Source organism: Tachyglossus aculeatus, chromosome 5, assembly GCF_015852505.1.
Source record: "Tachyglossus aculeatus isolate mTacAcu1 chromosome 5, mTacAcu1.pri, whole genome shotgun sequence".
Taxonomy (NCBI): Eukaryota; Metazoa; Chordata; class Mammalia; order Monotremata; family Tachyglossidae; genus Tachyglossus; species Tachyglossus aculeatus.
The window spans coordinates 9231127-9375305 of record NC_052070.1 but is presented as its reverse complement, the minus strand read 5'-3'; the positions used below and the strand labels follow the sequence as shown (position 1 = coordinate 9375305).

Sequence of the window (144179 nt, the reverse complement as noted above, 5' to 3'; positions counted from 1 at the left end):
TCCCCACTCGGCCACATGTCTCCTCAACAACAACTCTCTCCTCGACCCCCTCCAGTCTGGCTTCCGTCCCCTACATTCCACGGAAACTGCCCTCTCAAAGGTCACCAATGACCTCCTGCTTGCCAAATCCAACGGCTCCTACTCTGTCCTAATCCTCCTCAACCTCTCAGCTGCCTTTGACACTGTGGCCCACCCCCTTCTCCTCAACACGCTATCTGACCTTGGCTTCACAGACTCCGTCCTCTCCTGGTTCTCCTCTTACCTCTCCGGTCGTTCTTTCTCAGACTCTTTTGCGGGCTCCTCCTCCCCCTCCCATCCCCTTACTGTGGGGGTTCCCCAAGGTTCAGTGCTTGGTCCCCTTCTGTTCTCAATCTACACGCACTCCCTTGGTGACCTCATTCACTTCCACGGCTTCAACTATCATCTCTACGCTGATGACACCCAGATCTACATCTCTGCCCCTGCTGTCTCCCCGTCTCTCCAGGCTCACATCTCCTCCTGCCTTCAGGACATCTCCATCTGGATGTCCGCCCGCCACCTAAAGCTCAACGTGTCGAAGACTGAACTCCTTGTCTTCCCTCCCAAACCTTGTCCTCTCCCTGACTTTCCCATCTCTGTTGACGGCACGACCATCCTTCCCGTCTCACAGGCCCGCAACCTTGGTGTCATCCTCGACTCCGCTCTCTCGCTCACCCCTCACATCCAAGCCGTCACCAAAACCTGCCTGTCTCACCTCCGCGACATCGCCGAGATCCGCCCTTTCCTCTCCATCCAAACCACTACCTTGCTCGTTCAGTCGCTCATCCTATCCCGATTGGATTACTGCATCGGCCTCCTCTCCGATCTCCCATCCTTCTGTCTCTCCCACTTCAATCTATACTTCACGCTGCTGCCTGGATTATCTCTGTGCAGAATTGCTCTGGGCATATTACTCCCCTCCTCAAAAATCTCCAGTGGCTACCAATCAATCTGCGCATCAGGCAGAAACTCCTCACCCTGGGCTTCAAGGCTGTCCATCACCTTGCCCCCTCCTACCTCACCTCCCTTCTCTCCTTCTCCAGCCCAGCCCGCACCCTCTGCTCCTCTGCCACTAATCTCCTCACCGTACCTCGTTCTCGCATGTCCCACCATCGACCCCCGGCCCATGTCCTCCCCCGGGCCTGGAATGCCCCCAATCCCTCTGCCCATCCGCCAAGCTCGCTCTCTTCTTCCCTTCAAGGCCCTGCTGAGAGCTCACCTCCTCCAGGAGGCCTTCCCAGACTGAGCCCCTTCCTTCCTCTCCCCCTCGTCTCCCTCTCCATCCCCCCATCTTACCTCTTTCCCTTCCCCACAGCACCTGTATATATGGATATATGTTTGTACATATTTATTACTCTATTTATTTATTTTACTTGTACATAGCTATTCTATTTATTTTATTTTGTTAGTATGTTTGGTTTTGTTCTCTGTCTCCCCCTTTTAGACTGAGAGCCCACTGTTGGGTAGGGACTGTCTCTATATGTTGCCAATTTGTACTTCCCAAGCGCTTAGTACAGTGCTGTGCACATAGTAAGAGCTCAATAAATACGATTGATGATGAGTACTTTGATCCCCATGTGGGACAACCTGATTACCTTGTAATAATAATAATGATGATGATGATGGCATTTATTGGCTCAGTGGAAAGAGCCCAGGCTTTGGAGTCAGAGGTCATGTGTTCAAAACCCAGCTCTGCCAACTGTCAGCTGTGTGACTTTGGGCAAGTCACTTCACTTCTCTGGGCCTCAGTTCCTTCATCTGTAAAATAGGGATTAAAACTGTGAGCCCGCCGTGGAATCATCTTGTAACCTCCCCAGCGCTTAGAACAGTGCTCTCCACATAGTAAGCGTTTAACAAATACCGTTATTATTATTATTATTATTATTATTATTATTATTATTTAAGCACTTACTGTGTGCAAAGCACTGTTCTAAGCACTGGGGAGCCCCCCGGGTATCAGGTGATCTTGTATCACCCCCCAGCGTTTAGAACAGTGCTGGGCACATACTAAGTGCTTAACAAATGCCATCATTACAATTATTCCCTGCCCACCAGGAGCTGACAATCTGGAGTTATTACTCTATTTATTTATTACTCTATTTACTTATTTATTTATTTTACTTGTACATATCTATTCTATTTATTTTACTTAGTTAGTATGCTTGGTTTTGTTCTCTGTCTCCCCCTTTTAGACTGTGAGCCCACTGTTGGGTAGGGACTGTCTCTATATATTGATTGATTGATTGGAGGGGGAGGCCGACATGAATAGAAATCAATAAATAACAGAGATGGATCATCAATCATCAATCGTATTTATTGAGCGCTTACTGTGTGCAGAGCACTGTATTAAGCACTTGGGAAGTACAAGTTGGCAACATATAGAGACAGTCCCTACCCAACAGTGGGCTCACAGTCTAAAAGGGGGAGACAGACAACAAAACCAAACATACTAACAAAATAAAATAAATAGAACAGATATGTACAAGTAAAATAAATAAAAAAATAAAGAGTAGTAAATATGTACAAACATATATACATATATACAGGTGCTGTGGGGAAGGGAAGGAGGTAAGATGGTGGGGATGGAGAGGGGGAAGAGGGGGAGAGGAAGGAAGGGGCTCAGTCTGGGAAGGCCTCCTGGAGGAGGTGAGCCCTCAGTAGGGCCTTGAAGGGAGAAAGAGAGCTAGCTTGGCGGATGGGCAAAGGGAGGGCAAAACCAAACATACTAACAAAATAAAATAAATAGAATAGATATGTACAAGTAAAATAAATAAATAAATAGAGTAATAAATATGTACAACCATATATACATATATACAGGTGCTGTGGGGAAGGGAAGGAGGTAAGACGGGGGGGATGTCAGCGATGTAGCTCTGGGAGCGGGGGTGAATAAAGGAACCAGTCACACGTGCCCTGCCGGTTGTCTTCCACACTTTCCAAACCAACGCAAAAGTGCGTGAGAGTTTGTGGGGTGTAAACAACCTGAGAAACAGGTATAGTTTTCCTCTCGGGCCCCCATCGTTTCACACGATGCCGTTCCCTCTGAAGCCTTGATAACTTCCCCCCGAACAAGATGTACAGAGAGACCTAATTTGATCTCCCCGCTCCGAGGCGATAATATCTAGTTCATCTCCCACCACCACTCCTGTATGTATTTACCATTCCTGGCAAAGCTACTGTGCCGCTTCCCGAGATGAAGCTATGTAATTAAAAATATGCCCTCACACCCCGTTCCTTGGGAGAAATTGAATCTGTTGGCTTTCCCCTCCGAGCCTCATAAATCACCCCAGGAAAATCCAACGGTAAGGAGCTCGGGTGGCTCATAAAATCTCCCCGGTGCATTAAAAAGCAGGGACGGACGGCGTGTGCTTTTTATTCTTGTGTTATCTGGGATGCTACACACTGGGCTACAGGCTCGGGTGGGATTCCTGTCTGAGAAAGTCAAGGGTCTGACCCGCTTGGTCCCCAGAAGGCCGGGCCGTGTGAGCATGTGCCGAGAAAACCGTCATCTTCCCCGCAGGGTCCCTTGGGGACCGGCGGCTAAGACACTGTCATTGATAATAATAATAATGATGATGATGGTATTTGTTAAGCGCTTACTCTGTGCAAAGCGCTGTTCTACGCGCTGGGGGGGGATACAAGGTGATCAAGGTGTCCCACGTGGGGCTCACAGTCTTCATCCCCGTTTTACAGATAGGGGAACTGAGGCTCTAAGAATTTAAGTGACTTGCCCAAGGTCGCACAGCAGACATGTGGCGGAGCGGGATTCAAACCCATGGCCTCTGACTCCGAAGCCCGTGCTCTTGCCGCTGAGCCACGCTGCTTCTCAATGGCGTTTATTAAGCGCTTACTATCTGCCAAGCACTGTTCTAAGCGCTGGGGAAGTTACAAGGGTGATCAGCCTGTCCCCCGGGGGGCTCACAGTCTTCATCCCCATTTTGCAGATGAGGGAACTGAGGCCCAGAGAAGTGGAGTGGCTTGCCCAAGGTCACACAGCTGACGAGTGGCGGAGCTGGGATATGAACCCGTGACCATGAACGCATGTCATTCCCCTCTGACGGTTGTTAACCGAAGAGCAGTGTTGCCAAGTGATAGTGCTTTGCACATAGTGAGCGCTTAATAAATGGCCTGGGAATCAAAAGGTTGTGGGTTCTAAAGCCGGCTCTGCCACTTGTCTGCCGCGTGACCTTGGACAAGTCACTGCACTACACTGGGCCTCAGTAACCTCATCTATAAAATGGGGATTGAGACTGTGAGCCCCGTATGGGATCGGGACTGTATCCAACTCGATCAGCTCGTTTGTACCCAGCTCTTAGATCAGCGCCCGGCACACGGTAAGCGCTTAACAAATAGCACCATTGTTATTATTTGAAGGACCGGGGTTCTAATCCCGGCTCTGCCACTTAATAATAATAATAATAATAATAATAATAATCATAATGGTATTTTTAAGTGCTTACTATGTGCCAAACACTGTTCTAAGCGCTGGGGGGTTACAAGGTAATCAGGTTGTCCCACGTGAGGCTCACAGTCTTAATCCCCATTTTACAGATGAGGGAACTGAGGCACAGAGAAGTGAAGTGACTTGCCCAAGGTCACACAGCAGAAAAGTGGAAGGGGTGGGATTTGAACCCATGGCCTGTGACTCCCAAGCCCGGGCTTATTCCATTGAGCCACACTGTCTGCTGCTTGACTGTGTGGATCCGTCCCCATCCATCTGTTACCTCATCTGTAAAATGGGGATGAAAACTGTGATCCCCATGTGGGGCAGGGATTGTGTCTGACCTGATTATCTTATTATCTTATTATTATTATTATCATCATCATCATCATCAATTGTATTTATTGAGCACTTACTATGTGCAGAGCACTGTACTAAGGGCTTGGGAAGTACAAATTGGCAACATATAGAGACAGTCCCTACCCAACATTGGGCTCACAGTCTAAAAGGGGGAGACAAAGAACAAAACCAAACATACTAACAAAATAAAATAAATAGAATAGATATGTACAAGTAAAATAAATAAATAAATAGGGTAATAAATATGTACAAACATATATACATATATACAGGTGTTGTGGGGAAGGGAAGGAGGTAAGATGGGGGGATGGAGAGGGGGACGAGGGGGAAGGAGCTCAGTCTATTATTATCTTATTATTATCTATTATTATCTTATTATCTTACTGTTGGGTAGGGGCCGTCTCTGTGTGTTGCAAACTTGTACTTCCCAAGCGCTTAGTACAGGCTCTGAACACAGTAAGCGCTCAATAAATACGATTGAATGAATGAGTGAAAGAATGATCTCGTACCTACCCCCAGCATTTAGTACTGTGCCTGCCATTCATTCATTCATTCAATCGTATTTATTGAGCGTTTACTGTGTGCAGAGCCCTGTACTGAGCGTTGGGAAGTACAAGTTGGCAACACATAAGAGACGGCCCCTACCCGACAACGGGCTCACAGTCTAGAAGGGGGAGACGGACAACAAAACAAAACATGTGGACAGGTGTCAAGTTGTCAGAGAGAATAGAATTAAAGCTAAATGCACATCATCAGCAAAATCAATAGAATAGTAAATATGTACAAGTAAAAAAATAGAGTAATAAATCTGTACAAACATCTATACAGGTGAAGCAGCGTGGCTATAGAGAAGCAGCGTGGCTCAGTGGAAAGAGCCCGGGCTTTGGAGTCAGAGGTCATGGGTTCAAATCCCGGCTCCACGACATATTTATCTTATTTTGTTAGTATGTTTGGTTTTGTTCTCTGTCTCCCCCTTTTAGACTGTGAGCCCACTGCTGGGTAGGGACTGTCTCTATATGTTGCCAACTTGGACTTCCCAAGCGCTTACTACAGTGCTCTGCACACAGTAAGCACTCAATAAATACGATTGATGATAATGATGATGATGTCTGTTGTGTGACCTTGGGCAAGTCACTTAACTTCTCTGAGCCTCAGTTCCCTCCTCTGTAAAATGGGGATGAAGACTGTGAGCCCCATGTGGGACAACTTAATCACCTTGTATCCCCCCCAGCGCTTAGAACAGTGCTTTGGACATAGTAAGCGCTTAACAAATGCCATTATTATTATTATTATTATTATTACAGATGTTGTGGGGAGGGGAAGGAGGTAGGGCCGGGGGGATGGGGAGGAGGAGAAGAAAAAGGGGGCTCAGTCTGGGAAGGCCTCTTGGAGGACGTTATGTTGCCAACTTGTACTTCCCAGGCGCTTAGTACAGTGCCCTGCACACAGTAAGCGCTCAATAAATACGATTGAATGAATGAATGACGTGAGCTCCCAGTAGGGCTTTGAAGGGAGGAAGAGAGCTAGCTTGGCGGATGTGTGGAGGGAGGGCATTCATCATCATCAATTGTATTTATTGAGCGCTTACTGTGTGCAGAGCACTGTACTAAGCGCTTGGGAAGTACAAGTTGGCAACACATAGAGACGGACCCTACCCAACAGTGGGCTCACAGTCCAGGCCAGGACAGCCACTGGAGATTTTTGAGGAGGGGAGTGACATGCCCAGAGCGTTTCTGCACAATGATGATGCTACACAATAAGTGCTTAACAAATATAAAAAGAAATACAGCAGAGCAGAAATAAGAGAGCAACCAACCAGGGTACTGTCTAGAGGGGGAGGCATGGTCTGAACGTTTTTGAAGAAAAATGATCCGGGCCGGCAGAGTGAAGAATGGACTGGAGTGGGGAGAGACAGGAGGCAGGGAGGTCAGCGAGGAGGCTGATCAATTAATCAATCAATCAATCAATCATATTTATTGAGCGCTTACTGTGTGCAGAGCATTGGACTAAGCACTTGGGAAGTCCAAGTTGGCAACATATAGAGACGGTCCCTACCCAACAGTGGGCTCACAGGCTAGAAGGGGGAGATGCAGTAATCATCATCATCATCAATCGTATTTATTGAGCTCTTACTGTGTGCAGAGCACTGTACTAAGCGCTTGGGAAGTCCAAGTTGGCAACATCTAGAGACAGTCCCTACCCAACAGTGGGCTCACAGTCTAAAAGGGGGAGACAGAGAACAAAACCAAACATACTAACAAAATAAAATAAATAGAATAGCTATGTACAAGTAAAATAAACAAATAAATAAATAAATAAATAGAGTAATAAATATGTATAAGCATATATACATATATACAGGTGCTGTGGGGAAGGGAAGGAGGTAAGATGGGGGGATGGAGAGGGGGACGAGGGCGAGAGGAAGGAAGGGGCTCAGTCTGGGAAGGTAATGCTTTGCACGTAGTAAGCGCTTAACAAATGCCATCATTATTATTATTATTAATCCAGGTGGGATCGGATGAGTAGAGAAGAGCAGCGTAGAGAAGCAGCGTAGCTCAGTGGAAAGAGCCCGGGCTTTGGAGTCAGAGGTCATGGGTTTGAATCCCGGCTCTGCCACTTGTCAGCTGTGTGACTTTGGGCAAGTCACTTCATTTCTCTGGGCCTCAGTTCCCTCATCTGTAAAATGGGGATCAAGACTGTGAGCCCCCTGTGAGACAACCTGATTGTCTTGTAATCTCCCCAGCGCTTAGAACAGTGCTTTGCACGTAGTAAGCGCTTAATAAATGCTATCATTATTATTATGAGTAATTGTATTAACGTGGTGGCAGTTTGGATGGAGAGGAAGGGGTGGATTTTGGCCATGCTGTGAAGGTAGAATTGACGGGATTTAGATCCGGGACCAGGAGCAGCATGGCGTAGTGGACGGAACCCGGGCCTGGGAATCCCCAGGTCATGGGTTCTAATCCTGACTCTGACCCTTGTCTCCTGTGGGACCTTGGGCAAATGACTTCGCTTCTCCGAGCCTCGGTTAGCTCATTCATTCATTCATTCATTCATTCATTCAATCGTATTTATTGAGCGCTTACTGTGTGCAGAGCACTGGACTAAGCGCTTGGGAAGTCCAAGTCGGCAACATACAGAGACAGTCCCTACCCAACAGCGGGCTCACAGTGTAGACGGGGGAGACAGACAACAAAACAAAATATATTAACAGAAGAAAATAAATAAAAGAGTAAATATGTATAAGTAAAATAAATAGAGTAGTAAATCTGTACAAACAGAGTTCCGCTCATCTGTAAAGTGGGGATGAAGGCCGTGAGCTGGATGTGGGACGGGAACTGCAGCCAACCCGATTTATTTGCGTCCACCCTGGAAACTCCAGTGGTTGCCCATCCACCTCCACATCAATCAATCAATCAATCAATCAATCGTATTTATTGAGCGTTTACTGTGTGCAGAGCACTGTACTAAGTGCTTGGGAAGTACAAGTTGGCAACATATAGAGACAGTCCCTACCCAACAGTGGGCTCACAGTCTAAAAGGGGGTGAGGGAAGTCCAAGTTGGCAACATCTAGAGACAGTCCCTACCCAACAGTGGGCTCACAGTCTAAAAGGGGGAGACAGAGAACAAAACCAAACATACTAACAAAATAAAATAAATAGAATAGATATGTACAAGTAAAATAAATAAATAAATAGAGTAATAAATATGTACAAACATATATACATATATACAGGTGCAGTGGGGAAGGGAAGGAGGTAAGATGGGGAGATGGAGAGGGGGACGAGGGGGAGAGGAAGGAAGGGGCTGAGTGTGGGAAGGCCTCCTGGAGGAGGTGAGCTCTCAGTAGGGCCTTGAAGGGAGGAAGAGAGCTAGCTTGGTGGATGGGCAGAGGGATTGGGGGCATTCCAGGCCCGGGGGATGACGTGGGCCGGGGGTCGATGGCAGGCGAGAACGAGGCCTAATGGTGAGGAGATTAGCGGCAGAGGAGCGGAGGGTGCGGGCTGGGCTGGAGAAGGACAGAAGGGAGGTGAGAGAGGAGGGGGCCAGGGGATGGATGGATGGACAGCCTGGAAGCCCAGGGTGAGGAGTTTCTGCCTAATGCGCAGATTGATTGGTAGCCATTGGAGATATTTGAGGAGGGGAGTAACACGCCCAGAGCGTTTCTGGACAAAGACAATCTGGGCAGTGGCGTGAAGTATGGATTGAAGTGGGGAGAGACACGAGGATGGGAGATCAGAGAGAAGGCGGATGCATCAAACAAAAACTCCTCACAGTCAGCTTTAATCCCCTCGCCCCCTCCAACTTCACCTCACCAGTCTCCAATTCCAACCTAGTCCACCCAATTCCCTCTGATGCCAACCTTCTCACTGTCCCTCCATCTTGTCCGTCTCGCTGCCAACCTCTCGCCCACACCTTACCTCTGGCCTGGAATGCCCTCCCTCCTCATAGCGTATTATAAGTATGTACACGTAAAAATAAATAAATAAATACAGTAATAAATGTAGACAAACGTACATATGTTGCCATCTTGTACTTCCCAAGCGCTTAGTACAATGCTCTGCTCACACTGTAAGCGCTCGATAAATATGATTGAATGAGTGGATTAAGCGTAAACAAAAAAATACAGTAATGTGTACAAACATAATAATAATAATAATAATAATAGTGATAGCATTTATTAAGCACTTACTATGTGCAAAGCTCTGTTCTAAGCATTGGGGGGTTACAAGGTGATGAGGTTGTCCCACGGGGGGCTCACAGTCTTCATCCCCATTTTCCAGATGAGGGAACTGAGGCCCAGAGAAGTTAAGTGACTTGCCCAAAGTCACACAGCTGACAGTTGGCGGAGATGGAATTCGAACCCATGACTTCTGACTCCAAAGCCCGGGCTCTTTCCACTGAGCCACGCTGCTTCTCTAACATATATACATATGTTGCCAACTTGTACTTCCCAAGCGCTTAGTACAGTGCTCTGCACACACAGTAAGCGCTCAATAAATACGATTGAATGAATGAATTAAGCGTAAACAAAAAAATACAGTAATGTGTACAAACATATATACATATGTTGCCAACTTATACTTTCCAAGCGCTTAGTACAATGCTCTGCCCACACAGTACGCGCTCAATAAATACGATTGAATGAATGAATGAAGTGTAAACAAAAAATACAGTAATAAGTGTGCACAAACATATATACATATGTTGCCAAGTACTTTCCAAGCGCTTAGTTCAGTGCTCTGCCCACAGTAAGCGCTCAATAAAAACGATTGAATGAATGAATGAAGCGTAAACAAAAAAATACAGTAATGTGTACAAACATATATACATATGTTGCCAACTTGTACTTTCCAAGCGCTTAGTACAGTACTCTGCACACACAGTAAGCGCTCAATAAATACGATTGAATGAATGAAGCGTAAGCAAAAAAATACAGTAATAAATGTGTACAAACATATATACATATGTTGCCAACTTGTACTTTCCAAGCGCTTAGTACAGTGCTCTGCACACAGTAAGCACTCAATAAATACAATTGAATGAATGAATCAAGCGTAAACAAAAAATACAGTAATAAATGTGTACAAACATATATCATGTGTTGCCGACTTGTACTTCCCAAGCACTTAGTACAGTGCTCTGCACACAGTGAGCGCTCATAGGTACCAACTCGTACTTCCCAAGTGCTCAGTACAGTGCTCTGCACACAGTGAGCGCTCATCTCCTTCCCTTCCCCACAGCACCTGTATATATGCATATACGTTTGTACATGTTTATTACTCTATTTATTTATTTATTTATCTTGTACATATCTATTCTATTTATTTTATTTTGTTAGTATGTTTGGTTTTGTTCTCTGTCTCCCCCTTTTAGACTGTGAGCCCACTGTTGGGTAGGGACCGTCTCTATATGTTGCCAACTTGGACTTCCCAAGCGCTTAGTCCAGTGCTCTGCACACAGTAAGCGCTCAATAAATACGATTGATTGATTGATTCTAGACTGTGAGCCCGTTGTTGGGTGGGGACCATCTCTATATGCTGCCGATTTGTACTTCCCAAGCGCTTAGTACAGTGCTCTGCACGCAGTAAGCGCTCAATGAATTCGATTGAATGAATGAAGAAAGGAATAAAGACGACTGAATTGAATTGAATGAGTGAATGAGGCAGACGTTGGTAGACATAAAACGAGAGACGTGGACATAAGTGCTGTGGGGCTGAGGGAGGGCGGAATAAAAGGAGCAAATCTGAGGACACATTTCTGGAAACCTCAGAATGAATCAATCAATCAATCATATTTATTGAGCGCTTACTGTGTGCAGAGCACTGTACTAAGCACTTGGAAAGTCCAAGTTGGCAACATATAGAGACGGTCCCTACCCAACAGTGGGCTCACAGTCTAGAAATAAATATTATTATTATTATTATTATGACTCGACGGCATAAGACAAGACGAGATGGCAGGGATTGTGTCTACTGATCCGACTGTGCACTCCCAAGTGTTTAGCGCAGTATTCTGCACACAGCAGGAACTCAATCGATGCTACCCAATGATTGATTAATTGGTTGATCGGTTGAGAAATGCAGCAGATCCCAGTGCCCAATCCACCTGCCCCAGGATCTATCCCCTTCCCCACCCCAGCCCCTCAGTACTTACGTCCATATCCATAATTTACTTCTTTTCATTAATATCTGACTCCCCTTCTAGACTGTCAGCTCACTGTGGGCAGGGAATGTGTCTGTTATCAATCAATCAATCGATCAATCGTATTTATTGAGCGCTTACTGTGTGCAGAGCACTGTACTAAGCGCTTGGGAAATACAAGTCGGCAACATATAGAGACGGTCCCTACCCAACAGTGGGCTCACAGTCTAGAAGGGGGAGACAGAGAACAAAACCAAACATATTAACAAAATAAAATCAATAGAATAGATATGTACAAGTAAAATAAATAAATAGTGTAATAAATATGTGCAAACATATATACATATATACATGTTATATCGTTCTATTGTCCTCTCCCAAGCACTTAGTACAGTAAGAGCTCAATAAATACTATTGATTGAAGGATTGATGGTAAAACTCGAACTCCAACCAACGCTGCTATATTGTACTCTCCCAAATGCTTACAGTGTTCAGTATTGTAATAATAATAATAATAATAATAATGGCATTTATTAGGCGCTTACTATGTTCAAAGCACTGTTCTAAGCGCTGAGGAGGTTACAAGGTGATTAGGTTGTCCCACGGGGGGCTCACAGTCTTAATCCCCATTTTACAGATGAGGGAACTGAGGCACAGAGAAGTTAAGTGACTTGCCCAAAATCACCCAGCTGACAATTGGCAGAGCCGGGATTTGAACCCATGACCTCTGACTCCAAAGCCCGGGCTCTTTTCACTGAGCCACATTGTTTCTCTATTGTACTTTGTATGCAATAGATTTTAAGCTACCTGAGGGCCAGTGGAAAGGCTTAGTGGAAAGAACATGACCTTGGGAGTCAGAGGATGTGGGTTCTAATCCCGCCTCCGCCCTTTGTCTACTGTGTGACCTTGGGCAAGTCACTTCAATCAATCAATCAATCAGTCAATCGTATTTATTGAGCGCTTACTGTGTGCAGAGCACTGTACTAAGCGCTTGGGAAGTACAAGTTGGCAACATATAAAGACAGTCCCTACCCAACAGTGGGCTCACAGTCTAAAAGGGGGAGACAGAGAACAAAACCAAACATACTAACAAAATAAAATAAATAGAATAGATATGTACAGGTAAAATAAATAAATAAATAAATAGAGCAATAAATATGTATTTATATGAAATGAAATTTATATGAAATGAATATGTATATATGAAGTGAAGAGGAACCACACGAAAATGGATAAATGTACAGGAAGAAAATGAAAAATTAGAAGAGCAGAAAGAACAGGCCATAACATATGTACTCACCCCCATTCCTCTGGGTCTCAGTTACCTCATCTGGAAAATGGGGATTAAGACTGTGAGCCCCATGTGGGACAACCTGGTTACCTAGTGTCTACCCCAGCGCTTAGAACAGTAGTTGGCACATAGTAAGTGCTTAATACCATCATCATCATCACATGGCAATCAATCAATCAATCACATTTATTGAGCATTCAGCATGTTCTGCTTGACTCAATGAACAGAGCACGGGCCTGAGAGTCAGAATGGACCTGGGCTCAAATCCCATCTCCACGACATCCGCTGTGTGATCTTGGGCAAGTCGCTTCACTTCTCTGTGCCTCAGTTACCTCTTCTGCAAAATGGGGATGAAGACTGTAATCCCCAAGTGGGAGAGGGACTGTAACCAACCTGATTACCTTGCATCTACCCCAGCACATAGAATAGCACAATGCATGTGATAAGCGCTTAACAAATACCATAATCATCGTTATTATTATTACAGTTACTAAGGTCTTGGGAGAGTCCAATCCCACAGAATCAGCAGACACACTCCCTGCCCATAGTGAGCTTACAGTCTAGAGGACTTCTGGACTGTGAGCCCGTTGTTGGGTAAGGACCGTCTCTATATGTTGCCGACTTGTACTTCCCAAGCGCTTAGTGCTCTGCACACAGTAAGTGCTCAATAAATCCTATTGAATAATAATAATAATGATGGCATTTATTAAGCACTTACTATGTGCAAAGCACTGTTCTAAGCGCTGGGGAGGTGACAAGGTGAGCAGGTTGTCCCTGAGGGGGCTCACAGTTTTAATCCCCATTTTACAGGTGAGGGAACTGAGGCACAGAGAAGTGAAGTGACTAGTCACACCACTGACAGTTGGCGGAGCCGGGATTTGAACCCATAACCTCCAACTCCAAAGCTCGGGCTCTTTCCACTGAGCCGCACTGCTTCTTTAAAAATGATGGATCGATAGATCAAACACAGATCAAAGCAAAGCTTCTCCCCTTCTCCCTTGAATCCCTGCCCTGAGCTCTGTGGGAAGCAATCGGGCTTTCTGAGCCAGTGACAGCCCCGTCTCGTGCCTCAGTTTCCCCTACAATGAAACAGACACAACTTCCTCCTCTTTTCTGTGACAGTAGGGTCGGGGGCGGAGGGACCCCAGTGAATGCAGTAAGGTGGTATAAGCAATCCAGCGCCTTGGAAAGAAGAGATGGGGAAGAAATGTCAGGTTTAGAGGCGCTCATTTGCGGCTTTTGATATCGCCTGCAGCTGGTTGAGATTCCGCATTGATTTCCTGCCTCTCCAGGTTGACTCCTGATTCCTTTGAAGTGAGGAGCATCTGCATTCAGACTCGGGGGACTTCGGAGAGACACATTGACAGGATCCCCCCGCCCCTATCTCCACCGGCTCCCGCTCCCGGCCTTCCTGTCTTCCTTCCTCCCGAGGCCTGAGCCCGCTTTCTTGCGGGGCCTTTGAGGTGGAGAGCGGGCTACGAGAGGCATCTATCAGCTGCTCTTCAGGAGCTCAAAGGGCCCTGATTGCGGGCTGAGGGAAATGCCACCCTCCCCGTGTGCCCGATGCCAGCCTGGGAAACGGGCATCAGCATGACATCAGTGGATATCACTGGCAGGGCTCTTAGGGCCCAGGTGCCTTTCTAATAGCAGCCAGGCTAGAGCCTGGGCTTGGGAATCAGAAGGTCAGAAGGTCATGGGTTCTAATCCCGGCTCCGCCACTTGTCTGTTGGGTGACCTTGGGCCAGTCACTTCACTTCTCTGGGCCTCAGTGACTTCATCTGTAAAGTGGGCCCGTTGTTGGGTAGGGACTGTATCTTGTTCAGAAACCATCTGGGCATGTCACTCCCCTCCTCAAAAATCTCCAGTGGTGAGCCCACTGTTGGGTAGGGACTGCGTCTATATGTTGCCAACTTGTACTTCCCAAGTGCTTAGTACAGTGCTTTGCACACAGTAAGCGCTCAATAAATATGATTGATTGATTGCCTATCAACCTTCAAATCAAGCAAAAACCTCTCACTCTGGTCTTCAAGGCTGTCCATCCATCCCCTCGCCCGCTCCTATCTCACTTCCCTTCTGTCCTTCTCCAGCCCAGCCCGCACCCTCTGCTCCTCTACCACCACTAACCTTCTCACTGGGCCTCGTTCTCGCCCATCCCACCAATGACCCCCGGCCCACGTCCTTCCCCTGGCCTGGAATGCCCTCCCTCCCCACATTCATTCATTCAATCGTATTTATTGAGCGTTTACTGTGTGCAGAGCACTGTACTAAGCGTTTGGGAAGTACAAGCTGGCAACATATAGAGACGATCCCTACCCAACAGTGGGCTCACAGTCTAGAAGGGGGAGACAGAGAACAAAACAAAACATATTAACAGAATAAAATAAATAGAATAAATATGTACAAGTAAAATAAATAAATGGAGTAATAAATATGTGCACACTTTTATACATATATACAGGTGCTGTGGGGAAGGGAAGGAGGTAAGGCGGGGGGATGGAGAGGGGGAGGAGGGGGAGGTGGGCCCATTACCTGGGTAGAGTCTGTATTTCGTACAGAAACGCTCTGGGCATGTCACTTCCCTCCTCAAAAATCTCCAGTGGTTGCCTATCAACCTTCAAATCAAGCAAAAACTCCTCACTCTGGGCTTCCAGGCTGTCCATCCATCCCCTCGCCCCCTCCTATCTCACCTCCCTTCTGTTCTTCTCCAGCCCAGCCCGCACCCTCCGCTCCTCTGCCACCGCTAACCTTCTCACTGGGCCTCGTTCTCGCCCATCCCACCGTCGACCCCCGGCCCACGTCCTTCCCCTGGCCTAGAATGCCCTCCCTCCTCACATTCATTCATTCAATCGTATTTATTGAGCGCTTACTGTGTACAGAGCACTGGACTAAGCGCTTGGGAAGTCCAAGTTGGCAACATATAGAGACAGTCCCTACCCAACAGTGGGCTCACAGTCGAGGAGGGGGAGACAGAGAACAAAGCAAAACATATTAACAGAATAAAATAAATAGAATAAATATGTACAAGTAAAATAAATAAATAAACTAGCTCTCTTCCTCCCTTCAAAGCCCTACTGAGAGCCCACCTCCTCCAGGAGGCCTTCCCAGACTGAGCCCCCCTTTTCCTCTGCTCCTCCTCCCCTTCCCATTGCCCCGACTCCCTCCTTCCATCCTACACCCCTCCCCTCCCCACAGTACTTGCATATATTTGTACGTATTTATTACTCTATTTTATTTGTACATATGTATTACTCTATTTTATTAATGATGCGTATATAGCTACAATTCTATTGATTCTGATGGTACTGACACCTGTCTACTTGTTTCATTTTGTTGTCTGTGTCCCCCTTCTAGACTGTGAGCCTGTTGTTGGGTAGGGACTGTCTCTGTAGGTTGCCAATTTGTACTTCCCAAGCGCTCAGTACAGTGCTCTGCACACAGTAAGTGCTCAATAAATACAATTGAATGAATGGGGATTGAAACTGTGAGCCCCACGTGGGACAGGGAATGTGTCCAACCCGATTTGCTTTTATTCTCCCCAGAGCATAGTACATGCTTGGCACGTAGTTCCCTCATCTGTAAAATGGGTATTAAGACTGTGAGCCATGTGTGGGACAACCTGATTACCTTGTATCTAACCCAGTGCTTAGAACAGTGCTTGGTACATAGTAAGAGCTTAACAAATACCAACATCATTATCATCTTGTATCTACCCCAGCACTTAGGACAGTGTCTGGCACAAGGGGAGAGCTTAACAAATACCATCATTATTATTATTAAGCACTCAACAAATAGAAATATAATGGATTGATTAATTAGGGGCAGTTTTGGCCACCCGTCTTGGGGGATTGGCCGGCCTCAGTTTCTTCCTCTGTAAAATACTGCTCACCTCCTGGGGATGTTATGAAGGTAAAAGGGGATGAGTCATGGGAAAACACTTGGGAAAGATTAATGCACCTGCACAAATGTAATGTGTTAATGCCTCTCCACTTTGTCTTCTCCCTCTGCCTGTGTCTGGCTTTCTCTGTTTGTCTCCCGCTCTGCCGCTTCTGTCTCTGTCTCACTTTCTGCCCCCCCGTCTCTGTGTCTTTCTGTTTCTTTCGGTGTCTCTACCTTTCTCTGGCTCTCTCTTGTCGCTGTTTCTGTCTCTTTCTGCCTCTCTGTCTCTCTGCCTCTTTCTCTTTTTGCCTAATTCTCTCTGCCTCTCTCTGTCTCTGTCTCCCTACCTGTCTCTGTCTCTGTCTAGTCTAGTCTAACAGATCTGCTTCTCCCAAGAATACTAAGAGCCTGGTTGACTCATCCCCCTCCTCCCCCTCTTCCCCATCCCCTCTCCTCATCTCCCTCTCCTCCTCCCCATTTTTCCCCTGTTCCCTTCCTCCCCTCTCTTCCTTCTCTTCCTCCCCTTTTCTCCACCCTCAGCCCTCTCCTCCCCTTCTTCCTCTTTTCTTTTCCCTCTCCTCCCCTCTTTTCTCCCCATCATATTCCTTCTCACCCTCCTCCTCCATCTCCTCTTCCTCTCTCCTCCTCCCCCTCTTCCTCCTCTTCCTCCTTCTCCTCTTTCTCCTCCTTCCCCTCCTCCTCCTCCTCATCCTCCTCCCCCAGCAGCTTGGCTCAGTGGAGAGAGCCCGGGCTTTGGAGTCAGAGGTCGTGGGTTCAAATAACAATAATAATGGCATTTATTAAGCGCTTACTATGTGCAAAGCACTGTTCTAAGCGCTGAGTCCCAGCTCTGCCACTTGTCAGCTGTGTGACTTTGGGCAAGTCACTTAACTTCTCGGTGCCTCAGTTCCCTCATCTGTAAAATGGGGATGAAGACTGTGAGACCCCCGTGGGACAACCTGATCACCTTGTAACATCCCCAGTGCTTAGAACAGTGCTTTGCACATAGTAAGTGCTTAAATAAATGCCATTGCTGTTATTATTATTATTATTACTCTTCCCAGTACTCCTTTTCCCCATCTTCCTCCCCTCCCCACCTCCTCCTCTTCTTCCCCCTCCTCTCCCCACTCTTCTTTCCTCTTTCCCCTCTTCCTTCCCCTCATCCTCCTCCTCCCCCCCCAACTCACCTCCTCCTCCTCCTTCTCTTCCCTTCCCAGCTCAGGCCCAAGCATAGCGATGGAATTATAAAGAAAAAAAAGTATTTAAAAATTCCAAACGAGGCCATCTGCCTCAAGGAGATAAATAGGGGTGAAGAGTGAGTTAATCGATCATTGGTCATTTATTTATTTATTTATTTATTTATTTATTTATTTATTTTACTCGTACATATCTATTCTATTTATTTTATTTTGTTAATATGTTTGGTTTTGTTCTCTGTCTCCCACTTCTAGACTGTGAGCCCACTGTTGGGTAGGGACTGTCTCTATATGTTGCCAACTTGGACTTCCCAAGTGCTTAGTACAGTGCTCTGCACACAGTAAGTGCTCAATAAATACGATTGATTGATTGATTGGTATTTACCGAGCACCTACTCTGGGCAGAGCACCAAACTAGATGCTCTGGGTAGACTAGAGTAGCGCTAATCCAACAATCAATGGTATTTACTGAGCATCTACTCTGGACAGAGCACTGAGCTAGGCACTTGGGAGAGAATAAATTAGAGCTAGTCGTCACCCTCAATCAATCAATGGTATTGATTGACTGTGACATTCATTCATTCATTCATTCATTCAGCCGTATTTATTGAGCGCTTACTGTGTGCAGAGCACTGGACTAAGCGCTTGGGAAGTCCAAGTCTGCAACATATAGAGACGGTCCCTACCCAACGACGGGCTCACAGTCTAGAAGGGGGAGACGGACAACAAAACAAAACATGTGGACAGGTGTCAAGTCGTCAGAACAAATAGATTTAAAGCTATGTATATATGTTTGTACATATTTATTACTCTATTTATTTTACTTGTACATATTTATTCTATTTATTTTATTTTGTTAATATGTACCTCCGTTCTTTTATCTGTAAAATGGGGTTGAAGACTGTGAGCCCCACGTGGGACAAAGACTGTGTCCAGTGTGATTAACTTGTATCTACCCCAGGGCTTAGAACAGTGCTTGACACTTACTAAGTGCTTCCCCCTCTAGACTGTAAGCTTGTTTTGGTCAGGGAATTTGTCTATTTATTGTTCTTTTGTACTCTCCCAAGCACTTAGTACAGTGCTTTGTACACAGTAAGCACTGAATAAATGTTTGAATGAATGAAGATACCATAAAAAAAAACCCAAACCAAAAAACCAAACAGATGAAGCCACCCCCATTGCAGCTGCAGGATTTGGAACCCAGAGCTCGGCTAGTAATACTAATAATATTAATAATTGGAATAATGAAATAATGATTAATTAATAAGATTAATTATCATTAATATTAATATTTGTTATGTGCTTACTATCATGGCTTTAATTCTATTTGTTCTGACGATTTTGACACGTGTCTACATGTTTAGTTTTGTTGTCCGTCTCCCCCTTCTAGACTGTGAGCCCGTTGTTAGGTAGGGACCGTCTCTAGATGTTGCCGACTTGTACTTCCCAAGCGCTTAGTACGGTGCTCTGCACACAGTAAGTGCTCAATAAATACGATTGAATGAATGAATGAATGCCAGGCGCTGTATTAATAATAATGATGGGATTTATTAAGTGCTTACTATGTGCAAAGCACTGTTCTAAGCACTGGGGAGTTTACAAGGTGATCAGGTTGTCCCAAGGGGGGCTCACAGTCTTACTTCCCATTTTACAGATGAGGTAACTGAGGCCCAGAGAAGTTAAGTGACTTGCCCAAAGTCACACAGCTGACAAGTGGCAGAGCCGGGATTTGAATCGATGACCTCTTGCTCCAAAGCCCGGGCTCTTTCCACTGAGCCGCGCAGCCTATCAGGTTGGATACCATCCCTGTTCCACGTGGAGTTCCCAGTCTCGATCTCCATCTTACAGCTGAGGGAACTGAGGCCCAGAGATGTGAAGTGACTTCCCCAAGGTCACACAGCAGACAAGTGGCAGAGTCAGGATTATAACCCATGACCTTCTGGCTCCGTCTGACAGGAGAGCTGCCCAACATAGACTTTCCCTTTCCTCTTTATTTCTGCTGGAAAGCTTCAAACAGACATGATACATCCCATCTCCCTTTAATTGCAGTCCCTGAGAAGGAATATGCTGAGTGCCTTGACCTGGGCGCTTAGTACAGCACAAGGCAAAGAACTGATACATTCTCCACCCACAAGGAACTCACACTCTAAGGGCTGGGGAGACATTAAAAAAAAATCTGAAACTGGGGTAATCGTAATTAATGATAATAGTAATAATTATTATGCTATTTAAGTGTTTACTATGTGCCAGGCACCATTCTAAGCGCTGGGGTAGATACAAGGTAATCATGTTGCCCCACGTGGGGCTCACAGTCTTCATCCCCATTTTTACAGAGGAGGTAACTGAGGCACAGAGAAGTTAGGCAGCTTGCCCAAGGTCACACAGCAGACAAGTGGCAGAGCGGTTGTGTTTGCAGCCTTTATTCTCCCCGCCCTCAGCCCCACAGCACTTTTGTACCTATCCAGTGTTTACTTACATCAACATCTGTCTCCCCCTTTAGATTGTCAGCTCATTATGGCCAGGGAACGTATGTAGGTACGTTCAATTCTGTATATTCTGTACACAATATTACCTAATATGTAATATTGTCATCTCCCAAGCGCTTAGTACAGTGCTCTGTACACACTAAGCAGACTGAGCCACCTTTTTCCTCTCCCCCTCCCCATCCCTTCCGTCCAAACTCCTTCCCTTCCCCACGGCACTTGTATATATATTTGTACAGATTTATTACTCTATTTATTTTACTAGTGCATATTTACTATTCTGTTCATTTTGTTAATGACGTGCGTCTAGCTTTAATTCTATTTGTTCTGATGATTTTGACACCTGTCCACATGTTTGGTTTTGTTGTCTTGTCTCCCCCTTCTAGACTGTGAGCCCGTTGTTGGGTAGGGACCGTCTCTATTTGTTGCCGACTTGTACTTCCCAAGCGCTTAGTACAGTTCTCTGCACACAGTAAGCGCTCAATAAATACGATTAATGAATGAATGAATGAATTAGAACTCACGTCTTCTGATTCCCAAGTCCGGGCTCTTGCCACTAAGCCAGGCTACTTCTCTGTGAACGCTTTCTCGTCTTCACTGCGGGCAGGGAACGTGTCCGCCAACTCTGTTTATTGTAGTCTCCCAAGTGCTTAGTTCAGTGCTCTTGACATAGTAAGCCCGTGCTCTTGGCTTTATATGTTGCCAGCTTGTACTCCCCAAGCGCTTAGTACAGTGCTCTGCACACAGTAAGCGCTCAATAAGTATGATTGAATGAATGAAGGAAGGAAGGAAGGAAGGAAAGAAGAAAGGAAGGAAGGAAGGAAGGAAGGAAGGAAGGAAGGAAGGAAGGAAGGAAGGAAGGAAGGAAGGAAGGAAGGAAGAAACTTACATTCAATGGAAAGAGCATAGGCCTGTATAATAATAATGATAATAATGGTATTTGTTAAACGCTTACTATGTGCCAAGACTGTTCTAAGCACTGGGAGAGATACAAGGTAATCAGGTTGTCCCACGTGGGGCTCACAGTCTTAATCCCCATTTTACAGATGAGGTAACTGAGGCACAGAGAAGTTAAGTGACTGGCCCAAAGTCACACAGCTGATAAGTGGCGGAGCCAGGATTAGAACCCACGACCACTGACTCCCAAGCCCGGGCTCTCCTAGTCCCAGGTCCGCCTCTAGTCAGACAGTCAGTCGATAGTATTTACTGAGCCTTCACTGTTTGCAGAGCACTGTAGTGAGCGCTTGGGAGAGCACGAAAAAACAATAAACGCATTCCCTGCCCACAACGAGCTCACAGTCTAGCCGGCTGTGCGATCTTGGGCAAGTCCATTTACCTCTCTGATCCTCAATTTCCTCATCTGCACAATGGGGTATGAGAGAGACTGTGGAAGGGGGGCGATGCCCAATCGCAAAAATCTTGTTTCTACCCAAGTGCTTGGCTCCGAGTCAATGCTTCACAAAGGACGTGATTATTGTTATTATTATTATTATTATTATTATTATTATTATTATTATTATTAGAGCAAGTGGGGTTTTCAACATCTCTCCAAATATGGAGAATGGAAAGACAGGGAGCTTGTGTTTTCAAGCAAGAGAAGAGCGAGAGGTCAGTTTAAACTAAATGTTGGGTAGGGACTGTCTCTATATGTTGCCAATTTGTACTTCCCAAGAGCTTAGTACAGTGCTTTGCACATAGTAAGCGCTCAGTAAATATGATTGATGATAAATCCAAATGACCTCATATTCCAACCGGCTTTGCATGAACATGCCAACAATTCTTTAGCTTTACAAGGTCGGTTCTTTGATACAGAGAAGCAGTGTGGCCTAATGGAAAGAGCCCAGGCCTGGGGATCAGGGGACTTGGGTTCTAATCCCGGCTCTGCTGGGCAAATCAATCAATCAATTGTATTTATTGAGCACTTACTGTGTGCAGAGCACTGGACTAAGTGCTTGGGAAGTACAAGTTGGCAACACATAGAGACGGTCATCATCAATCGTATTTATTGAGCACTTACTGTGTGCAGAGCACTGTACTAAGCGCTTTGGAAGTACAAGTCAGCAACACATAGAGACGGTCCCTACCCAACAGTGGGCTCACAGTCTAGAAGGGGGAGACAGAGAACAAAACCAAACATACTAACAAAATAAAATAAATAGAATAGATATGTACATGTAAGATAAATAAATAAAAAGAGTAATAAATATGTACAAACATATATACATATATACAGGTAATAATAATAACATTTATTAAGTGCTTACTATGTGCAAAGCACTGTTCTAAGCGCTGGGGAGGTTACAACGTGATCAGGTTGGCCCACAGGGGGCTCACAATCTTAATCCCCATTTTCCAGATGAGGTAACTGAGGCCCAGAGAAGTGAAGTGACTTGCCCAAAGTCACACAGCTAACAAGTGGCAGAGCTGGGATTTGAACCCACGGCCTCTGACTCCAAAGCCCGGGCTCTTTCCACTGAGCCACGCTGCTTCCTTATGACTTTGTTTCTTTGGACCTCAGCTACAGAAGCAGTGTGGCTCAGTGGAAAGAGCCGGGGCTTGGGAGGCAGAGGTCCTGGGTTCTAATCCCGCTCTGTCCATTCATTCATTCAATAGTATTTATTGGGCATTTACTGTGTGCAGAGCACTGTACTAAGAGCTTGGGAAGTACCAGTTGGCAACAGATAGAGACGGTCCCTACCCAACAGTGGGTTCACAGTCTAGAAGGGGGAGGCAGAGAACAAAACAAAATATATTAACAGAATAAAATAAATAGAATAAATACGTGCAAGTAAAATAAATAAATGGAGTAATAAATACGTGCAAACATCTATCCATATATACAGGTGCTGTGGGGAAGGGAAGGAGGTAAGGCGGGGGAGATGGAGAGGGAGAGGAGTGCGAGAGGAAGGAGGAGGCTCAGTCTGGGAAGGCCTCCTGGGCCTCTTGTCTGCTGGGTGGCCTTGGGCAAGTCACTTCACAGCGTGGTTCAGTGGAAAGAGCCCGGGCTTTGGAGTCAGAGGTCATGGGTTCGAATCCCGGCTCTGCCACATGTCTGCTGTGTGACCTTGGGCAAGTCACTTAACTTCTCTGAGCCTCAGTTACCTCATCTGTAAAATGGGGACCAAGATGTGAGCCCCACGTGGGACAACCTGATTACCTTGTATCTACCCCAGCACTTAGAACAGTGTTTTGAACATAGTAAGCGCTTAACAAACGCCATCATTATTATTATTATTATAGTTACCTCATCTGTAAAATGGGGACTAACACTGTGAGCCCCAAGTGGGACAACCTGATTACCTTGTATCTACCCCAGCGCTTAGAACAGTGTTTTGCACATAGTAAGCGCTTAACAAACACCATTATTATTATTATTATTATAGTTACCTCATCTGTAGAATGGGAACTAAGACTGTGGGCCCCACGTGGGACAACCTGATTACCTTGTATCTACCCCAGCGCTTAGAACAGTGTTTTGCACATAGTAAGCGCTTAACAAACACCATTATTATTATTATTATTATTATTATAGTTACCTCATCTGTAAAATGGGGACTAAGATGTGAGCCCCACGTGGGACAACCTGATTGCCTTGTGTCTACTCCAGCGCTTAGAACAGTGTTTTGCACATAGTAAGCGCTTAACAAATGCCATCATTATTATTATTATAGTTCCCTCATCTGTAAAATAGGGACTAACACTGTGAGCCCCACGTGGGACAACCTGATTACCTTGTATCTACCCCAGCACTTAGAACAGTGTTTTGCACATAGTAAGTGCTTAACAAGTGCCATCATCATTATTATTATAGTTACCTCATCTGTAAAATGGGGACTAAGACTGTGAGCCCCACGTGGGAAAACCTGATTACCTTGTATCTACCCCAGCGCTTAGAACAGTGTTTTGCACATAGTAAGCGCTTAACAAACACCATTATTATTATTATTATTATTATAGTTACCTCATCTGTAAAATGGGAACTAAGACTGTGGGCCCCACGTGGGACAACCTGATTACCTTGTATCTACCCCAGCGCTTAGAACAGTGTTTTGCACATAGTAAGCGCTTAACAAACACCATTATTATTATTATTATTATAGTTACCTCATCTGTAAAATGGGGACTAAGATGTGAGCCCCACGTGGGACAACCTGATTACCTTGTGTCTACCCCAGCGCTTAGAACAGTGTTTTGCACATAGTAAGCGCTTAACAAACGCCATCATTATAATTATTATTATAGTTACCTCATCTGTAAAATGGGGACTAAGATGTGAGCCCCACGTAGGACAACCTGATTACCTTGTGTCTACCCCAGCACTTAGAACAGTGTTTTGCACATAGTAAGCGCTTAACAAATGTCATCGTTATTATTATTATTATAGTTACCTCATCCATAAAATGGGGATTAAGACTGTGAGTCCCATGTGGCAGAGATGGGGTCCAATCTGATGATTTCGTATGGACCCCAGCATTTAGTACAGTGCCTGGCACACAGAAAGCGCTTGCAGGGTGCAATTTGCACCTCGTGTAAGCATTGTGTTAAACTTCCTTCCTTCCTTCCTTCAATCGCATTTATTGAGCGCTTAAACTTAATGCCTCGGCATGGCATAATGGCTAGAGCCCGGGCCTGGGAGACAGAAGGTCATGGGTTCTAATCCTGGTTCCTCCACTTGTCTGCTGTGTGACCTTGGGTGAGCCACTTCACTTCTCTGGGCCTCAGTTACCACATCCGTAAAATGGGGATTGAAATCGTGAGCCCTCTGGGGGTCATAGACTGTGTCCAACACGATTAGCTTGTATCCAACCCCAGCGCTTAGTACAATGCCTGGCATATAATAATAATAATAGTAATCATAATGGCATTTGTTAAGCGCTTACTATGTTCAAGGCACTGTTCTAAGCGCCGGGGAGGATACAAGGTGATCAGGTTGTCCCACGCGGGGCTCACAGTCTTAAACTTGAGACTAAGAAGCCTTCTTGAGAAGCAGCGTGGCTCAGTGGAAAGAGCACGGGCTTAGGAGTCAGAGGTCATGGGTTCAAATCCAGACTCTGCCAATTGTCAGCTGTGTGACTTTGGGTAAGTCACTTCACTTCTCTGTGCCCCAGTTAACTCATCTGTAAAATGGGGATTAAGACTGTGAGCCCCATGTGGGACAACCTGATCACCTTGTAACCTCCCCGGCACTTAGAACAGGGCTTTGCACATAGTAAGCGCTTAATAAAAGTCATTATTATTATTATTATTATTATTATTATTATTATTAAACCCCATTTTACAGATGCAGGAACTGAGGCCCAGGATAGTGAAGTGACTTGCCCAAAGTCACACAGCTGACAGGCTGTGGAGCCGGGATTCAAACCCATGACCTCCGACTCCCAAGCCCGGGCTCTGTCCACTGAGCCCTGTTATTTTTATTATTTGGCATAACACTTATTGTGATTGCAGATCAGCCAGTTGGGCGGGCTCAAATAATAATAATAATAATAATGATAGCATGTATTAAGCGCTTACTATGTGCAAAGCACTGTCCTAAGTGCTGGGGGGATTACAAGGTGATCAGGTTGTCCCGCGGGGGGCTCACAGTCTTCATCCCCATTTTACAGATGAGGGAACTGAGGCCCAGAGAAGTTAAGTGACTTGCCCAAAGTCACACAGCTGACAGGTGGTGGAGCCGGGATTTGAACCCACGACCTCTGACTCCAAAGACCTAAACGTTGACACATCCACAGGAGTCCGGGTGAGATGTCTCTTCAGAGCAGAAGACAGTGGAACTGTAATTCAGTCAATCAATCAATCAATTACATTTATTGAGCGCTTACTGTGCGCAGAGCACTGTACGAAGTCCTTGGGAAGTACAAGTTGGCAAAATATAGAGACGGTCCCTACCCAACAATCAATCAATCAATCAATCGTATTTATTGAGCACTTACTGTGTGCAGAGCACTGTACTAAGCGCTTGGGAAGTACAAGTTGGCAACATATAGAGATGGACCCTACCCAACAATCAATCAATCAATCAATCATATTTATTGAGCGCTTACTGTGTGCAGAGCACTGTACTAAGCGCTTGGGAAGTACAAGTTGGCAACATATAGAGACAGTCCCTACCCAACAGTGAGCTCACAGTCAATCAATCAATCAATCAATCGTATTTATTGAGCACTTACTGTGTGCAGAGCACTGTACTAAGCGCTTGGGAAGTCCAAGTTGGCAACATATAGAGATGGTCCCTACCCAACAGTGGGCTAATAATACTAATAATAATAATGGCATTTATTAAGTGCTTACTATGTGCAAAGCACTGTTAATAATAATAATAATAATCAATCATCAATCATATTTATTGAGCACTTACTGTGTGTAGAACACTGTACTAAGCGCTTGGGAAGTCCAAGTTGGCAACATATAGAGATGGTCCCTACCCAACAGCGGTCTAATAATACTAATAATAATAATGGCATTTATTAAGTGCTTACTATATGCAAAGCACTGTTAATAATAATAATCAATCATCAATCGTATTTATTGAGCGCTTACTGTGCGCAGAGTGCTGTACTAAGCGCTTGGAAAGTCCAAGTTGGCAACATAAAGAGACGGTCCCTACCCAACAGTGGGCTCACAGTCTAGAAGTAATTGGTAGATTAGGAGCTTTATATGGCAGAAAATTTATGTAGTGGTCAACAAGGGTACTATAAAGGCCGGGGAAGAAGGAGAAACGCTTTTCACTGCTGCTTGCTGTTATCCTAAAGGATGACAGAGACATTCCGGTGTGGAGGAGGCCTTCCTGTCGGGAATGTCCGCGCTGGTCTCGGCCCGTACTGAAACTATCCTCCAACGGACGACACTGAACCCATACGCCCCAGACTGAGCCCCCCTTTTTGCCCCTTTTTCCTCTCCTCCTCCCCATCGCCCCCGCCCTACCTCCTTCCCCTCCCCACAGCACCTGTCTATATATAATGGTATTGATTAAGCGCTTACTATGTACAAAGCACTGTTCTAAGCGCCAGGGAGGATACAAGGTGATCAGGTTGTCCCAAGCGGGGCTCACAGTCTTAAACCCCATTTTACAGATGTGGGAACTGAGGCCCAGAGAAGTGAAGTGACTTGCCCAAAGTCATACAGCTGACAGGTGGTGGAGCTGGGATTCGAACCCATGACTTCCGACTCCCAAGCCCGGGCTCTATCCACTGAGCCACGTTATTATTATTATTTGGCATATCACTCACTGTGTATATAATGTGCTATATGCGCAAAGCACTGTTCTAAGCGCTGGGGAGGTTACAAGGTGATCAGGTTGTCGCACGGAGGGCTCACAGTCTTAATCCCCAGATGAGGGAACTGAGGCACAGAGAATTCATTCATTCATTCATTCAATCATATTTATTGAGCACTTACTGTGTGCAGAGCACTGGACTAAGCGCTTGGGAAGTCCAAGTTGGCAACATATAGAGACAGTCCCGACGCAACAGCGGGCTCACAGTCTAGACGGGGGAGACAGACAACAAAACAAAACATATTAACAGAATAAAATAAATACAATAAATATGTACAAGTAAAATAAATAGAGTAATGAATATGTACAATCAATCAATCAATCAATCAATCGTATTTATTGAGCACCTACTGTGTGCAGATCACTTACTGTGTGCAGAGCACTGTACTAAGCACTTGGGAAGTACAAGTTGGCAACATGTTTTGTTTTGTTGTCTGTCTCCTTCTTCTAGACTGTGAGCCCGTTGTTGGGTAGGGACCGTCTCTAGATGCTGCACACAGTAAGTGCTCAATAAATACAATTGAATGAATGAATGAACCCAATTTGCTTGTTTCCACCCCAGCACTTAGTACGTTGCCTGGCACTTAGTAAGCGCCTCACAAATACCACACATTATTATTGTTATTATTATTATGATCTCTAGACTGTGAGCCTACTGTTGGGTAGGGACCACCTCTATATGTTGCCAACTTGTACTTCCCAAGCACTTAGTCCAGTGCTCTGCACACAGTAAGCGCTCAATAAATACAATTGAATGAATGAATGAACCCAATTTGCTTATTTCCACCCCAGCGCTTAGTACATTGCCTGGCACTTAGTAAGCGCCTAACAAATACCACACATTATTATGATGATGATGATTTCTAGACTGTGAGCCCACTGTTGGGTAGGGACCGTCTCTATATGTTGCCAACTTGTATTTCCCAAGTGCTTAGTACGGTGCTCTGCACACAGTAAGCGCTCAGTAAATACAATTGAATGAATGAATGAACCCAATTTGCTTATTTCCACCCCAGCGCTTAGTACATTGCCTGGCACTTAGTAAGCGCCTAACAAATACCACACATTATTATTATGATGATGATTTCTAGACTGTGAGCCCACTGTTGGGTAGGGACCGGCTCTGTATGTTGCCAACTTGTACTTCCCAAGCGCTTACTACAGTGCTCTGCACACAGTAAGTGCTTCCCAGACAGAGCCCCCTCCTTCCTCTCCCCTCCTCCCCCTCCCCCCCGCCTTACCTCCTTCCCTTCCCCACAGCACCTGTATATATGTAGATATGTTTGTACAGATTTATTACTCTATTTGTTGATTTATTTTACTTGTACATATCTATTCTATTTATCTTTTAGACTGTGAGCCCACTGTTGGGTAGGGACTGTCTCTATATGTTGCCAATTTGTACTTCCCAAGCGCTTAGTACAGTGCTCTGCACATAGTAAGCACTCAATAAATAAATACGATTGATGATGATCTTATTTTGTTAATATGTTTTGTTTTGGTCTCTGTTTCCCGCTTCTAGACTGTGAGACCACTGTTGGGTAGGGACCGTCTCTAAATGTTGCCAACTTGGACTTCCCAAGCGCTTAGTACAGTGCTCTGCACGCAGTAAGCGCTTAATAAATACGATTGATTGATTGATTGAATAAACACGATTGAATGAATGACGCTTAATAAATACAATTGATTGATTGATTGATTGAATAAACACGATTGAATGAATGACACAGGCAGCCCGGGCTGGAGACTTTTTAACCGAGGATGCTCGTGTATGTCTTAAGCCCATTCATTCATTCAATCGTATTCATTGAGCGCTTACTGTGTGCAGAGCACTGGACTGAGCGCTTGGGAAATACAAGTTGACAACATATAGTGACGGTCCCGACCCAACAGCAGGCTCACAGTCTGTAAGGCGGAGACAGACAACAAAACAAAACGTATAAACCAAATGAAATAAATAGAATAAATACGTACAAGTAAAATAAATAGAGTAATTAATATGTACAAACATAAATACATTTATACAGGTGGTGTGGGGAGGGGAAGGAGGTAAAGTGGGGGGGATTCATTCATTCATTCAAGCCCATGTTCAGACTTTATACCCACTCACGCTGATCATCCCGCAGCAGGAAATTCTCCACATCCCTGGGTTGAGGGCTTAAATAATGTCAGAGATCTCATCGCCTCTGGGTTGATGGATTCACAGAAGCCGTATTAGTTGCGCTCTGATGTTTTTCAGTGGGTTATTAAATGTTTTCTTACTGTGATACTCAATCTCGCGGTTCATTCCATCAGTTAGGCCGTCACGAACCCTGCCGTCCCTAATTGACTCAATTGGGGTGCAACAGCGCTTAACAAATACCATAAGAAGAAAAGGGACAGCATTATAGACGGGGGATTAAGACTGTGAGCCCCATGTGGGACAGGGACTGTGTCCAAACTGATTAGCTTGTATCCACCCCAGCGCTTAGTACAGTGCCTGACACATAGTAAGCGCTTGACAAATAGCAGAAGTAAAAAAAGGGACCGCATCTGTAAAATGGGGATTAAGACTGTGAGTCCCATTTGGGACAGGGACTGTATCTAACCTGATTAGCTTGTATCCTTTATATATTATATATTATATTATATATTATATTATATTATATTATATTATATTATATTATATTATATTAATTGTATTATATTATTATATCATATCATATATTGTATTGTATTATATATTATATTATATCATATCATATTATATTATATTATATTATATTATATTATATTATGCATTATATTGTATCAAATTATTATATTTGTTATATTATATTATGTTATATTATTTTATGTTATATTATATTTATTATATTATGTTTTATGTTATGTTATGTTATATTATATTATTACATTACATTACATTACATTATATTATATTATATTGTATTATTACGTTATGTTATGTTATGCTTTATGTTATGTTTTATGTTATGTTATGTTATGTTATGTTATGTTTTATGTTATGTTATGTCCTGTTCTATTCTAACAGAACAGTAGAATACTGTTGTGCGGAGCACTGTACTAAGCGCTTGGGAGAATCCAGTAGAGTAAGTAGACATGATCCCTGCCTTAGAGGAGCTGGCAAAATAGAGTCACAAGGTCCAGAGCTTCAGAATCCCAGAAAGCTCCGGACAATTCCAGGAATCAATCAATCAATCAATCAATCAATCAATCAATCGCATTTATTGAGCACTTACTGTGTGCAGGGCACTGTACTAAGCGCTTGGGAAGTCCAAGTTGGCAACATATAGAGACGGTCCCTACCCAACAGTGGGCTCACAGTCTAAAAGGGGGAGACAGAGAACAAAACCAAACATACTAACAAAATAAAATAAACAGAATAGACATGTACAAGTAAAATAAATAAATAAATAGAAAGAGTAATAAATATGTACACACATATATACATATATACAGAACAGTGCTTCGCACATAGTAAGTGCTTAACAAATGCCATTATTATTATTATTATTATTATTATTATATACAGGGGCTGTGGGGAAGCTCTTAGAGTGAGTTCCAGAGAATTCCAGAATGTCCAAGTTCCTTCAGCAGAGAGCTCCCAAGTTCCGGGGAGTCTCAGAAAGTTCATTCATTCTATCGTATTTATTGAGCGCTTACTGCGTGCAGAGCACTATACCAAGCGCTTGGAAAGTACATTTCAGGCAACAGATAGAGACAATCCCTATCCAACAACGGGCTCGCAGTCTAGAAGCCGGGAGCCAGACAACTAAACAAAACAAGTCGACAGGCATCAGTAGCATCAACATAAATAAATAGAGTGATAGCTATATGCGCATCATTAATAAAATAAATAGAATAATAAATATGTACGTCTATCCACAATCGCTGCGGGGCAGGGAAGGGGGTAGAGCAGAGGGAGGGAGTGGGAGGGAGGAGGAGCAGAGAGGAAAAGTGGGGCTTAGTCTGGGAAGGCCTCCTGGAGGAGGTTATCTTTCAGTAGAAAGTTCCAAAAGCTTCTAAGCTTTCCAGGGTTCATTCATTCAATCAATCAATCGTATTTATTGAGCGCTTACTGTGTGCAGAGCACTGGACTAAGCGCTTGGGAAGTCCAAGTTGGCAACATATAGAGACAGTCCCTACCCAACAGTGGGCTCACAGTCTAAAAGATCGTATTTATTGAACGCTTACTGAGGGTTCCAGAGAACCTATTGAGGGTTCCACTCAATCAATCGATCGTTGATATTTATAGAGCGCTTACTACGTGCGGAGCCCATGGAGTCCAAGACACTCCGCCCCTCGTGCTCTCCCGCCAAACGTCACACGTCCCGTCAAAGGTCCGCATCACCACAAATCTCTCCCGGAGAGCTCCAAACGGCATATGCAATGCGGCAGAAACCTGTGTTCTCATCAGGAGGAACCCGAGTGAATAAAACCCTGGGAAAAGAGCCAGGCTAGGATGTCCATCTTATTTGTTTATTACTGTACCCATTTCGATGGCAAATAATAAAGCGGTGATTGATTATATAGCCTTTAAAAAAACTTAAGAAATCTCTCCAGGCTGCCGCTTCTTATTCCTTTCTCTCCCCGTTTTATAGCTCCTGAACTCCTGAGAGTGATTTTAGAGAAGCAGCGTGGCTCAGTGGAAAGAGCCCGGGCTTTGGAGTCAGAGGTCACGGGTTCGAATCCCAGCTCCACCAATTGTCGGCTGTGTGACTTTGGACAAGTCACTTCACTTCTCTGGGCCTCAGTGACCTCATCTGGAAAATGGGGATGAAGGCTGTGAGCCCCCCCTCCGTGGGACAATCTGATCACCTGGTAACCTCCCTAGCGCTTAGAACAGTGCTTTGCACATAGTAAGCGCTTAACAAATGCCACCATTATTATTATAATGAGAATGGGGTTGATGATGGGGTGGAAGCATAATAATCTATGCCTTGCATTAGTCCCTTTTCATTCAACCTTTCGTTCTGACCTGTTTTACCTCTAGGCCTGCTTGATTTTCTCCTTTGTTTAAATGAACAAGAGTAGAGAAAAATAGAAAAGCAGCAAGGCTCAGTGGAAAGAGCCCGGGCTTGGGAGTCAGAGGTCATCAATCAATCAATCAATCAATCAATCGTATTTATTGAGCACTTACTGTGTGCAGAGAACTGTACTAAGCGCTTGGGAAGTACAAGTTGGCAACGTACAGAGACGGTCCCTACCCAACAGCGGGCTCACAGTCTAGAAGGGGAAGGCAGACAACAAAACATGTAAACAGGTGTCAAAATTGTCAGAAGAAATAAATAGAATTAAAGTCGTGGGTTCTAATTCCAGCTCCACCACTTGTCTGCTGTGTGACTTTGGACAAGTCACTTAACTCCTCTGGCTCTCAGTTATCTCATCTGCAAAATGGGGACTAAGACCGTGTGCCCCACGTGGGACAACCTGCCTACCCATGGATTCAAATCCCAGCTCCGACCCTTGTCAGCTGTGTGACTTTGGGCAAGTCACTTCATTTCTCTGGGCCTCAGTTACCTCATCTGGAAAGTGGGGATGAAAACTGTGAGCCCCACCATGGGACAACCTGATCACCTTGTATCTTCCCCAGCGCTTAGAACAGTGCTTTGCATATAATAATAATAATAATAATAATAATAATAATAATATTAATGGCATTTATTAAGTGCTTACTATGTAAGCGCTTAACAAATACCATCATTATTATTATTATCTGTAAAATGCGGATTGAGACTATGAGCCCACTGTGGGACAACCTGATCACCTTGTAACCTCCCTAGCGCTTAGAACAGCGCTTTGCACATAGTAAGCGCTAATCAATGCCGTCATCATCATTATCATAAATCCTCAGGTCATTCATTCATTGGCTCTTATTTAGTGAGCGCTTACTGTGTGCACAGCACTGTACTAAGCGCTTGGGAGAGGACAATACAACAATAAACAGACACATTCCCTGCCTACAACGAGCTTAGGGTCTAGAAGCGGGGGAGACAGAGATCAATAAAAATAAGTGATTAATATGTACAGAAGTGCTGTGGGGCTGGGGTGGGGAAGGGGGAGAGCAAAGGGAGCAAGTCACAGTGACGCAGAAGAGAGTGGGAGATCATCATCAATCGTATTTATTGAGTGCTTACTGTGTGCAGAGCACTGTACTAAGCACTTAAGGGAGATGAGGAAAAGGGGGGCTTAGTCTGGGAAGGCCTCTTGGAGGAGTTGGGCCTTCAGTGAGGCTTTGAAGATCAATCAATCAATCAATCGTATTTATTGAGCGCTTACTGTGTGCAGAGCACTGTACTAAGCGCTTGGGAAGTACAAGTTGGCAACATATAGAGACAGTCCCTACCCAACAGTGGGCTCACAGTCTAAAAGGTGGAGACAGAGAACAAAACCAAAGATACTAACAAAATAAAATAAATAGAATAGATATGTACAAGTAAAATAAATAAATAAATAAATAGAGTAACAAATATGTACAAACATATATACATATATACAGGTGCTGTGGGGAAGGGAAGGAGCAGAGGCTTTAAAGCTCTCAATCTCCTTGCTCCCTCCTACCTAGAGAAGCAGTGTGGCTCAGTGGAAAGAGCCCGGGCTTCAGAGTCAGAGGTGGTGGGTTCAAATCCCGGCTCCACCAATTGTCAGCTGTGTGACTTTGGGCAAGTCACTTAATGTCTCTGGGCCTCAGTTACCTCGTCTGTAAAATGGGGATTAAGACTGTGAGCCCCACCGTGGGACAACCTGAACACCGTGTAACATCCCAAGTGCTTAGAACCGTGCTTTGCACATAGTAAACGCTTAATAAATGCCATCATTATTATTCTAACCCCTACTCCGCCACCTGCCTGCTGTGTGACTTTGAGAAGTCTTTCAATTCCTCAGTTTTCTCATCTGTAAATGGAAGTTCGATACTCTGTTCGTCCTCCTACTTAAACTGGGAGCTTTACTGTATCCAACCTGATTAAGTTGTATTTGCTTCAGTGCTCAATACAGTGCTTGGCACATAGTAAGCACTTAACACATCCTCCTATTTAAACTGGGAGCTTGACTGTATCCAACCTGATTAAGTTGTATCTGCCTCAGTGCTCAATCCAGTGCTTGGCACGTAGTAAGCACTTAACACATACCATTATTATTATTAAGTCCTGCATAGTACCTGTTCCACAGGGGGTTCCCTCTAAGAGGGAGAGAGAACAGGTAGCTTATCTCTATTTTACAGATAAAGAAACTGAGGCGGAGAGAAGTAGAATGACTCATCCAAGGTCACACAGCAGACAAGTGGCACAGTTGGTATTAGAATCCAGGTTGGTCATTCATTCATTCATTCATTCAATCGTATTTATTGAGCGCTGACTGTGTGCAGAGCACTTGGGAAGTACAAGTTGGCAACATATAGAGACAGTCCCTACCCAACAGCGGGCTCACAGTCTAGAAGGGGGAGACAGACAACAAAACAAAACAAAACATATTAACAAAATAAAATAAATAGAATAAATATGTACAAGTAAAATAAATAGAGTAATAAATCCGTACAAACATATATACGTATATACAGGTGCTGTGGAGAGGGGAAGGAGGTAAGGTGGGGGGATGGGGATGGGGAGGAGGGGGAGAAGAAGGAGGGGGCTCAGTCTGGGAAGGCCTCCTGGAGGAGGTGAGCTCTCAGTAGGGCTTTGAAGGGAGGAAGAGAGCGAGCTCGGTGGATGTGCGGAGGAAGGGCATTCCGGGCCAGGGGGAGGACGTGGGCCGGGGATCGATGGCGGGATGATTGACAGGCGAGAACAAGGCACAGTGAGGAGATTAGCGGCAGAGGAGTGGAGGGTGCAGTCTGGGCTGGAGAAGGAGAGAAGGGAGGTGAGGTAGGAGGGGGCCAGGTGATGGAGAGCCTTGAACCCCAGGGTGAGGAGTTTTTGCCTGATGTGTAGGTTGAATGGTAGCCACTAGAGATTTTTGAGGAGGGGAGTAATATGCCCAGAGCATTTCTGCACAAAGGCGATCCAGGCAGCGGCGTGAAGTATGGATTGAAGTGGGGAGAGACTGGAGGATGGGAGATCAGAGAGGAGGCCGATGCAGTAATCCAGTCGGGATAGGATAAGAGATTGAACGAGTAGGGTAGCGGTTTGGATGGAGAGGAAAGGGCGGATCTCAGCGATGTTGCGGAGATGAGAGCGGCAGGTTTTGGTGACAGATTGGATGTGAGGGTGACCGAGAGAGCCGAGTTGAGGATGACACCAAGGTTGCAGGCTTGTGAGATGGGAAGGATGGTAGTGCCATCAACAGTGATGGGAAAGTCAGGGAGAGGGCAGGGTTTTGGAGGGAAGACAAGGAGTTCAGTCTTGGACATGTTGAGTTTTAGATGGTGGGCAGACATCCAGATGGAGATGTCCTGAAGGCAGGAAGAGATACGAGCCTCTTCTGACTCAGTCCCATGCTCTTTCCACTAAGCTTTTCTGCTAGCCTAATATAAAGATTATCTATTACTGCATTTTCCTGTTATTCTAATAAGAATAAGAATAAAAATAGTGATTGTCATTAAGCACGTACTGGTCTTACAACCCTGCAAAAGCTACAAGAAGCTGCGTGGCTCAGTGGAAAGAGCACGGGCTTGGGAGTCAGAGGTCATGAGTTCTAATCCCGGCTCCACCACTGGTTAGATGTGTGACTTTGGGGAAGTCACTTAACTTCTCTGAGCTTCAGTTCCCTCATCCGTAAAATGGGGATGAAGACTGCGAGCCCCATGTGGGACAACCTTGATTACCTTGTATCCCCCCAGTGCTTGTGCTTGACACATAGTAGGTGCTTAACAAATACCAACATTATTATTATTATTATTACAATAAAAATCAGATTGGACACATTTTCCGTCCCACACGGAGCATCCAGTATAAGGGGAGAAAAGGTATGGAATCCCCATTTTACAGATGAAGAATGAAAGTCGCGTGAAGTGACTTGACCAAGGTCACACAGCGGGAGCCAACATAAGAACCCAGGTCTCTTGACTCCCAGCTAGGGAAGTGTCCTGTGACACGGGGAAATTAATTTTGCCTCCTGAAGACGCGTAATAAGCTTCTAACCCACCACTTCTCTTTCTCCCCGCCCTCCCCCTCTCCCTTCCCACACACTGAGCGTTAAGCCAGAGCAGATCTATTAGGGCAGGATTGGCCTTTCCTTCGCCAGCTTAGACAGAGACCTAAAGCAAACTCAGAGTGATTAGCCAATAAATCAAACAAAGGAAGCTCGCAGTCACCAGGTGAAAACTGTCAAGTGCCTCCCCTGCTAATAGAAGAGATACATTTCACAGCCTGTGGCTTTATCATTTATTCAGGATACACAGCGCACTATTTAGCTCTGATCACACTCAGTCTGATCTATTAAATATTAATTTCTGGGTTTCTGAACACACAGCCCTGCGAGGCTGAACACCAGGAGGATCGGGGAATACGCCGTGCTGTTGGAGGAATCTCAGGGGGTAGAGACGTGTTGGAAAGAAAAGCAGGAAATCCAGCTTGTGTGTCTTTTCCAAGCGGAAAACCTACCTCCCTTCTTCATTCCCTATTATTATACTACCTTTGACACGGTGGGCCACACCCTTCTCCTGGAAAAATGATCCAACCTTGGCTTCATGGACAATGTTCTCTCTTGTAAATATGTCAATATGCTTGTACATATTTATTACTGTATTTATTTATTTATTTATTTTACTTGTACGTTATTTTATTTTGTTAGTATGTTTGGTTTTGTTCTCTGTCTCCCCCTTTTAGACTGTGAGCCCACTGTTGGGTAGGGATGGTCTCTATATGTTGCCAACTTGTACTTCCCAAGCGCTTAGTACAGTGCTCTTCACACAGTAAGCGCTCATTAAATACGATTAGATGATGATGATGATGATGACGGCCTCTCCTGACTCTCATCCTCTGTCTCTGGCCACTCGTTCTCAGTCTCTTTCGCGGGTTCCTCCTACCCTTCCCACCCCTTAAATGTGGGAGTCCCCCAAGTCTCAGTTCTGGGTCCCCTTCTCTTTTCCATCCCCACGCACTCCCTTGGAGGACTCATTCTCTCTCATGGCTTCAACTCTCTTCTCCATGGGGATGATTCCCAAATCTCCATCATCTCCAGCCCGTCCTCTCTCTCCGTCTCCGCAGTCTCGCATATCCTCCTGCCTTTGGGTCTAACTGGTTGTCCTGCTGACGCCTCAAATTTAACGTGTCCCATACAGGACCCCTTTCCATCCAAATCCTGTGCCGTCCTGTCACTGTAGACAGCACCACCATCCTGGGAAGCAGCGTGGCTCAGTGGAAAGAGCCCGAGGTCATCATCATCATCATCAACAATCGTATTTATTGAGCGCTTACTATGTGCAGAGCACTGTACTAAGCACTTGGGAAGTACAAATTGGCAACACATAGAAACAGTCCCTACCCAACAGTGGGCTCACAGTCTAAAAGGGGGAGACAGAGAACAAAACCAAACATATCAACAAAACAAAATAAATAGGATGGATATGTACAAGGTCGTGGGTTCTAATCCTGGCTCTACCACATGTCTGCTGTGTGACCTTGGGCAAGTCATTTAACTTCTCTGAGCCGCACTTACCTCATCTGTAAAATGGGGATGAAGACTGTGAGCCCCACGTGGGACAACCTGATCACCTTGTATCCCCCCCAGTGCTTAGAATAGTGCTCTGCACATAGTAAGTGCTTAACAAATGCCATCATCATTATTATTAGTAGTATTATTATTAATATCTGCCCTGGCTCCCAAGCCTGTAACCTTGATGTTATTCTCTACTCATCTCTCTCATTCAACCCACACACTCAATCTATCTCCAAATCCTTATGGTTCAACCTTACGACTTTGTGACAATCCACCTTTTCCTCTCCATCTTAGTATGTTTGGTTTTGTTCTCTGTCTCCCCCCTTTTAGACTGTGAGCCCACTGTTGGGTAGGGACCGTCTCTATATGTTGCCAACTTGTACTTCCCAAGCGCTTAGTACAGTGCTCTGCACAGAGTAAGCGCTCAATAAATACGATTGATTGATTGATTCTCCTATCCCGCCTTGATAACTGCATCAGAGAAGCAGCGTGGCTCAGTGGAAAGAGCCCGGGCTTTGGAGTCAGAGATCATAGATTCGAATCCCGGCTCCGCCACATGTCTGCTGTGTGACCTTGGGTAAGTCACTTAACTTCTCTGAGCCTCAGTTACCTCATCTGTCAAATGGGGATTAAGACTGTGAGCCCCACACAGGACAACCTCGTTACCTTGTTTCCCCTCCCCAGTGCTTAGAACAGTGCTTTGCACATAGTAAGCGCTTAACAAATGCCATTATTATTATTATTATTATTATTATTATTATCATTATCAGCCTCTTTGCCAACCTCCTTACCTCCTGCCTCTCCCCACTCCATTCCACACTTCACTCTGCTGCCCAGATGGCTTTTCTACAAAAACGTTCAGTCCATGTTTCCTCACTCCTCAAGAACGCCCAGTCATCGCCCAACCACCTCTAATAATAATAATGATGGCGTTTATTAAATGCTTACTATGTGCAAAGCACTGTTCTAAGCGCTGGGGAGGTTACAAGGTGATCAGGTTGTCCCACGGGGGGCTCACAGTCTTCATCCCCATTTTACCGATGAGGGAACTGAGGCACAGAGAAGCAAAGTGACTTGCCCAAAGTCACACAGCTAAGTGGCAGAGCGGGGATTTGAACCCATGACTCTGACTCCAAATCAATCAATCGTATTTATTGAGCGCTTACTGTGTGCGGAGCACTGTACTAAGCGCTTAAGCCCATGTTCTTTCCATTGAGCCATGCTGCTTCTCGTGGCTCGTTACCTGTGCATTTATTCATTCATTCAATCGTATTTATTGAGTGCTTACTGTGTGCAGAGCACTGTACTGAGTGCTTGCACTGTATTAAGCACTTATTTTACCACTACATTAAACAAACTCCTCACCCTTATCTATATTCATTCAATAGTATTTATTGAGCGCGTACTGTGTGCAGAGCACTGTACTAAGCGCTTGGGAAGTACAAGTTGGCAGCATATAGAGACGGCCCCTACCCATCAATGGGCTCACAGTCTAGAAGGGGGAGACAGACAACAAAACAAAACATGTAGACAGGTGACAGAATCGTCAGAACAAATAGAATTATAGCTATATGCACATCATTAACAAAATAAATAGAAGAGTAAATAAGTACAAGTAAAATAAATAGAGTAATAAATCTGTACAAATATATACAAGTGTTGTGGGGAGAGGAAGGAGGTAGGGCGGGGGGATGGGAAAGGAATAATTATGGTTTTTGATAAGAGCTTACTATGTGCCAGGCACTGTACTAAGCGCTGAGGTAGATATAAGCAAATCAAGTTGGACACAGTCCATATTCCACGTGGGGCTCACAGTCTCAATCCCCATTTTACAGGTGAGGCAACTGAGGCACAGAGAAGTGAAGTGTCTTGCCCAAGGTCGACTCCAAATCACCTCATCCCCTCCTATCTCACCTCCCTGATTTCTTAACTCAGCCCAGCCTAATCGCTTCCCTCCTTTAAGGCCCACTTAATAATAATGATGGCATTTATTAAGCGCTTACTATGTGCAATGCGCTGTTCCAAACCCACTTGATCTCATTTACCTCATCGCCAACTCCTCACCCACATCCTGCATTTGGCCTGGAATGGACGAACACTCTCCGAACACCCTCCCCATCTTCAAAGCCTTCTTTGAAGAAGAAGAGAAGCAGCGTGGCTCAGTGGAAAAAGCACGGGCTTTGAAGTCAGAGGTCATGGGTTCAAATCCCGGCTCCACCACTTGTCAACTGTGTGACTTTGGGCAAGTCACTTAACTTCTCTGGGCCTCAGTTCCCTCATCTGTAAAATGGGGGTGAAGACTGTGAGCCCCACGTGGGACTAAGTGATCATGTTGTAAATTCCCCAGCGCCTAGAACAGTGCTCTGCACATAGTAAGCGCTTAATAAATGCCATTATTATTATTATTATTCTTAAAATCCCATCTCCTCCAAGAGGTCTTCCCGGACTATTCCCGCATTTCCCTCCTCCCTCTCCCTTCTGCGTCACCCTTGCATTTGGATCTGTGCCCCTCTGCACATAGTAAGCGCTCAATAAATATGATTGATAGATTGATTAAGCACTTGATATTCACCCCACAACCAGCCCCCAGAACTTCGGCCAATATCTTTATACTCTGCCAGTTCTCCAGTTTGTAATTCATGGAGAAGTAGCGTGGCTCAATGGAAAGAGCCCGGGCTTTGGAGTCAGAGGTCATGGGTTCAAATCCCAGCTCCACCAACTGTCATCTCTGTGACTTTGGGCAAATCACTTAACTTCTCTGGGCCTCAATTCCCTGTCAAATGGGGATGAAGACTGTGAGCCCCCCGTGGGACAACCTGATCATCATCATCATCAATCGTATTTATTGAGCGCTTACTGTGTGCAGAGCACTGTACTAAGCGCTTGGGAAGTACAAATTGGCAACATATAGAGACAGTTCCTACCCAACAGTGGGCTCATAGTCTAAAAACCTGATCACCTTGTAACCTCCCCAGAGCTTAGACCAGTGCTTTGCACATAGTAAGCGCTTAATAAATGCCATTATTATTATTATTATTTTAATATCCATCTTTCTCTCTAGACTCTAAGCTCCTTATGGGAAGGGAATATGTCTGCCAACTCTATTATACCTACCAACTCCGCTTATTGTACTCTTCCAAGTGCTTAGTACATTACTCTGCACAAAGTAAGTGCTCAATAAATACCACCGATTAATTGATTGAATATAATTGAATTTAGTCAGTCAATCAATCGTGTCTGCCAATTCTATTATATCTACTAACTCTGTTTATTGTACTCTCCCAAGTGCTTAGTACAGTACTCTGCACATAGTAAGTGCTCAATAAATACCACCGATTAATTCATTGAACATAACAGAATTTAGTCAGTCAGTCAATCGATAAATACCACCGATTAATTGATTGAATATAACAGAATTTAGTCAGTCAATCAATCATGTCGACCAATTCTATTATAACTTCCAACTCTGTTTATTGTACTCTCCCTAGTGCTTAGTACAGTACTCTGCACATAGTAAGTGCTCAATAAATACCACCAATTAATTGATTGAATATAACAGAATTTAGTCATCAATCGTGTCTATTAGATCTACCAACTCTGTTTATTGTACTCTCTCAAGTGCATAGTGCCGTACTCTGCACATAGTAAGTGCTCAATAAATACCACCGATTAATTGATTGAATATAACAGTATTTAGTCAGTCAATCAATCGTGTCTGCCAATTCTATCTACCAACTCTGTTTATTGTACTCTTCCAAGTGCTTAGTACAGTACTCTGCACATAGTAAGTGCTCGATAAATACCACTGATTAATTGATTGAATATAACAGAATTTAGTCAATCAATCATGTCTGCCAATTCTATTATATCTACCAACTCTGTTTATTGTACTCTCCCAAGTGCTTAGTACATTACTCTGCACATAGTAAGTGCTCAATAAATACCACCGATTAATTGATTGAATATAACTGAATTTAGTCAGTCAATCAATCATGTCTGCCAATTCTATTATATCTGCTAACTCTGTTTATTGTACTCTCCCAAGTGCTTAGTACAGTACTCTGCACATAGTAAGTGCTCAATAAATACCACCGATTAATTGATTGCATATAACAGAATTTAGTCAGTCAATCAATCGATAAAATACCACCGATTAATTGATTGAATATAACAGAATTTAGTCAGTCAATCAATCATGTCGACCAATTCTATTTATATCTACCAACTCTGTTTATTGTACTCTCCCAAGTGCTTAGTACAGTACTCTGCACATAGTAAGTGCTCCATAAATACCACGGATTAATTGATTGAATATAACAGAATTTAGTCAGTTAATCAATCGTGTCTACCAATTTTATTATATCTACCAACTCTGTTTATTGTACTCTCCCAAGTGCTCAGTACATTACTCTGCACATAGTAAGTGCTCAATAAATGCCACTGATTAATTGATTGAATATAACAGAATTTAGTCAGTCAATCAATCATGTCTACCAATTCTATTATATCTACCAACTCTGTTTATTGTACTCTCCCAAGTGCTTAGTACATTACTCTTCACATAGTGAGTGCTCAATAGATGCGACCAATTAATTGATCGAATATAACAGAATTTAGTCAGTCAATCAATCGTGTCTGCCAATTCTATTATATCTACCAACTCTGTTTATTGTACTCTCCCAAGTGCTTAGTACAGTACTCTGTACATAGTAAGTGCTCAATAAATACCACCGATTAATTGATTGAATATAACAGAATTTAGTCAGTCAATCAATCATGTCGACCAATTCTATCATATCTACCAACTCTGTTTATTGTACTCTCCCAAGTGCTTAGTACAGTACTCTGCACATAGTAAGTGCTCAATAAATACCACCAATTAATTGATTGAATATAACAGAATTTAGTCAATCAATTGTGTCTATTAGATCTACCAACTCTGTTTATTGTACTCTCTCAAGTGCTTAGTACAGTACTCTGCACATGGTAAGTGCTCGAAAAATACCACCGATTAATTGATTGAATATAACAGAATTTAGTCAATCAATCATGTCTGCCAATTCTATCTACCAACTCTGTTGATTGTACTCTCCCAAGTGCTTAGTACAGTACTCGGCACGTAGTAAGTGCTCGATAAATACCACCAATTAATTGATTGAATATAACAGAATTTAGCCAGTCAATCAGTCGTATTGATTGAGCACTTACTGTATGCAGAGCACCATACTAAGCGCTTGGTAGAGTACTACACAACATTAAACAGATACATTCCTTGCCCACAGCGAGCTGACAGTTTAGAGGGGGAGACAGATATGAATAGAAATAAAGAAATGAGAGATAAGGACACAATTGGTGTGGGGCTGGGAGAGGGGATGAAGAGAGGGAGCAAGTCGGGGGATGCAGAAGGGAGTGGGAGAAGAGGAAAGGAGGGCTCAGTCAGGGATGGACCTTCATTAAAGCTTTGAAGGAGGAGAGAGTCATTGTCCGTCAGATAGGAGGAGGGAAAGCGTTCCAGGCCAGAAGGAGGATGTGATCGAGAGGTCGGTGGCTAGATAGGTGAGATGGAGGGACAATGAGAAGTTTGTCATTAGAGGAGTGAAATGTGTAAACTGGGTTGGAGTAGGAGAGGAGTGAGGTGAATTAGAAGGGAGCAAGGGGATGGAGGGCTTTGAAGCCGACGGAGAGGAGTTCCTGTTGGATGCGGAGGTGGATGGGCGACCACTGGATTATTGAGGAGTGGGAGAAACATGGCCTGAACGTTTCTGTAGAAAAATGATCTGGACCGCAGAGTGAAGTATGGACCGGAATGGGGAGAGACAGAAGACAGTGAGGTCCGCAAGGAGGCTGATGCAGTAATCCAGGTGGGAGAGGAGCAGGACAGGGGGAGCAGATGAAATGTTTCGGTCCCGGATTCATTGATCATCATCAACATCATCATCATCAATCGTATTTATTGAGCGCTTACTATGTGCAGAGCACTGTACTAAGCGCTTGGGAAGTACAAATTGGCAACAGATAGAGACAGTCCCTACCCAACAGTGGGCTCACAGTCTGAAAGGGGAGTCTAAAAGGGGAGTTCATTCAGTACGACTTCATTCATACGACTGATTCATTCAGTCGTATTTATTGAGCACTTACTGTGTGCAAAGCATGTGTGACTTGCGAGAAATCCGAGGCCCCGAGGGCCCTAGACCTCCGTCTGAACACTCTCCAGTACAGCGAGCAGGAAGCGTTCATTCTCTGAGGCCTTTAAGACTTTTTAATCAGCTCCCACTACCAGCCACGTCTCCCTCTGTGTGGCAAATTGAACACTTGGAAACACTTGGCAAGTCCTCAGGGGTTCTTCTTTATTGAGGTTTCCTGAGGTCAGCTGACCGACCGACACAGGGGAAGGAAAGAGCCGGCGGTCAAGGAGGAGGGGGGGACGCCTCGCTGAGCTTCATTTCTTTATTCACCAAAACGCCCCCACTTTCCCGGTGCCAGCTCGCCGAAGTGGGGATTTGCTAATTCATTCAATCGTATTTCTGGAGCGCTTACTATGTGCAAAGCACTGTTCTAAGCGCTGGGGGGGGATACAAGGTGATCAGGTTGTCCCACGTGGGGCTCACAGTCCTAATCCCCATTTTACATATGAGGTCACTGAGGCGCTTGCCAAGGTCACACAGCAGACATGTGGCAGAGCCAGGATTCAAACCCATGACCTCTGACTCCAAAGCCCGGGCTCTTCCCACTGAGCCACGCTGCTTCAATAATAATGGCATTTATTAAGCGCTTACTATGTGCAAAGCACTGTTCTAAGTGCTGGGGAGATTACAAGGCAATCAGGTTGTCCCACAGGGGGCTCACAGTCTTAATCCCCATTTTACAGATGAGGTCACTGAGGCATAGAGAAGTTAAGTGATTTGTCCAAAGTCACCCAGCTGACAATTGGCAGAGCCGTGATTCGAACCCATGACCTCTGACTCCAAAGCACGGGCTCTTTCCACTGAGCTACGCTGCTTCTCAAGTAGCTAATCATTCAATAGTATTGATTGAGCAGTGTAGCTCAGTGGAAAGAGTCCGGGCTTGGAGTTATTGCCAACTTGTACTTCCCAAGCGCTTAGTCCAGTGCTCTGCACACAGTAAGTGCTCAATAAATATGATTGAATGAATGAATGAATGGAGTCAGAGGTCATGGGTTCAAATCCCGGCTCCGCCAATTGCCAGCTGTGTGACTTTGGGCAAGTCACTTCACTTCTCTGTGCCGCAGTTACCTCATTGTAAAATGGGCATTAAGACTGTGAGCCCCCTGTGGGACAACCTCATCACCTTGTAACTTCCCCAGCGCTTAGAACAGTGCTTTGCACATAGTATGTGCTTAATAAATGGTATTATTATTATTATTATTACTGTGTGCAGAGTGCTGTATTAAGCACTTGGGGGAGGACAATAGAACAATAAATGGACTCATTCCCTGCCCACAACGAGTTTATGGTCTAGAGGACGAACTTCTGTCACTTGCCTGGGCGAGTCACTTCACTTCTCTGGGCCTCAGTTACCTCATCTGTAAAATGGGGAATTGAGATTGTGAGCCCCACATGGGACAGGGACTGTGTCTAACCCGATTTGCTTGTATCTACCCTAATGCTTAGAATAATAATAATAATAATAATAAAACACTTATTAAGCACTTAGTTACCAAGAGAAGCAGCGTGGCTCTTGGGAGTTAGAGGTCATGGGTTCTAATCCCCTCTGTGCCATATGTCTGCTGTGTGACCTTGGGTAAGTCACTTAACTTCTCTGAGCCTCAGTTCCCTCATCTGTAAAATGGGGATTAAGACTGTGAGCCCCACGTGGGACAACCTGATCACCTTGTATCCCCCCAGCGCTTAGAACAGTGCTTCACACGTAATAAGAGCTGAACAAACGGCATCATGATCATTTATTATTTCACTTCCCTTGGCCTCGGTTCCCTCATCTGTAAAACGGGGATTAACAGTGTGAGCCCCACTTGGGACAGGGACTCCAACCTGAATGGTTGTATCTATCCCAATGGTTAGAATAGTGCTTGACATATAGTAAGGGCTTAACAAGTACCGTAATTATTATTATTATCGTCCGTTTGGCTCAGTGCAGAGCTCTCTCCTCAGCAAGCACTTAGCACAGTGCTCCGAGTGGAATGATTCATTCCACTGTATTTATTGTGTGCAGAACACTGTACTAAGCGTTTGGGAAAGTACAACACAACAATGAACCGCGACATTTCCTGCCCATAACCAGCTCACCGTCTGGAATGCGGTGCTCAATTAGTTCTGTCCGCCAACGGTAAGTCCTCAATAAATCCCGACGAATGAATGAATAGCCAGTAGACTGTCCTCATGCCGATTAATTGCAAATCGGCCTCATTTAGATGATATTTGCATCCCACATTAGAGCGGGGCCGTAGTCCAAGCGGTGAATAAATGACGGCTGACTCATTTTCATTACTGAGGGATTTTCTGAGGAGCCGTTGCCCTTTTCTTCGCCTTCCCGATACGCTCGCAGACGTCTCAGTGGCTAGTGGGAGGGAGATGGGTCTGGGGAAGGGGGTGGGGGGCTCTAAAGATGATTCCTGCCCCCCAGGGCCCGCGCCTACCGAGCCCCCCAAAGATTAGGCCCTTCCCTTGGTTTTCTCACCTTCCCAGCGAGGGCATGGCGGCCTCAAGTTACATGGATGGTCAGTTGGTTGGTTGGTTTGTTGGTTCCACTGAGTCACGCTGCTTCTCCACGTTGACCATCCCCATGGGCATGTGCACAACCATTTCTCACAACACGCTGATTGCATCGGACTCTATCCAGATAGTCGGAGTCCGGGAGCCGAGGGCGAGCACCAGCCTTTAGGACTAATAGACTGGGGCTGCTTGTATTGTTGTACTCTCCCAGATGCTTAGCACAGTGCACCGCACACAGTTAGTGCTCGTGACAGCTCATGATCTTTTAGACTGTGAGCCCACTGTTGGGTAGGGACTGTCTCTATATGTTGCCAATTTGTACTTCCCAAGCGCTTAGTACGGTGCTCTGCACATAGTAAGCGCTCAATAAATACGATTGATGATGATGATGATGATGATGGAACCACGCTCTCATTGTGTGAAATGTGTTGTCTGTAATGTATTTCCCTTTTATGTTTCTGTTCTCCCCTTCCTAGATTGTCGTCTCTTTACGGGACAGGGATCATGCCAGAAACCTCTTATTTTGTTTTCATCATCATCATCAATCATATTTATTGAGCGCTTACTGTGTGCAGAGCACTGTACTAAGCGCTTGGGAAGTACAAGTTTGTAACATATAGAGACAGTCCCTACCCAACAGTGGGCTCACAGTCTGCCCAGCACATAGTAAGCACCTAATCAATACCATTACCAACTGAGATAGGAGCAAGAGAGGTATACAGCCCGGCCTTGGGAGTCAGAGGTCATGGGTTCTAATCCCGGCTCCGCCACATAGTAATAATAATGGCATTTATTAAGCGCTTCCTATGTGCAAAGTACTGTTCTAAGCACTGACGTATTTATTTTACTTGCACATATTTATTCTATTTATTTTATTCTGTTAATGTGTTTTGTTTTGTTCTCTGTCTCCCCCTTCTAGGCTGTGAGCCCGCTGTTGGGTAGGGACCGTCTCTATATGTTGCCAACTTGTACTTCCCAAGCGCTTAGTACAGTGCTCTGCACACAGTAAGCGCTCAATAAATACGATTGATTGATTGATTGATTGATTGATTGGTTGGTCCGTGGGTGGACTGGCTAATCGGTAGGGTAGCTGTCGGACAGTTAGTTGGCTGGTTAGTTAGTGGGTTGAGTACTTAGTTTGGTGGTTGGGGAATACGGTGGTTGGTTGACTAGCTAGTGGGTTGAGTAGTTGGTGGGTTGGTTTATTAATTGATTCATTTAATCGTATTTATTGAGCACCTACTGTGTGCCGAGCCCTGTACTAAGCACTTGGAAAATACAGTTCAGCAATAAAGAGAGACTACACCTGCCCACTACCGGCTTAAAGTCTAGAAACGGGGAGGCAGGCATCAAAATAAGTAAACAGGCATCAATAGCATCAATATAAATAAATAGAATTATAAATATATCCACATCATTAATAAAATTAATAGAATAATAAATATGTACTTATATACACAAGTGCTGTGGGGCAGGGACCGGAGTAGAGCAGAGAGAGGAGTCGGGGAGATGGGGAGGGGAGGAGGAGCAGAGGAAGGCCAAGTTAAGGGGTTGGGTATCTGGTTTGTTGGTTGGTAAATTGGTTGGCTTGGTAGTGGGTTGGGTACCTAGTTTGTTGGTTGGGAAATGTGGCGGTTAGTTGGTTGACTAGCTAGTGGGATGGGTAGTTCATGAGTTGGTGAATTGGTTTGTTTGCTAATGGGAGGGGTAGCTAGTTGGTTGGTAAATTGGATGGCTAGATAGTGGGTTGGAGAGTTGGTGGGTGAGTGACTTGGTCCGTTAATTGAAGGGTTGGGGAGCTGGTGTGTTGGTTGGTTAGTTGGTTGGCTAGATAGTGAGTCAGGTAGTTGGTAGTTGGGTTGGTTAGTTAATGGGTTGGGCAGCCAGTTTGTTGGTTGGCTAGTTGGTTGGATAGTTAGTGGGTTTGTTTGCTGGTAAATAGTTGGTTGGTTACTTGGTTGGCTAGTTAGTAGTTTGGGTAGCCGATTGTTTGATAAATAAGTCGGTCAGTCGGTTGGCTAGTTAGTGGGAAGTTGGGAAACTTAGTCACTGGCCGTGTGAATTTTAATTGTGGGTTTTACTCAACGACCGTGATGAGAGGGAATTACAAGTAACAATTACAAACTCAATGGTCCAAATTAATGAGGGAAAATCAATAGGTGGTGGGGCCATGTCTGAGCCTCAGGACCCAATGGAGAAGCCAATGTCCGTGACGGTGGGCGGAGCAGCGGGTCTTCGGGGGGCACGCTCACGGCGGTGGGAGCCGGGTCTGAGGCCCGGGTTCGAGAACCTGGCAGAGGCGTCGATGCTGGTGACAGCGGTCGGGCAGCGTGGCTGATGGGGGGCACCACTCACGGGCGACCTGACCCCCAAAGTCAGGCTCTTCTCCCCGGATCTGAAGCAGATTGAGTCAAGATTAGAACCCAGGCATCCTTACCCCCAGAGATGAGCTCTTTTCTCCTGATCCACAGCGGGCAGAGCCCAGACTCAGGCAGTCTGATTCCCAATTTCCGCTCTTTTGAGGTTTCGAGGTCATCATCATCATCATCATCAATCGTATTTATTGAGCGCTTACTGTGTGCAGAGCACTGTACTAAGCGCTTGGGAAGTCCAAGTTCGCAACATATAGAGACAGTCCCTACCCAACAGTGGGCTCACAGTCTAAAAGGGGGAGACAGAGAACAAAACCAAACATACTAAAAAAATAAAATAAATAGAATAGATATGTACAAGTAAAATAAATAAATAAATAGAGTAATAAATATGTACAAACATATATACATATATACAGGTGTGACCTGAGGCCTAGTGGTTTAATCCCGGGCCTGGGAAACACAGGAGTCACTGCTCCACCACTTGTCTGCTGTGTGACCTTGGGCAAGTTGCAACTTCTCTAGGCCTCAGTTTCCTCATCTGCAAAATGGGGATTCAATCCCTGTTCTACCTAGACTGTGAACCCCTCGTGGGATCTGATAATAATAATAATAATAATAATGATGGCATTTGTTAGGCACTTACTACGTGCAAAGCACTGTTCTAAGCATGGGGGAGGATACAAGGTGATCAGGTTGTCAATCAATCAATCAATTGTATTTATTGAGTGCTTACTGTGTGCAGAGCACTCATCATCATCATCAACCATCATCATCAATCGTATTTATTGAGAGCTTACTGTGTGCAGAGCACTGTACTAAGCGCTTGGGAAGTACAAGTTGGCAACATATAGAGACAGTCCCTACTCAACAGTGGGCTCACAGTCTAAAAGGGGGAGACAGAGAACAAAACCAAACATACTAACAAAATAAAATAAATAGAATAGATATGTACAAGTAAAATAAATAAATAAATAAATACAGTAACAAATATGTACAAACATATATACATATATGCAGGTACTGTACTAAGCGCTTGGGAAGTACAAGTTGGCAACATATGGAGACAGCCCCTACCCAACAGTGGGCTCACAGTCTTCATCCCCATTTTACAGATGAGGGAACTGAGGCCCAGAGAAGTCAAGTGACTTGCCCAAAGTCACACAGCTGACAAGTGGCGGAGCCGGGATTTGAACCCATGACCTCTGACTCCCAAGCCCGTGCTCTTTCCACTGAGCCATGCTGCATCATCATCATCAATCGTATTTATTGAGCGCTTAGTATGTGCAGAGCACTGTACTAAGCGCTTGGGAAGTACAAATTGGCAACATATAGAGACAGTCCCTATCCAACAGTGGGCTCACAGTCTGATCAGCTTGTATCTACCCTAGCGCTTAGTACAGTGTTTGGCACCTAGGAAGCGCTTAACAAATAGGGAAGCAGCATGGTCTGGTGGGAAGAGCAGGGGATTGGAAGACTGAGGACCTGGGTTCTAATCCCAGCTCTGTCACTTATCTGCTGTGGGACCTTGGACAAGTCACTTCTCTTCTCTGTGCCTCGGTTCCCTCATCTGTAAAATGGGGATTGAGATTGTGAGCCCCACGTTGGATGGGGACTGTGTCCAACTCGATTTGCTTGTTTCCACGCCAGTGCTTAGTACAGTGCCTGGCACATTGTAAGCGCTTAACAAATAGCATCATCATTATTATTATAATTATTATTGTTAATAAAATGGGGACAGGGACTCTGTCCAAAATGATCACCTTGTAACTACCCCAGCGCTTAGAACAGAGCTTGGCACATAGTAACACTTAACAAATACTACAATTATGAAATACTGCAATTATTATTACACTTGCAACCAAGGGGCAGCAGTTGGGAATCATAAATAAGTTATAAAATAGAATATTGCCCTCAGGTTTTTGGTATTTAACCATGCCAAGAGAGGGGAGCTCTTACAAGGGAGGATTAATTAGAGAATCAACAGAGTGTGGGCGAGCTGTGATAACTATGTTTTTTTTAAATAGGCGCCGTAAATACTTGTCAGAGGGAAATAAACTCTTCTTTTTATGGCCGGCTTTAAAACGTTTATGCATGCCGGACAGTCGAGAAAAAACAAATGAGTATCGGAGCAGTAAAAAGTCCCAAATTAAGCAGGCCCGGGATGGTTCTAATCCTGGCTCCGCCACTTGTCCGCTGTGGGACCTTGGGCAAGTGATTTAACTTCTCTGAGCCTCAGTTACCTCATCTGGAAAATGGGGATTAAGACTGTGAGCCCCATGTGGGACAACCTGATTACCTTGTATCTACCCCAGCGCTTAGAACAGTACTTGGCACATAGTAAGAGCTTAACAAACACCATTATTATTATTATCATTATTATTCTCTGGGCCTCAGTTCCCTCATCTGAAAAATGGGGATTGAGACAGTGAGCCCCATATGGGAAAGGGACTGTGTCCAACCTGATTAACTTGTATGTACCCCAGTGTAAGCACAGAGTAAGCAGAGAGGAAGCGCTTAACAAATACCCTTATCATAATACTATTATACTAATATTTCTATAGTATAATGATATGATAATAAGTCTTAAGCATGTACAATATGCCAAACATGCTTTGGCGTGCTTTTCTTTCTTTCTTTCTTTCTTTCTTTCTTTCTTTCTTTCTTTCTTTCTTTCTTTCTTTCTTTCTTTCTTTCTTTCTTTTCTTTCTTTCTCTCTCTCTCTCTCCTCTCTCTCTCCTTCCTTCCTTCCTTCCTTCCTTTTTCTTTCTTTCTTTCTTTCTTGTTCTTTCTTCCTTTCTTTCTTTCTTTCTTTCTTTCTTCCTTTCTTTCTTTCTTTCTTTCTTTCTTTCTTTCTTTCTTTCTTTCTTTCTTTCTTTTTTCTTCCTTCCTTTCTCTCTCTCTTTCTTTCCTTCTTTCTTTCTTTCCTTCTTTCCTTCTTTCTGTCTTTCTTTCTCTCTCTCTTTCTCTCTTTCTTTCTTTCTCTCTGTCTCTTTCCTTCTTTCTTTCTTTCTTTCTTTCTATCTTTCTTTCTCTCTCTGTCTCTCTCCCCCCCTTTCTTTCTTCCTTCCGTTCTCTCTTTCTTTTTTCTTCCTTCCTTTCTCTCTCTCTCTCTCTTTCTTTCCTTCTTTCTTTCTTCCTTCCTTCTTTCTTTCCTTTCTTTCTTTCTTTCTTTCTTTCTTTCTTTCTTTCTTTCTTTCTTTCTTTCCTCCTTTCTTTCTTTCTTTCTTTCTTTCTTTCTTTCTTTCTTTCTTTCTTTCTTTCTTTCTTTCTTTCTTACTTTCTTTCTTTCTTTCCCTCTCTGTCTCTTTCCTTCCTTCCTTCCTTCCTTCCTTCCTTCCTTCCTTCCTTCCTTCCTTCCTTCCTTCCTTCCTTCCTTCCTTCCTTCCTTCTTTCCTTCCTTCCTTCCTTCCTCCCTCCCTCTCCTCTCCCTCCCTCCTTCCCTCCTTCTCTTTCTCTCTCTCGCTCTCTCTCATCTCTCTCTCTATCTCTCCTGGGCCCATCTCAAGCAGGGTGGTGAAGGAGTCCTATCAGACTTGAGGTGCTGGGAGATATGGTCCATCTCAGTCCTGAGAGGAGGAGCCCGCTGTTGGGTAGGGACTGTCTCTATATGTTGCCAACTTGTACTTCCCAAGCGCTTAGTACAGTGCTCTGCACACAGTAAGTGCTCAATAAATACGATTGAATGAATGAGGAGGTCAGTGCCTCAGTTCCCTCACCTGTAAAATGGAGATTAAGGTTGTGAACCCCATGTGGGACAGGGACTCGATTCCTTTGTATCTCCTCCAGTGCTTAGTACAGTGCCTGACACACAATAAGTGCTTAACAAATAGCATAAAAAAATGGAGGCCAGCTCTGAGCCAGGGCTGGGGGCTGGTGTATTAGGGGAGACCATCTTCTGTTGGGATGTGGGTTCGGATTATCCCCAAAGCACAGAAATCCTGCCCGGACCTCAGCTGCTTTTCTTTATGGCTTTTATTACACTTACTGAACACTGGGTAAATACAAGGAACACAGTCCCTGTCTCCCAGGGGACTCACAATTAACTCATCCCCGTTGCACAGATAATAATAATACTTCCCAAGTGCTTAGTACAGCGCTCTGCAATCAATCAATCAATCAATCGTATTTATTGAGCGCTTACTATGTGCAGAGCACTGTACTAAGCGCTTGGGAAGTACAAATTGGCATCACATAGAGACAGTCCCTACCCAACAGTGGGCTCACAGTCTAAAAGGGGGAGACAGAGAACAGAACCAAACATACCAACAAAATAAAATAAGTAGGATAGAAATGTACAAGTAAAATAAATAAATAAATAGAGTAATAAATATGTACAACCATATATACATATATACAGGTGCTGTGGGGAAGGGAAGGAGGTAAGACGGGGGGATGGAGAGGGGGACGAGGGGGAGAGGAAAGAGCACAGTAAGTGCTCAATAAATACGATTGAATGAATGAATGAATGAATGAATAATAATAATAATAATTGTGGCATTGGTTAAGTGCTTACCATGTCCAAAGCACTGTACTAAACACTGGGGTAGATATGGAATATTGAGGTCAGACACAGCCCTGGCTCCAACCAGAGTTCACCGTCAAAGTAGGGAGGGGAACAGGCATTGAGCCCCCATTATACCTCTGAGGAAACTGAGGCATAAAACAGAGGAGTGACTTTCCCAAGGTCACTCAACCAGCAAGTCCATTGCCCTGACTTGCTTCCTTTATTTAACCCCCTCCCAGCCCCCAGCACTTAGGTCTATATCCATCATTTATTTATTTCTATTAATGTCTGTCTCCCCCTCTAGACTGTCAGCTCGTTGGAGGCAGAGAATGTCTGCTTATTATTTTCATTCGATCGTATTTATTGAGTGCTTACTGTGTGCAGAGTGCCGTACTAAGCGCTTGGAAAGTACAATTCGGCAACGGGTAGAGACAATCCATACCCACTAATGGGCTCACAGTCTAGAAGATTATTATTAGTTTATCATTAGTTCATTATTGCATTGTACTCTCCCAAGGGCTTGGTATAGTGCTCTGCACACAGTAAGTGCTCAATAAGTATGATTGAATGAATGAATGAATGAAAGCAGTGGAGCTGGGAATTGAACTTCAATCAATCAATCAATCGTATTTATTGAGCACTTACTGTGTGCAGAGCACTGTACTAAGCGCTTGGGAAGTACAAGTTGGCAACATATAGAGACAGTCCCTACCCAACAGTGGGCTCACAGTCTAAAAGGGGGAGACAGAGAACAAAACCAAACATACTAACAAAATAAAATAAATAGAATAGGTATGTACAAGTAAAATAAATAAATAAATAAATAGAGTAATAAATATGTACAAATATATATACATATATACAGGTGCTGTGGGGAAGGGAAGGAGGTAAGATGGGGGAATGGAGAGGGGGACGAGGGGGAGAGGAAGGAAGGGGCTCAGTCTGGGAAGGCCTCCTGGAGGAGGTGAGCTCTCAGTAGGGCCTTGAAGGGAGGAAGAGAGCGAGCTTGGCGGATGAGCAGAAGGAGGCCATTCCAGGCCAGGGGGATGACGTGGGCCGGGGGTTGATGACGGGACAGGCGAGAGCGAGGTATGGTGAGGAGATTAGCGGCAGAGGAGCGGAGGGTGCGGGCTGGGCTGGAGAAGGAGAGAAGGGAGGTGAGGGAGGAGGGGGCCAGGGGATGGACAGCCTGGAAGCCCAGGGTGAGGAGTTTCTGCCTGATGCGCAGATTGATTGGTAGCCACTGGAGATTTTTGAGGAGGGGAGAAACGCCCACAGCGTTTCTGCACAAAGATGATCCGGGCAGTGGCGTGAAGTACGGATTGAAGTGGGGAGAAACACGAGGATGGGAGATCAGAGAGAAGGCTGATGCAGTAGTCCAGACGGGATAGGATGAGAGCTTGAACGAGCAGGGGAGCGGTTTGAATGGAGAGGAAAGGGCGGATCTTGGCAATGTTGTGGAGCTGAGACCAGCAGGTTTTGGTGACGGCTTGGATGTGAGGGGTGAATGAGAGAGCGGAGTCGAGGATGACACCAAGGTTGCGGGCTTGTGAGACGGGAAGGATGGTAGTGCCGTCAACAGAGATGGGAAAGTCCGGGAGAGGGCAAGGTTTGGGAGGGAAGACAAGGAGTTCAGTCTTGGACATGTTGAGCTTTAGGTGGAGGGCAGACATCCAGGTGGAGATGTCCTGAAGGCAGGAGGAGATGCAAGCCTGGAGAGAGGGGGAGAGAGCAGGGGCAGAGATGGAGATCTGGGTGTCATCAGCGGACAGATGATAGTTGAAGCTGTGGGAGCGAATGAGGGCACCAAGGGAGTGAGTGTAGATCAAGAACAGAAGGGGGACCAAGGGAACCGAACTTCCCTCCCTTCTCCCTTTTCCTCTTCTCTCGCTCCCTTCTGCATCGCCCTGACTTGTACCCTTCATTCACTGCCCCCTTCCAGACCTACACCACTTATATCCACCTCCATCATTTATTTATTTCTATTACTGTCATTCATTCATTCATTCAATCGCATTTATTGAGCGCTTGTGTGCAGAGCACTGTACTGAGCGCTTGGGAAGTACAAGTTGGCAACATATAGAGACGGTCCCTACTCAACAGCGGGCTCACAGTCTAGAAGGGGGAGACAGAGAACGAAACAAAACATATTAATAAAATAAAGCCCTCGGAGGCAAAGGGGCCGGGGGGCTAAGATGGGGACGGCTGTGGAGGTGGCTGGCCTCCTTCTGGAACTGGTTGTGTGGTTGTGTGTTGCCGACTTGGACTTCCCAAGCGTTCAGTCCAGTGCTCTGCACCCAGTGAGCGCTCAATAAATACAACTGAATATCGGTCTCCCCCTCTAGACTGCCAGCCCATTGTGGGCAGGGAATGTGTCTGTTTATTTCTGTATTATCAATCAATCAACCAATCAATCATATTTATTGAGCGCTTACTGGGTGCAGAGCACTGTACTAAGCGCTTGGGAAGTACAAGTTGGCAGCATATAGAGACAGTCCCTACCCAGCAGTGGGCTCAAAGTCTAAAAGAACAGTTTGTATTATCCTCTCCCAAGTGCTTAGTCCAGTGCTCTGCACCCAGGAAGCACTCAATAAATACGATTCACTGCATAACTGACTAACTACCAAGCCTGAGCTCGAGGAAACTGAGCCCAGGAGCATTGAAGTGACTTGCCCAAGGTCACACAGCAGGCCAGGGGTGAATCCGTATTTTTTGAGCAGGGAAGGGAGTGGGAAGAGAGGGAAGGAGGGCTTAGTCAGGGAAGGCCTCTTGGAGGAGATGGGCCTTCATTAAGGCTTTGAAGGAGGGGAGAGTCATCGTCTGTGGGGTTTGAGGAGGGAGAGAGTTCCGGGCCAGAGGCAGGACGTGGGCGAGAGACAGCTGAGATCAATCAATCAATCAATTGTATTTATTGAGCGCTTACTGTGTGCAGAGCACTGTACTAAGCACTTGAAAGTACAAGTTGGCAACATATAGAGACGGTGCCTACCCAACAGTGGGCTCACAGTCTAAAAGGGGGAGACAGAGAACAAAACCAAACATCCTAACAAAATAAAATAAATAGAATAGATATGTACAAGTAAAATACATAAATAAATAGAGTAATAAATATGTACACACATATATACATATATACAGGTGCTGTGGGGAAGGGAAGGAGGTAAGATGGGGGGATGGAGAGGGGGATGAGGGGGAGAGGAAGGAAGGGGCTGAGTGTGGGAAGGCCTCCTGGAGGAGGTGAGCTCTCATCATCATCATCAATCGTATTTATTGAGAGCTTACTGTGTGCAGAGCACTGTACTAAGCGCTCGGGAAGTACAAGTTGGCAACATATAGAGACAGTCCCTACCCAACAGTGGGAGGAAGAGAGCCAGCTTGGCGGATGGGCAGTGGGAGGGCATTCCAGGCCCGGGGGAGGACGTGCGCCGAGATGGAGGTACAGCGAATAGAAAGACGAAAGAAAAATGGAAATAAACCGAACTTCCCCCAGCTGAAAAGGGGAACGGCTTCCGATTTCACCTCTTGTCGACGAAAGGGAAGGTTTTCCAGATTTAGGGCTATTAGGGACATCAAAGCTCTGCGCTATCATCTCCTCCCAGAAAGGACAGTTCTCAATACTAATGAGTTATAACCCACAGGCCCTCGCCGTAGGTATCTCCATAAATCCCTTCCCACCCTGAGCAGATTTCGCCTGATAGCTCCCAGAATACCTCCCCGCACCATGGTGTCGATTCTACAGATGGGCTGATGAATCCTCAGCCGCTACGACGCAGCTCTGAACACTTCATAAATATTTATTCCTGGCTTTTAATTGATTTGACAATTCAGGTCTCAATGGCGATAATGTAATGGCTTCGACTGAGGCGGCTACTTGTTCCAGATTAGAGAGGAGAGTCATTCATTCATTCATTCAGTCGGATTTATTGAGCGCTTACTGTGTGCAGAGCACTGTACTAAGCGCTTGGGAAGTACAGGTTGGCAACATATAAAGACGGTCCCTACCCAACAGCGGGCTTACAGTCTAGGAGGGGGAGACGGACAGCAAAACAAAGCATGTGGACAGGTGTCCTCAGAATAAATAGAAATGAAGCTAGATGATGATGATGATGATGGCATTCATTCATTCATTCATTCAGTAGTATTTATTGAGCGCTTACTGTGTGCAGAGCACTGTACTGAGCGCTTGGGAAGTACAAGTTGGCAACATATAAAGACGGTCCCTACCCAGCAGTGGGCTCACAGTCTAGGAGGGGGAGACGGAGAACAAAACCAAACATACCAACAAAATAAAATAAATAGAATAGATATGTACAAGTAAAATAAATAAATAAATAAAAAGAGTAACAAATATGTTCAAACATACATACATATATACAGTTTTCCCACTTGGGGCTCACAGTCTTAATCCCCATTTTCCAGATGAGGGAACTGAGGCCCAGAGAAGTGAAGTGACTTGCCCAAAGTCACACAGCCGACAGTTGGCGGGGCTGGGATTTGAACCCATGACCCCTGACTCCAAAGCCGAGGCACTTTCCACTGAGCCACACTGCTTCTGTTGAATGAATGAATGTTTGTACATATTTATTATTCTATTTATTTATTTATTTTACTTGTACATATCTATTCTATTTATTTTATTTTGTTGGTATCTTTGGTTTTGTTCTCCGTCTCCCCCTTTCAGACTGTGAGCCCACTGTTGGGTAGGGACTGTCTCTAGATGTTGCCGACTTGTACTTCCCAAGCGCTTAGTACAGTGCTTTGCACACAGTCAGCGCTCAATAAATACGATTGATTGATTGATTGATTGAAGTGACTTACCCAAAGTCACCCAGCTGACAACTGGTGGAGCCGGGATTTGACCCCATGATCTCTGACTCCAAACCCCGGGCATTTTCCACTGAGCCACGCTGCTTCTCTTGAATGAATGAATGGCAGGACCTTCTGCTAGCCGAGGCCGCTCTGAGACGGAGTCTGAATAATAATAATAATGATAGCATTTATTAAGCGCTTACTATGTTCAAAGCACTGTTTTACTTGTACACTTGTACACATCTATTCTATTTATTTTATTTTGTTAGTATGTTTGGTTTTGTCTCCCCCTTTTAGACTGTGAGCCCACTGTTGGGTAGGGACTGTCTCTATATGTTGTCAATTTGTACTTCCCAAGCGCTTAGTACAGTGCTCTGCACACAGTAAGCACTCAATAAATACGATTGATTGATTGATTGATTGATTGTTCTAAGCACTGAGCACTGTTCTAAGCGCTGAAGCGGGAAGGGGATTAAGAAACGGGCCGGAGAAGTGTTAAAAATGTCCTTTCCTGCTGGGGGAAGCCGAAATGGCTTTCTCTTCATGAATAATTGAAGAAAGGGAGTCCGGGCGTCTTTGATGGATGGACACCCTCTCTGAGGTGGGGATGGGGGTGGGGAAAATCTGGAGAGAATCCCGGCTGGAGGAAGGGAAGGGAAGCCTGGGGAAAGGCTGGAATTCCAGGAACCCATCAAAGTCAAACTGCTCCCCTTACCCAAAGGACACAGCACCTGTATATATGTATATATATTTGTACATATTTATTACTCTATTTATTTATTTATTTTACTTGTACATATCTATTCTATTTATTTTATTTTGTTAGTATGTTAGGTTTTGCCCTCCCTCTGCCCATCCGCCAAACTAGCTCTCTTCCTCCCTTCAAGGTCCTACTGAGAGCTCACCTCCTCCAGGAGGCCTTCCCACACTCGGCCCCTTCCTTCCTCTCCCCCTCGTCCCCCTCTCCATCCCCCTCATCTTACCTCCTTCCCTTCCCCACAGCACCTGTATATATGTATATATGGTTGTACATACTTATTACTCTATTTATTTATGTATTTTACTTGTACATATCTATTCTATTTATTTCATTTTGTTAGTATGGTTTTGTTCTCTGTCTCCCCCTTTTAGACGGTGAGCCCACTGTTGGGTAGGGACTGTCTCTATATGTTGCCAACTTGTACTTCCCAAGTGCTTAGTACCGTGCTCTGCGCACAGTAAGCGCTCAATAAATACGATTGATTGATTGATTGATTCTAGATTGTGAGCCCACTGTCGGGTAGGGACCGTCTCTATATGTTGCCAACTTGGACTTCCCAAGCGCTTAGTACAGTGCCCTGCACACAGTAAGCGCTCAATAAATACGATTGATTGATTGATTGATTCTAGACTGTGAGCCCACTGTTGGGTAGGGACCGTCTCTATATGTTGCCAACTTGTACTCCCCAAGTGCTTAGTACAGTGCTCTGCACACATTAAGCGCTCAATAATTACGATTGATTGATTGACCTCTTTCCTTTATATACATGCTGAGAAGCAGCATGACCTAGAGGGGAGAGCCCAAGCCTGGGAATCAGAAGGACCTGGGTTCTAGTTCCGACTCCGCCACTCATCTGCTGGGAGACCTTGGGCAAGTCACTTCACTTGTCTATGCCTCGGTTGCCTCACACTTAAATTAAGGATTAAGACCGTGAGCCCCAGGTGGGACAGGGACTGTGTCCAATCTGATTAGTTTTTCGTCCACCCCGGCGCTTAGAACTGTGCCTGGCACCTAGTGAGAAGCAGTGTGGCCTAGTGGATAGAACCTGGGTCCTAGTGCCGGCTCCGTCACTTGTCCTCTGGGTGACCTTGGGCAAGTCACTTCACTTCTCTGGGCCTCGGTTGCCTCGGACATAAGATGGGGATGAAGACTGGGAGCCCCGTGTGGGACATTCGTTCATTCGTTCATTCAGTCGTATTTATTGAGCGCTTACTGTGTGCAGAGCACTGTACTAAGTGCTTGGGGAGTACAAGGTGGCAACATATAGAGACGGTCCCTACCCAACAGCGGGCTCACAGTCTAGAAGGGGGAGACAGAGAACAAAACCAAATGTAGTAACAAAGTAAAATAAATAGAATAAATATGTACAAGTAAAATGAACAGAGTAAGTACAAACATATATATGTATATCAATCAATCAATCAATCGTATTTATTGAGCGCTTACTGTGTGCAGAGCACTGTACTAAGCGCTTGGGAAGTACAAGTTGGCAGCATCTAGAGACAGTCCCAACAGCGGGCTCACAGTCTAAAAGGGGGAGACAGAGAACAAAACCGAACGTACTAACAAAATAAAATAAATAGAATAGATATGTACAAGTAAAATAGAGTAAATAAATAAATAGAGTAATTAATAGATAATAATTACTAATAGAGTAATAAATAGAGTAAGTACAAACATATATACATCCATATACACATATATACATATATACATAAATATGTACAAGTAAAATAAATAAATAGAGTAATAAATATGTACAAACAGTAATAAATATGTACAAACATATTATATATACATACATATATATGGGTGCTGTGGGGAGGAGAAGGAGGTAAGGCGGGGGAGAGGAAGGAGGAGGCTCAGACGATGGAGGAGTGGAGGGACAGAGGAAAGGATGGAAGAAAGGACAGAGAAATGGAGGGACAGAGGAACAGACGGAGAAATGGAGGGACAGAGGAATGGAGGAACAGAGGGGAGGACAGATCAATCAATCAATCAATCAATCGTATTTATTGAGCGCTTACTGTGTGCGGAGCACTGGACTAAGCGCTTGGGAAGTCCAAGTTGGCAACACATAGAGACAGTCCCTACCCAACAGTGGGCTCACAGTCTAGAATCAATTGTATTTATTGAGCACTTGCTGTGTGCAGAGCACTGTACTAAGCGCTTGGGAAGTCCAAGTTGGCAACATAGAGAGACGGTCCCTACCCAACAGTGGGCTCACAGTCTAGAAGAAGACAGATGGACAGACGGAGAAATGGAGGGCCAGAGGGAAAGACTGTGAGAGACTGTGTCCAACCTGATTAGAGAAGCAGCGTGGCTCAGTGGCAAGAGCCCGGGCTTTGGAGTCAGAGGTCGTGGGTTCAAATCCCAGCTCCGCCCATTGTCAGCTGTGCGACTTTGGGCAAGTCACTTCACTTCTCTGGGCCTCAGTTACCTTATCTGTAAAATGGGGATGAAGACTGTGAGCCCCCCGTGGGACAACCTGATCACTTTGTAACCTCCCCAGCGCTTAGAACAGTGCTTGGCACATAGTAAGTGCTTAATAAATGCCATCATTATTATTATTATTAGCTTAGATCTACCCCAGTGCTTAGAACAAAGCCCATAGTAAGCGCTTAACGTATACCATTATAAAAACTAAATGAAACCCAAAGAGATGAACAAATACCATTAAAAGAAAAAAAATCCAACTGGACCCTGGGCAGAGGGGCAGGGAGAGTGCAGGAGAAGGCAAAGAGAGAGGGCGAGAACAAGAGGGAACAAAGGGAAGATTAGAGAAGCAGCGTGGCTCAGTGGAAAGAGCCCGGGCTTTGGAGTCAGAGGTCATGGGTTCAAATCCTGGCTCGGCCACTTGTCAGCTGCGTGACTTTGGGCAAGTCACTTCACTTCTCTCATCCTCAGTTCCCTCATCTGTAAAATGGGGATGAAGACTGTGAGCCTTTTAGACTGTGAGCCCACTGTTGGGTAGGGACTGTCTCTATATGTTGCCAACTTGTACTTCCCAAGCGCTTAGTATAGTGCTCTGCACACAGTAAGTGCTCAATAAATACGATTGATTGATTAATTGATTGATTGAGCCCCACGTGGGAAAACCTGATCAGCTTGTAGCCTCCCCAGCACTTAGAACAGTGCTTTAAGCGCTTAATAAATGCCATAAAAATGAACAGGGGGGGAGAGAGGCCCATTTCCTCCAGGATGGCTTCCCAAATTCTTTCATTCAGTCAGTCAATCAGTCAATCGTGTTTATTGAGCGCTTACTGTGTGCAGAGCACTGGACTGAGCACTTGGAAAGTACAATTTGGCAACAAATAGATAGTCCCTACCCAACAACGAGCTCACAGTCTAGAAAAGGGGAGACAGACATCAAAACAAGGAAACAGGCATCAATAGCATCAGTGAGCCCACTGTTGAGTAGGGACCGTCTCTATACGTTGCCAACTTGTACTTCCCATGCGCTTAGTACAGTGCTCTGCACACAGTAAGCGCTCAATAAAGATGATTGAACGAATGAATGAATGAATATAGGTAGAATTATCAATATATCCACATCATTAATAAGAATAAATAGAATTATAACTATGTATATATATACGCAAGTGCAGTGGGGCGGAGAGGGGGTAGAGCAGAGGGAGGGAGTCGAGGAAAAGGGGGGCTCAGGCTGGGAAGGCCACGAGTTCCAGCCCTCCCTGCTACTGATCATCTTGTAACCTCCCCAGCGCTTAGAACAGTGCTTTGCACATAGTAAGCGCTTAACAAATACCATCATTATTATTATTATTATCGCAGCACTTTAAGAGCATGACTTCTCACTGCACTTTCATACAAATGTCTCATCACCTGCACTTTGAGCACCTATCAATCCTTTCGTGCGAAGCAGCATCTGTAGTGGCTACAGCCTGGAGCTGGGAGTCCAAAGGTCATGGGTTCTAATCCCGGCTCTGCCACTTGTCTGCTGTGTGACCTGGGGCAAGTCCGTTCACTTCTCTGTGCCTCAGTTCTCTCATAATAATAATAATGATGATGGTATTTGTTAAGCGCTTACTATGTGCAAAGCACTGGTCTAAGCACTGGGGAGGTTACAAGGTGATCAGGTTGTCCCACGGGGGGCTCACAGTTTTCATCCCCATTTTCCAGATGAGGTCACTGAGGCCTGGAGAAGTGAAGTGACTTGCCCAAAGTCACACAGCTGACAGTTGGCTGAGCCAGGATTTGAACCCATGACCTCTAACTCCAGAGCCCGGGCTCTTTCCACTGAGCCACGCTGCTTCTCCGTAGAGGAGCGAGAAGTGATGGGATAAATTATAGGAAAAAAGTAAAAGGGACAGAGTGGAGAAAGAAAGAAAATATTGCATGTTCAACCCAGACATGGGGTAGAATTTCTATTGTGCGATAAAACCCTCATCTGTGAAATGGGGATGAAGACAGGGACCCCCATATGGGGCAGGGACTGTGCCCAACCTGATTACCTTGTATCTACCTCAGCGCTTAGTACAGTGCCTGGCGCAGAGTAACCACTCAACAAATACCATAAAAACAAACACACACACATACTCACCCTCAAACATACAGTAAACTCACTGTGGGAAGGGAATGTTTCTGTTTATTGTTATATCAGGATAATAATAATAAAAATAATGGCATTTATTAAGCGCTTACTATGTGCAAAGCATGTTCTAAGCGCTGGGGAGGTTACAAGGTGATCAAGTATATATGTATGTATGTTTGTACATATTTATTACTCTATTTATTTATTTATTTTACTTGTACATATCTATTCTATTTATTTTATTTTGTTAGTATGTTTGGTTTTGTTCTCTGTCTCCCCCTTTTAGACTGTGAGCCCACTGTTGTGTAGGGACTGTCTCTAGATGTTGCCAACTTGCACTTCCCAAGCTCTTAGTACAGTGCTCTGCACACAGTAAGCGCTCAGTAAATATGATTGATTGATCAGGTTGTCCCACGGGGGGCTCACAGTCACAATCCCCATTTTACAGATGAGGTAACTGAGGCCCAGAGAAGTGAAGTGACTTGCCCAAAGTCTCCCAGCTGACAATGGGCAGAGCCGGGATTTGAACCCATGACTCTGACTCCAAAGCCCCTGCTCTTTTCCACTGAGCCACGCTGCTCAGGAAAAGGATGCAGTGAATAAAACATGCCCGGGAGTCAGAAGGTCATGGGTTCTAATCCTGACTCCGCCACCTGTCTGCTGTGCGACCCTGGGCAACTCACTTCACTTCTCTGGGCCTCAGTTCCCTCGTCTGTAAAATGGGGATTGGGACTGTGAGCCCCACATGAGACCAGGGACTGTGTCCAACTCGATTTGCTCGTATCCACCCCAGTGTCTACTACAGTGCCTGGCACATAGTGAGTGCTTTACAAAACCATAATCAATCCATCAAGCGCTTAGTACAGTGCTCCGCGCACAGTAAGCGCTCAATAAATACGATTGATTGGTTGATTGATTGATTTTCCCCCCACAACACAGACACCCCAGGCCTCTCTCTCTGCTTCTTCGCCCCCATCCAATTAACAGATCCATCAAGTGCTTAGTACAGTGCTCCGCACACAGTGAGCGCTCAATAAATACGATTGATTGGTTGATTGATTGATTTCCCCCCATAACACAGGCACCCCAACCCTCTCTCTCTGCTTCTTTGCCCCATCCAATTAACAGATCCATCAAGCGCTTAGTACAATGCTCTGCACACAGTAAGTGCTCAATAAATATGATTGATTGATTGATTGATTTTCCCCCCACAACACAGACACCCCAACCCTCTCTCTCTGCTTCTTCGCCCCCATCCAATTAACAGATCCATCAAGCGCTTAGTACAGTGCTCCGCACACAGTAAGCGCTCAATAAATACGATTGATTTATTGAAGCAGCATGGCTCAGTGGAAAGAGCCTGGGCTTTGGAGTCAGAGGTCATGGGTTCAAATCCCAGCTCTGCCAACTCTCAGCTGGGTGACTTTGGGCAAGTCGCTTCACTTCTCTGGGCCTCAGTTCCCTCATCTGGAAAATGGGGATGAAGACTGTGAGCCCCCCGTGGGCCAACCTGATCACCTTGTATCCTCCCCAGTGCTTAGAACAGTGCTTTGCACATAGTAAGTGCTTAATAAATGCTATTATTATTGGTTGATTGATTGATTTTCCCCCCACAACACAGACACCCCAACCCTCTCTCTCTGCTTCTTTGCCCCCATCCAATTAACAGATCCATCAAGCGCTTAGTACAGTGCTTTGCACACAGTAAGCGCTAAATAAATACGATTGATTGATTGATTGATTGATTTTTCCCCCCACAACACAGACACTCCAACCCTCTCTCTCTGCTTCTTCACCCCCATCCAATTAACAGATCCATCAAGCGCTTAGTACAGTGCTCCGCACACAGTAAGCACTCAATAAATACGATTGATCGGTTAATTGATTGATTTTCCCCCCACAACACAGACACCCCAACCCTCTCTCTCTGCTTCTTCGCCCCCATCCAATTAACAGATCCATCAAGCGCTTAGTACAGTGCTCTGCACACAGTAAGCACTCAATAAATATGATTGATCGATTGACTGATTGATTGATTTTCCCTCCACAACACAGGCACCCCAACCCTCTCTCTCTGCTTCTTCGCCCCCATCCAATTAACAGATCCATCAAGCGCTTAGTCCAGTGCTCTGTACACAGTAAGTGCTCAATAAATACAATTGATTGATTGATTTTCCCCCCACAACACAGACACCCCAACCCTCTCTCTCTGCTTCTTCGCCCCCATCCAATTAACAGATCCATCAAGCGCTTAGTACAGTGCTCCGTGCACAGTAAGCGCTCAATGAATACGATTGAATGAATGAATCCATCCTGGAGACAAAATGTATTTTTAATAACTCAGAAGCTCCCTCCTTTTCTTTGGCCTGGGGTGTAATGGGCCTTTAATTAGGCATCTCTTAAATATCCCAGTTGAAGCTTTTAATAACGGAATGAATTACGGGGAGGAGATGTCCAGCAGCGTCGATGGAGATAAATAGCTCCTTGCCACTTCAACGGCCTGATTAGTCGCCGCCTCTTGAACTTGAAGGATCTTCGGCCCCAGGTGATATCAAGGGGGAGGTGTCCACCCCATTCCAATATAGGAAGCGCTTAACAAATACCATCATCATCATCATCATCATCAACGGCACCAATGATGCTGCCGGAGGGATGGACCTCCATCGACCCGGCTCCGGCGCAGTAAAGGACAACTGGCAGAGCGGGGATTTGAACCCATGACTCCAAAGCCCGTACTCTTTCCACTGAGCCGCGCTGCTTCACAGAATTCATTCATTCATTCATTCAATCGTATTTATTGAGCGCTTACTGTGTGCAGAGCACTGTACTAAGCGCTTAGGGAGTACAAGTTGGCAGTGAGAATGGGAGTTCACAGAATGGGATCACAGAATGAGAGTTGAGAATGGGAGCCCAGGACCTCTGAATCCCAAACAATCAATCAATCAATCGCATTTATTGAGCGCTTACTGTGTGCAGAGCACTGTACTAAGCGCTTGGGAAGTACAAGTTGGCAACATATAGAGACAGTCCCTACCCAACAGTGGGCTCACAGTCTAGAAGGGGGAGACAGAGAACAAAACCAAACATACTAACAAAGTAAAATAAAATAAAATAAAATAAAATAAAATAAAATAAAATAATGGATGGATCACAGCGCTGGGAGTCAGAAGGAGCTGGGTTCAAAACCCGGCTTTACCAAGTGTCTGCTGGGTGACCTTGGGCATAGTCACTTTGCTTCTCTGTGCCTCAGTTTCCTCCTCTGTAAGATGGGAGTGAAGACTGTGAGCCCCAAGGGGGACCGGGACTGTGTCCAACCTAATTAGTTGACATCTACCCAGCGCTTAGAATAGTGCGTGATACATAGTAAACGCTTAACAAATACCATTGTGATGATGATCGTTAAGGGCAATATAAAGAAGGCATCAGCAGAAGCAGCATGGCTCAGTGGAAAGAGCCCGGGCTTTAGAGTCAGAGGTCACGAGTTCAAATCCCGGCTCTGACAATTGTCAGCTGTGTGACCTTGGCAAGTCATTTAACTTCTCTGTGCCTCGGTGACCTCATCTGTAAAATGGGGGTTAAGAATGTGAGCCCCCCGTGGGACCACCTTATCACCTTAGAGTTACAATGATTTGCACATAGTAAGGACTTAATAAATGCCATTAAAAAAAAGCTCTCAGTAGGGCCTTCTCATTCATTCATTCAATTGTGTTTATTGAGCGCTTACTGTCTGCTGGACTTATTGTGTGCTTCATTAATTCATTCATTCAATCGTATTTATTGAGCACTTACTGTGTGCAGAGCACTGTACTAAGCACTTGGGAAGTACAAGCTGGCAACATATAGAGATGACCCCTACCCAACAGTGGGCTCACAGTCTAGCTTACTGGACTAAGCTCTTGGGACAATAAGACAATAAACAGACCCATTCCCTGCCCACAATAAGCTCACCGTCTAGAGGTGAGGAGACAGACATCAATACAAATAAATAAAATGACAGATCTGTAACATAGATGCTGTGGGTCTGGAAGCAAGGAAGAGCAAAGGGAACAAATCAGGGCAACACAGGAGGGACTGGGAGATGAGGAAAGGTAGGGCTTAGTCCGGGAAGGCTTCTTGGAGGAAATGGGCCTTCGATAAGGCTTTGAAGGAGGGGAGAGTCATTGTCCATCGGATTTGAGGAGGGAGGGCGTCACCGGCAAGGCAGATGAGATGGAAGCACAGTGAGAAGGTTAGCAGCACCAAAGGAGTGAAGCCCAAGAAGCAGGGTGGTTCAGTGGAAAAGAGCCCGGGCTTTGGAGTCAGAGGTCATGGGTTCAAATCCAGGCTCTGCCACTTGTCAGCTGTGTGACTTTGGGCAAGTCACTTAACTTCTCTGTGCCTCAGTTATCTCATCTGTAAAATGGGGGTGAAGACTGTGAGCCATCTGTGGGACCGCCTTGTAACCTCCCCAGTGTTTAGAACAGTGCTTTGCACATAGTAAGCACTTAAAAATGCTATTATTATTATTATTAGTCAGTTGTAGGAGAGAAGGAAGGTGAGTTGGGGAGGCCGAGGGGGTGGGGTGGAGATGATGGACGGCTTTAAAACCAATGGAGATGAGTTTTTGCTTGATACGAAGGTGGATGGGCAACCACTGGAGTTTTTTGAGGAGAGGGGTGAAATGTCCTAAATGATCCGGGCAGCAGGATGAAGTATAGAATGGAGTGGGGAGAGACAGGAGGCTGGGAGGTCAGCGAGGAGGCTGATGCAGTAATCCAGGTGGGATCAGATGAGTGATTGTATTAATGTGGTAGTGGTTTGGATGGAGAGGAAAGGGTGGACTTTAGCGATGTTGTGAAGGTGGGACCATCAGGATGGACTGAATATGTGGGTTGAATGATAGAGAGGAGATAACCCCAAGGTTACGGGCTTGTGAGATAGGAAGGATGGTGGGGTGGTCTACAGTGATGGGAAAGTCAGGGGGAGGACGGGGATTGGGTGGGAAGATAAGGTGGACATGTTAAGCTTGGGTGATGGGAGGATATCCAAGCAGAGATGTCTTGAAGGAAGGAGGCGATGCGAGACTGGAGAGAAGGAGAGAGATCAGGGCTGGAGGTGGAGATTTAGGGATCATCCCCATAGAGGAGGGAGTGGAAGCCAAGCGAGCCAATGAGTTCTTCCAGGGAGTGGGTGGAGATGAAGAATGGAAGCGGGCCCAGAACTGAGCCTTGAGGGACTCCCACAGTTAGGGGATGGGAGGCAGAGAAGTACTCCGCAGAGACTGAGACTGAATGGCCAGAGACCATAGGAGGAGAACCAGGAGAGGACAGAGTCGGTGAAGCCAAGCTGGGATAACGTTTCCAGGAGAAGGGGGCGGGCCACAGTGTCGAAGGCAGCCGAGAGGTGGAGGAGGATTAGGATGGAGTAGAGGCCAGCAGATTTGGCAAGAAATATTGTACCTTGATCTCATCTATCTTGCCTCTGATTCCTTGGCCCTGTCCTGCCTCTCTCCTGGAACGCCCTCCCTCTTCATATTTTACAGACAGTGACTCTCCCCACCTTCAAAGCCTTATTGAAGGCCCATCTCCTCCAAGAGGCCTTCCCTGACTGAGCCCCTTTTCCTTTTCTTCAACTCCCTGCTGGGTCGTCCAGACTTGCTCCCTTTCTTCATCCCCCTCCCAGCTCCACACCACTTCTGTCCACATCTGTCATTTATTTATTTATATTAAAGTCTATCTCCCCCTTTATTCATCCCCCTCCCAGCTCCACACCACTTCTGTCCACATCTATTTATTTATTTATATTAAAGTCTATCTCCCCCTTTATTCATGCCCCTCCCAACTCCACACCACTTCTGTCCACGTCTGTCATTTATGTATTTATATTAAAGTCTGTCTCCCCCTTTATTCATCCACCTCCCAACTCCACACCACTTCTGTCCACGTCCGTCATTTATTTATTTATATTAAAGTCTGTCTCCCCTTCTAGACTGTAAGCTCATTGTGGGTAGAGAGTGTGTCTGCTATATTGTTATATTGTACTCTCCCAAGCACTTAGTAAAACTCCTTCATTCATTCATTCGATCGCATTTATTGAGCGCTTACTGTGTGCAGAGCACTGGACTAAGTGCTTCGGAAGTCCAAGTTGGCAACATCTATCCAACAACGGGCTCACAGTCTAGAAGACTGTGGGCAGGGAATATGTTGCCAACTTATACTTCCCAAGTGCTTAGTCCAGTGCTCTGCACACAGTAAGCGCTCAATAAATATGATTGATTGATTGATTGATTGAATGTGTCTGTTTATAGTTCATTCATTCAGTCAGTCAGTCAGTCAGTCAGTCAGTCAGTCAGTCATATTTATTGAGTGCTTACTGTGTGAGGAGCACTGTACTAAGTGCCTGGGGGAGTATAATACAACAATAAACAGACACATTCTCTGCCCACAACGAGCTTACAGTCTAGAGGGGAGTGGTTCATTCAATTGTATTTATTGAGCACTTACTGTGTGCAGAGCACTGTACGAAGCGCTTGGAAAGCACAAGTTGGGTGGTTGACAGACATTAACAGAAGTAAATAAATGATAGAAATGGACATAAGTGCTGGGGGGGTTGGGAAGGGGGGATGAATGAGGCCTTCCCAGAGTAAGCAGCATGGCTCAGTGGAAAGAGCCCGGGCTTTGGAGTCAGAGGTCATGGGTTCGAATCCCGGCTCCACCACAAGTCTGCTGTGTGACCTTGGGCAAGTCCCTTAACTTCTCTGAGCCTCAGTGACCTCATCTGTAAAAATGGGGATTAAGACTGTGAGCCCCACGTGGGACAACTTGATCACATTGTATCCCACCCAGTGCTTAGAACAGTGCTTTGCACATAGTAAGCGCTTAACAAATGCCATCATTATTATTATTATTACTATTAAGCCCCCCTTTTCCTCTGCTCCCCCTCCCTCCCCATCACCCCGACTCCCTTCCTTTGCTCTAACCCGCGTCCCAACCCACAGCCCTTGTGTATATATGTCCATATCTATAATTCTATTTATTTATAATGATGCTACTGATGCCTGTTGACTTGGTTTGATGTCTGTCTCCTCCTCTCCTAGACTGGAAGCCCTTTGTGGGCAGGGATTGTCTCTGTTGCTGAATTGTACTACTCCAGCGCTTAGTACAGTGCTCTACGTACAGTAAGCGCTCAGTAAATTCTAGACTGTGAGCCACCTTCTAGACTGTGAGGAGGTGGGCTCTCAGTAGGGCTTTGAAGGGAGGAAGAGAGCTAGCTTATTTATTTATTTATTTTACTTGTACATATTTAGTCTATTTTTTTTATTCTGTTAATATGTTTGGTTTTGTTCTCTGTCTCCCCCTTCTAGACTGTGAGCCCACGGTTGGGTAGGGACCATCTCTAGATGTTGCCAACTTGTACTTCCCAAGTGCTTAGTACAGTGCTCTGCACACAGGAAGCACTCAATAAATACTATTGAATGAATGAATGCTGTGTGACCTTGGGAAAGTCACTCGACTTCTCTGTGCCTCAGTTCCCCCTCTGGAAAATGGGGATTGAGACTGTGAGCCCCTTGTGGGGGTTGTCTCTCTTTATTGCTGGATTATACTTTCTGAGGGCTTAGTACAGTGCTTTGCACACAGTAAGTGCTCAATAAATACAATTGGATGAATGAATAATAATAATAATGGCATTTATTAAGCGCTTACTATGTGCAAAGCACTGTTCTAAGTGCTGAATGAATGAATGTAGGACAGGGACCGTATCCAACCCGATTTGCTTGCCCCTGCCCCAGCACTTAGTACAGTGGCTGGCACGTAGTAAACACCTATTATTAATATTATTATTATTTTGTGCTGTCGAGTTGTTTCCGATTCATAGTGACTCCATAAATGTATTTGCTCCAGACCTTTCGCGTGGCTCAGTGGAAAGAGCCCGGGCTTGGGAGCCAGAGGTCGTGGGTTCCAATCCTGGCTCTGCCACTTCTCAGCTGTGTGACTTTGGGCAAGTCACTTCACTTCTCTGGGCCTCAATACCCTCATCTGTAAAATGGGGATTAAGATTGTGAGCCCCACGTGGGACAACCTGGATTACCTTGCATCCCCCCAGTGCTTAGAACAGTGCTTGGCATATAGTAAGCGCTTAACAAATACCAACATTATTATTATTATTATTATTATTATTATTATTATTATTATTACTATTATTCTGACATTATCCATGACCTTTTTAGTGGTTCTTTCATTATCGTTGTTATGGTCTCTATCCATCTAGCTGCTGATCTACCTTTTCTGCGATTTCCCTGGATTATTTTTAGCATGAGTGTCTTCTCCAGAGAATCCATCCTCCTGAGTCCCCTTTTCCCTCTCCTCCTCCTCATCCCCCTGTCCTACCTCCTTCCCCTCCCCACAGCAATCAATCAATCAATCGTATTTATTGAGCGCTTACTGTGTGCAGAGCACTGTACTAAGCGTTTGCACTGTACTAAAGCACCTGTATATATGTTTGTATGGAATTATTACTCTATTTATTTTACTTGTACATATTTACTATTGTATTTATTTTGTTAATGATGTGCATTTAGCGTTAATTCTATTTATTCTGACGATTTGACACCCGTCACATATTTTGTTTTGTTGTCTGTCTCCCCCTTGGGTAGCGACCGTCTCTACATCAATCAATCGTATTTATTGAGCGCTTACCGTGTGCAGAGCACTGTACTAAGCGCTTGAGCTCGATGTACTAAGCGCTTGATGTCGCCAACTTGTACTTCCAGTGCTCTGCACACAGTAAGCGCTCAATAAATACGATTGAATGAATGAATGAGTCGCTCTGGTATATGTATCCGCAGAGTTTTCTTGGTAAAAATACGGAAGTGGTTTACCCTTCTCATAAGAAAACGCTTAACAACATAATTATTATTATCCTTATTAGGGACAAATGGGAAGGACAAGAGGAAGGCAGGGGTGATGGTGATGATTGGGGGTAGGGGATGAGGGGTAGGGACTGGAAGGGAAGGGAAGGTCGGGGGGTAATAACAACAGTAATAATAATAATTATTATTGTTATTATATTGTATAATATATAATACACTATTATATTATATTATGCTAGAATATATTATATAATATATAATATTATATAATATGTAATATGTAATATATAATATTACATAATATACAATATATAGTATTATATGATATATAATAATATATAATATTATATAATATATAATATTATAGTTATTATTATTATTATGGTATTTGTTAAGGACCTACTATGTGCAAGACACTGTACTAAGTTCTGGGATGAATACAAGCAAATAGTATCAGACACAGTCCCTGTCCCACGTGGGGCTCACAGAAATGCCATTATTATTATTACAGAGTAATTAAGAGAGACAATCCCTTGAGAAGCGCCCTTGCCTAATGGTTAGAGCTCGGGCCTGGGAGTTGGAAAGTCATGGGTTCTAATCCGGCCTCCACCCCTTTTCTGTTGGGGACCTTGGACATATTTCTTCTATTTATTTTATTTTGTTAATATGTTTGGTTTTGTCGTCTGTCTCCCCCTTCTAGACTGTGAGCCCGCTGTTGGGTAGGGACCGTCTCTAGATGTTGCCGACTTGTACTTCCCAAGCGCTTAGTACAGTGCTCTGCACGCAGTAAGCGCTCAATAAATACTATTGAATGAATGAATGAATCTGTCAAACGGGGATTGAGCCTGGGAGCCCCACGGGAGGCAGGGACTGTGTCCAACCTGATTTGATTTTTCTCCACCCCAGTGCTTAGTCCAGTGCCTGGCAAATAGTAAGCGCTTAACAAACACCATCATCATTATGATGATGATGATGATGATGATGATGATGAGCACAGTAAGCGCTCAATAAATACGATTGAATGAATGAATTAATTAATTATGATGATGATGATGATGATGGTATTTCTTAGAAGCAGCATGGCTCAGTGGAAAGAGCATGGGCTTTGGAGTCAGAGGCCATGGGTTCAAATCCCAGCTCCGCTACTTGTTAGCTGTGTGACTTTGGGCCAGTCACTTAACTTCTCTGGGCCTCAGTGACCTCATCTGAAAAATGGGGATTAAGACTGTGAGCCCCCATGGGACAACCTGATCACCTTGTAACCTCCCCAATGCATAGAATAGTGCTTTGCACATAGTAAGTACTTAATAAATGCCATCATTATTATTATTAAGCACTTACTGTGTGCCAAGCACTGTTTTACCCCAAGCACTGGGGTAGATGCAAGGTAATCGGGTTGTCCCATGTGGGGCTCACAGTCTTAATCCCCATTTCACAGATGAGGGAACTGAGGCCCAGAGAAGTGAAGCAACTTGCCCCAGGTCAAACAGCAGACAAGTGGCGGTGCCGGGATTCGAACCCATGTGCTCTGACTCCCGAGCCCGGGCTCTTTCCACTAAGCCATGCTGCTCTTGTATTATACAGATGTATGTATGTATGCTGAGAAGCAGCGTGGCTCAGTGGAAAGAGCCCGGGCTTTGGAGTCAGAGGTCATGGGTTCAAATCCCGGCTCCGCCGATTGTCAGCTGTGTGACTTTGGGCAAGTCACTTCGCTCCTCTGTGCCTCAGTTCCCCCATCTGTAAAATGGGGATGAAGACTGTGAGCCCCCCGTGGGACAACCTGATCACTTTGTAACCTCCCCAGCGCTTAGAACAGTGCTTTGCACATAGTAAGCGCTTAATAAATGCCATTAAAAAAATACATATATATTCATTCATTCGTATTTATTGAGTGCTTACTGTGTGCAGAGCGCTCAGACAGACAGCATCTGTCTATAATGTTCATTCATTCTTGCAATCGTATTTACTGAGCGCTTACAGTGTGCAGAGCACAGGACTAAGTGCTTGGGAAGTACAAATCGATGTATGTATATATATATTATTATGTATATATTATTCTATTTATTTTGGTGCTATTGACGCCTGTCTACTTGTTTTGTTTTGTTGTCTGTCTCCCCCTTCTAGACTGTGAGCCTGTTATTGGGTAGGCACTGTCTCTATATGTTGCCGATCTGTCCTCTCCCAAGCGCTTAGTCCAGTGCTCTGCACACAGTAAGTGCTCAATAAATACGATTGGTGATAAATAAATAAATATTTATTTATTTATTTTACTTGTACCTATCTATTCTATTTATTTTATTTTGTTAGTACGTTTGGTTTCGTTCTCTGTCTCCCCCTTTTAGACTGTGAGCCCACTGTTGGGTAGGGACTGCCTCTAGACGTTGCCAATTTGTACTTCCCAAGCGCTTAGTCCAGTGCTCTGCACATAGTAAGCGCTCAATAAATACGATTGATGATGATGATGATGATGATGATGATGATGATGACAGACACACGCTTTCTGTCTCTGGTTCTGCGTCTCTCCATCTCTCGTTTTCTCTGTCTCTTTCTCTCCTCCACTGGCGATGTGGGGTGGGGGGCCTTGGGTCTCTTTGGGGGGCTGCCGCCCCCTCCCCTCCCCGCCCCCCACCGACCACCCTTCTTCTCTGCCTGTCCGCCTGCTGGACAGGACCTAGAGGACGCCCCCTCCCCTGGCTGGGCCTGGGGATGGCGGGATTAGAACCCACGACCCGTGACTCCCAAGCCCGGGCTCTTTGCACTAGGCCACGCTGCTTCCCCTAGCTGTCCCCCCCAAACCCCGCTCCCAGAGCTGACCCACCACACCAAACCAGTCACCCCCGAACCAGTCCTGTCCCCCAAAATCCCGCCCCCAGCCCTGTCCCCCCAATTCCTGCCCCCAGGGCTGACCCCCCGAACCAAGTCAGTCACCCCAAAACCAGTCCTGTCCCCCCGCACCATATAGTCACCCCAAAACTAGTCCTGTCCCCCAAACCCTGCCCCCAGAGCTGACCCCCCACACCAAATCAATCACCCCAAAACCAGTCCTGTCCCCCCGCACCATATAGTCCCCCCAAAACTAGCCCTGTCCCCCCAAACCCCGCTCCCAGCGCTGACTCCCCGCACCAAATAGTCACCCCAAAGTTAGTCCTGTCCCCCCAAACCCCGCCTCCAGCGCTGACCCTCCCCACCAAACCAGGCTCCCCAAAACTATCTGACCTCGCCGCACCAAACCAGTCCCCCCAAAACCAGTCCTGTCCCCCCGCACCAAAACAGTCCCCCCAAATCCCTCCCCCAGCGCTGAACCCCCGGAACAAATAATCCCCCCCAAACCAGTCCTGTCTCCCCAAACCCCGCTCCCAGTGCTGATCTCCCGCACCAAACGAGTCCCCCCAAAACCAGTCCCGTCCCTCCTCGCCACAACAGTCCCCTCCAAACCAACCCTGTCCCCCCAAACCCCGCCCCCAACGCTGACCTCCCGCACCAAACCAGTCCCCCCCAAAACCAGTCCTGTCCCCCCGTACCAAACCAGTCCCCCCAAAACCAGTCCTGCCCCCCCGCACCAAAATCTTCCCCCCAAAACCAGCCCTGTCCTCCCAAAGCCCGCCCCCACCGCTGACCTCCCGCACTAAACGAGTCCCCCCAAAACCAGTCCTGTCCCCCCTGCATCAAACCAGTCCTGTCCCCCGCCCCCCCGCCCCCCGGGGGTCGGGGGCGGGTTTTGGGGGGGGAGGGAAGGAGGGAGGGGTCCGGGGGTCCCCGCCCCCACGTGTGGGCTCGGCCCTCCGCTGTCGGGGCGCCGCCCTGGAGCCGGTCCTGGGGGGGGGGGGCGCTGGGGCCGCACCCCCGATCCCCGGACCCCCGGACCCCCGGACCCCGGGACACTAGACCCCCCGGTCCCCCGGACACCAAGCCCCCCGGACTCCCGGACAGCAGCCCTCCGGATCCCCCCGGATCCCCCCGGACCCCCTAGAGCCCCCGGCCCCCCCGGACAGCGGACCCCAGGACCCCCAGGACCCCCGGCCCCCCGGACACCGGACTCTCGGACCCCCAGACCCGCGGACCCCCCGGACCCCGGGACAGCAGACCCCCGGCCCCCCGGGGAGAGAAGAAGCCTCGGACCGGAGCGGAGCGGAGCGGAGCGGACAAGGGGCAGCCGCAGAGGGGTCGGAGGGGTCGGAGGGGCCGGGGGGCCGCCCGCCCGCCCGCCCGCCTGCCTGTCTGTCTGTCTGTCTGTCTGTCTGTCCGGCCGCCCCTCCTTCCCTCCCTCCTTCCCTCCCTCCTTCCCTCCCTCCTTCCCTCCAGCTCTCCGGGCCCCGGAGGTGGACACCAACTTTTGGAGTTGGGCCGGACAGGCCCCACCCCTGGGACCCCGTACCACCCACCCTCCTCCTCCTCCTCCTCCCTCCTCCTTTCTCCTTTTCCTGCTCCTCCTCCTGCTCCTCCTTTTTCTTTTTCCTCCTCCTCCTCCTCCTGCCCCTCATTCTTCCACCTGCACCTTCCTCTTCTTCCTTCTCCTCCTTTCCCCTTTTCCTCCTCCTCCTTTCTCTTCTTCTTCCTCCTCCTCCTCTTGCTCCTCTTCCTCGTTTCTCCACCTCTTCCTTCCTCTACTTCCTCTCCTCCTTTTTCCTCTTCCTTCTCTTCCCCCTGCTCCTCTTCCTCCTCCTCCTTTTCCCTCTTCCTCCTCCTCCTCCTGCGCTTCTATCCCCCTGCTCCTCAACTCTCTACCTCCTCCTCCCTCCTTTCTCCTCTTCCTCCTCCTTCCCTCCACCTGCTCCTCTTCCTCCATCCTCCTCCTTTTTCCTCTTCCTCTTTTTTCCTCTTCCTCCTCCTCCTGCCCTTCTATCTCCCTGCTCCTCAATCCTCCACCTCCTCCTCCCTCCTCTTTTCTCCTCTTCCTCCTCCTTCCCCTCCACCTGCTCCTCTTCCTCCATCCTCCTCCTTTTTCCTCTTCCTCCTCCTCCTGCACTTCTATCCCCCTGCCCCTCAATCCTCCACCTCCTCCTCCCTCCTCCTTTCTCCTCTTCCACCTCCTTCCCCTGCACCTGCTCCTCTTCCCCCATCCTCCTCCTTTTTCCCCTTCCTCCTTTTTCCTCTTCCTTCTCCTCCTTCTTCCTCTTCCTCCTCTCTATCCTCCTCCTCCTGCCCCTCCAGGTCTCCTCTCCCTTCCTCCTTTTTCCCTGGATCCAGACACTGGACGCCTCCTCAGACTGAGCCTCCCCCCTCCCCAAACCGGGGTCTCCAATTATCTCTGTCCCCGCCGGCCCGGATTGGACAGACAAGCCCCCAGGACACCAGGGTCCCTTCCCGGAGCAGCCCCTCTCTCTCCTCTCCCCGGCCCTCTCCCCGTCACACCCTAGCCAGGTTCCTCTTCCTCCTCCTCCTCCGCTGCTGTAGCCCCCCAATCATCCAGGGAGACCCCCTCACCCACCAATACCACCATCCAGGGGCAGGATGGAGCCCCCCACCCCCTTGCCCACCAACGCCTCCTCCACCAACGGCGCCGACAACGGCACAGAGGGCAACCAGTTCCTGCAGCCGCCCTGGCAGATCGCCCTGTGGGCCGCAGCCTACTCCGTGGTGGTGGTCACCTCCGTGGTGGGCAACGTGGTGGTCATTTGGATCATCCTGGCCCACAAGCGCATGAGGACGGTCACCAACTTCTTCCTGGTCAACCTGGCCTTCGCCGAGGCGTCCATGGCCGCCTTCAACACGGTGGTCAACTTCACCTACGCCGTCCACAACGAGTGGTACTACGGCCTCCTCTACTGCAAGTTCCACAACTTCTTCCCCATCGCCGCCGTCTTCGCCAGCGTCTACTCCATGACGGCCGTGGCCTTCGACAGGTGAGGTCTCCCCGGACTTGGGGTGAAGCCCCCCACCAATTTCTCCTCATCTCCCACGCCCTGACCTGCGACCCCTTGATCATCCCCTCCCCGCTTCCGCTACTTACCTGCTATAGACGTCACTTCACTTCTCTGGGCCTCCGTTCCCTCATCTAATAGTCATAATATGTTGACAACTTGTACTTCCCAAGCGCTTAGTACGGTGCTCTGCACACAGTAAGCGCTCAATAAATACGATTGATTGATTGATAATAATAATAATGGCATTTATTAAGCGCTGCTTCTCGTCTGTGAGCCCACTGTTGGGTAGGGACTGTCTCTATATGTTGCCAATTTGTACTTCCCAAGCGCTTAGTACAGTGCTCTGCACATAGTAAGCGCTCAATAAATACGATTGATGATGATGATGATCTGTAAAATGGGGATTAATAATAATAATGATAGCATTTATTAAGCGCTTACTATGTGCCAAACACTGTTCTAAGCGCTGGGAGGTTACAAGGTGATCAAGTTGTCCCACGAGGGGCTCAAATTCCAGCTCCACCACGTCTGTTGTGTGACCTTGGGCAAGTCATTTAACTTCTCTGAGCCTCGGTTACCTCATCTGTAAAATGGGGATTAAGACTGTGAGCCTCACGTGGGGCAGCTTAATCACCTTGTAGCCCCCCCAGTGCTTAGAACAGTGCTTTGCACATAGTAAGCGCTTAAGTGCCATCATTATTATTATTATTATCTGTAAAATGGGAATTAATAATAATAATAATGATGGCATTTGTTAAGTGCTTACTATGTTCCAAGCACTGTTCTAAGCACTGGGGAGGTTAAAGAAGCAGCGTGCCTCAGTGGAAAGAGCACGGCCTTCAGAGTCAGAGGTCATGGGTTCAAATCCCGGCTCCACCAACTGTCAGCTGTGTGACTTTGGAGTCAGAGGTCATAGGTTCATATCCCAGCTCTGCCAGTTGTCAGCTGTGAGACTTTGGGCAAGTCACTTCACTTCTCTGGGCCTCAGTTACCTCATCTGGAAAATGGGGATTAAGGCTGTGAGCCCCCCGTGGGACAACCTGATCACTTTGTAACCACCCCAGTGCTTAGAACAGTGCTTTGCATATAGTAAGTGCTTAATAAATGCTATTATTATTATTACAAGGTGATCAAGCTGTCCCATGGGGAGCTCACAGTTTTAATCAGTTCCCTCATCTAGTAATAATAATAATCATAATAATGGCATTTATTAAGCACTGCTTCTCAACTGTGAGCCCACTATTGGGTAGGGACTGTCTCTATATGTTGCCAACTTGTACTTCCCAGGCGCTTAGTACAGTGCTTTGCACACAGTAAGCGCTCAATAAATATGATTGATTGATTGATTGATCTGTAAAATGGGGATTAATAATAATAATAACATTTATTAGGCACTTACTATTTGCCAAGCACTGTTCTAAGCACTGGGGAGGTTACAAGGCGATCAAGTTGTCCCACAGGGGGCTCACAGCTTTAATCCCCATTTTACAGATGAGGTAACTGAGGCACAGAGAAGTGAAGTGACTTGCCCAGAATCACACAGCTGACGGTGGAGCCGGGATTTGAACCCATGACCTCTGACTCCAAAGCCCGGGTTCTTTCCACTGAGCCACGCTGCTTCTCTTGAGACTGTGGAGCCCCACAGGGGGACAACCTGCTTACCTTGAATCTACCCCAGTGCTTAGAACAGTGGCTGGCACATAGTAAGCACTTAACAAATGCCATCATTATCATTATTATCATTATCCCAGGCCCGCAGCACTTATTTATTTCTATTCGTGTCTGTTTCCCCCACTCTAAACTGTCAGCTCATTGTGGGCAGGGAAAGTGCCTGTTTATTGTTAATAATCATAATAATTCATGCCTTCATTCAATCTTATTTATCGAACGCTTATGGTGTACGGAGTGAGAAGCAGCACGGCTCAGTGGAAAGAGCACAGGCTTGGGAGTCAGAGGTCATGGGTTCGAATCCCGGCTCAGCCACTTGTCAGCTGGGTGACCTTGGGAAAGGCACTTAACTTCTCTGTGCCTTGGTTGCCTCATCTGTAAAATGGGGATTAAGACTGTGAGCCCCCCATGGGACAACCTGACCACCTTGTATCCACCCCCAGCGCTTAGAACAGTACTTCGCACATAGTAAGTGCTTAACAAATGCCATTATTATTATTATTATTATTATTATTATTATTATTGCAAAGCACTGTATTAAGCCCTGGGAACATACAATTCAATAATTATGGTATTTGCTAAGCGCTTACTATGTGCCAGGCACTGTATTAAGCACTGGAAACAGCATGGCGTAATGTTCTAAGCGCTGATAATTAAAAATCCGCACGCACCTAACATGTACTTTAGTTTACTCTGGGGAGATTGAGTCCCAAAAGAGGGGAAGTCAGGTTTCACGTCTTTGTAAGCAGACATCCTGCCGGGCAACATTTCCATGGAATAATAATAATAATAATAATAATAATAATAATAATAATAATAATAATAATAATAATAATTCATTCATTCAATCGTATTTATTGAGCGCTTACTGTGTGCAGAGCACTGTACTAAGCGCTTGGGAAGAACAAGTTGGCAACATATGGAGACGGTCCCGACCCAACAGTGGGCTCACAGTCTTGAAGGAATAATAATAATATGATGGTATTTGTTAAGCACTTATTATGTGCCAAGCATTCTTCTAAGCAACGGAGTAGATAATAATAATAATAATGATGATGATGATGGCATTTATTAAGTGCTTACTATGTACAAAGCACTGTTCTAAGCGCTAGGGAGGTTATAAGGTGATCAGGTTGTCCCACGTTGGGCTCACAATCTCAATCCCCATTTTACAGATCAGGTATATGTTGCCAATTTGTACTTCCCAAGCGCTTAGTATAGTGCTCTGCCCACAGTAAGTGCTAAATAAATACGACTGAATGAATGAATGAAAAGGTAACTGAGGCCCAGAGAAGTGAAGTGACTTGCCCAAAGTCACCCAGCTGACAGTTGGCAGAGCCAGGATTTGAACCCATGCCCTCTGACTCCAAAGCCCGGGCTCGTTCCACTGAGCCACGCTGTACAAACTTAATCATCTGGGACATCGTCCCTGTCCCACATGGGGATCACAGTCTTAATCCCCATTTTCCAGGTGAGGGAACCGAGGCCCAGAGAAGTGAAGTGGCTTGTCCAAGGTCACACAGCAGTCACGTGGCAGGGAAGGGATTAGAACCCAGGTCCTTCTTACTCCCAGGCTCAGACGCTTTCCACTAAGCCACGTTGCTTCCCATGGATATTGTGACGAGTCGGAATTTGGCCACCGATCAATTGATCTTTAGTACTGATAACTCAGTTATCTGTTATCTGATACTCTCGTGGTTTAGTTAATAGACCCCATTCATTCATTCATTCAATCGTATTTATTGAGCGCTTACTGTGTGCAAAGCACTGGATACATTGAGCGCTGACTGTGTGCAAAGCACTGGATTTATTGAGCGCTTACTGTGTGCAAAGCACTGGATTTATTGAGCGCTTACTGTGTGCAAAGCACTGGACTAAGCGCTTGGGAAGTCCATGTCGGCAACATCTAGAGACGGTCCCTACCCAACAGTGGGCTCACAGTCTAGAAGGGGGAAGGAGTCATGGGTTCTAATTCTTGTGGGACCTTGGACAAGTCACTTCACTTCTCTGGGCCTCAGTGACCTCATCTGTAAAATGGGAATGGAGACTGTGAACCCCATGTGGGGCAGGGACTGTGTCCAACCTGATTATCTTGTATCTATCACAGCGGTTAGTACAGTGCCTGGCACATAAACGGCACTTAATAAATGCCACTTAAACAAACTGGGCAAGAGAGAAGAGTCTCAGGAGTCACTGAAGCAGCATGGCTTAGTGGATAGAGCCTGGGCCCGAGAATTAGAAGGTCATGGGTTCTAATTCCTGCTCTGCTATTTGTTTGCTGGGTGACATTGGGCAAGTCACTTCACTTCTCTGGTCCTCAGTTCCCTCATCTGTAACATGGGGATAATAATAATAATAATAATGGCATTTATTAAGCGCTTACTACGTGCAAAGCACTGTTCTAAGCGCTGGGGTAGATACAAGGTAATCAGGTTGTCCCACATGGGGCTCACAGACTTAATCCCCATTTTCCAGATGAGGAAACTGAGGCCCAGAGAAGTGAAGTGACTTGCCCAAAGTCACACAGCTGACAAGTGGCAGAGCCGGGATTAGAACCCATGACCTCTGTCTCCAAAGCCTGGGCTCTTTCCACTGAGCCACGCTGCTTCTCTAAAGTGTGAGCCCCATGTGGGATAATAATAATAATCTTGGTATTTTTTAACCACTTACTAAGTGCAAAGCGCTGTTCTAAGCGCTGGGGAGGATAAGAGGTGATCAGGTTGTCCCATGTGGGGCTCACAGTCTTAATCCCCATTTTACAGATGAGGTAACTGAGGCACAGAGAAGAGAAGTGACTTGCCCAAAGTCACACAGCTGACAAGCGGCAGAGCCGGGATTTGAATCCGGAGTCCGACTCCATTTGCTTGTATACACCCCAGCGCTTAATATAGTTCTCTGTCTCCCCCTTCTAGACTGTGAGCCCACTGTTGGGTAGAGACTGTCTCTAGATGTTGCCAACTTGGACTTCCCAAGCCCTTAGTACAGTGCTCTGCACACAGTAAGCGCTCAATAAATGCGATTAAATGAATGAATGAATGAATAGCTGGCACATAGTAAGCGCTGAACAAATCCATAATCCAGTGCTTAGTACAGTGCCTGGCACATAGTAGACTGAGCCCCTTCCCTCCTCTCCCCCTCGTCCCCCTCTCCATCCCCCCATCTTACCTCCTTCCCTTCCCCACAGCACCTGTATATATGTATATATGTTTGTACGTATTTATTACTCTATTTATTTTACTTGTACATATCTATTCTATTTATTTTATTTTGTTAGTATGTTTGGTTTTGTTCTCCGTCTCCCCCTTCTAGACCGTGAGCCCACTGTTGGGTAGGGACTGTCTCTAGATGTTGCCAACTTGGACTTCCCAAGCGCTTAGTACAGTCCTTTGCACACAGTAAGCGCTCAATGAATACGATTGATTGATTGATTGATTGATTAAACACTTAACAAATACCATAGGCCAGAGTTCAGTAGAGTACCTGGCACATAGTAAGCGCTTAACAAATCCACAATCCAGCTCTTAGTACAGGGTCTGGCATGTAGTAAGCACTTAACAAATACCATCACTATTAGTAGCAGTAGGTAGTAGCGGTAGCGCTTAGTACAGTGCTCTGCACACAGTATTATTATTATTATCAACTGCCGCCGAGTCATTTCCGACTCATAGCGACGCTATGGATGGATTTTCTCCGGAAAATTCTGTCTTCTGCCCTAGAGGCCTTCCCAAACTGATCCCTTCTTCCTCTCCTCCTCCCCATCCTCCTCGCCCTACCTCCTTCCCCTCCCCACAGCACCTATTCATTCATTCATCATCATCAATCGTATTTATTGAGCGCTTACTATGTGCAGAGCACTGTACTAAGCGCTTGGGAAGTACAAATTGGCAACATATAGAGACAGTCCCTACCCAACAGTGGGCTCACAATCTAGAAGATGCTTGTACAGATTTATTACTCTATTTATTTGACTTGTACATATTTACTATTCTATTTATTTTGTTAATGATGTGCATTTAGCTTTAATTCTATTTATTCTGACGACTTGACGCCTGTCCACAAGTTTTGTTTTGTTGTCTGTCTCCCTCTTCTAGACTATGAGCCCGTCGTGGGGTAGGGACCGTCCCTAGATGTTGCCAACTTGTAAAATAAAAATAAATAAATGATGGCATTTGGTAAGTGCTTACTATGTGCAAAGCACTGTTCTAAGCGCTGGGGAGGTTACAAGGTGATCAGGTTGTCCCATGGGGCGGGGGGCGCTTACAGTCTTAATCCCCATTTTACAGATGAGGGAACTGACTCCAAAAGCCCGTGCTCTTTCCACTGAGCCATGCTGCTTCTCTTGTACATCCCAAGTGCTTAGAGAAGCAGCGTGGCTCAGTGGAAAGAGCCCGGGCTTTGGAGTCCGAGGTCATGGGTTCAAATCCCGGCTCCGCCAACTGTCAGCTGTGTGATTTTGGGCAAGCCACTTCACTTCCCTGTGCCTCCGTTCCCTCATCTGTAAAATGGGGATTAAAACTGTGAGCCCCTCGTGGGACAACCTGATCACCTTGTTACCTCCCCAGCGCTTAGAACCGTGCTTTGCACATAGTAAGTGCTTAATAAATGCCATTATTATTAGTAGTAGTAGTAGTACAGTGCTCTGCACACAGTAAGCGCTCAATAAATATGATTGAATAAATGAATGAATGAATGAAATCCATAACCCTGCTAACGGTTCTTCCGTTATCCTTGGTACAATGGCACCCAGTGAGCGCTCAATAAGTAGGATTGAATTGAATGAATGACTGGGGTCATATGGCCAAAATATTTTTCCTCTCCCCGGCCTCCGTCACGATTGCCACGACCAGGAGGGTGGCAGGGGCTTGCCCAGTGTTTAGAACAGTGCCCGGCACATCGTAAGCACTTAACAAATCCCATCATCATTACCCCTCTCTTCCGATGAAGGCGAGATGCGGTCGGAGACTTGACTTCCTCCCGGCTCGTCCGGAGGAAGAGGAAGAAACCGACAGCTCGGATCCAACCGACCATAACAATAATAATACTTGGACTTCCCAAGCACTTAGTACAGTGCTCTGCACACAGTAAGCGCTCAATAAATATGATTGAATGAATGAATGTCCGCATGTTTTGTTCTGTTGTCTGTCTCTCCCTTCTAGACTGGGAGCCCGTTGTTGGGTAGGGACCGTCTCTATATGTTGCCAACTTGGACTTCCCAAGCGCTTAGTCCAGTGCTCTGCACACAGCAAGCGCTCAATAAATACGATTGAATGAATGAATGAATAAGAAGAAGAAGAATAATTGTGATATCCATTAAGCGCTTACTAGGTGCCGGGAACCGGACTAAGACCGGGGTGGATACACGCAAATCGTGTCTCATGTGGGGCTCACACTCTCGCTCCCCAACAAGCGCTTAGTACAGTGCTCCGCACACAGTAAGCGCTCAATAAATACGACTGAGTGAATGAATGAATTCTCCAGATGAGGTCACCGAGGCCCAGAGAAGCGAGGCGACTTGCCCAAGGTCAGGCAGCAGACGAGTGGCGGAGCCGGGATTAGAACCCGGGACCTTCTGAGTCCCAGGCCCGAGTTCTTTCTCCAGATGAGGTCCAGATGAGGTCCCTACTCAATAAATACGACTGAGTGAATGAATGAATTCTCCAGATGAGGTCACCGAGGCCCAGAGAAGCGAGGCGACTTGCCCAAGGTCAGGCAGCAGACGAGTGGCGGAGCCGGGATTAGAACCCGGGACCTTCTGAGTCCCAGGCCCAGGTTCTTTCTAGTCCACATGAGCTGGAATTCCTCAGCCCGGAGTTTGATGGGTTTCTCACACGCTCGACATCTTCCCGCCGCAATCTCCCCGAGCGTATCTCAGAGCGAGGACGGGTCATGGCCGGTGTGAATTATTTCTTAATAACCGGCGGACACTCTCTCCAGCCTTTCTCCTCTGCCCACCCGTCCCATCGGGCATCGCCATGGTAACACGGGGCAGGAGGAGGGGACCCATGGAGAAAATAGTCAAGCCGCTCTTCTTCCCATCCCCTCTCGCCCCCCGAAAAACGGCTGTTCTGGCTGAAGGTGTTTGGTTGTTGCTGTTTTTTTCCATCGGTGGAGAATTAGAATCGGGGTCTGAAAGAAGAGGGTCTTTGCGTCCGGCTTCAGGGATTGACCCCCTTCAGACCTCCCAAGCTATGCGGTCATTTAGACCGGGAGCCCACTGTCGGGTAGGGACCGTCTCTATATGTTGCCAACTTAGACTTCCCAAGCGCTTAGTACAGTGCTCTGCACACAGTAAGCTCTCAATAAATACAATTGATCGATTGATCAGCACATAGAGAAGCAGCCTGACTCGGTGGAAAGAGCCCGGGCTTTGGAATCAGAGTTCACGGGTTCAAATCCCGGCTCCGTCGCTTGCCAGCTGTGTGACTTTGGGCAAGTCACGTCACTTCTCTGTGCTTCATATCTATTCTTGTACATATCTATTCTATCTTGTACATATCTATCCTTCCTCTCCCCCTCGTCCCCCTCTCCGTCCCTCCCATCTTACCTCCTTCCCTTCCCCACAGCACCTGTATATATGTATATATGTTTGTACATATTTATTACTCTATTTATTTATTTACTTTACTTGTACATATCGATTCTATTTATTTTATTTTGTTAGTATGTTTGGTTTTGTTCTCTGTCTCCCCCTTTTAGACTGTGAGCCCACTGCTGGGTAGGGACTGTCTCTGTATGTTGCCAACTTGTACTTCCCAAGCGCTTAGTACAGTGCTCTGCACACAGTAAGCGCTCAATAAATACGATTGATGATGATCTATTCTATTTATTTTATTTTGTTAATATGTTTTGTTTTGTTCTCTGTCTCCCCCTTCTAGACTGTGAGCCCACTGTTGGGTAGGGGCCGTCTCTATATGTTGCCAACTTGTACTTCCCAAGTGCTTAGTACAGTGCTCTGCACACAGTAAGAGCTCAATAAATACGATTGATTGATTCAGTTCCCTCATCTGTAAAATGAGGATTAAGACTGTGAGCCCCCCATGGAACCACCTTATCACCTTGTAACCTCCCTAGCGCTTAGAACAGTGCTTTAAGTGCTTAATAAATGCCATCATTATTATTATTACTATTATCTATTATTATTATTACTATTATTACTATTATCAGCCACCAGCTTTGGCCATGCTGTTCCATAGCAGAGACGAAGGTCCTCTCCCTCCTGCTGTTAAAATCAATCAATCAATGCAATTCATTCATTTATCCGATCATATTTGTTGAGCGCTTACTGCGTGTGGAGCGCTGTACTAAGCGCTTGGGAGAGTACAATATAACAATAAGCAGTTCCCTCATCTGTAAAATGGGGATTAAGACTGTGAGCCCCCCGTGGGACCACCTTATCACCTTGTAACCTCCCCAGCGCTTAGAACAGTGCTTTAAGCACTTAATAAATGCCATCATTATTATTATTACTATTATCAGCCCCCAGCTTGGGCCATGCTGTTCCATAGCAGAGACGAAGGTCCTCTCCCTCCTGCTGTTAAAATCAGTCAATCAATGCAATTCATTCATTTATCCGATCATATTTGTTGAGCGCTTACTGCGTGTGGAGCGCTGTACTAAGCACTTGGGAGAGTACAATATAACAATAAGCAGTTCCCTCATCTGTAAAATGGGGATTAAGACTGTGAGCCCCCCGGGGGACAACCTGATCACCTTGTAACCTCCCCAGCGCTTAGAACAGTGCTTTGCACATAGTAAGCGCTTAATAAATGGCATCATTAAATGCCATAATTAAGCAGAAACATTCCCTTCCCACAAGATGGAAAACCTACAGTGCTCTATCTGCAGAGCACTATTTACCGCTTGGGAGAGTACAATAGGATGAATAGACACATCCGTGCTCTCAAGGAGCTGACAGTCTGCTGTGTGCAGAGCACTGTACTGAGCGCTTGGGAGGGTGCAATAGAGTTAGAAGGCACGAATCCTGCCCTCAAGGAGATTACAGTCTTATGTCAGTAGAGCACTTTACTAAAGACTAAGCACAATATAGTACACTTAGCCCTCCCCTCCAGGAGTTTATAATCTATTGGGTGCAGAGCACAGTGAGGATCAGTGGAAAGAGTGTGGGCTTTCAATCATTCATTCATTCATTCAATCGTATTTATTGAGCGCTTACTGTGTGCAGAGCACTGTACTAAGCGCTTGGGAAGTACAAGTTGGCAACATATGGAGACGGTCCCTACCCACCAACGGGCTCACAGTCTAGAAGGGGGAGACAGACAACAAAACCAAACATGTAGACAGGTGTCAGAATCACCAGAACAAATAGAATTAAAGCTTGGCTTGGGAGTCAGTGGTCATGGGTTCTAATTCCGACTCCGCCACTTATCAGCTGTGTGACTTGGGGCATGTCACTTCACTTCTGTGTGCCCCAGTTCCCTCGTCTGGAAAATGGGGATTAAGACTGCGAGCCCCACGTGGGACAACCTGATGACCTTGTATCTCCCCCAGGGCTTAGAACCGTGCTTGACACATAGTAAGCGCTCAACAGATACCAAAATTATTATTATTATTATTATTACTAAGAACTCGTCTTATGCCGTCGAGTCGTTTCCGACCCATGGCGGCATCACGGATGCACCTCTCCCAGAATGCCCCGTCTCCATCTACCATTGTTTTGGTGGTGGATCCACAGAATTTTCTGGGTAAAAATCCGAAATTGCCGCCTTCCACGTGGTAAACTCGAGTCTCCACCCTCGATTCTCTCCCGGGCCGCTGCTGCCGAGCACGGGGGAGTTTTGACTTGTAGCCATTGGCCTGCCGCTCGCTAGCCACTGGCCAAGCTAGGGACGGAATAGATAGGCCTCTGCTCGACTCTCCCTCCTGTAGCCGAGACCGGTGGAGAAGCAGCGTGGCTCAGCGGAAAGAGCACGGACTTTGGAGTCAGAAGTCATGGGTTCAAATCCCGGCTCCACCACTTGTCAGCTGTGTCGCTTCACTTCTCTGGGCCTCGGTTACCTCCTCTGTAAATAATAATAATGATGGCATTTGTTAAGCGCTTACTATGTGCAAAGCGCTGTTCTAAGCGCTGGGGGGATACAAGGTGATCAGGTTGTCCCACGTGGGGCTCACAATCTTAATCCCCATTTTCCAGATGAGGTCACTGAGGCTCAGAGAAGTGAGTTGCCCGAGGTCACACAGCAGACAGGTGGCAGAGGTGGGATTCGAACCCATGACCTCTGACTCCCAAGCCCAGGCTCTCGCCACTGAGCCATGCTGCTTCTCTGTAAAGTGGGGGTGAAGACTGTGAGCCCCATGTGGGACAACCTGATCACCTTGTAACCTCCCCAGCGCTTAGAACAGTGCTTTGCACGTAGTAAATGCTTAATAAATGCCATCATTAGAGGACTGGAAACTTTCCAGGTGACACCCTGAGAGGGGGTACCAAGAACTAGGGAGAATTCATTCATTCAATCGTATTTATTGAACGCTTACTGCATGCAGAGCACTGTACTAAGCGCTTGGGAAGTACAAGTTGGCAACATATAGAGACGGTCCCTACCCAAGAGTGGGCTCACAGTCTAGAAGGGGGATAAATGTGGGCTGGATGAGATGTGTGCTCTGCACACAGTCAGCGCTCAATAGATAAGATTGAATGACTGGATAAATTCATTCATTCATTCAATCGTATTTATTGAGCGCTTACTGTGTGCCGAGCACTGTACTAGTCGCTTGGGAAGTACAAGTTGGCAACATCTAGAGACGGTCCCTACCCAACAGTGGGCTCACAGTCTAGAAGGGGGATAAATGTGGGCTGGATGAGATGTGTGCTCTGCACACAGTCAGCGCTCAATAGATAAGATTGAATGACTGGATAAATTCATTCATTCATTCAATCACATTTATTGAGCACTGATTGTGTGCCGAGCACTGTACTAGTCTCTTGGGAAGTACAAGTTGGCAACATGTTGGCAACAAGACACGATTGTTATCCATGCAAGAGCACTGTACTGAGCATTTGGGAGATTACGATAGAGTTGGTAGACAGAATCCCTGCTCTCAGGGAACTGACAGTCTACATCAGAGAGCTGCTGAGAGCTCACCTCCTCCAGGAGGCCTTCCCAGACTGAGCCCCTTCCTTCCTCTCCCCCTCGTCCCCCTCTCCGTCCCCCCATCTTACCTGCTTCCCTTCCCCACAACACATACATATATATATATATATATATATATATATGTTTGTACATATTTATTATTCTATTTATTTATTTATTTATTTATTTATTTTGCTTGTACATATCTATCCTATTTATTTTATTTTGTTAGTATGTTTGGTTTTGTTCTCTGTCTCCCCCTTTTAGACTGTGAGCCCGCTGTTGGGTAGGGACTGTCTTTGTATGTTGCCAATTTGTACTTCCCAAGAGCTTAGTACAGTGCTCTGCACATAGTAAGCGCTCAATAAATACGATTGGTGATGATGATCAGAAGCAGCGTGGCTTAGTGAAAAGAGCCCAGGATTGGGAGTCAGAGGACATAGGTTCTAAGCCCGGCTCCGCCACTTGTCTGCTGTGTGACCTGGGGCAAGCCACTTAACTTCTCTGTGCCTCAGTTCCCTCGTCTGTAAAATGGGGATGAAGACTGTGAGCCCCATGTGGGACAGCCTGATTACCTTGTATCTCCCCCAGCGCTTAGAACACTGCTTGGCACATAGTAAGCACTTAAGAAATATCATCAGCATCATCATCTTTACTGTTGTATTGTACTTTCCAAGCGCTTAGTCCAGTGCTCTGCACACAGTAAGCACTCAATAAATACAATTGAATGAATGAATGATTACCGTGAGCACTTGGGAGAGTGAAATAGAGTTGGTAGTCAAAATCCCTGCCCTCAATGAGTTTACAATTGATTATACAACAGAGTTGGTAGGCATGTTCCCTGCCCACATCAAACTTACAGTCTAGAGGGGGAGATGGAGATCAATAAATCAATGAATCGTATTTCTTGAGCACTTACCATGGGCAGCGCTTGGGAGAGGACAATACAACAGAGTTGGTCGACTCGTTCCCTGCCCACAAGGAGTTTACAATTGATTATACAACAGAGTTGGTAGGCATGTTCGCTGCCCGCAACAAACTTACAGTCTGGAGGGAGAGACGGAGATCAGTCAATTGATGAATCGTATTTCTTGAGCACTTACCTTGTGCAGCGCTTGGGAGAGGACAATACAACAGAGTTGGTCGACTCGTTCCCTGCCCACAAGCAGCCGACAGTCTAGAGGAGCAGTCTTGTCATCTTGAAGAGGCAGGAGTTCTCTCCAGCTTGTTTTTTTTTTATTTTTCTAGCTCTTTTTTCGTAAATGAGAGATATTAGGATCACAGCTGCTGCCTGGCAAACTGAAGTTCCATTCAGGTTTTTATTCCTTGCCGCTGGGGCAGCACAAATCTCTTATCTTCCTCTCAGCAGGGGCTGGACTTAGTTTCCTCCAAGGAGCTTGGGGCCTGGTGACGGTTTATTTAGAAAAAGAAAAAAAAATAACCCTTGAATTTTTTATTTTATTTTAGTTAAGGCTGCGTCTCTCTCTCCTCCGCAGTGAGAAAGCAGGTTGTTTTTTATTTGTGGGAGGCGGGGTTCACGATTGGAGAAGGAAAGCTTGTCATGGGCAGGTGGCTCAGAGAAGCAGCGTGGCTCAGTGGAAAGAGCCCGGGCTTTGGAGTCAGAGGTCACGGGTTCAAATCCCGGCTCTGCCAACTGTCAGCTGGGTGACTTTGGGCAAGTCACTTCACTTCTCTGGGCCTCAGTTCCCTCATCTGGAAAAGGGGGATTAAGACTGTGAGCCCCACGTGGGACAACCTGATCACCTTGTATCCCCCCAGTGCTTAGAACAGTGCTTTGCACATAGCAAACACTTAACAAATACCATCATCATCATCAGGGGAGTCTTTTTATTGTCATATTGTACTCTCCCAAGTGCTTAGCACACTGCTTTGCATTCATTCATCCATTCATTCATTTAACCAATTGTATTTATTGAGTGTGCGAAACACTGTACTTAGCACTTGGGAGAGTACAATACAACAATGAGCAGACACATTCCTTGCCCACAACGAGCTCACACTGTTGTCTGTCAATCAATCCTATTTACTGAGAGCTTACTGGGTGCCAAGCACTGTAATAATAATGATGGCATTTGTTAATAATAATAATAATAATAATTGGCATTTGTTAAGCGCTTACTATGTGCAAAGCACTGTTCTAAGCGCTGGGGAGGATACAGGGTGATCAGGTTGTCCCACGTGGGGCTCACAGCCTTAATCCCCATTTTACAGATGAGGGAACTGAGGCCCAGAGAAGTGGAGTGACTTGTCCAAAGTCACACAGCTGATAAGTGGCGGAGCCGGGATTGGAACCTACGACCTCTGACACCCAAGCCCGGGTTCTTGCCACTCGGCCACACTGCTTCTCTACTGCTTCACTGTACTAAGCATTTGGGAGAGTGCATTATAAGCGCTTAGTACAGTGCTCCGCACACAGTAAGCGCTCAATAAATATGATTGAATGAGTGAATAATAATAAACAGTCCGCCCACAACGAGCTCACAGTCTAGTCCAGTGCCTGGCAGAGTAAGCACCTAACATGGATCGAAAATGGAAACTGGAGAAGCCATGCAACCTAGAGCCCGGGCCTGGGATTCAGAAGGACTTGGGTTCTAATCCCGGCTCCCCCACTCCGCGTGACCGTGGACATGTCGCCTCACTTCTCCGTGCCTCCGTTCCACATTTGTAAAACGGGGATTCAACCCCTGTCCTCCCTCCCCGCTAAACTGTGAGCCCCGAGTGGGACGGGGACCACGTCTGCTCTGATTATCCTGCGTCTGATCCAGAGCCTTCTGCAGTGCTAGGCGGAGAGAGCACGTAACACATACCGTAAATGAAAAACAAAAGAAAAAAGAGAGTTCGACAAATCCCGCCAGCATCATTATTCATCATTATGGTTCTCTAAACCTGCTCTCACAATGTTGCGAGTTGAACCAACGTCGTGAAAGGGCCGAGGAGACCAAAATACCCTCTCCAGGCTCGAGGTCCGAGGCCGCGGACTCGCAGAGAGCTTAATGGCGTGTTTTCCCTCACTTATCCGGGATGAAGCCACTCACGGCTCCATAGCACAGAGCAACAACTACAGAAACCATTAGCGATTTTGCATTTCCAGCCCAGGCGGGGAGGCCGGTTCTCCTTGCTGCCGGGAGTTGGGGGGAATGGAGTTCATTAAGGTCAAGGCCTACAAGCTGGAGATGAGGGGAAGTGAGAAATTCAGATCATTGACATGTTTAGTGCGAAATGGAAAAGCGGCGGTGTTTGGCAGAGGACACTAAATCAGACGGGGTTGGGAGGGAAGAGACGACAATTCTCCGTGAACCCGCTGAGCTCTCAGCGTTGTTTTGTTATTAGCTTGGACGTGGTAATACATGGCTTTTCCTGTCAGGGAGAGAAGACTGAATTAGCCTCAGAAACAGACGCTGACTGGAGGAGGCTCTGCCAATGATAATCATAATAATAATAATGGTATTTCTTAAGCCCTTACTACGGATCAGGCGCTGCACGAAAAGCTGGGGTGGCTACGAACAAATCGGGTTGGACCTGGTTCCTGTCCCATGTGGGACTCCCTCCATTTTACAGATGAGGGAACTGAGGCACAGAGAAGGAAAGTGACTTGCCCAGGGCCACACAGCGGACAAATAGCGGAGCCGGGATTAGAACCCATGAGAAGCAGCGTGGCTCAGTGGAAAGAGCACGGGCTTGGGAGTCAGAGGTCATGGGTTCTAATCCTGGCTCCGCCATACGTCTGATGTGTGACCTTGGGCAAGTCGCTTCACTTCTCTGTGCCTCAGTTACCTCATCTGTAAAATGGGGACTGTGATCCCCCCGGGGGACAACCTGATCACCTTGTAACCTTCCCAGCGCTTAGAACAGTGCTTTGCACATAGTAAGCGCTTAATAAATGCCATTATTATTATTATTATCTTCGTGGCTCAGTGGAAAGAGCACGGGCTTTGGAGTCAGAGGTAATGGGTTCAAATCCCGGCTCCGCCACTTGTCAGCTGTGTGACTTTGGGCAAGTCACTTAACTTCTCTGGGCCTCAGTTACCTCATCTATGAAATGGGGATTAAGACTGTGAGCCCCCCGTGGGGCAACCTGATCACCTTGTAACCTCCCCAGCGCTTAGAACAGTGCTTTGCACATAGTAAGCGCTTAATAAATGCCATCATCATCATCATCATCATCATCATCATCATCTTCTGACTCCCAGTCTCGGGCTCTAGATACTACATCACGTCAGCGGAGAGCGCCGGGGCTTGGGGGTCAGAGGATTATTATAATGGCATTTATTAAGCGCTTACTATGTGCAAAGCACTGTTCTAAGCACTGGGGAGGTTACAAGGTGATCAGGTTGTCCCACGGGGGGCTCACAGTCTTAATCCCCATTTGACAGATGAGGGAACTGAGGCCCAGAGAAGTGAAGTGACTTGCCCAAAGTCACACAGCTGACAGTTGGCGGAGCCGGGATTTGAACCCATGACCTCTGGCTCCAAAGCCCGTTACCCTTTCCACTGAGCCACGCTGCTTCTCAGGATAGAAGGGGCCCAGGACTGAATTGAACCTCGAGGGGTGGGAGGCAATCAATCAATCAATCGTTTTTATTGAGCGCTTACTGTGTGCAGAGCACTGTAGAGGAGGAACCCGCGAAGGAGGCCAGAGAGAGAGGAGGAGAACCCGGATAGGACAACGTTCCTGAAGCCAAGTTTGGAAAGTGTTTCCAGGAGAAAGGGATGGTCCACAGTGATGAAAATGGGTGAGAGGTGGAGGAGGAAGAGGATGGAGTAGAGGCCCTTGGATTTGGCGAGAAGGAGCTGATCGGTGACCTCCGAGAGGGTGGTTTCTGTGGAATGAAGGGGACGGAAACCAGACTGGAGGGGATCCAGGACAGAATTACATATTTATTACTCTATTTATTTTACTTGTACATATTTATTCTATCTATTTGATTTTGTTAATATGGAGAAGCAGCGCGGCTCGGTGGAAAGAGCCCGGGCTTTGGAGTCAGAGGTCATTGGTTCAAACCCCGGCTCTGCCAATTGCCAGCTGGGTGACTTTGGGCAAGTCACTTCACTTCTCTGGCCCTCGGTTCTCCCATCTATAAAATGGGGATGAAGACTGTGAGCCCCATGTGGGACAACCTGATCACCTTGTAACCTCCCCAGCGCTTAGAACAGTGCTTTGCACATAGTAAGCGCTTAATAAACGCCATCATTATTATTATTATGTTTTGTTTTGTGGTCGGTCTCCCCCTTCTAGACTGTGAGCCCGCTGTTGGGTAGGGACCGTCTCTATATGTTGCCAATTTGTACTTCCCAAGCGCTTAGTACAGTGCTCTGCACACAGTAAGTGCTCAATAAATACGACTGAATGAACGAAAACTTGAGGCAGCTGGTGTAGACAGCTTGCTCAAGGGATTTGGAGAAGAAACATAGAACAGAGATGGAACGATAACTGGAAGGAGTCTTTTAGCCTGTGAGCCCACTGTTGGGTAGGGACTGTCTCTATATGTTGCCAACTTGTACTTCCCAAGCGCTTAGTACAGTGCTCTGCACACAGTAAGCGCTCAATAAATATGATTGATTGAAGGAGCCAGGGGGGTCAAGGGAGGGATTTTTTAGGATAGGAGAGACATGACTAGGATAGGAGAAGCAGCGTGGCTTAGTGGATTGAGCCCGGGCCTGGATTCTAATCTCCACCACTTGTCTGCTGGGTAACCTTGGGCAAGTCATTTTACTTTCGTGTGCCTCAGTTCCCTCATCTGTAAAAAGAGGATTGGGACTGTGAGCCCCACGTCGGGCAGGGACTGTGTCCAACACAATATGCTTGTACCGGCCCCTGCGCTTAGTATAGTGCCTGTAACTGTACATATTTACTACTGTACATATTAGTACATACTGTAATATGTACACTGTACATATTTTGTACATATTTATTACTCTATTTATTTATTTATTTATTTTACTTGTACATAATAATAATAATAATAATAATGGCATTTATTAAGTGCTTACTATGTGCAAAGCACTGTTCTAAGCGCTGGGGAAGTTACAAGGTGATCAGGTTGTCCCACAGGGGGCTCACAGTCTTCATCCCCATTTTACAGATGAGGGAACTGAGGCCCAGAGAAATGAAGTGACTTGCCCAAAGTCACACAGCTGACAATTGGCAGAGCCGGGATACATATCTATTCTATTTATTTTATTTTGTTAGTATGTTTGGTTTTGTTCTCTGTCTCCCCCTTTTAGACTGTGAGCCCACTGTTGGGTAGGGACCATCTCTATACGTTGCCAACTTGGACTTCCCAAGCGCTTAGTCCAGTGCTCTGCACACAGTAAGCGCTCAATAAATACTATTGATTGATTGATTGATTGATTGTCACATAGTAAGTGCTTAACAAATACCTTTAAAAAATGGGCATGTTTGAAAGCAGAAGGGAAGGCGCTGTTGGAAGCAAGCGTGGCTCAGTGGAAAGAGCCCGGGCTTGGGAGTAAGAGTTCATGGGTTCAAATCCCGGCTCTGCCAATTGTCAGCTGTGTGACTTTGGGCAGGTCACTTAACTTCTCTGTGCCTCAGTTCCCTCATCTGTAAAATGGGGATTAAGACTGTGAGCCCCATGTGGGACAACCTGATTACCTTGTAACCTCCCCAGCACTTAGAACAGTGCTTTGCACATAGTTAGCACTAAATAAATGCCATCAGCATCATTATTGTTATTATTACCCCCTTCCTTGTCCTCCTCATTCATTCATTCATTCAATCATATTTATTGAGCGCTTACTGTGTGCACAGCACTGTACTAAGCACTTGGGAAGTACAAGTTGGCAACATATAGAGACTGTCCGTACCCAACAGTGGGCTCCCAGTCTAGAAGGGGGAAACAGAGAACAAAACAAAACATATTAACAAAATAAAATAAATAGAATCTGTACAAGTAAGATAAATAAATGAACAGAGTAATAAATACGTACAAGCATATATACATCTATACAGGTGCTGTGGGGAAGGGAAGGAGGTAAGGTGGGAGGGATGGAGAGAGGGAAGGAGGGGGCTGAGTATGGGAAGGCCTCCTGGAGGAGGTGAGCTCTCAGTAGGGCCTTGAAGGGAGGAAGAGAGCGAGCTTGGCGGATGGGCAGAGGGATTGGGGTCATTCCAGGCCCGGGGGAGGACGTGGGCAGGGGGTCGATGGCGGGAAAGGCGAGAATGAGGCCTAACGGTGAGGAGATTAGCGGCAGAGGAGCAGAGGGTGCGGGCTGGGCTGGAGAAGGACAGAAGGGAGGAGAGGTAGGAGGGGGCCAGGGGATGGATGGACAGCCTGGAAGCCCAGGGTGAGGAGGTTTTGCCTTGCCTGTCCTGTGCCCGGAGTTGTGGGAGTGACATACATTCATTCATTCAATCGTATTTACTGAGCGCTTCCTGTGTGCAGAGCACTGTACCAAGCACTTGGGAAGTCCAAGTTGGCAACATATAGAGACGGTCCCTACCCAACAGCGGGCTCACAGTCTAGAACAGTGCTTGGTACATAGAAAGTGCTTAACAAAGCACTTAGCTTAAGCGCCTAGTACAGTGCTCTGCACACAGTAAGCACTTAATAAATACGATTGATTGATTGATTGAATGAATGAATGAATGAACAAATACTGCAATCATTATTATTATTACCTGGCCACTTTCCTCCACAGCAGGGAGCGAAATCTAAGGAGTTCTCAGCGCTTGCTCTTCGGAGCAGTGGCAGAGATGGCTGAATTGGACTTTGCAGGTGCTTAGTACAGTGCTCTGCACACAGTAAGCACTTAATAAATATGATTGAATGAATGAACAAATACTGCAATCATTATTATTATTACCTGGCCACTTTCCACCACAGCAGGGAGGGAAATCTAAGGAGTTCTCAACGCTTGCTCATAGGAGCAGTGGCAGAGTTGGCTGAATTGGACTTTGCAGGTGCTTAGTACAGTGCTCTGCACACAGTAAGCACTTAATAAATGCGATTGAATGAATGAATGAATGAACAAGTACTGCAATTATTATTATTACTATTATTATTATTATTACCTGGGTACATTCCTCCACAGCAGGGAGGGAAATCTAAGGAGTTCTCAGCATTTGCTCATCGGAGCAGTGGCAGAGATGGCTGAATTGTACTTTCCAGGCGCTTAGTCCAGTGCTCTGCACACAGTAAGCGCTCAATAAATACGATTGAATGAATGAATGGCAAAGACGACTCTTTCCCAGTAAACTGGAACCTCCTTGATGGCAGGGATGGTGTCTACTAACTCTATCATCCTGATCACCTTGTAACCTCCCCAGCACTTAGTACAGTGCTTTGCACATAGTAAGCACTTAATAAATGCCTTCATATTATTATTATCATCCTCTCCCAAGCACTCAATACGGGACTCTGCACACAGTAGACTTCCCAGCTCCTTGAGGGCAGGGATCCTGTCTACTAATTCTACTGGATTCTCCAATTGCTCAGTACAGTGCTCTGTAACCTGGTAGACCATAAGCAACTTGAAGATTGGGATCAAGACTACTAATTCTATTGTACTCCCCCAAATCCTGAGTACCTGATCATAAAAAATAAGTAATAAATTCATAAACATGACTGATAGGATACTTTCCAAATTTGGGCCATCTGGAAAGAGCCCGGGCCTCACACTCAGAGGTGTGAACAGACTGTGAACATGAACAGACTGTTCATGCTTACTTAGCGCTTACTGTGTGCCGAGCACTGTACTAAGCGCTTGGAAAAGCATAATGCAACAATAAAGACTGACAATCCTTGCCCACAACAAGCACACACACACACTCCTTCCCCAAGCAACTCCCACCACAGACCTTTATTCTCGATTGCTCTCCCAAGAATAATAATAATAATGGCATTTATTAAGCACTTACTACGTGCCAAGCACTGTTCTAAGCACTGGGGTGGTTACAAGGTGATCAGGTTGTCCCATGGGGGGGCTCACAGTCTTCATCCCCATTTTACAGATGAGGGAACTGAGGCACAGAGAAGTGAAGTGACTTGCCCAGAGTCACCAAGCTGACAAGTGGCGGAGCTGGGATTTAAACCCATGACCTCTGACTCCAAAGCCCGGGCTCTTTCCACTGAGGTTTGCTGCTTCTCTAATAATAATAATAATAATAATAATGATGTCATTTATTAAGCACTTACTATGTGCAAAGCACTGTTCTAAGTGCTGGGGAGGTTACAAGGTGATCAGGTTGTCCTACGTGGGGCTCACAGTCTTCATCTCCATTTTACAGATGAGAGAACTGAGGCCCAGAGAAGTGAAGTGACTTGCCCAAAGTCACCCAGCTGACAGGTGGTGGAGCCAGGATCTGAACCCATGACCTCCGACTCCAAAGCCCGGGCTCTTTCCACTGAGTCACGCTGCTTCTCTAATAATAATGATGATGATGGTGGCATTTATTGAGCGCTTACTACGTGCCAAGCACTGTTCTGAGCATTGGGGTGGTTACAAGGTGATCAGGTTGTTCCACATGGGGCTCACAGTCCTAATCCCCATTTTACAGATGAGGTAACTGAGGCACAGGGAAGTGAAGTGACTTGCCCAGAGCCACCCAGCTGACAAGTGGCGGAGCTGGGATTTAAACCCATGACCTCTGACTCCAAAGCCCCAGCTCTTTCCACTGAGGCATGCTGCTTCTCTAATAATAATAAAAATAAGGGCATTTATTAAGCACTTACTCCATGCAAAGCACTGTTCTAAGCGCTGGGGGGATACAAGGTGATCAGGTTGTCCCACGGGGGGCTCACAGTCTTCATCCCCATTTTACAGATGAGGGAACTGCGGCCCAGAGAAGTGAAGTGACTTGCCCCAAGTCACCACGCTGACAAGTGGCGGAGCCGGGATTTGAACCCACGACCTCTGACTCCAAAGCCTGGGCTCTTTCCACTGAGGCACGTTGCTTCTCTAGTGTCTGACCTACCGAAGTGCCTGTCTCCCCACCTAGACTGTCAGCGCCTTAAGGGCAGGGATCGTGTCTCCTAGCTCTACTGGGCTCTCCCAAGCGCTCAGTACAGTGCTCTGCACACAGGGATGCTCCTTGAGGGCAGGGATCATATCCTGCAGTCTCCCAAGTGCTTCCAGGAAGCGCTCAATACAGCATCTTGTACATGCCAACTTGTACTTCCCAAGCGCTTAGTACAGTGCTCTGCACACAGTAAGCACTCAATAAATACGATTGATGATGATGAAGCAGCATGGCTCAATGGAAAGAGCCTGAGCTTTGGAGTCAGGGGTCATGGGTTCAAATCCCCGGCTCCCGCCACTTGTCAGCTGTGTGACTTTGGCCAAGTCACTTAACTTCTCTGGGCCTCAGTTCCCTCATCTGTAAAATGGGGATTGAGACTGTGAGCCCCCCGTGGGACAACCTGATCACCTTGCAACCTCCCCAGCGCTTAGAACAGTGCTTTGCACATAGTAAGCGCTTAATAAATGCCATCATTATTATTATGATGATGATGATCATCCTGATTGATTGATCGGTTCTGGCCTGGACATGGAGATAGGGCCGGCGATGGACTCTTTTAGACGGACACCGATTGTCCAGCGCCCAGAACCGTTCTGCAGAAACAGGCCACGGATAGCTGGACGGCACCGGCTAATTCATTTTAATCCCATTTAATCCATTTTTCAGTGTAAATCGTTTCGGCCCTTACACCTGACCGTTTCTCCTCACTTACCCGACATCCCGTCCAGAAAACCGGCTCAGAACAAACCGTACCAACAAATCACGTTCACCTGTGAGCTCCCTTCATTTATTCATTTATTCATTCAATCGTATTTATTTGTATATATGTTTGTACAGATTTATTACTCTGTTTTACTTGTACATATTTACTATTCTATTTCTTTTGCTAATCAATCAATCAATCGTATTTATTGAGCGCTTACTGTGTGCAGAGCACTGTACTAAGCACTTGGGAAGTACAAGTCGGCAACACATAGAAACAGTCCCTACCCAAAAGTGGGCTCACAGTCTAGAAGGGGGAGACAGAGAACAAAACCAAACATACTAACAAAACAAAATAAATAAAATAGATATGTACAAGTAAGGTAAATAAATAAATAGAGTAATAAATATGTACAAACATATATACATATGTTAATGAGGTTCATCTAGCAGCATGGCTCAGTGGAAAGAGCCTGGACTTTGGAGTCAGAGGTCATGGCTTCAAATCCCATCTCCGGCAATTAATAATAATAATAATAATGATGATGGCATTTATTAAGCGCTTACTATGTGCAAAGCACTGTTCTAAGCGCTGGGAAGGTTACAAGGTGATCAGGTTGTCCCACAGGGGGCTCACAGTCTTAATCCCCATTTTATAGATGGGGTAACTGAGGCTCAGAGAAGTGACTTGCCCAAAGTCACACAGCTGACAATTAGTGGAGCCGGGATTTGAACCCACGACCTCTGACTCCAAAGCCCAGGCTCTTTCCACTGTGCCATGCTGCTTCTCTAATTGTCAGATGGGTGACTTTGGACAAGTCACTTCACTTCTCTGGGCCTCAGTTACCTCATCTGTAAAATGGAGATGAAGACTGTGAGCCCCCCGTGGGACAACCTCATCACCTTGTAACCTCCCCAGTGCTTAGAACAGTGCTTTGCACATAGTAAGTGCTTAAGACTGTGAGCCCACTGTTGGGTAGGGACCGTCTCTAGTTGTTGCCAACTTGTACTTCCCAAGCGCTTAGTACAGTGCTCTGCACAGGTAAGCGCTCAATAAATACGATTGATTGAATGAATGAATGAATAAATGAATGCCATCATCATCATCATCTAGCTTTATTTCTATTTATTCTGATGACTTGACACCTGTCCACATGTTTTGTTTTGTTCTCTGTCTCCCCCTTCTAGACTGTGAGCCCACTGTTGGGTAGGGACCGTCTCTAGATGTTGCCAACCTGTACTTCTCAAGCGCTTAGTACAGTGCTCTGCACACAGTAAGTGCTCAATAAATATGAATGAATGAATGAATCCCCATTTTACAGATGAGGTAACTGAGGCTCAGAGAATCAATCAATCAATCGTATTTATTGAGTGCTTACTGTGTGCAGAGCACTGTACTAAGCGCTTGGGAAGTCCAAGTTGGCAACATCTAGAGACAGTCCCTACCCAACAACGGGCTCACAGTCTAGAAGGGGGAGGCAGGCAACAAAACAAAAGCTTCTTCATTCATTCAATCGTAGTTATTTAGCGCTTACTGTGTGCAGAACACTGTACTAAGCACTTGGGAGAGGAAAAGAGAGTTAGTAGACATGTTCCCTGCACACAGCGAGCAGCATGGCCCAGAGAAGCAGTGAAACCTAGTGGTTAAAGGACAGGCCTGGGTGTCAGAAGGACCTGCGTTCTAAACCCGGCTCTGACACCTGTCCCCTGTGTGACCTTGGGCAAGTCACTTCACTTCTCTGGGCCTCCATTACCTCCTCTGTAAAATGGAGATGAAGGCTGTGAACCCCATGTGGGACGCAGACAGTCCTGCTGTGTGACCTTGGACAAGTCACACAGGTCACAGAGAAGCAGCATGGCCCGGTGGAAAGAGCCCGGGCTTTGGAGTCAGAGGTCATGGGTTCAAACCCTGGCTCTGCCAATTGCCAGCTGTGTGACTTTGGGCATGTCACTTAACTTCTCTGGGCCTCAGTTACCTCATCTGTAGAATGGGGATTAAGACTGTGAGCCCCCCATGGGACAACCTGATCACCTTGTAACCTCCCCAGTGCTTGGAACAGTGCTTTGCACATAGTAAGCGCTTAATAAAATACCATTATTAGTTTTATTATTAAGTCGCCGGACCTCTCTGGGCCTCAGTTTCCTCGTGTGCAAAACAAGAATTGAATACCTGCCCTCCCTCCCGGAGAAGAGAATTGACTTGCTTTTAATCTTATTTCTATTAATGTCTAACTCCCCCTCTAAACTGTAGGCTTGTTGTGGGCAGGGAACGTTTTTGTTCTATTGTATCAATCAATCAATCATATTTATTGAGCGCTTACTATGTGCAGAGCACTGTACTAAGCGCTTGGGAAGTACAAATTGGCAACATATAGAGACAGTCCCTACCCAACAGTGGGCTCACAGTCTTCTTCCAAATGCTTAGTACAGTGCTCTGCACAGAGTAAAGGCTCCATCAATTATAACTGCGGTATTTGTTAAGCATTTACTGTGTGCCAGGCACTGTTCCAAGTGCTGGGGTAAATACAAGCTCGTACAAGCTCGGTATGAATAGCTCGTATCTACCCTAGCGCTTAGCACACTCCCTGGCACATAGTAAGCGCTTCAGAAATGCCATTTTTTTTTAGAAAAAAAAAGAGCAATGATGATTGTGCCCAGGCCAGGATGGTTTTCTGGCTTCCCGCTGCCCAAACTTCGTCATCTCTTGAAGAGATGTGGGACACGGATTGTGTCCAACCTGAATAGCTTGTATCTACCCTAGCGCCGGGAGGGAGAGCAGGTATTCAATTCTTGTTTTGCACACGAGGAAACTGAGGCCCAGAGAGGTCCGGTGACTTGTCCAAGGTCACACAGCAGGCCGGGGGCCGAGCTGGGATGAATAACGATGGCATTTGTTCAGCGCTTACTCTGTTTCCAGGCACCGTACTAAGCGCTGGGGTGGATAGGAGCCAATCGAGCTGGACACAGTCCCTTTCCCATGAGGAGCTCACAATCTCAAATCCCATCTTACAGATGAGGTCACTGAGGCACAGAAAAGGGACTAGGTCTCCCGACTCCCTTGTTCCGTTTCTTCCCCACTTTGCTCGGCCGGTCCATAGATGGGAAAAGAGTCTCAAAGCATGGATGTGTCTGGGACATATATTTCAGGAATGCCAGCCAGCCACAGGCTTCTGAGGAAAAACAACGGCGCTTCTCCGCCAGCTCTAGCTTGCTAATCCACTCGTCCCAGAAATAAAAAAAAAAGACAAAAAACACACGCCAACCCTGAAGTGTTCTGTGGCTGCGTCTTTTATGATCTCTCCAAGCCGCTTATCTTTCATGGTCTTATTATCATCTAGATGGAAATGGATTCAGCCTTCAAACGAGGGCCCTCCAACGAGCTCCGTGACGGGGAAGAGACCCATAAAAGTGTCCTGCCGCTGCCAGGGTGAATTTCTCCTTGGGCGGCTGCTAATTCCCCGAGGGTGGCTTAATTTATGTCTCCGGTCGACAAGGAGCGGGATAGGAATGGAATGTTCCTGCTCGGGTTTTGGAAATTTATTCTACAGTGTGTGATCCCCTTCTCTTCAAGAGATGATGAGGTCTGGGCAGCGGGAAGCCAGAGAACCATCCCGGCCTGGGCACAATCATCATTGCTCTTTTGTAGGGACCGTCTCCATATGTTGCCAACTTGTACTTCCCAAACGCTTAGTCCAATGCTCTGCACACAGTAAGCGCTCAATAAATACGATTGAATGAATGAATGAATGAATGAAGCGCTTACTATGTGCCAGGCACTGTAAATACAACATCATTTGTTTGGACAAAGTCGCTGTCCCACACGGGGCCCCCAATCTCAATCCCCATTTTACAGATGAGGCAAGTGAGGCACAGAGAGGTGAAGTGACCTGCCCAAGGTCACACAGCAGACACTGTGGGACTGAGGGGGGGGTGAATATCAAGAGTTTAAAAGGAAGAGATACAAAGCTCTACTGCGTGGCTCAGTGGAAAAAGCACGGGCTTTGGAGTCAGAGGTCATGGGTTCAAATCCCGGCTCCACCACTTGTCAACTGTGTGACTTTGGGCAAGTCACTTAACTTCTCTGGGCCTCAGTTCCCTCATCTGTAAAATGGGGATGAAGACTGTGAGCCCCACGTGGGACAACCTGATCACCTTGTAAATTCCCCAGTGCTTAGAACAGTGCTCTGTACTTAGTAAGTGCTTAATAAATGCCATTATTATTATTATTATTATTATTACTGAGAGCTCACCTCCTCCAGAAGGCTTTCCCAGACTGAGCCCCCTTTTGTCCTCTCCTCCTCCGCATCCCCCCGGCCCTACCTCCTTCCCCTCCCCACAGCACCTGTATATATGTTTGTACAGATTTATTACTCCATTTATTTTACTTGTACATATTCACTATTCTATTTATTTTGTTAATGATGTGCATCTCGCTTTATTTCTGTTTCTTCTGATGACTCGACACCTGTCCACAAGTTTTGTTTTGTTGTCCATCTCCCCCTTCTAGACTGTGAGTCCGTTGTTGGGTAGGGACCGTCTTTATATGTTGCCAACTTGGACTTCCCAAGAGCTTAGTCCAGTGCTCTGCACACAGTAAGCGCTCAATCAATAGGATTGAATGAATGAATGAATGAATCAATCAATCAATCGTATTTATTGAGCGTTTACTGTGTGCAGAGCACTGGACTAAGCGCTTGGGAAGTCCAAGTTGGCAACATATAGAGACAGTCCCTACCCAATGAATGAATGAATGAATGAATGAATGAATGGGACAAGGAATAGGGGAAATGAGGCTTAGGCAGGGAAGATACTTTTCTCAGATGAAGCCTTTCTTTTCCCCACCTCCATCTCCCTTTTGCATCATCTACGCGTTGGGATCTCGGACCTCTGGGCATTTGATATTTGCCCCATCCCCAACTCCACAACACTGGGAAGGGACCATCTCGTCCCCCTCGTCCCCCTCTCCATCCCCCCCATCTTACCTCCTTCCCTTCCCCACTGCACCTGTATATATGTATATATGTTTGTACATATTTGTTACTCTATTTATTTATTTATTTTACTTGTACATATCTATTCTATTTATTTTATTTTGTTAGTATGTTTGGTTTTGTTCTCTGTCTCCCCCTTCTAGACTGTGAGCCCACTGTTGGGTAGGGACTGTCTCTAGATGTTGCCAACTTGTCCTTCCCAAGCGCTTAGTCCAGTGCTCTGCACACAGTAAGCGCTCAATAAATACGATTGATGATGATGATGATGAATAAATGCGACTGAATGAAATGCATGAATGAATATGCCACCTCTCGGCTGCGTGACCTTGAGCAAGTCATTTAACTTCTCTGTGCCTCAGTTACCCTCCTCTGGAAAAGCAGCCCCATGTGGTATACGGAATGTGTCCACCTTGATTCGCTTGTATTTATTCCAGCACTTAGGACGGTGTCTGGCACATAGTAAATGCCTAATAGATACCATTAAACATACCATAATTATTATTAATCTCCCAGGACACCCCACTTCCATCTGCAATCGTTCTGGTAGCGGATCCATAGAGTTTTCTTGGAAAAAACTGGAAGTGGGTGACCATTGCCTCCTTCCGTGCAGTAAACTTGAGACTCTACCCTCTTCTCTCTCCCATGACACTGTTGACCAGCATGAGGGAGTTTTCACACAGTAAGCGCTCAATAAATACGATTGATGATGTAGCCATTGGCCTGCCACTCGCTAGCCACTGGCCATGCTAGGAATGAAATAGGCCTCTGCTTCACTCTCCCTCCCGCAGTCGGAACTGGTAGAGGACTGGAAACTCTCCGGGTGTGACCCCGAGAGGGGTCTCTTTAGATTATATATTATAAATTACTTATTCATGTAGTTATTTATAATTTTATATATATATATATAATATCAAGTTTACAGTGTATCGGGGGAGGCAGGTGGGACTAATGTGAATAAGTAATTTATAAATATAATATATAATATTATATATAATATATTATCTGTAATATATTATTTTATTATTATATCTTATTATATAATAATTAATAATTAGTAGTAATGATTATAGCAATTATATTATTGATATTATATATTATTATGTTACATATGTGATATATAATATATAATTATATTATATATTATATTATATTATATATTATATTATATTATATTATATTATATTATATTATATTATATTATATATTATTTTATATTATAATGTATTTTATATTATATTATATTATATTATATTATGTTATATTATATTATTTTATTTTATAATGATATTATATTATAATATATAATTATACATTATATTTATAAATTGCTTATTCATATTAGTTCCACCTGCCTCCCCCGATACACTGCAAACTTGATTTTTTAAAATGGCAATTTTTAAGAGTTTACTATGTACCAGACACTGCACGAAGCGCTGGGAGACGTATTCATTCAGTTCATTCAATCGTATTTACTGAGCGCTTACTGAGAAGCAGAGAAGCAGCACGGCTCAGTGGAAAGAGCCCGGGCTTTGGAGTCAGAGGTCACGGGTTCAGGTTACGGCTCCACCGATTGCCAGCTGGGTGACTTAGGGCAAGTCACTTCACTGCTCTGGGCCTCAGTTCCCTCATCTGGAAAATGGGGATGAAGACCGTGAGCCCCCTGTGGGACAACCCGATCACCTTGTAACCTCCCCAGCAGTTAGAACAGTGTTTTGCACATAGTAAGTGCTTAATAAATGCTATCATTTGGGCAAGTCACTTCACTTCTCTGGGCCTCAGTTACCTCATCTGGAAAATGGGGATGAAGACTGTGAGCCCCCCGTGGGACAACCCGATCACCTTGTAACCTCCCCAGCACTTAGAACAGTGTTTTGCACATAGTAAGCGCTTAATAAATGCTATCATTATCATTATTATTATTACTGTGTGCAGAGCACTGTACTAAGTGCTTGGAAAGTACAAATCGGCAACAGAGACGGTCCCTACCCAACAACAGGCTCACAGTCTAGAAGGGGGAGACAGACAGCAAAGCAATACAAGTAAACAGGTGTCAATACCAACAAAATAAATAGAATTTATGTTATATAACAAGGTACCTTATTATATAAGGTATTTTATATATTAAGGTATATTAAGGTTTAAGTTTAAGGTTTGAGCGCTTACTGAGAAGCAAAGAAGCAGCATGGCTCAGTGGAAAGAGCCCGGGCTTTGGAGTCAGAGGTCATGGATTCAAATCCCGGCTCTGCCAATTGTCAGCTGTGTGACTTTGGGCGAGTCACCACTCTGGGCCTCAGTGACCTCATCTGTAAAAAGGGGATGAAGACTGTGAGCCCCCCATGGGACCACCCGATCGCCTTGTAACCTCTCCAGCGCTTAGAACAGTGCTTTGCACATAGTAAGCGCTTAATAAATGCTATCACTATAATAAATGCTGCCACTCTAAGTTCGAAGCCATTGGGGAACTCTGCTTTCGGTTGAGAGTGGAAAATCACGACGGCTGGACTGGCAGTTCCGTCATTTGGAAAATGGGGTTTAAGACTGTGAGCCCCACGAGGGGCAGGGACTGTGTCCAACCCGATTCGCTTGTATCCACCCCAGTGCTTAGTACAGTGCCTGGTGCATAGTAAGCACTTAACAAATAACGTTATGATGATAATGATGATGATGATGATGTTGATGGTATTTGTTAAGCGCTTACTATGTGTCAAGCACTGTTCTAAACCTTGGGGGAGATGCAGCTAATCAGGTTGGACACAGTCCCTGTGCCACATGGGGCTCACAGTCTTCATCCCCATTTTCCAGATGAGGGAACTGAGGCTCAGAGAAATTAAGTGACTTGCCCAAGGTCACCCAGCAGACAAGTGGCAGAGCTGGGATTAGAACCCAGGTCCTGTTGACTCCCAGGCCTCCTGGGTGCCGAGTTGACCTCTCATGACCTTTCCTGGGTACCAATTTGACCTCTCATAATAATAATAATAATAATAATGATGGCATTTATTAAGTGCTTACTATGTGCAAAGCACTGTTCTAAGCGCTGGAGAGGTTACAAGGTGATAAGGTTGTCCCACGGGGGCCCACAGTCTTAATCCCCATTTTCCAGATGAGGTAACTGAGGCCCAGAGAAGTGAAGTGACTTGCCCAAAGTTACACAGCTGACAATTGGCAGAGTCAGGATTTGAACCCATGACCTCTGACTCCAAAGCCCAGGCTCTTTCCACTGAGCCACGCCCTGGGTTCCAGGTTGACCTGTCATGACCTCTCAAGACTTCTCCTGGGTTCTGGGTTCACCTCCTCCAGGAGGCCTTCCCAGACTGAGCCCCCTTTTTCCTCTCCTCCTCCCCATCCCCCACGCCCTGCCTCCTTCCCCTCCCCACAGCACCTGTCTATATGTTTGTACAGATTTATTACTCTATTGATTTTACTTGTACATATTTACTATTCTATTTATTTTGTTAATGATGTGCAGCTAGCTTTAATTCCATTTGTTCTGACAACTTGACACCTGTCCACATGTTTTGTTTTGTTGTCTGTCTCCCCCTTCTAGACTGTGAGCCCGTTGTTGGGTAGGGACTGTCTGTATATATTGCCAGCTTGTACTTCCCAAGTGCTTAGTCCAGTGCTCTGCACACAGTAAGTGCTCAACAAATACCATTGAATGTGTGAATGAATGAATGAATGAATGACATCTCATGAACTCACCTGTGCACTGTCTTGACCGCTCTTGACCTCTCATGACCTCTCTTAGGTGCCAGTTTGACCTCTCAAGACCTCACCTGGGTTCATTCATTCATTCATTCAATCGTATTTATTGAGCGCTTACTGTGTGCAGAGCACTGTACTAAGCGCTTGGGAAGTACAAGGCGGCAACATATAGAGACGGTCCCTACCCAACAATGGGCTTCCGGACAGCGTGGTTTAGTGGCTAGAGCCCGGGCCTAGGACTCAGAAAGTCATGGTTTTTCATCCCGGCTCTGCCACTTGTCTGCTGTGTGACCTAGGGCAAGTCACTTTGCTTCTCTGGGCCTCAGTTCCCTCATCTGTAAAATGGGGATTAAAACTGTGAGCCCCCCGTAGGACAACCTGATCACCTTGTAACCTCCCCAGTGCTTAGAACAGTGCTTTGCACATAGTAGGCACTTAACAAATACCATCATTCTTCTTCTTCTTATGATTATTACCTGCCTTCAGGACATCTCCATCTGGATGTCCGCCTGCCACCTAAAACTCAACATGTCCAAGACTAAACTCCTTGTCTTCCCTCCCAAACCCTGCCTTCTCCCTGACTTTCCCATCTCTGTTGATGGCACTACCATCCTTCCCGTCTCACAAGCCCGCAACCTTGGTGTCATCCTCGACTCCGCTCTCTCATTCACCCCTCACATCCGAGCCGTCACCAAAACCTGCCGGTCTCAGCTCCGCAACATTGCCAAGATCCGCCCTTTCCTCTCCATCCATACCGCTCCCTTGCTTGTTCAAGCTCTCATCCTATCCCATCTGGACTACTGCATCAGCCTTCTCTCTGATCTCCCATCCTCGTGTCTCTTCCCACTTCAATCCATACTTCACGCTGCTGCCCGGATTGTCTTTGTCCAGAAACGCTCTGGGCATGTTACTCCCCTCCTCAAAAATCTCCAGTGGCTACCAATCAATGTGCACATCAGGCAGAAACTCCTCACCCTGGGCTTCAAGGCTGTCCATCCATCCGCTGGCCCCCTCCTCCCTCACCTCCCTTCATTCCTTCTCCAGCCCAGCCCGCACCCTCCGCTCCTCTGCCGCTAATCTCCTCACCGTTAGGCCTCGTTCTTGCCTGTCCCGCCATCGACCCCCGGCCCACGTCCTCCCCCGGGCCTGGAATGGCCTCCCTCTGCCCATCCGCCAAGCTAGCTCTCTTCCTCCCTTCAAGGCCCTACTGAGAGCTCACCTCCTCCAGGAGGCCTTCCCAGACTGAGCCCCTTCCTTCCTCTCCCCCTCGTCCCCCTCTCCATCCCCACCCATCTTACCTCCTTCCCTTCCCCACAGCACCTGTATACATGTATATATGTTTGTACATATTTATTACTCTATTTATTTATTTAGTTTACTTGTACCTATCTATTCTATTTATTTTATTTTGTTAGTATGTTTGGTTTTGTTCTCTGTCTCCCCCTTCTAGACTGTGAGCCCACTGTTGGGTAGGGACTGTCTCTATATGTTGCCAGCTTGTACTTCCCAAGCGCTTAGTACAGTGCTCTGCACACAGTAAGCGCTCAATAAATACGATTGATTGATTGATTGATTACCTCGACACTTAGAACAGTGCTTGGCACGTAGTAAGTGCTTAACAAATAATGATGGCATTTATTAAGCATTTACTGTGTGCAAAGCACTGTTCTAAGCACTGGGGAGGTTACAAGGTGAGAGGAGCAGAGTGGCTCAGTGGAAAGAGCGTGGGCTTAGGAGTCAGAAGTCATTGGTTTGAATCCTGGCTCAGCGATTGGTCATCTGTGTGACCTTGGGCAAGCCACTTAACTTCTCTGTGCCTCAGTTACTTGATCTGTAAAATGGGGATTATGATGTAAGATTATGAGCCCCACGTGAGACAACCTGATCACCTTATATTCCCCCCAGTGCTTAGAACAGCGCTTTGCACATAGTAAGTGCTTAACAAATGCCATTATTATTATTAAGGAGATCAGGTTGTCCCATAGGGGGCTCACAGTCTTCTTCCCCATTTTCCAGATGAGGTCACTGAGGCCCAGAGAAGTGAAACGACTTGCCCAAAGTCACCCAGCTGACAAGCGACGGAGCCGGGGTTTGAACCCACGACCTCCGACTCCCAAGCCCGGGCTCTTTCCACTGTACCCCACTGCCCCTCCAATTCATTCATTCAGTCATTCAGTCATATTCACTGAGCACTTACTGTGCGCAGAGCACTGGACCGAGCGCTTGGGCAGTACAACGGCGAGAAGCAGCGTGGCTCAGTGGAAAGAGCCCGGGCTTTGGAGTCGGAGGTCACGGGTTCAAATCCCGGCTCTGCCAATTGTCAGCTGGGTGACTTTGGGCAAGTCACTTTACTGCTCTGTTCCCTCATCTCATCATCATTATCAATTGTATTTATTGAGCGCTTACTATGTGCAGAGCACTGTACTAAGTGCTTGGGAAGTACAAATTGGCAACATATAGAGACAGTCCCTACCCAACAGTGGGCTCACAGTCTAAAAGGGAAAGACAGAGAACAAAACCAAACATACTAACAAAATAAAATAAATAGAATAGATATGTACAAGTAAAATAAATAAATAAATAAATAGAGTAACAAATATGTACAAACATATATACATATATACAGGTGCTGTGGGGAAGGGAAGGAGGTAAGGGGGATCTGTAAAATGGGGATGAAGACTGTGAGCCTCACGAGGGGCAACCTGATCACCGTGTATCCCCCCCAGTGCTTAGAACAGTGCTTTGCTCATAGTAAGCGCTTAACAAATACCATTATTATTATGAAATACCATCATCGTTATCATTACAGTCCTTAGAACAGGGCTTTGCACATAGCAAGCGCTTAACAAATACCATTATTATTATGAAATACAATCATCATTATCATTACAGGGCTTAGAACAGGGCTTTGCACATAGCAAGCGCTTAACAAATACCATTATTATGAAATACCATCATCATTATCATTACAGGGCTTAGAACGGGGCTTTGCACATAGCAAGCGCTTAGCAAATGCCATTATTATTATGAAATACCATCATCGTTATCATTACAGTGCTTAGAACAGGGCTTTGCACATAGCAAGCGCTTAACAAATGCCATTATTATTATGAAATACCATCATCGTTATCATTACAGTGCTTAGAACAGGGCTTTGCACATAGCAAGCGCTTAACAAATACCATGCCCTCCCTCTGCCCCTCCGCCAAGCTAGCTCTCTTCCTCCCTTCAAGGCCCTGCTGAGAGCTCACCTCCTCCAGGAGGCCTTCCCAGACTGAGCCCCTTCCTTCCTCTCCCCCTCGTCCCCCTCTCCATCCCCCCATCTTACCTCCTTCCCTTCCCCACAGCACCTGTATATATGTACTATTTATTACTCCATTTATTTATTTATTTATTTATTTCACTTGTACATTTCTATCCTACTTATTTTATTCTGTTGGTACGTTTGGTTCTGTTCTCTGTCTCCCCCTTTTAGACTGTGAGCCCACTGTTGGGTAGGGACTGTCTCTACGTGTTGCCAGTTTGTACTTCCCAAGCGCTTAGTCCAGTGCTCTGCACACAGTAAGCGCTCAATAAATGTGATTGATTGATTGATTGATTGATGAAATACCATCATCGTTATCATTACAGGGCTTAGAACAGGGGGTTGCACATGGCAAGCGCTTAACAAATGCCATTATTATTATTAAATACCATCATGGTTATCGTTATCACCTCTCATGACCCCACCCGGGAGCCCCCGGGACCGCTTTTGACTCCCTCCGACCTCTCTCCTGGGTTCCTTGCTGACCTCCCCTGACCCCCGCCCGGGCCGCCGGTGGGTCCAGGGCCTGTCGCTGATGGGTGGATGTTGCAGGTACATGGCAATCATCTACCCACTGAGGCCGCGCCTGTCGTCGGGGTGGACGCAGGCGGTGGTGGGACTGATCTGGACGCTGGCCCTGCTGCTGGCCTTCCCGCAGGGCTACTATTCCACCACGGAGCAGCTGCCCGCCCGCACCGTCTGCCTCGTCCAGTGGCCCCAGCAGCCCGGGCAGACCTTTGAGAAGGCGTGAGTGGACACCTCTTCTTCCTCCTCCTTCTTTCGAGGGGTTGGGGGGCTGGCGGGCTGGGAGGGTGGGGGCTTGGGGCGGGGATATTGGGGATGGATTCCAACATCCAACATCCATTCTCCCCCTTTTATCATCATCATCAATCATATTTATTGAGCGCTTACTCTGTGCAGAGCACTGGACTAAGCGCTTGGGAAGGACAAATTGGCAACATCTAGAGACAGTCCCTACCCAACAGTGGGCTCACGGTCTAAAAGGGGGAGACGGAGAACGAAACCAAACATACTAACAGAATAAAATAAATAGAATAGATATGTACAAGTAAAATAAATAGAGTAACAAATATGTACAAACATATATCCATATATACAGGTGCTGTGGGGAAGGGAAGGAGGTAAGATGGGGGGGTGGAGAGGGGGACGAGGGGGAGAGGAAGGAAGGGGCTCAGTCTGGGAAGGCCTCCTGGAGGAGGTGAGCTCTCAGCAGGGCCTTTTAGACTGTGAGCCCACTGTTGGGTAGGGACTGCCTCTATATGTTGCCAACTTGGACTTCCCAAGCGCTTAGTCCAGTGCTCTGCACACAGGAAGCGCTCAATAAATACGATTGATTGATTGATCGCGGGCCCCCAGGCCTCCCTCTCCCCTGGCAGCCCCGCGTCCTCTCGGGATGCAGGGGAGAGGCTGAGAGGAAGGGGTCCCTCCTACCACCCCCAACTTGGAGGCGGCCCCCTCAAAGCAGCGTGGCTCAGTGGAAAGAGCCCGGGCTCGGGAGTCGGAGGTCGTGGGTTCGGATCCCATGTCGGCTGTGTGACCTTGGGCAAGTCACTTAGCTTCCCTGGGCCTCAGTGACCTCATCTGGAAAATGGAGATTAGGACTGTGAGCCCCACGTGGGACAACCTGATCACCTTGTATCACCCCCAGCGCTTAGAACAGTGCTTTGCACGTAGTAAGTGCTTAATAAATGCCATCATTATTATTATTATTCTCTGAGCCTCAGTGATCTCATCTAGAAAATGGAAATTAAGGCTGTGAGCCCCACGTGGGACAACCTGATCACCTTGTATCCCCCCCAGCGCTTAGAACAGTGCTTTGCACGTAGTAAGTGCTTAATAAATGCCATCATTATTATTATTATTCTCTGAGCCTCAGTGACCTCATCTGGAAAATGGAGATTAGGACTGTGAGCCCCACGTGGGACAACCTGATCACCTTGTATCCCCCCAGCACTTAGAACAGTGCTTTGCACGTAGTAAGTGCTTAATAAATGCCATCATCATTATTATTATTCTCTGAGCCTCAGTGACCTCATCTATAAAATGGGGATTAAGACTATGTGCCCCACGTGGGACAACCTGATCACCTCGTAACCTCCCTAGCGCTTAGAACAGTGCTTTGCACGTAGTAAGTGCTTAATAAATGTCATCATTATTATTATTATTCTCTGAGCCTCAGTGACCTCATCTGTAAAATGGAGATTAGGACTGTGAGCCCCCCGTGGGACAACCTGATCACCTCGTAACCTCCCCAGCACTTAGAACAGTGCTTTGCACATAGTAAGTGCTTAATAAATGCCATCATTATTACTATTATTCTCTGAGCCTCAGTGACCTCATCTATAAAATGGAGATTAGGACTGTGAGCCCCCGTGGGACAACCTTATCACCTTGTATCCCCCCCAATGCTTAGAACAGTGTTTTGCATGTAGTAAGTGCTTAATAAATGCCATCATTATTATTATTATTATTATTATTATCCTCTTCGTGGCCACGAGATGACACTGGAGGGGACGAATTGACCCGGCTCCACTAGGTGTGCCATCCCCGCTGGGCTTGCAATAACAATAATAATAATAATAATAATAATAATAATAATAATAATAATAATGGTATTTGTTAAGTGCCTACTATGTGCCAAGCACTGTTCTAAACGCTGGAGTAGATACAAAGTCATCAGGTTGTCCCACATGGGGCTCACAGTCTTCATCCCCATTTTACAGATGAGAGAACTGGGGCCCAGAGAAGTCAAGTGACTTGCCCAAAGTCACACAGCCGTAAGCGCTTAGTACAGTGCTCTGCACACAGTAAGCGCTCAATAAATACGATTGATTGATTGATTGATCAGTGGCAGAGCCGGGATTAGAACCCCGAACTCTGACTCCCAAACCCGGGCTCTTTCCACTAGGCCACGCTGCTTCTCCTATGAGCAATTCATTCAATCGTATTTATTGAGTGCCTACTGTGCGCAGAGCACTGTACTAAGCTCTTGGGAAGTCCAAGTTGGCAACAGATAGAGACGGTCCCGACCCAACAGCGGGCTCCCAGTCTAGAAGAGCAATGTGCCAAGCCCTGTGCTGAGCGCTAGGGAGAGTGGGGAGGGGGAGAGGACACAATCCAGAAAGATCGAGCGCTTAGTACAGTGCTCTGCACACAGTAAGCGCTCAATAAATATGATTGATGATGATCAGAGAAGCAGCGTGGCTTAGTGAAAAGAGCCCGGGCTTGGGAGTCAGAGGTATTGGGTTCTAATCCCGGTTCTGCCACTTGTCTGCTGTGTGACTTTGGGCAAGTCACTTCACTTCTCTAGGCCTCAGTGACCTCATCTGGAAAATGGGGATTAAGACTGTGAGCCCCCCGTGGAACAACCTGATCACCTTGTAACCTCCCCAGTGCTTTGAACAGTGCTTTGCACATAGTAAGCGCTTAATAAATGCCATTATTATTATTATTATTTGCACATAGTAAGTGCTTAATAAATGCTGTTATTGTCATATATTTATTATTATTATATGTTTGTTATTATTATTACTATTATTGGGAGTCAAAGGTCTTGGGTTCTAATTCCGGTTCCCACTTGTCTTCTGTGTGACTTTGGGCAAGTCACTTCACTTCTCTGTGCCTCAGTTACCTTATCTATAAAATGGGGATTAAGACTGTGAGACCCACGTGGGACAACCTGATTATCTTGTATCTACCCCAGCGCTTAGAACAGTGCTTGGCAAGTTGTAAGTGCTTAACAAATACCATCATTATTATTATTATTATCATTATTATTATTACTATTATTATTATTATTCTTAGACACATCCCCTGGCCCATGAGGGCTTATGGTCTGAGTTCCAGGAGGGGGAACAGCTGTTTCATTCCCGTTGGTTAGATGGGGAAACTGAGGCCCAGGTATGTGAAGTGACTTGTCCAAGGTCACACAGCAGATAAGTGGTGGAGTCGGGATTAGGACCCAGGTTGTCTGACTCCCAGCCCCGTATTGTCTCTGCTGGGACATTCTGCTTCTCCTCCCTGGACTCAAGAACTTTTATTAATATCATTTATTAAGCGCTTATGATGTGCAAAACACTCTTCTAAGCACTGGGGAGGTTACAAGTTGATCAGGTTGTCCCACGGGGGGCTCACAATCTTCATCCCCATTTTACAGGTGAGGGAACTGAGGCCCAGAGAAGTGAAGTGACATGCCCAAGTCACTCAGCTGACAATTGGCAGAGCTGGGATTTGAACCCATGACCTCTGACTCCCAAGCCCGGGCTCTTTCCACTGAGCCACGCTGCTTCTCTCTGCTTCACAGAGAAGATCATGAAGATGATGATAATGATGATAATCATCATCATAATAATAATAGGAGGAGAAGGAGGAATTGTAGTATTTGTGCAGCATGTTCCATGTCCAAAGCACTGTGTTTAGTCCTGGGTGATAATAATAATAATAATGATAGCATATACTAAGCGCTTACTATGTGCAAGGCACTGTTCTAAGCGCTAGGGAGGTTACAAGGGTGATCAGGTTGTCCTACGGGCGGCTCACAGTCTTCATCCCCATTTTACAGATGAAGTAACTGAGTGAAGTGAAGTGACTTGCCCAAAGTCACCCAACTGACAATTGGTGGAGCCGGGATTTGAACCCATGACCTCTGACTCCAAAGCCCGGGCTCTTTCCACTGAGCCACGCTGCTGTGCCTAGGGGTGGGAGTGGCAATCTATCAATTCATTTATTCAATTGTATTTATTGAGTGCTTAGTACAGTGCTCGGCACAGCAAGTGCCCAATAAATACGATTGAATTAATGAATGAGCGCTAACTATGTGCAGAGCACTTGACTAAGTGTTTGGAAACATACAATACAACCACAAATGGTGACATTTCATTATTATTATTATTATTATTATTAATTTTTATTATTATTATGGTATTTGTTAAGCACTTACTTTGTTCCAGGCACCGTACTAAGCGCCCGGGGTGGATATGAGGAAATTGGCTTGGACACAGTCTCTGTCCCACATGGGGCTCACAGTCTCCATCCCCATTTTACAGATGAGGGAACTGAGGCCCAGAGGAGTGAAATGACTTGCCCAAGGTCACACAGCTGACAAGTGGGGGAGGAGGCGTTAGAACCCATGACCTTCTCTATCCCAGTCCTGGGTTTGGACACAGTCTCTGTCCCACATGGGGCTCACAGTCTCAATCCCCATTTTCCAGATGAGGGAACTGAGGCCCAGAGAAGGGAAGTGACTTACCCAAGGTCACACAGCCGACAAGTAGGGGAGCCGACATTAGAACCTATGATCTTCTGAATCCCAGTCCTGAGCTCTAGCCATTATGCCACATGCTCTGTACTAAATGCTGGGGTAATAATAATAATAATAATAATAATAATAATAATAATAATAATGGCATTTGTTAAGCGCTTACTATGTGCAAAGCACTGTTCTAAGCTCAAGGGAGGTTACAAGGTGATCAGGTTGTCCCACGGGGGGGCTCACAATCTTAATCTCCATTTTACAGATGTGGGAACTGAGGCCCTGAGAATAATAATAATAATAATAGTAATGGCATTTATTAAGCACTTACTATGTGCAAAGCACTGTTCTAAGCGCTGGGGAGGTTACAAGGTGATCAGGTTGTCCCGGGGGGGCTCACAGCCTTAATCCCCATTTTACAGATGAGGGAACTGAGGCCCAGAGCAGTGAAGTGACTTGCCCAAAGTCACACGGCAGACAATTGGTGGTTGTCCCAGGAGGGGCTCACAGCCTTAATCCCCATTTTACAGATGAGGTAACTGAGGCCCAGAGAAGTGAAGTGACTTGCCCAAAGTCACACAGCTGACAATTGGCGGAGCCGGGATTAGAACCCATGACCTCTCACTCCAAAGCCCGGGCTCTTTCCACTGCGCTACGTTGCTTCTCCAAGTGAAGTGACTCACCCAAAGTCACACAGCTGACAATTGGCGGAGCCGGGATTTGAACCCATGACCTCGGACTCCAAAGCCCGGGCTCTTTCCACTGAGCCACGCCGCTTCTCAAGATACAAGTTGATTAGGTTGCTTGTTTGCTTCTCTTGCTTCTGAAGATGCAGGGTAGATACAAGTCGATTAGGTTGGACACAGTCCCAGTCTTCCGTGGGGCTCACACAGTCTCAATTCCCATTTTCCAGATGAGGGAACTGAGGCCCAGAGAAGGAAGTGACTTACCCAAGGTCACCTGGCAGACAAGTGACGAAACTAGAATGAGAAACCTGGTCCTTCTGACTCCCACCCCAGGGCTCTAGTTCACTACGAAGCAGCACGGCCTAGTGCATGGACCTGGGAATCAGAAGGTCATGAGTTCTAATCTCACCTCCACTACTTCATCATCAGTTGTATTTATTGAGCGCTTACTGTGTGCAGAGCACTGTACTAAGCGCTTGGGAAGTACAAGTTGGCAACACATAGAGACGGTCCCTACCCAACAGCGGGCTCACAGACACCACTTGTCTGCTGCGTGGCCTTGGACAAGTCGCTTCACTTCTCTGGGCCTCAGTTCCCTCATCTGGAAAATGGGGATAAAGACTGTGAGCCTCACATGAGATGGGGGGCATGTCCAACCCAATTATCTTTATCTACCCCAGTGCTTAGAACAGTGCCTGGCACATAGTGAACGCTTAATGAATCCCTTCTAAACAGTGAGCCCGTTGTTGGGTAGGGGCCGTCTCTCCATGTTGCCAACTTGTACTTCCCAAGCGCTTAGTACAGTGCTCTGCACATACTAAGCGCTCCATAGACACGATTGAATTGAATAAATGAATGAACAAGTCCCATAATTATGATTATAGGCCCCACTGGCTCAGTAGAAAGAGCACGGGTTTGGGAGTCAGAGGTCATGGGTTCTAATCCTGGCTCTGCCACATGTCTGCTGTGTGACCTTGGGCAAGTCACTTAACTTCTCTGAACCTCAGTTACCTCATCTGTAAAATGGGGATGAAGACTGTGAGCCCCACGTGGGACAACCTGATCACCTTCTACTTGCCCCCCAGTGCGTAGAACAGTACTTCACACATAGTAAGCGCTTAGCAAATGTTATTATTATTATTATTATTATTATTATTGTTATAGTGAGCGCTTAGCAAATGCCATTATTATTATTATTATTATTATTATTATCATTATAGTAAGCGCTTAGCAAGTGCCATTATTATTATTATTATTATTATTATTATTATTATTCCCACAGCTCAGTTTATTTATTTTATTTGTACATATTTATTCTATTTATTTTATTTTGTCAATATGTTTTGTTTTGTTGTCTGTCTCCCCCTTCTAGACTGTGAGCCCGCTGTTGGGTAGGGACCGTCTCTATGTGTTGCCAACTTGGACTTCCCAAGCGCTTTGTCCAGTGCTCTGCACACAGGAAGTGCTCAACAAATACGACTGAATGAATGAGTGAATGGTGAACGGCAGACACTCAGTACACAGTATCAGCACGATCGGCACGGGGGCCCATGCTCTGCCGCTGACTGGGCTTGGGCGGCCCGTCCCCAGCCTCCCACCGCCGGGCCGATGACCGGGGTCACCAATTCGAGGAGGGGAGGGGGTGTGGAGTTCTTGGAAATCCTTCGCCCCTCGGTCTCCAGGATGGGCTGACCGCTAGAGTCGGGTCAGGGGCCCCAGCTGCGACCACCAGATTAGGGGGGCATGGAAATAGCTCCAGGGGAACAGGTGGGACCGGATGGAGAGGGGGTGGCGACAGGGCGATGGAGAGGGGGCCGGAGGGAGGAATAAGGGCCCCACTTTCACCCTATTTAAAGAAAGTGAGGCAGCTGCGATCCCGAAACCACCACACCCCCAGAGCAAGAATCTTCTCCAAACACCTCTGGAGTCACAGTGATTCCCTTCCATTCAATTCATTCAATCGTATTAAGTGAGCGCTTATTGGGTGCAGAGCACTGGACTAATCAATCAATCAATCATATTTATTGAGCACTTACTGTGTGCAGAGCACTGGACTAAGCACTTGGGAAGTCCAAGTTGGCGACATATAGAGACAGTCCCTACCCAACAGTGGGTTCACAGTCTAGAAGGGGGAGACAGAGAACAAAAGAAAACATATTAACAAAATGAAATAAGTAGAATAAATGGAGAGGGGGCTGGAGAGGGGAATAAGGGCCCCACTTGCACCCTATTTAAAAAAAGTGAGGCAGCTACGGCCCAGAAACCACCACACCCCCAGAGCAAGAATCTTCTCCAAACTCCTCTGGAGTCACAGTGATTCCCTTCCATTCAATTCATTCAATCGTATTTAGTGAGCGCTTACTGTGTGCAGAGCACTGGACTAAGTACTTGGGAAGTCCAAGTTGGGAACATAGAGAGACGGTCCCTACCCAACAGTGGTCTCACAGTCTAGAAGGGGGAGATAGAGAACAAAACAAAACATATTAACAGAATAAAATAAATAGAATAAATATGTACAAGTAAAATAAATAGAGTAATAAATACGTACAAACATTCATCCATGAGAAGCAGCGTGGCTCGTTCCTTCATTCATTCAATCGTATTTATTGAGCGCTTACTGTGTGCAGAGCACTGGACTAAGCACTTGGGAAGTCCAAGTTGACAACATCTAGAGACGGTCCCTACCCAACAGTGGGCTCACAGTCTAGAAGGGGGAGACAGAGAACAAAACAAACCATATTAACAAAATGAAATAAGTAGAATAAATGGAGAGGGGGCTGGAGAGGGGAATTAGGGCCCCACTTGCACCCTATTTAAAGAAAGTGAGGCAGCTGCGGCCCAGAAACCACCATACCCCCAGAGCAGGAATCTTCTCCAAACTCCTCTGGAGTCACAGTGATTCCCTTCCATTCAATTCATTCAGTCGTGTTTAGTGAGCGCTTACCGTGTGCAGAGCACTGGACTAGGCACTTGGGAAGTCCAAGTTGGCGACATATAGAGATGGTCCCTACACAACAGTGGGCTCACGGTCTAGAAGGGGGAGACAGACAACAAAACAAAACATATTAACAGAATAAAATAGAATAAATATGTACAAGTAAAATAAATAGAGTAATAAATACGTACAAACATTCATCCATGAGAAGCAGCGTGGCTCATTCCTTCATTCATTCAATCGTATTTATTGAGCACTTACTGTGTGCAGAGCACTGTACTAAGCGCTTGGGAAGTCCAAGTTGGCAACATCTAGAGACAGTCCCTACCCAACAGTGGGCTCACAGTCTAGAAGGGGGAGACAGAGAACAAAACAAAACATATTAACAAAATGAAATAAGTAGAATAAATGGAGAGGGGGCTGGAGAGGGGAATAAGGGCCCCACTTGCACCCTATTTAAAGAAAGTGAGGCAGCTATGGCCCAGAAACCACCACACCCCCAGAGCAAGAATCTTCTCCAAACTCCTCTGGAGTCACAGTGATTCCCTTCCATTCAATTCATTCAATCGTATTTAGTGAGCGCTTACTGTGTGCAGAGCACTGGACTAAGTGCTTGGGAAGTCCAAGTTGGGAACATAGAGAGACGGTCCCTACCCAACAGTGGGCTCACAGTCTAGAAGGGGGAGATAGAGAACAAAACAAAACATATTAACAGAACAAAATAAATAGAATAAATATGTACAAGTAAAATAAATAAATAAATAGAGTAATAAATACGTACAAACATTCATCCATGAGAAGCAGCGTGGCTTGTTCATTCATTCAGTCATATTTATTGAGTGCTTACTGTATGCAGAGCACTGGACTAAGCACTTGGGAAGTCCAAGTTGGTGACATATAGAGACAGTCCCTACCCAACAGTGGGCTCACAGTCTAGATGGGGGAGACAGAGAACAAAACAAAACATATTAACAAAATGAAATAAGTAGAAGAAATGGAGAGGGGGCTGGAGAGGGGAATAAGGGCCCCACTTGCACCCTATTTAAAAAAAGTGAGGCAGCTACGGCCCAGAAACCACCACACCCCCAGAGCAAGAATCTTCTCCAAACTCCTCTGGAGTCACAGTGATTCCCTTCCATTCAATTCATTCAATCGTATTTAGTGAGCGCTTACTGTGTGCAGAGCACTGGACTAAGTGCTTGGGAAGTCCAAGTTGGCAACATATAGAGACAGTCCCTACCCAACAGTGGGCTCACAGTCTAGAAGGGGGAGACAGACAACAAAACAAATTAACAAAATAAAATAAGAATAAATGGAGAGGGAGCTGGGGAAGGAATAAGGGCCCCCACTTTCACCCTATTTAAAGAAAGTGAGGCAGCTGTGGCCCAGAAACCACCACACCCCCAGAGAAAGAATCTTCTCCAAACTCCTCTGGAGTCACAGTGATTCCCTTCCATTCAATTCATTCAATCATCATCATCATCATCATCAATCGTATTTATTGAGCGCTTACTATGTGCAGAGCACTGTACTAAGCGCTTGAGAAGTACAAATTGGTAACATATAGAGACAGTCCCTACCCAACAGTGGGCTCACAGTCTAAAAGGGGGAGACAGAGAACAAAACCAAACATACTAACAAAATAAAATAAATAGAATAGATATGTACACGTAAAATAAATAAATAAAAAATAGGGTAATAAATATGTTCAATCGTATTTATTGAGTGCTTACTGTGTGCAGAGCACTGTGCTGAGCGCTTGGGAGGTACAAGTTGGTGACATATAGAGACGGTCCCTACCCAACTCACAGTCTAGAAGGGGGAGACAGACAACGAAACAAATATCTACCCCAGCACTTAGAACAGTTCTTGGCACATAGTAAAGAGCTTAACAAATACCATTATTATTATTATTATTATTATTATTATTATTATTATTATTATTATTACCCCAACTCTTAGCAGAGTGCCTAGCACTTAAGTGCTTAACAAATACCATTTTTTTAAATGTAGTTCATCGTTCTCTAGTGACATTAATTAACACTGCCAGTGGCGACCTTCAGGACCTTCTCCCTTCTGCATCACCCTGACTTGACTATTGAATCTCTATTTGGCAGATGAGGGAATTGAGGCACAGAGAAGTTAGATGACTTGCTCAAGGTCACACACCAGGTACATGGAAGAGCTGGAAGTAGAACCCGGGTCCTCCAACTCCCAGGCCTGTGCTCTTTCATTCATTCAATTGTATTTATTGAGCGCTTATTGTGTGCAGAGCACTGGACTAAGGGCTTGGGAAGTACAAGTCAGCAACATAGAGAAACAGCGTGGCTCAGTGGAAAAGCCCGGGCTTTGGAGTCAGAGGCCATGGGTTCAAATCGCGGCTCCACCACCTGTCAGCCGTGTGATTTTGGGCAAGTCACTTCAATCAATCCAATCGTATTTATTGAGCGCTTACTGTGTGCAGAGCACTGTGCTAAGCGCTTGGGAAGTACAAGTTGGCAACATATAGAGACGGTCCCTACCCAATAGTGGGCTCACAGTCTAGAAGGGGAAGACAGAGAACAAAACCAAACGTATTAACAAAATAAAATAAATAGAATAGATATGTACAAGTAAGATAATTAAATAAATAGAGTAATAAATATGTACAAACATATAGACATATATATATACTTCACTTCTCTGGGCCTCAGTTCCCTCATCTGGAAAATGGGGATAAAGGCTGTGAGCCCCATGAGGGACAACCTGATCACCTTGTAACTTCCCCAGCACTTAGAACAGTGCTTTGCATATAGTAAGTGCATTTGCATGTAGTAAGTGCTTAATAAATAATAATAATATATTATAATATTATATGATATAATATATAGTATGCATAATATTTTAATAATTATAATATAATACTATTAATATTATTATATGATAGTAATTTATAATAAATGCCATCATCATTATTATTATTAACAGATAGAGATGGTCCCACACCACAACGGGCTCATGTTCCAGAAGGGAGAGACAGACAACAAAACAAAACATTGGTTAAGCACTTGCTAAGAATAATAAGTGTGGTATTTGTTAAGTGCTTACTAAGCGCCAGGCACTGTATTGAGCTCTGGGGGAGACAATAATAACAATAATGATGGCATTTGTTAAGCACTTACTATGTGCCTGTTAGACTGTGAGCCTGTTGTTGGGTAGGGACCGTCTCTATATGTTGCTGACTGGTACTTCCCAAGCACTTAGTACAGTGCTCTGCACACAGTAAGCACTCAATAAATACCATTGAATGAATAAATAAATGAATATGTGCTGAGCACTGTTCTAAGCGCTGGGGGAGATACAAGGTGATCAGGTTGTCCCATGTGGGGCTCACAGTCTTAACCCCCATTTTATAGATGAGGTAACTGAGGCCCAGAGAAGTGAAGTGACTTACCCAAGGCCACACAGCAGACAAGTGGCAGAGCCGGAATTCGAACCCATGACCTCTGACTCCAGAGCCCGGGCTCTTTCCACTGAACCATGCTGCTTCTCTAAGCTGCTTCACGCTTATTGCATGCAGAGCACTATACTAAGCACTTGGGAGAATCCAATAGAACAGTAAACAGACACACTCCCTGCCCACAAGGAGCTGACAGTGAAGAGAAGAGAAGAGAAAAAAGAGAAGAGGAGAGGAGAGGAGAGGAGAGGAGAGGAGAGGAGAGAAGAAGAGAGAAGAGAGGAGAAAAGAAGAGAAGAGAAGAGAAGAGAACAGAACAGAACAGAACAGAACAGAACAGAACAGAACAGAAAAAGAGAGAAGAGAAGAGAAGGGTAGAGAGAAGAGAGAAGATGAGAGAAGAGAAAAGAGAAGAGAAGAGAAGAGAAGAGAAGAGAAGAGAAGAGAAGAGAAGAGAAGAGAAGAGAAGAGAAGAGAAGAGAAGAGAAGAGAAGAGAAGAGAAGAGAAGAGAAGAGAGAAGAGAAGAGAAGAGAAGAGAAGAGAAGAGAAGAGAAGAGAAGAGAAGAGAAGAGAAGAGAAGAGAAGAGAAGAGAAGAGAAGAGGAGAAGAGAGAAGAGAAGAGAAGAGAAGATAAAAGAGAAGCAGCAGGGCTCAGTGGAAAGAGCCTGGGCTTGGGAGCCAGAGGTCATGGGTTCTAATCTCAGCTCCGTCCCTTGTCTGCTGTGTGACCCTGGGCAAGTCACTTCACTTCTCTGAGCCTCAGTTCCCTAATCTGGAAAATGGGGATTAAAACTGTGAGCCCCACATGAGACAACCTGATCACCTTGTATCCCCCCCAGCACTTAGAACAGTGCTTCGAACATAGTAAGCACTTAACAAATGTCATTATTATTACTATTATTATTATTATTAGAGGACAGCTGAGGACTCCCCCGCCCCTTCTAGAGTGTATGTTTTGTTTTGTTGTCTGTCTCCCCCTTCTAGACTGTGAGCCTGCTGTTGGGTAGGGACCGTTTCTATATGTTGCCAACTTGGACTTCCCAAGCGCTTAGTACAGTGCTCTGCACACAGTAAGCGCTCAATAAATCCGATTGAATGAATGAATGAATGAATGACCATCCCTATATATTGCTAACTTGTACTTCCCATGCAGTTAGTCCAGTGCTCTGCACACAGTAAGCGCTCAATAAATACGATTGAGTGATTGAATGAATAGCAGGCCCTCAGCCCATGGAAGGGTTGGCTCTCCTTTCCTTCATGCCATCGTAATTAAGGAGCGTCTCTATATGTTGCCAATTTGTACTTCCCTATCGCTTAGTACAGTGCTCTGCACACAGTAAGCGCTCAATAAATCCGATTGAATGAATGAATGAATGAATGAATGGCGGTCCCTATATGTTGCCAATTCGTACTTCCCAATCGCTTAGTCCAGTGCTCTGCACACAGTAAATGCTCAATAAATACGATTGAATGAATGAATGAATGAATGACCGTCCCTATATGTTGCCAACTTGTACTTCCCATGCACTTAGTCCAGTGCTCTGCGCACAGTAAGCGCTCAATAAGTACGATTGAGTGATTGAATGAATAGCAGGCCCTCAGCCCATGGAAGGGTTGGCTCTCCTTTCCTTCATGCCATCGTAATTAAGGAGCGTCTCTATATGTTGCCAACTTGTACTACCCAAGCGCTTAGTCCAGTGCTCTGCACACAGTAAGCGCTCGATAAATATGACTGAATGAATGAATGACCATCTCTATATGTTGCCAACTCGTACTACCCAAGTGCCTAGTCCAGTGCTCTGCACATAGTAAGTGCTCAATAAATGCAATTGATTGATTGATTGAGTGATTGAATGAATAGCAGGCCCTCAGCCCATGGAAGGGTTGGCTCTCCCTTCGTGCCATCGTAATTAAGGAGCGCTAACTGTGTGCAGAGCACTAAGCTCTTTCCTCCGCAGGTATCACATCTGCGTGACGGTGCTCATCTACTTCCTGCCCCTCCTGGTGATCGGCTACGCCTATACCATGGTGGGCATCACCCTCTGGGCCGGGGGCATCCCCGGGGACTCGTCCGACCGCTACCACGAGCAGGTGGCCGCCAAGCGAAAGGTAGGGGAGTAATGGGGGACTGGGGGTACCCGGGGAGGGGCCAGAGGCCTCCTTGAGGGCGGGGACTCTCTCTCTTTTTTTTTAATGGCATTTATTAAGCGCTTACTATGCGCAAAGCACTGTTCTAAGCGCTGGGGAGGTTACAAGGTGATCAGGTTGTCCCACGTGGGGCTCACACTCTTCATCCCCATTTGACAGATGGGGTAACTGAGGCACAGAGAAGGGAAGTGACTTGCCCCAAGTCACACAGCTGACCTTGGCAGAGCCGGAATTCGAATCCATGACCTCTGACTCCAAAGCCCGGGCTCTTTCCACTGAGCCATGCTGTCTCTTCTCTGTTGGCAGAGCCGGGATTCGAACCCATGACCTCTGACTCCAAAGCCCGGACTCTTTCCACTGGGCCATGCTGTCTCTTCTCTGTACTGTACTCCCCCAAGTTCCCAGGGCTCTGAGCACAGTCAATCATTCATTCATTCCTTCAATCGGATTTATTGAACGCTTACTGTGTGCAGAGCACTGTACTAAGCGCTTGGAAAGTCCAATTTGGCAGCATATAGAGACGGTCCCTACCCAACAGTGGGCTCACAGTCTAGAATTGAGCGCTTAATGATAATAAAAATATCAAAATTATGTTTTATATAAGATATAACTGTATAAAATATCATAAATTAAATAATATTGCTTTATTATATTAATGACATTTTATGTATTATATATTATTATTATTATGACAATTATTATGCCAATTTGTACTTCCCAAGCGCTTAGTACAGTGCTCTGCACATAGTAAGCGCTCAATAAATACGATTGATTGATTTATTAAGCGCTTGCTATGTGCAAAGCACTGTTCTAAGTGCTGGGGAGGTTACAAGGTGATCAGGTTGTCCAACTGGGGGCTCACAGTCTTAATCCCCATTTTACAGATGAGGTCACTGAGGCACAGAGAAGCTAAGTGCCCCCCAACTCGCCCGGCCTGGGGTTAGAGGGAGGATAATAATATTGATGGCATTTGTTAAATGCTTACTATGTGCAAAGCACTGTTCTAGGCGCTGGGGAGGTTACAAGGTGATCAGGTTGTCCCACTGGGGGCTCACATTTAATCCCCATTTTCCTGATAAGGTAACTGAGGCACAGAGAAGCTAAGTGACTTGCCCAAAGTCACACAGGTGACAAGCAGCGGAGCTGGGATTTGAACCCATGACCTCTGACTCCAAAGCCCGGGCTCTTTCCACTGAGCCACAAATATATTTATTATATATTTATTTATAACATTATATATACCACAGGGTACATACATTATATTCTATCATTATATTATATATTGTTATTGTTTTATTGTATTATACACAATTCTGTACATTATACATACACGATATTATATATTGTGATATGGCAGCGTGGCTCAGTGGAAAGAGCATGGGCTTTGGAGTCTTCTAGTGCTCATTCATTCAATTATATTTATTGAGCGCTTACTGTGTGCAGAGTACTGTACTAAGCGCTTGGGAAGTACAAGTCGGCAACTGATAGAGATACTCCCTACCCAACAACAGGTTATGTTCCCAACTTGGCCTTCCCAAGCGCTTAGTACGGTGTTCTGCACACAGTAAGCGCGCAATAAATACGATTGACTGAATGAAATGAGTGACGACTTGACACCTGTCCACATGTTTTGTTTTGTTGTCTGTCTCCCCCTTCTAGACTGAGATCCCGTTGTTGGGTAGGGACTGTCTCTATACGCTGCCAACTTGTACTTCCCAAGCGCTTAGTAAAGTGCTCTGCACACAGTAGGCGCTCAATAAATACGCCTAAATACGATTGAATGAATGAAATGAATGATGACTTACCTGTCCACATGTTTTGCTTTGTTGTCTGTCTCCCTCTTCTAGACTGTGAGCCCGTTTTTGGGTACGGACATTATATGTTCTCAAGTGTTCAATAAATATGATCGAATGAATGAATGGAGGAGCTGGGAGAGGGGGATGCATGGGAGAGGAGACTTGGGAGTTGGGAAGGAGGGGGATGAAGTGGGGAGGGGAGCTGGGAGAGGGGGTGGCTGGGATGGGGGGTTGGAGGGGTCCACAGGGGGGCTGCATGAGCCATCCATCCATCCATCCATCCACCCACCCACCTACCAATTCATTCATCCATCCATCCATCCCCCACCCACCCGCCTAGCAATTCATCCATCCATCCATCCATCCATCCATCCATCCATCCACCCATCCATCCACCCATCCATCCATCCATCCATCCATCCAACCATCCATCCATCCATCCATCCAACCATCCATCCATCCATCCATCCATCCATCCATCCATCCAACCTACCATCCACCTACCAATTCATTAAATCATCCATCCATCCATCCACCCACCCACCTACCAGTTCATCCATCATCCATCCATCCATCCATCCATCCATCCATCCATCCATCCACCCATTCATCCACCCATCCATCCACAGGTGGTGAAGATGATGGTAGCAGTGGTATGCGCATTTGCGGTGTGCTGGCTGCCTTACCACATCTTCTTCCTGCTGCCCTACCTGAGGCCTGACGCCTACCTGGACCCCTGCATCCAGCAGGTCTACCTGGCCGTCATGTGGCTCGCCATGAGCTCCACCATGTACAACCCCGTCATCTACTGCTGCCTCAATGAACGGTCAGATCCCTGAATCCCGATCCCTGACCCCTGACCCCTGACCCCTGACGGTATCGCCCACCTCCCTGGCCATCGTGTGGCTCGCCATGAGCTCCGCCATGTGCAACCCCATCATCTGCTGCTGCCTCAAAGATTAGTCAGAACTCCCCACTGGACCCTGGACCCTGGACCCTGACCCCTGCCGGTGGGTGGGTGGGTGGGTGGGTGAATGAATGGAGAGATTAGATGGGTGGATGGATGGATGGATGGATGGATGGATGATGGATGAATTTGTAGGTGAGTGGGTGGATGGATGGATAGATGGATGGATGGATGGATGGATGGATGGATGGATGGATGGATGGATGGTTGGTTGGATGAATTGGTAGGTGAATGGGTGGGTGGATGGATAGATGGATGGATGAACTGGTAGGTGGATGGTTGGATGGGTGGATGGATGGATGGATGGATGGATGGATGGATGGATGGATGGATGAATTGGTAGGTGGATGGTTGCGTGCATGGTTGCATGGATGGATGGATGGATGGATGGATGGATGGATGGATGGATGATGGTTGAATTGGTAGGTGGATGGTAGGTTGCACGGATGGATGGATGGATGGATGGATGGATGGATGGATGGATGGATGAATTTGTAGGTGGATGGTTGGATGGATGGATGATGGATGAATTGGTAGGTGAGTGGGTGGATGGATGGATGGTTGGATGAATGGATGAATTTGTAGGTGGATGGTTGGATGGATGGATGGATGAATGAATTGGTAGGTGGGTGGATGGATGGATGCATGGATGGATGGATGGATGGATGGATGGATGGATGGAAGAATTTGTAGGTGGATGGTTGGATGGATGGATGGATGGATGAATTGGTAGATGGGTGGATGGATGGATGGGTGGATGGATGGATGGATGGATGGATGGATGGATGGATGGATGGATGAATTGGTAAGTGTATGGTTGTGTGGATGGTTGCATGGATGGATGGATGAATGGATGATGGATGGATGATGGATGGATGACTGGATGGATGGGTGGATGGATGGATGGATGAATTTGTAGGTGGATGGTTGGATGGATGGATGGATGGATGATGGATTAATTGGTAGCTGAGTGGGTGGGTGGATGTATGGATGGATGGATGAATTTGTAGGTGGATGGTTGGATGGATGGATGGATGGATGGATGGATGGATGGATGGATGGATGGATGGATGGTTGGATGAATTGGTAGGTGGATGGTAGGTTGGATGGATGGATGTGTAGGTGGCTAGATGGATGGAAGGGAGGATAGGTAGGTGGATTGATGGGTGAATGAATTGGTAGGTGGGTGGATGGATGGGTGGATGGATGGATGGATGATGGATGGATTGGTTGGTGGATGGATGGATAAAAGGGAGGATAGGTAGGTGAATTGATGGATGAATGAATTGGTAGGTAGGTGGATGGATGGGTGGATGGATGGATGGATGGATGAATGAATTGGTAGGTGGGTGGATGGATGGATGGGTAGGTGGGTGGATGGATGGGTGAGTGGATGGATGGGTGAGTGGATGGATGGATGGATTAGGTGGATGGATGGATGAATGAATTGGTAGGTGAGTTGACGGATGGGTGGATGGATGAATGAATTGGTAGGTGGGTGGATGGATGGATGGGTAGGTGGGTGGATGGATGGGTAAGAGGATGGATGGATGGATTAGGTGCATGGATGGATGAATGAATTGGTAGGTGGGTGGATGGATGGACAGGTAGGTGGGTGGATGGACGGGTAGGTGGGTGGATGGATGGGTAAGTGGATGGATGGATTAGGTGGATGGATGGATTAGGTGGTTGGCTGGCTGGCTGGATGGATGGATGGGTGGCTAGGTCAGTGGGTGGATGGATGGGTGGATGGAGGAGTCATGTTCGCCCCACCTTGAAGGGGAGCCGTAAGGAGCCCGCCCTGACAGTCATTCTCGGTTTCCAGGTTCCGCTTCGGGTTTCAGCGGGCCTTCCGGTGGTGCCCGTTCATCCGGGTGGGCGACTACGAGGGCCTGGAGCTCAAGTCCACCCGCTTCCTGCAGACGCAGTGCAGCACGTACAAGGCCAGCCGCGCGGAGACCACCATCTCCTCCGTGGCCGGGCCCGGCGATGTCACCCTGGAGGCGGGCATCAAGACGGAGCCCTCATCCCTGGACCTGGCCTCCAACGGTTCCTCCTCCCGCGGAGACTCCAAGGCCGTGTCTGACACCTTCAGCTTCTACTCCAACTCTCTGTCCTGCTGAGCCCCCGTCCTCGGCCCCCCGACCCGGGCTATGAGAGCCACGGATCGAGATGCATGGCCCCCTCCCAGACCCCTGCCCCGCCCAACCCCCCCTGGCCTGACTCCTATCAACATCCAGACCCCCCCCCACCCAATCCCATCCGGTCTCCGGGCCTCACCCGCCCCTCTCCGTCCCGGGCTATTTTGGATGCGCTTCCGCCCGTGGGAATAATTGCAGTATTAATAATAACAATAATAATGGCATTTGTTAAGCGCTTATTAGGTGCAAAGCACTGTTCTAAGCACTGAGGGGGATACACAGTGATCAGGTTGTCCCACGTGGGGCTCACAGTCTTCATCTCCATAATAATAATAATAATGGCATTTGTTAAGCGCTTACTATGTGCAGAGCACTGTTCTAAGCGCTGGGGGGATACAAGGTGATCAAGTTGTCCCACGTGGGGCTCACAGTCTTAATCCCCATTTTACAAATGAGGTCACTGAGACTCAGAGAAGTTAAGTGACTTCCCCAAGGTCACACAGCAGAGGGAACTGAGGCCCAGAGAAGCGAAGTGACTTGCCCAAAGTCACACAGCTGACAAACGGCGGAGCCAGGATTAGAACCCATGACCTCTGACTCCCAAGCCCGGGCTCTTTCCACTGAGCCACACTGCTTCTCTGTATTTAAGAATAATAATGGCATTTATTAAGCACTTACTATGTGCAAAGCACTGTTCTAAGCGCTAGGGAGTTTACAGGGTGATCAGGTTGTCCCACGGGGGACTCACAGTCTTAATCCCCATTTTACAGATGAGGTAACTGAGGCCCAGAGAAGTGAAGTGACTTGCCCAAAGTCGCACAGCTGACAAGTGGTGGAGCCGGGATTTGCACCCATGACCTCTGACTCCAAAGCCCGGGCTCTTTCCGCTGAGCCATGCTGCTTCCCTATTTGTTAAGCACTTAGTATGTGCCAGGCACTGGACTAAACGCCGGGGTGGATACAAGCAAATCGGGTGGGACACAGCCCCCGGCCCACGTGGGGCTTACAGTCTCAACCCCCATATGACAGAAGAGGGAACTGAGGCCCAGAGAAGTGAAGTGACTTGCCCGAGGTCACCCAGCAGACACGTGATGAAGCTGGGATTAGAAACCGTGACCTTTTGACTCCCCAGCCCGGACTCTAACCACTAGGCAGGCTGCTTTTCCAAGGACACCTCCCTGCCTGGAGACTTTGGATGCTCTTCATCCCCCTTCTTCTTCTTCTGGATGCTCTCCGATGGGAGGGATCCCGATACGGAGTTGATGCCGACCCCTCCCTCCATTCCAGGACGTGTCTCCCCCAGTTCGTGCTTGACCTTCCTGAGAGGTGGTCCCTTCCCCACTTTGTGCTCTGAAAGGGGAGATGAGGCGGGGGACCCCGGAATCCGGCTGCCTGACTGGCCAGCTGAGCCAGACTGAACAGGACGGCGTGTTTGGGTCCTGTCCCAGAGACTGAAGCACATAATAATAATAATAATTGAGATATTTGTTAAGCTCTTACTGTGTGCCGAGCACTGTTCTAAGCACTGGGGTAGATCCGAGCTAATTAGGTTGGACACAATCCCCGTCCCACATGAGGCTCACTGTCTCGATCCCCGTTTTCCAGGTGAGGTAACTGAGGCCCAGAGCCGTAAAGTGACCAGCCCAAGGTCACACAGCAGACCTGTGGCAGAACCGAGATTAGAACCCACATCCTCTGACTCCCAGTCCCGGACTGTTTCCACTAGGCCGCACGGCTTTCTCGCTCTCCCCGGTCCCCCGGGCTGGGGCTGGGGCCCGGACCTTGTTATAATAATAATAATTATGGTATTTGTTCAACACTTACTATGTGGCGGACACCGAACTTGCTGGATACAAGCAAATTGGTTGGATAAAATCCCTGTCTCACAGGACTCAATCCCCATTATCCAGATGAGGGAACTGAGGCCCAGAGAAGTGAAGTGACTTGCCCAAGACGTGTGGCAGAGCCGGGATTAGAACCCATGACCTTCTAACTTCCAGGCACATGCTCTATCCGCTAGGTCATGCTGCTTCTGTAATTGTTCTGGGTGGATGGACAAGAGGTGGTCTTCCTCTCAGTAAATCCCGCCTGGGCCGGCTGACGGCGAAAGGGATGGGCTGGCTGCCAGGGGAAATTCCCACGTGGCTCCGGAGGAAGCTTTGCCATCGAGCCAGGAAAGGGGCAGCTCCCAAACTAGGCCTTCCGGAGCTCTAGTCTGGGAATTCTCCCTCCCCGGCCCCCCTCCGCCTTCCGCCTCCGCCGGCGGGAAGAGACGTGTGTGGAGACCTGGATACGTGAGCAAGGATGCTGCTCTTTGGAGGATTGTCCATTCATTCAATCATATTTATTGAGCACTTCCGGTGTGCAAAGCTCTGGACTAGGTGCTTGGGAGAGTACAGTAATAATAATAATAATGATGGCATTTGTTAAGCGCTTACTATGTGCGAAGCACTATTCTAAGCGCTGGGGGATACAAGGTGATCAGGCTGTCCCACGTGGGACTCACAGTCTTCATCCCCATTTTACAGACGAGGGAACTGATGCTCAGAGAAGTTAAGTGTCTTGCCCAAGATCACACAGCAGGTGTGTGGCAAAGCTGGGATTAGAACAACAGATACATTCCTGCCTGCATTCATTCATTCAGTCGTATTTATTGAGCACCAACTGTGTGCTAAGCGCTTAAGAAAGTGAGCTAGAACAATTTGGGGGGGGAAGGTTGCTGGGGGGGCCAACCTTTGTCCATATTCTCCCGCTGCAGTAGCTGGGTGGGATTTTCCGGGCCTAGGGCTGAGCCGGGGGACCTCAAAGCCTCCAGATCTGATCTCGGCAGCCTCCGGGAATTATAATAATAATAATAATGGCATTTATTAAGTGCTTACTATGTGCAAAGCACTGTTCTAAGCGCTGGGGAGGTTACAAGGTGATCAGGTTGTCCCACGGTGGGCTCACAATCCTTCACCCCCATTTTCCAGATGAGGGAACTGAGGCCCAGAGAAGTAAAGTGACTTGCCCAAAGTCACACAGCTGACAATAAGCGGAGCCGGGATTGGAACCCATGACCTCTGACTCCAAAGCTCGGGCTCTTTCCACTGAGTCAGTGACCCCCTGGCCTGTACCCTGGCCAGGAGGACGGTGACTTCACCCCTCCTTGTTTCACCACAAGACTTGGGGGTGCCCGGCAGAGCCCCCCGCTTCTACCCCTCCCTCACCCCTCGCCCCTTGCTGCGGTTCCTTTATAACTGTGAGCCCGTTGTTGGGTAGGGACCGTCTCTATATGTTGCCAACTTGTACTTCCCAAGCGCTTAGTAGAGTGCTCTGCACCCAGTAAGTGCTCAATAAATATGATTGAATGAATAATAATGATGGTATTTGTTAAGTGCTTCCTATAATAATAATAATGTTGGTGTTTGTTAAGCTCTTACTAGGTGCCAAGCACTGTTCTTAAACACTGAGGGAGATACAAGGTTGTCCCACATGGGGCTCACAATATTAATCCCCGTGAAGCAACTGAGGCACAGAGAAGCTAAGTGACTTGTCCAAAGTCACACAGCTGACAAGTGGCGGAGCCGGGATTAGAACCCACGACCTCTGGCTCCCAAGCCCGGACTCTTTCCACTGAGCCGTGCTGTTATAAACGAGCAGATCACCCAGCCTCAGTCTCCCCTAACTGGTATTGAAGCCACCAAGTCCCCCCATTGGGTGCCATAATAATAATAATAATAATAATAATAATGGCATTTGTTAAGCGCTTACTATGTGCAAGGCACTGTTCTAAGCGCTGGGGAGGATACAAGGTGATCAGGTTGTCCCATGGGGGGGCTCACAGTCTTCATCCCCATTTAACAGATGAGGTAACTGAGGCACAGAGAAGCTAAGTGACTGGAAGGAGAGAGATGGGGCGATAACTGGAGGGTGCCTTTGGGTCAAGGCACTAGCAGCTTGGCTCAGTGGAAAGAGCCCGGGCTTTGGAGTCAGAGGTCATGGGTTCGAATCCAGGCTCCACCACCTGTCTGCTGTGTGACCTTGGGCAAATCACTTCATTTCTCTGAGCCTCAGTTCCCTCATCTGTAAAATGGGGATTAAGACTGTGAGCCCCACATGGGACAACCTGATCACCTTGTATCCCCCCCAGCGCTTGAACAGTGCTTTGCACATAGTAAGTGCTTAACAAATGCCATCATTATTATTACTAGCAGAGACCCAGACACACAACATTGTGTGTGCTTGTTACACCAGGTCTCAGTGTCAAATAATCTTAAGGAACATTTTGAGGAAATCTGCCAGAACCGACAAGGATCCCACAGGAAGACTCCTTACCCTGTTCCCTGATTCCTGTCTTTTGGTCCGAAGCCAGTATTTTCCCTTCCAAGAGGCCTGTCAACTTGGGCATCGCTTCTGAGCTGCAGGGGGAAGGAGGCGAGAGGGTCTCCCCCCCCCCGAACCCCAAATCTAGCCCCTCTCCCCACCCCTTCGCACCCTGTTTTTTGTTAGTATGTTTGGTTTTGTTCTCTGTCTCCCCCTTTTAGACTGTGAGCCCACTGTTGGGTAGGGACTGTCTCTAGATGTTGCCAATTTGTACTTCCCAAGCGCTTAGTACAGTGCTCTGCACATAGTAAGCGCTCAATAAATACGATTGATGATGATGATGAACCCCGAATCTAGCCCGTCTCCCCACCCCCAGTAGCCAAGGAGACCGTGAGCTCCCCAAACCCATTGTCTGCTAGCCACTGTTACTGGATGTAATAATAATAACCCACTGTTGGGTAGGGACTGTCTCTATATGTTGCCAACTTGTACTTCCTAAGCGCTTAGTACAGTGCTCTGCACACCATAAGCGCTCAATAAGTACGATTGATTGATTGATTGATTAATAATGATGGTATTTGTAAAGCGCTTACTAGGTGCCAAGCATTGTTCTAAGCGCTGAGCGATCCCGGGCGGGAGTCAGGGGAGGGGGGTGGACTGTGTCCTGAACGCTTGGGAAAGTCCATCAGGGAGACCAGATGTGTCCTCCTGACTGCACCAATCTACTCCTCAAATGGAAATTGCCTCCTTCCTGCTGCTAGAGGGAAGGAGCTAGGACATATGGAAGCAGTAGTTAGTTGTAGCTGTAGTAATAATAATAATAATAATGACATTTGTTAAGCGCTTACTATGTGCCAAGCACTGTTCTAAGCGCTGGGGAGGTTACAAGGTGACCAGGTTATCCCCCGTGGGGCTCCCAGTCTTCATCCCCATTTTACAGATGAGGTCACTGAGGCCCAGAGAAGTGAAGTGACTTGCCCACAGTCACACAGCTGACAAGGGGCGGAGCCTGGATTAGATCCCATGACCTCTGACTCCAAATAATAATAATAATAATAATAATAATAATGGCATTTGTCAAGCACTTGCTATGTGCCAAGCACTGTTCTAAGCACTGGGGAGGTTACAAGGTGACCAGGTTGTCCCACGGCGGGCTCCCAGTCTTCATCCCCATTTTACAGATGAGGGAACTGAGGCACAGAGAAGGGAAGTGACTTGCCCAAAGTCACACAGCTGACAAGTGGTGGAGCCTGGATTAGAACCCATGACCTCTGACTCCAAATAATAATAATAATAATAATAATAATAATAATAGCATTTGTCAAGCGCTTACTATGTGCCAAGCACTGTTCTAAGCGCTGGGGAGGTTACAAGGTGACCAGGTTGTCCCACGGCGGGTTCCCAGTCTTCATCCCCATTTTACAGATGAGGTCACTGAGGCCCAGAGAAGTGCAGTGACTTGCCCAAAGTCACACAGCTGACAAGTTCCGGAGCCTGGATTAGAACCCATGACCTCTGACTCCAAATAATAATAATAATAATGGCATTTGTCAAGCACTTACTATGTGCAAAGCACTGTTTTAAGTGCTGGGGGGATACAAGGTGATCAGGTTGTCCCACAGGGCCTCACAGTCTTCATCCCCATTTTACAGATGAGGGAACTGAGGCCCAGAGAAGTGAAGTGACTTGCCCAAAGTCACCCAGCTGACAAGTGGCAGAGCCGGGATTAGAACCCATGACCCCTGACTCCCAAAGCCCGAGCTCTTTCCACTGAGCCATGCTGCTTCTCTAGTAGTAGTAGCAGCTGTAGTAGTAGTAGTAGAAATAGTAGTAGTAGTGGTAGCAGAAGTAGTGATAAGCAGTGTGCCTAGTGGTTAGAGCCCGGGCTTGGAAATCAGAGGATGTGGGTTCTAATCCCATCCCCACCACTTGTCTGCTGTGTGACCTTGGGCAAATTCATTCAATCGTATTTATTGAGCGCTTTCTGTGTGCAGAGCACTGAATTTTAAGCGCTTGGTACAGTGCTCGGCACACAGTAAACACCCGACAAATACCGCCGCAGTCGGAGCGTGGATCATTTCACTTCACTTCCCTCCTCAGTGGCCTCACCTGTAAAACAGGGACTAAGATGGTGACCCCCATGTGGGACAGGAAGGATGTCCAACCTGATGATCTCTCCCAGCGCTTAGAACAGTGTGTGGCACGTAATAAGTGCTCAACAAATACCATTATTATTATTATTAGTGATAGCGCTTATTATTAGTGGCAGGGCACTGTATTCGAGAAGCAGCGTGGCTCAGTGGAAAGAGCATGGGCTTTGGAGTCAGAGGTCATGGGTTCAAATTCCGGCTCCAACAATTGTCAGCTGTGTGACTTTGGGCAAGTCACTTCACTTCTCTGTGCCTCAGTTACCTCATCTGTAAAAATGGGGATTAAATCTGTGAGCCCCCCGTGGGACAATCTGATCACCTTGTGACCTCCCCAGCGCTTAGTACAGTGCTTTGCACATAGTAAGCACTTAATAAATGCCATTATAATAATAATAATAATAATAATAATATATAATAATATTATTATTACTAAGTCCTGGGGACAACAGACTGAGGGAGGCAGGCAGGGTCAATCCTGGGGTCCCTCTGAGGACTGGCTTCCAGTGACATTTTCAGTGGTGGCAGTGAGGCACAGGAGGACGGGCAGCAAATTATAATAATGGCATTTGTTAAGTGCTTTCTATGTGCCGAGTACTGTTCTAAGCGCTCGGGTAGATACAAGGTAATCGGGTTGTCCCACGGGGGGCTCACAGTCTTCATCCCCATTTTCCAGATGAGGGAACTGAGGCCCAGAGAAGCTAAGTGACTTTCCCGAAGTCACCTAGCTGACAAGTGGTGGAGCCGGGATTAGAACCCATGACCTCTGACTCTCAAGCCCGGGCTCTTTCCTCTGAGCCACGCTGCTTCTCCGGGACTGTGAGTTCCGGGGATCATTTTGGGGTATGGAGGGATGGGGGTCCCGTCCTCTGGGGTCGTCCAGCGCATCCCAGAGAGCGCTTTATAATAATAATGATGGCATTTATTAAGCACTTACTATGTGCAAAGCACTGTTGTAAGCACTGAATTATGGACCCCAACCCTCTTGGAACCACGAGGCCAGAGGTTTCCCTGTTTGTAATGGTATTGGTTAAGCGCTTACTATGTGCCAGGCACTGTACTAAGCGCTGGGGTGGATATAAGATAATGAGGTTGGACACAGTCCCTGTCCCACACAGGGCTCACAGTCTTCATTTCCCTTTTCCAGATTAGACTGTGAGCCCACTGTTGGGTAGGGACTGTCTCTATATGTTGCCAACTTGTACTTCCCAAGCGCTTAGTACAGTGCTCTGCACACAGTAATAATAATAATAATAATAATAATAATAATAATAATGGCATTTATTAAGCGCTTACTATGTGCAAAGCACTGTTCTAAGCGCTGAGGAGGTTACAGGGTGATCAGTTTGTCCCACTGGGGGCTCACTGTCTTAATCCCCATTTTACAGATGAGGTCACTGAGGCACAGAAAAGTTAAATGACTTGCCCAAAGTCACACAGTTGAAAGTTGGCGGAGCCGAGCCGAGGTTTGAACCTCTGACCTCTGACTCCAAAGCCCATGCTCTTTCCACTGAGCCACGCTGCTTCTTGGCTTATTGAGTAAGCACTCAATAAATATGATTGATTGATTGATTGATTAGAACAGTGCTCTGCACACAGTAAGCGCTCAATAAATACGATTGAATGAACGAATGAGGGAACTGAGGCCCGGAGAAGTGGAGTGACTTGTCCGAGGTCATAAAGCAGACAAGTGAAGCAGCGTGGCTCAGTGGAAAGAGCTCGGGCTTTGGAGTCAGAGGTCATGGGTTCAAATCCCAGCTCTGCCAATTGTCAGCTGGGTGACTTTGGGCAAGTCACTTCACTTCTCTGGGCCTCAGTTCCCTCATCTGGAAAATGGGGATGAAGACTCTGTGAGCCCCCCGTGGGACAATCTGATTACCTTGTAACCTCCCCAGCGCTTAGAATGGTGCTTTGCACAGAGTAAGCGCTTAATAAATGCCATTATTATTATTATTAAGTGGCAGCGGAATTAGAACCCAGGTCCTTGTGAATCTCAGGCCTGTGCTCCAACCCCTAGGCTAGAAGGATTTGGGGGGTGGAGGCCAGGAGCCCTGATTTGCACCCATGTTCTGAGTGTCTGGTGTCGTCCAGTACAGGAGATCCATGCTCCGATTGTGGCAGTATTGGTTAGGCGCTTACTATGTGCCAAGCACTGTGCCAAGCGCTGGAGGAGACACAATTCAAGCAGGTCAGACGTAGTCCCTGTCTAAGGGACTAAGGGGGAGGGAGTAGATGTTGTCTGTTGTTGTATAGTGTTCTCCCAAGCGCTTAGTACAGTACTTTGCACACAGCAAATGCTCAATAAATCATCATCAATCGTATTCAGTAAATAAATAAATAATATTCAATCGGATTCAGTAAATCCGATTGAATGAATGAATGAACCCCCATTTTACAGATGAGGAAACTGAGGCGCAGAGAAATGAAGTGACTAGCCCAAGGTCCCACAGCAGGCAAGGGGAAGAACTGGGATTGGAATCACACTGTGAGCCCATTGTTGGGTAGGGACCGTCTCTATATGTTGCCAACTTGTAGCTTAGTACAGTGCTCTGCACACAGCAAACGCTCAATAAATCCGATTGAATGAATGAATGAAGCCCCATTTTACAGATGAGGAAACTGAGGCACAGAGAAATGAAGTGACTAGCCCAAGGTCCCACAGCAGGCAAGGGGAAGAACTGGGATTGGAATCACACTGTGAGCCCGTTGTTGGGTAGGGACCATCTCTATATGTTGCCAACTTGTACTTCCCAAGCGCTTAGTACAGTGCTCTGCACACGGCAAATGCTCAATAAATCCGATTGAATGAATGAATGAACCCCCATTTTACAGATGAGGAAACTGAGGTGCAGAGAAATGAAGTGACTAGCCCAAGGTCCCACAGCAGGCAAGGGGAAGAACTGGGATTGGAATCACACTGTGAGCCCGTTGTTGGGTAGGGACCGTCTCTATATGTTGCCAACTTGTACTTCCCAAGCGCTTAGTACAGTGCTCAGCACACGGCAAATGCTCAATAAATACGATTGAATGAATGACTGAATGAATCTAGATCCCCTGACCCTCAGGTCCGGGCTCTAACCACTGGACCACGTTGCTTGTCGTGTATTCTTCCTAAATATTCATGCTGCTCTTCCGTCGGGTTTACTATTGTCACGATTATCATTATTATCGCTGTCATGACCGCTGCGTTTGTTAAGCACATCTTATGTAATAATAACGACGGTATCAAGCGCGTAGTACAGTGCTCTGCACATAGTAAGCGCTCAATAAATACGATTGATGATGATCTGCCAAGCGCTTACTATGTGTCAAGCATCGTCCTAAATGAGGGGGGTAGATTCAAGGTAATCAAGTTGGACCCAATCCCTGTCGCCCGTGGGGCTCACAGTCTTCGTCCCCATTTGCCAGATGGGGAAACTGAGGCACGGAGAAGTGAAGTGACTTGCCCAAGGGGTCCCAGGGTCCTCTGTCTCCCAGGCCTGGGCTTTTCCCAGATGGCGTCGCTGCTTTTTCCGTTCCGCGTGAGAAGCGTTCCCTGTCTAAAGATTAGCGCAGACAAACATTGAGGATTTCCAGGTTCGGGGAGAGGCGGTGAGAGAATAAATTGTCGTCAACGAACCGCATTAAGGCATTTTTGGTCCGAATGATCCCCAAAATAAAATGCTGCGTTCCATCAGTGATTCCCTCAGTGTGAGCCCACTGTTGGGTAGGGACTGTCTCTATATGTTGCCACCTTGTACTTCCCAAGCGCTTAGTACAGTGCTCTGCACACAGTAAGTGCTCAATAAATGCGATTGATTGATTGATTGATTCAGAGTAACAACAAGTCCGGGTGGTTCTTCTACTTCGACTGAATATTCCCACACATCTCATCCAGCCCACATTTATCTCCCTTCTAGATTGTGAGCCCGCTGTTGGATAGGGACTGTCTCCACATATTGTCAACTTGGACTTCCCAAGCGCCTAGTACAGTGCTCTGCACACAGTCAGCGCTCAATAGATAAGAACGAATGACTAGATAAATTCATTCATTCATTCAATCGTATTTATTGAGCGCTGACTGTGTGCAGAGCACACATCTCATCCAGCCCACATTTGTCCCCCTTCTAGACTGTGAACCCGCTGTTGGGTAGGGACCGTCTCTATATGTTGCCAAGTTGGACTTCCCAAGCGACTAGTACAGTGCTCTGCACACAGTAAACGCTCAATGAATACGATTGAATGAATAAACGAATTTATCCAGTCATTCAATCTTATCTATTGAGCGCTGACAGTGTGCAGAGCACACGTCTCATCCATCCCACATTTATCCCCCTTCTAGACTGTGATCCCGCTGTTGGGTAGGGACCATCTCTATACGTTGCCAACTTGGACTTCCCAAGCGACTAGTACAGTGCTCGGCACACAATCAGTGCTCAATAAATACTACTGAATGAATGAATGCATTTATCCAGTCATTCAATCTTATCTATTGAGCGCTGACTGTATGCAGAGCACACATCTCATCCAGCCCACATTTATCTCCCTTCTAGACTGTGAACCCACTGTAGGGTAGGGACCGTCTCTAGATGTTGCCAACTTGGACTTCCCAAGCGACTAGTACAGTGCTCAGCACACAGTCAGCGCTCAATAAATACGATTGAATGAATAAATGAATTTATCCAGTCATTCAATCTTATCTATTGAGCGCTGACTGTGTGCAGAGCACACATCTCATCCAGCCCACATTTATCCCCCTTCTAGACTGTGAGCCCGCTGTTGAGTAGGGACCATCTCTATATGTTGCCAACTTGGACTTCCCAAGCGCTTAGTACAGTGCTCTGCACACAGTAAGCACTCAATAAATATGACTGATTGATTGATTGATTGACAATAGAACAATAAACAGACACATTTCATGAGCTGACAGTCTAGACCACCCACTAGGCTTCAGTGCAATGCTGTACAGCCAATAGGTGGCTGATATAGTGCTGTGTATATAGCAGGCATCCAATACAGTGCTCAGCATTTAATAAGTACATAATATAATGCTCTACACCCAGAAGTTGCCCAGTACAGAGCTCTGCACACAGTAATAATAATATAATTATTATTATGTTATAGACTTCTAGACTGTGAGACCGTTGTTGGGTAGGGACCGTCTCTATATGTTGCCTACTTGGACTTCCCAAGCGCTTAGTACAGCGCTCTGCACTCAGTAAGCGCTCAATAAATATGACTGAATGAATAAATTAATAATAATAATGATGGCATTGATTAAGCGCTTACTATGTGCAAAGCACTGTTCTAAGCGTAGGCACCC

General features: G+C 46.3%; 1 protein-coding gene across 1 annotated transcript; it reads left to right on the top strand.

Moving 5' to 3' along the window:
- The first annotated feature begins 78175 nt into the window (after positions 1-78175).
- TACR1 (tachykinin receptor 1) lies at positions 78176-132407 on the top strand. The gene is made up of 5 exons (XM_038747190.1): positions 78176-78567; positions 113596-113790; positions 127332-127482; positions 129947-130143; positions 132110-132407. The coding sequence occupies exons 1-5, from the start codon at positions 78176-78178 to the stop codon at positions 132405-132407; spliced, it is 1233 nt and encodes a 410-aa protein (XP_038603118.1).
- The last annotated feature ends 11772 nt before the right edge of the window (positions 132408-144179 follow it).

What these genes read in the sequence shown, in the direction of transcription:
- TACR1 (XM_038747190.1), top strand. Translation starts at nt 78,176, where the DNA reads ATGGAGCCCCCCACCCCCTTGCCCACCAACGCCTCCTCCACCAACGGC. An exon ending in GGGCAGACCTTTGAGAAGGC is followed by an intron (nt 113,791 to 127,331) that starts GTGAGTGGACAC and finishes TTTCCTCCGCAG; the next exon opens with GTATCACATCTGCGTGACGG. An exon ending in AGGTGGCCGCCAAGCGAAAG is followed by an intron (nt 127,483 to 129,946) that starts GTAGGGGAGTAA and finishes ATCCATCCACAG; the next exon opens with GTGGTGAAGATGATGGTAGC.